The 144,179-nt window shown below is 48.9% G+C and overlaps 20 non-coding genes across 20 annotated transcripts; all 20 read right to left on the reverse strand.

Annotated features, from left to right (window-relative positions):
- Positions 1 to 41,728: 41,728 nt before the first annotated feature.
- On the reverse strand, positions 41,729 to 41,810 carry trnas-aga. Its single transcript has one exon. It is a non-coding gene; the product is annotated as a tRNA-Ser (tRNA).
- Positions 41,811 to 46,546: 4,736 nt separating this feature from the next.
- Positions 46,547 to 46,620, reverse strand: trnan-guu. The gene has a single exon. It is a non-coding gene; the product is annotated as a tRNA-Asn (tRNA).
- Positions 46,621 to 48,329: 1,709 nt separating this feature from the next.
- Positions 48,330 to 48,411, reverse strand: trnas-aga. The gene has a single exon. It is a non-coding gene; the product is annotated as a tRNA-Ser (tRNA).
- Positions 48,412 to 56,279: 7,868 nt separating this feature from the next.
- Positions 56,280 to 56,361, reverse strand: trnas-aga. The gene has a single exon. It is a non-coding gene; the product is annotated as a tRNA-Ser (tRNA).
- Positions 56,362 to 59,355: 2,994 nt separating this feature from the next.
- trnan-guu lies at positions 59,356 to 59,429 on the reverse strand. The gene has a single exon. It is a non-coding gene; the product is annotated as a tRNA-Asn (tRNA).
- Positions 59,430 to 60,448: 1,019 nt separating this feature from the next.
- Positions 60,449 to 60,530, reverse strand: trnas-aga. The gene has a single exon. It is a non-coding gene; the product is annotated as a tRNA-Ser (tRNA).
- Positions 60,531 to 68,882: 8,352 nt separating this feature from the next.
- Positions 68,883 to 68,956, reverse strand: trnan-guu. The gene has a single exon. It is a non-coding gene; the product is annotated as a tRNA-Asn (tRNA).
- Positions 68,957 to 70,707: 1,751 nt separating this feature from the next.
- trnas-aga lies at positions 70,708 to 70,789 on the reverse strand. The gene has a single exon. It is a non-coding gene; the product is annotated as a tRNA-Ser (tRNA).
- A 5,295-nt stretch (positions 70,790 to 76,084) lies between these two features.
- Positions 76,085 to 76,158, reverse strand: trnan-guu. The gene has a single exon. It is a non-coding gene; the product is annotated as a tRNA-Asn (tRNA).
- Positions 76,159 to 77,050: 892 nt separating this feature from the next.
- Positions 77,051 to 77,132, reverse strand: trnas-aga. Its single transcript has one exon. It is a non-coding gene; the product is annotated as a tRNA-Ser (tRNA).
- Positions 77,133 to 81,678: 4,546 nt separating this feature from the next.
- trnan-guu lies at positions 81,679 to 81,752 on the reverse strand. Its single transcript has one exon. It is a non-coding gene; the product is annotated as a tRNA-Asn (tRNA).
- A 6,112-nt stretch (positions 81,753 to 87,864) lies between these two features.
- trnas-uga lies at positions 87,865 to 87,946 on the reverse strand. The gene has a single exon. It is a non-coding gene; the product is annotated as a tRNA-Ser (tRNA).
- Positions 87,947 to 91,369: 3,423 nt separating this feature from the next.
- Positions 91,370 to 91,443, reverse strand: trnan-guu. The gene has a single exon. It is a non-coding gene; the product is annotated as a tRNA-Asn (tRNA).
- Positions 91,444 to 92,405: 962 nt separating this feature from the next.
- trnas-aga lies at positions 92,406 to 92,487 on the reverse strand. The gene has a single exon. It is a non-coding gene; the product is annotated as a tRNA-Ser (tRNA).
- A 12,829-nt stretch (positions 92,488 to 105,316) lies between these two features.
- On the reverse strand, positions 105,317 to 105,390 carry trnan-guu. Its single transcript has one exon. It is a non-coding gene; the product is annotated as a tRNA-Asn (tRNA).
- A 968-nt stretch (positions 105,391 to 106,358) lies between these two features.
- trnas-aga lies at positions 106,359 to 106,440 on the reverse strand. Its single transcript has one exon. It is a non-coding gene; the product is annotated as a tRNA-Ser (tRNA).
- Positions 106,441 to 109,379: 2,939 nt separating this feature from the next.
- On the reverse strand, positions 109,380 to 109,453 carry trnan-guu. Its single transcript has one exon. It is a non-coding gene; the product is annotated as a tRNA-Asn (tRNA).
- A 9,216-nt stretch (positions 109,454 to 118,669) lies between these two features.
- Positions 118,670 to 118,751, reverse strand: trnas-aga. Its single transcript has one exon. It is a non-coding gene; the product is annotated as a tRNA-Ser (tRNA).
- Positions 118,752 to 132,877: 14,126 nt separating this feature from the next.
- Positions 132,878 to 132,951, reverse strand: trnan-guu. The gene has a single exon. It is a non-coding gene; the product is annotated as a tRNA-Asn (tRNA).
- A 1,552-nt stretch (positions 132,952 to 134,503) lies between these two features.
- trnan-guu lies at positions 134,504 to 134,577 on the reverse strand. The gene has a single exon. It is a non-coding gene; the product is annotated as a tRNA-Asn (tRNA).
- Positions 134,578 to 144,179: the final 9,602 nt, after the last annotated feature.

Genomic DNA, 144,179 nt, shown 5'->3' on the forward strand with positions numbered 1-144,179 from the left:
CAGGTGACTAGAGGGGTGCCTGAGGGATCTGTGTTGGGTCCTTTGTTGTTTGTCATGTACATCAATGATCTGGATGAAGGTGCGATAAATTGGATTAGTAAATATGCAGATGATACCAAGATAGGGGGTGTTGTGGATAATGAAGAGGATTTCCAAAGTCTACAGAGTGATTTAGGCCATTTGGAAGAATGGGCTGAAAGATGGCAGATTGAGTTTAATGCTTATAAATGTGAGGAGCTACACCTTGGCAGGTCAAATCAAAATAGGACGTACATGGTAAATGGTAGGGAATTGAAGAATGCAGTTGAACAGAGGGATCTGGGAATAACCGTTCATAGTTCCTTGAAGGTGGAATCTCATATAGACAGGGTGGTAGAGAAAGCTTTTGGTATGCTAGCCTTTATAAATCAGAGCATTGAGAATAGAAGCTGGGATGTAATGTTAAAATTGACCAAGGCATTGGTGAGACCAAATATGGAGTATGGTGTACAATTTTGGTCGCCCAATTATAGGAAGGATGTCAACAACATAGCGAGAGTACAGAGGAGATTTACTAGAATGTTGCCTGGGTTTCAACAACTAAGTTACAGAGAAAGGTTGAATAAGTTGGGTCTTTATTCTCTGGAGCGCAGAATGTTAAGGGGGGACTTGATAGAGGTCTTTAAAATGATGAGAGGATACAGAGTTGATGTGGACAAGCGTTTCCCTTTGAGAGTAGGGAAGATTCAAACAAGAGGACATGACTTCAGAATTAAGGGACAGAAGTTTAGGGGTAACATGAGGGGGAACCTCTTTACTCAGAGAGTGGTAGCGGTGTGGAATGAGCTTCCAGTGGAAGTGGTGGAGGCAGGTTCGTTGGTATCATTTAAAAATAAATTGGATAGGCATATGGATGAGAAGGGAATGGAGGGTTATGGTTTGAGTGCAGGCAGGTGGGACTAAGGGGAAATAATTGTTCGGCACGTACTTGTAGGGCCGAGATGGCCTGTTTCCGTGCTGTAATTGTTATATGGTTATATGGTATTCACTGCAGTTTAGAAGGATGAGGGTAGATCTTATGCAAACATATACACTTATAAAAGGACCGGAGAAGCTTGAAGCTGGAAAAATGTTGGACGTCCAGAACCAGTTCTCTGCAAACATGCATATTTCTTGAAGGATTCATGATTAACTTTGTGCATTCAGTGATATGATTATGATTATTTTTTCTCTTGTTAGGCGGCACTGTGATCCACACGCGCTGCACAGAGACGTTAGATATCAAGACTATTCATAGTCTGTTTGGCATTCCAATGTGGTACCAATCTCACTCACCCAGAGCTGTCATTCAGGTATATAATCCTTGTACTGCTGCTCCCTTCTGTCTTGGAAGCAGTGACCTTCAAATCCTCTCCTAGAGGCAGAAAGGTACAGGGACGCTATAGGTCCACAACGTCAAGATTTTCTGTTGGGGGCACCACAAGTAGTGTGTGTCTTCTGTTTTCCCCAGGTTTATGTGAAACATACTCTGTCTGCATAACAGTTCTTTCCAGTCAGAAGAATGCAAGGTATTGATATATATGTCAAAAAAAGTCATGTATTGGCCCATCATGCGTGCTTGTTCAGTACCACAGTTCTGGGATATGGAATAGAAACATGGAAATTATGAACAGGAGTAAGCAATGTGGCCCTTCAAGCCCTCAGTGTGATCATGGTTGATCATTCAAATTGATCCCCAGTTGGGGAACTCCCCATACCTTTCTCCCCATACCTCTTGGTCCCTCTAGCTACACAAACAATATTTAACAAATGAGTATATTGAACGATCTGATTTCAATTGCATTCCACGATAGAGAATTCTTGGTTCTTGGTTTCTTGGTCCTCCTAAATATTCCAAATGGAATTTAAACTGGAGGTAGTTGTTCACTACTCTGGATGAAGAGATTTCCCCCCCTCTGAGTTCTACATGACCTTGCCTTATTCTTGCACTGTGAAACTGGTCCTGAAACTCCCCATCATCAGGAACAATACAATACAATACAATACAATTTATTTGTCATTTAAACCCCATTGGGGTTCAAACGAAATGCTGTTTCTGCAGTCATACACACAAAAAAGAACCAAGACACAACACAATTTACACAAACGTCCATCACAGCGCATCTCCTCCACGCTGTGATGGAAGGCAACGACTTATATCTACCCTGCACTTCCCATTCCCCTCCCGATGTCAGAGTCAAAGTCAAAGCCCCCGGCGGGCGATGGTAATTGTCCCGTGGCCATTAACGCCGCGTCGGGTGATGCAAGGCCACGCACCGGATCTTGGTGTTGGAGCCACCGGCGGGCGCTAGCAAAGTCCCGCAGCCATTCCAAGCCGCGCGGGGTGATGATGTAAGGCCCCGCTCCAGGTACTCTTCAACCCCGCAACTCGGGCGGGTGAAGTCGCCGTTGCGGAAGCCCCGAAAAGCGGTCTCCCAGGAGGGACCAGCGGGCTCCCGGTGTTCCTGTCTGCCAGACCTGCGGTAAGCCTTCGAATCCCCGGGGTCGGGTCGCAGCAGCGCGCCACCACCGCTCCTCCCGCTACGAACTCGGCCAGCTCCGCGATGGTGAGTAGGTCCGCAGGCTCCGCGACTGGAGTCCCAGGTCGTTCCTGCTGGAGGCCGCTCCACGGTGCTAGGCCCCAACGACAACAGAGACCCGACAGTGAAAAGGTCGGGTTCTCCGTGCAGGGGATAGATTTTTTAAAGTTTCCCCAACCCCCCGCCCCCCACACACATACCCACACACATACACAAAACAAATAATAAGAACTACATTCAAACGAGACAAAAAATAATAAAAATACAGACGGACTGCAGAGGCCGCTGCGACGTGAGTCGCGCCGCCCACCGACATCTTACCTCTAATCTTTCCAGTCCTGTTAGAACTTCTAAATTGTGTATGTTTCTATAAAATTATAATTCCTTCCAAGCCCCAGTGAATATTGACCAGATTGCTCTTCAGACGTCACCCCTGCCATCCCTACAGTTAATCTGCTGCACTTTTGATGTGATCCCTCCGTAGCAAAAATATCCTTCCTGAAGGAAAAGTGGGCTCCTTCCATCTGCTTTAACCAAACTACGACGCTTTATGCTCCCCATTCCTCTAACCTGAATGTAGATTGTAAGTCTGTTTGTCAAATCTTCAATTGAGTTTAGATTTTTAAATTCCACTTATGGAGTCATATAGCAAAGAAACAGGCCCTTTGTGCCCAACACGTCTACGTCAGCCATCAAGTACCCGTACAACTAATCCTATTTGCCAGCTTTTGCCAGTAGCTTACAGAGGTGCCTCAATCAAGAGGGTATAAGTTTTTAAGCAAAGAAAGATTTAGAGGAAATCGGAGAAAGCATATTTAGGGTTGCATTTGATCACACTGCCCGAGACGGAGGTCCTGCTGATTCAGGTACTTGTCCTGATACTTTGTAAATGTTGTGAGAGCATCTGTCTTGGGGACAAGGTATTAGAAATGTCTCAGTAACTCCTGTTCTCTGCATTAACTTAATAATTGTCACGTCATGAACCAAAAGCAGCAATGGGTTCTGCTGGAAAATTGTGGCGTGATTTCTCATTGCGCAGGGTTGAGGTAAATTGGCAGAAATCATAGATGGATAGAGACTGCAGATTTCTGCCATAGCAACCTCCACCCAACAACCCATCCTTGTTCCCAAAATGACCCTTGACACCTGTTCTAATGAAGAATTTGTCTATCTCTGCCTTAAAAGTACTGGGCTGCCAACATTGGGTGAGAGTTGGGAGTAAGTAATTGCGTGGGACCAAGCCCAAGGGATGCACCGAGCCACAGCCTGAACGGCCTGTCCCACTTAGGCAATCTTTTGGACGACTACAAGCGAGAGGTGCAACAATTTTCGCTGTTGTATGTTGTCGTAGGTTGCCGCAAGGTTTTGTAGGTGAATGCTGGTAAAACTAGTCCCTGACAGTCGCCTAAAGAGTCGCCTCAATGGGACAATCCAATAAGTGCGTGGGAATAGCGTAGATCAGGGAATCCCCGACCAGCTGTGTCACTTGTTTTCCAGCCCACTCTTCACTGATAGACACAACTAGCCGGAGAAACATCCAATTTCCTCTCTGTGTCTGTGGACCGACTCCAAGCACCAGAGGCCCATTGATCTGCGGTGCTGCTCTATACGTGATTGGCTTTGCGGAGATCAGAGCCAGATGTCACCGTGTCCCGGCATTCGGCACTACACAGCCCTGCTAGCCGGACAGGTTTCAGTTTAGAGATACAGCACGGAAACAGGTCCTTCGGCCCACCGAGTCCGCACTGACCAGCAAGCCCAACACATTAACACTATCCTACACACACTAGGGACATTACACTTATACCAAGCCAATTAACCAGACATTCAGTCTGAAGAAGGGTCTCGACCCGAAATATCACCCATTTCTTCCCTCTAGAGATGCTGCCTGACCCGCTGAGTTACTCCAGCACTTTGTGTCTATCGGTTTAAACCAGCACCTGCAGTTCCTTTCTGCACGTATATCTATCCAAATGCCATTTAAATGTCATTGTGGTAATTTCAAGTGTAGAATGAAGACAAGAGTGTTTAGTTGTTACGTGCAGCGACATCAGAACAATGATATTCTCAGTTGCTGCACCTTAACAGACCGGTTAAAACAACAACACACATGTAAATAGATTGGTTACTTTACTATTGCCACCTGTAGCGAGGTACAGGGAATAGGTTGTGTTGCGTGCTATCCGGTAAAAGCAAGCAATCCGCTCACAATGTACAGATAATGGAGAACGGGCGTAACATATATAATCAATAATACAATCGATTAATAATCAATAATATTGGGTAATCATCCCGGCATATCAGCGGAGGCCCAAGTATTCGCAATGTAATTAATGCCCCACAGCGCCGGAGACCTGGGTTCGATCCTGGTCTCGGGTGTTGTCTGTGTGGAGTTTGCACGTTCTCCCTGTGATCGCGTTGGTTTCCACTGGGTGCTCCGGTTTCCTCCCACATCCCAAAGACGTGCGGGTTTGTAGGTTAATTGGCCCTCTGCAATTTGCCCCCTAGCGTGTAGGGTGTGGATGAGAAAGTGGGATAACATAGAACCAGTGTGAACGGGTGATCGATGGTCGGCACGGACTCGAGGGGCCGAAGGGCCTGTTTCCACGCTGTATCTTTGAACTAATTATAATATTGAACAAATTAAAACTTACCTATCAGATTTGAACATGAACAATATTATTCAAAGGTTGCAGAGTATTTGATTGACATTTACTGCATGATGCCTGAGGTTATTCTTTGTAAAGTGAAGGACAAAGTTCATCTCTACAAGTTTCATTTTCTGAAGTTAATTTGTAATTTATATTAACCACCTTGCCTTTGTTTATTTGTTCCCATTATACATGAATCCAAGACTTACTTTTAAAGATGAACAGAATATCAATTTAAATTTAAAATATCAATTTAAAATATCAATTAATTTCCCCGACAGAGCGTGAGAAATTTGTGATCAGCGCGGGAGCGTGAGAATTTGTCGAAATGCGTGCGTTTGACGCTCAATGCTTGAGAGTTGGCAGCCCTGAAAGTATCCACTGACTTTGAACCCACAATGTAGTTTCTCCACACCTCCTTTCTAAAGGCGCACCCTTTAATTAACCATATAACCATATAACAATTTCAGCACGGAAACAGGCCATCTCGGCCCTACAAGTCCGCGCCGAACAATTTTTTTCCCTTAGTCCCACCTGCCTGCACTCATACCATAACCCTCCATTCCCTTCTCATCCATATGCCTATCCAATTTATTCTTAAATGATACCAACGAACCTGCCGCCACCACTTCCACTGGAAGCTCATTCCACACCGCTACCACTCTCTGAGTAAAGAAGTTCCCCCTCATGTTACCCCTAAACTTCTGTCCCTTAATTCTGAAGTAATGTCCTCTTGTTTGAATGTTCCCTATTCTCAAAGGGAAAAGCTTGATCACATCAACTCTGTCTATCCCTCTCATCATTTTAAAGACCTCTATCAAGTCCCCCCTTAACATTCTGCGCTCCGGAGAATAAAGACCTAACTTATTGAACCTATCTCTGCAACTTAGTTGTTGAAACCCAGGCAACATTCTAGTAAATCTCCTCTGTACTCTCTCTATTTTGTTGACATCCTTCCTATAATTGGGCGACCAAAATTGTACACCATACTCCAGATTTGGTCTTACCAATGCCTTGTACAATTTTAACATTACATCCCAGCTTCTATACTCAATGCTCTGATGTATAAATGCTAGCATACCAAAAGCTTTATTTACCACCCTATCTATATGAGATTCCACCTTCAAGGAACTATGCACGGTTATTCCCAGATCCCTTTGTTCAACTGTATTTCTTCAATTCCCTACCATTTATCATGTACGTCCTATTTTGATTTGTCCTGCCAAGGTGTAACACCTCACATTTATCAGCATTAAACTCCATCTGCCATCTTTCAGTCCATTTTTCCAAATGGCCTAAATCACTCTGTAGACTTTGGAAATCCTCTTCATTATCCACAACACCCCCTATCTTGGTATCATCTGCATACTTACTAATCCAATTTATCACCCCTTCATCCAGATCATTGATGTACATGACAAACAACAAAGGACCCAACACAGATCCCTGAGGCACCCCACTAGTCACCTGCCTCCAACCTGACAAACAGCCATCCACAATTACCCTCTGGCTTCTCCCATTCAGCCACTGCTGAATCCATCTTGCTATTCCTGCATTTATACCCAACAGTTTAACCTTCTTAACCAACCTTCCATGAGGAACCTTGTCAAAGGCCTTACTAAAGTCCATATAGACAACATCCACTGCTTTACCCTCGTCAATTTCCCTAGTAACCTCTTCAAAAAAAATTCAAGAAGATTAGTCAAACATGACCTTCCAGGCACAAATCCATGTTGACTGTTCCTAATCAGATCCTGTTTATCCAGATGCTTATATATATTATCTCTAAGTATCTTTTCCATTAATTTGCCCACCACTTTAATTCTGAGGCTGTAGTGCGTGGGTCTCAGAATGAAGCACGAAGTGTTTTGAGAGGCACTTTTTATTATGTTCCTCCCAGTTGTAGAGAAGACCAAACGAGAGGAAGATGGCACCCTAACCCCTGCCTTTAAAGCCTCCGGCTAAGGGCCGCCTCCGGACTGAACCACTCCTGTGCCGAGGGGTTCGACACTATGATGGCACGACCCCCTTGGGAGCCGCCACAGGACCCCCCCCCCCCCCCACCCCCAGAACCAGAGGCACGAAACGCACCGGCGGGCGCACGACCCGGCCGGCCCGCGTGCGGAAGTTAGCCGCTCGTGGGGCTTGCGGAGGCATAGGTGGAGGGACAGGACGAGGGACCGGCGGGAGGACAGATGGAGTGACAGGCGGAGGGAGCCGTGAAGGGGGGCGCCCTCGAGGCCGAGGTTGGGCAACCAGCACCGGCTGATCAATGTCCAGGTGCGCCGGCTTCAAACGGTCAATCGACACGGCCTCCGGCCGGCCCCCTATGTCCAGGACAAAAGTCGACTGCCCGTGTTCCAGCACCCGGAACGGGCCCTCGTATGGCCTCTGGAGTGGCGTACGGTGGGCATCACGGCGTAGGAAAGCATACGGGCAGTCCGTGAGGGCCAATGGCACGTGTGGGCGATATGTCCCATGGCGGGACGTCGGGATGGGTGCGAGCTTGCCAACTCGCTCGCGAAGGCGTTGAAGGGTGGAGGAGGGCGTTCCCTGCTGCTCCGGCGCCAACGGCACGAACTCCCCGGGCACTTTGAGTGGCGACCCGTAGACGAGCTCCGCCGATGATGAGGCCAATCCTCTTTGGGAGCGGTCCGGATGCCCATCATGACCCATGGCAACTCGTCCATCCAGTCCGGGACGGAGAGTCGTGCCTTCAATGCAGCCTTTAGCTGCCGGTGGAACCTCGCCACCAGACCGTTAGCTTGCGGGTGGTAAGCCATGGTGTGGTGCAGCCGCACACCCAGCAAGCGAGCCATGGCTGACCACAGCTCGGAGGTGAACTGTGGCCCCCGGTCTGAGCAGATGTGCGCCGGCACCCCGGAGCGAGCAATCCAGTGCGCGGCCAACGCACGGGCATACGTAGCCGTTGAAGTGTCAGCCAACGGAATGGCCTCCGGCCACCGCGTGAAGCGGTCCACCATTGTCAGAAGGTGGGTGCTGCCCCGGGACGGCGGGAGAGGCCCTACAATGCCTATGTGGAGATGGTCGAACCGCCGGTGAGGTAGACCAAACTCTTGGAGAGGCGCACGGACATGGCGCTGGATTTTAGCCGTCTGGCACGGAATGCAGGTGCGAGCCCAATGGCCAACCTGCTTGCGCAGACAGTGCCACATGAAACGCGCTGCCACCAGTGCCGTTGTCGCCCGGATTGATGGGTGAGCCAGTCCGTGGATCACCTCGATCACCCTCCGGCGCCAGGTGGCAGGGACGATGGGGCGCGGCTGACCGGACGACACATCGCACAGGATTGTCACTCCCCCAGAACCGAGAGGGACATCGTCAAGGCGGAGGCCGGAGATGGCAGTCCGGTAGGCGGGCACCTCATCGTCCGTGAGATGTGCCGCCGCCAGAGCAGAATAGTCCATTCCGGGCGCCACCTCGAACACGGCGTTTATAGCGGGGCGGGACACCCGGTTCTCTTTCCCCTCGATGAAGCGGATAGCTGTGGTGTATTCCGAGATGTAAGCCAATTGCTGCTGCTGACGTGCGGACCAGGGAACGGAAACCTTCTGCAGGGCGAAAGTGAGTGGCTTATGGTCGGTGTAGGCGGTGAACGGGCGGCCCTCCAGGAAGTAGCGAAAATGGCGCACAGCCAGGTACAGAGCCAGGAGCTCACGATCGAACGCGCTGTATTTGGTCTGCGCACGGTTGAGGTGCCGACTGAAGAAGGCCAGGGGCCGCCAACCTCCGCCCGTCAGCTGCTCCAGCACAGCACCAACAGCCGACCCCGAGGCGTCCACCGTGAGAGCAGTCGGGGCATCTCTCCGCGGGAGTACCAGCAGTACGGCCCGAGCAATGACCTCCTTCACGCCGTCAAAAGCTGCCTCCGTCTCGTGGGTCCACTCAACGCTCTTGTGCTGTCCACCCGCCAGAAGTTGATCCAGGGGCCGCATGATGTGGGCCGCGAATGGCACGAAACGATGGTAGAATGCCACCATGCCGACAAATTCCTGCAGGCCACGCACCGTGCGAGAGCGGGGAAACCGACGGATGGCGTCGACCCTGTCAGGCAGAGGAACCGCGCCTTGCGCAGTCACGCGGTGGCCGAGGAAGTCAATCTCGTTTACCCCAAAACGGCACTTGTCCAGGTTGATGGCCAAACCATGCTCGCTGAGCCGCTGACGGAGCTGCCGAAGGTGAGCGCAGTGTTCCTGTTGCGAGCGGCTGGCCACCAGGATGTCGTCCAGGTACACGAACACGAAATCGAGGCCGCGACAAACCCCGTCCATGAGGCGCTGAAAGGCCCGTGCAGCGTTTTTGAGGCCGAACGGCATCCGAGTAAATTCGTAAAGCCCGAATGGCGTGATGATCGCCGTCTTCGGCACGTCATCCGGGTGAACCGGGATCTGATTATAACCTCGTAACAGATCCACTTTTGAAAAAATTGTGGCCCCAGCCAAATGGGCCGTGAAGGCCTGGATGTGGGGTACGGGGTATCGATCCGCTGTTGTTGCAGCGTTCAGCCGTCGGTAATCCACACAAGTGCGCCAGGCCCCGCTTGACTTGGGGACCATGTGGAGTGGGGACGCCCAAGGGCTGCTCGAAGGGCGGACGATCCCCAAGGCCTCCATCGTGCGGAATTCCCGCCGTGCCAGACGCAGTTTATCTGGTGGCAGTCGCCGTGCTCGTGCATGGAATGGTGGGCCGGTAGTCGGGAAATAATGCAACACCCCGTGGCTGGGGTTTGATGATTGGAACTGCGGAGTGAGAATGTCCGGGAACGCAGCCAAGATCCGTGCGAATCGGGAGTCCACGGACGCCAGTGGCCGTTCCACCGGTTGATCCAAACGCAACGTGATCGGCTCCATCGTAGTGGCGTTGACCAAACGCTGACGCCCGACGTCCACCATGAGGGAATGCGCCCGGAGGAAATCGGCCCCGCGCAATGGTTGGGAGACGTCGGCAATGGTGAAGCTCCATGAGAAATGGCAGGAGCCGAGCACGATGGGAACCATGCGCAGTCCGTGTGTGCGGATGGGGCTGCCGTTCGCCGCGGTGAGGACGGGCCCCCGCTTATCGGAACGAATGTCGGCCAGCGAAGGGGGCAGGACGCTGAGCTCCGCTCTAGTATCCACGAGGAAGCGGATCCCGGAGCGTCGATCCCAGGCGAAAAGGCGGTGAATTTGGCCGGCCGCCGCGGGGACTATTGGCAGCCGGCCCAGGCGTTTCCCGGGAATGTGCATGATTGGCGGCATTGTCGTGCTGCAGCACCCCAGCGTTGATGGTAGTAGCACCAGCGTCTCTTGTTGGAGTCACTTGGAGCTTGCCTGCTCCTGCTGGTGGTGTCTGAAGCTTGCCGGCGCTGGACTGCAGGTGCAGTACCCCTCACTGCCGCTGGGGGTGATCGTGCGGGCCGTCGGGCTGGAGCTGTCATTCCTTCCACAGCTCCCCCGCCCCACCGGAGGAAATCGGGAGCTGGTGGGGTGACGTCATCGGCGTGCCTGCTGACGGCCAGCGCGTTGACGTCATCAGGGCGCGTCATCTACAGGGCGCCGGCGCGCCTCCCGAGGGCCCGAAGGTCGGCAAACGAGACGTCGGTGAGCTGCAGCCGAATGTAGGCCGGCAGCAGATGCAGGTACGCGTACTCGAACAACAGGCACGGCGTGTGCCCGTCTAGTAGCACACCATCTCCTTTAGGAGGGTAGATGGCCACCGGTCGCCCAGGCCCCCCATATGCAGGATCCTACCTGCTTGCACCATCCTACATAGTCCGCAAATCTGGAGCAGGAGCTCTTTCAGGACGCGGTATTTATTATTTATCGGAGGGTCTGCGAGGAAGTCCGTGACCTCTTCAACCGCATCCTGGTCGAGGGCTCCCACCAGGTAATAGAAGCGGGTGGCATCGACCGTGATGCCCCGCAGGTTGAACTGGGCCTCCGCCTGCTGGAACCAGATGAGCGGCCGGGTGGTCCAGAAGTTGGGCAGTTTTACGGAGACCGCGCCCAGAGCCAGGGCCGGGCCAGCCTGTGAGGAGGTAGGGCTTTCTCTTCTCTCCATCATGACGCCAATGGAGCGTCGGGGTCATCAATGTAGTGCGTGGGTCTCAGAATGAAGCACGAAGTGTTTTGAGAGGCACTTTTTATTATGTTCCTCCCAGTTGTAGGGAAGACCAAACGAGAGGAAGATGGCACCCAAACCCCTGCCTTTAAAGCCTCCGGCTAAGGGCCGCCTCCGGACTGAACCACTCCTGTGCCGAGGGGTTCGACACTTTGATGGCACGATCCTTGGGAGCCGCCACAAGGCTATGACCTCTGGTCCTAGGCTCTCCCACCAGTGGAAAAGTCCTTTCCACATCCACTCTATGCGTTTCATTATTCTGTAAGTAACGATAATAATAATATATCTTTCATTGTCATTGCACGTCAGTGCAACGCGATTTAGTGTGCAGCTCCACTGATGTACAAGCAAGGTAAATAAATACAATACATAAATAAGCAAGCTGAATTGTTTGACGTGACCATCTGAGGGAGACTGTCCAAATGGAGTGGGTGGGGGGCACTCATTAGGGCCGGTTCAGAGCCGCTATAGCTCTTCGGGCGTAGAAGGCCTTGTAACGTCTGCCGGAGGGAAGTAGTTGAAACAGACCGTGGCAGGGGTGTGATGAGTCCTTATGGATGCTGAGGGCCTTCCTGAGGCACCGCGTGTGGTAGTTGCCCTCCAAGGCTGGTAGCTCTGTCCCGATGATCCGCTGCTCTCTGTTGACGACGCGCTGAAGAGCTCTCCTCTCCGCCTCCGTGCAGCTGAGATACCACACAGAGATGCCATACGTTAGTATGCTCTCTGTGGTGCAGCGGTAGAACGTTGTCAGCAGCTGTTGGGGCAGACCAGTCTTTTTTAATGTCCTCAGGAAGAACAGTCGTTGCTGAGCCTTCTTGACGGTGTTTGTGGACCATGTGAGGTCTTCTGAAATGTGAGTGCCCAGAAACTTAAAGCTGGACAATCTCTCCACACTTTCCCCGTAAATAGAGATTGGGGCGTATTCTCCAGAATGGGACCTCCTGAAGTCAATAATCAGTCCCTTGGTCTTGGAGGTGTTTAGTGCCAAGTTGTTATTGGCGCACCAGTCCGCCAGGTTCTGCACCTCCGCTCTGTAGTTTGTTTCATCACCGTTGGTGATCAGCCCAATCACTGTTGTGTCGTCTGCAAACTTCACGATGGTGTTGGTGTCGAATGCAGGGACACAGTCGTGAGTGAAGAGGGAGAAGAGCATGGGGTTTAGTACACAACCCTGTGGTGTGCCGGTGCTCAGGGTGATGGTCGATGACAGGTGCGGGCCCAGTCTCACTGCCTGCGGTCGCTCCGTGAGAAAGTTCAGGATCCAAGCGCATATCGGTGAGCTGAGGCCTAGCTGGTGGAGTTTGGTGGTGAGCTTGGTGGTGATGACCGTATTGAATGCAGAGCTATAGTCAATGAAGAGCATCCTCACATACGTGCCGTGTCTGTCCAGGTGAGTCAGGACAGTGTGAAGGGCCAGAGAGATGGCATCCTCTGTCGATCTATTTGCCCTGTATGCAAATTGATGGGAGTCCAGTGAGGCAGGGATGCTGGATTTAATATGGGAGAGGACCAGCCTTTCGAAACACTTCATGGGGATTGGAGTCAGGGCAACCGGACGGTAGTCGTTGAGGTTGGTGTTATTGGACTTTTTCGGCACCGGCACTATGGTGGCTGTTTTCAGGCACTTGGGGACCGTTGCCAGAGATAGAGATAGATTGAAGATTCTCGTGAATACCTCCGCCAGCTGTCCAGCACAGTCCTTTAACACTCTTCCCTGTACTCCATCCGGGCCTGCAGCCTTGCATGTGGATCGTGTCCAAAAATTTAAATCTTTGCTGTCCCTTGAGGAAGAATCAGTGTTCTGAAAGAAAGGGGGATAATTGTGGGTAGCGAATTGTGGGCGGCACAGTGGTAGAATTGTTGCCTTACAGCGCTTGCAGAGACAGATAACCCGGTTCGATCCCAACTATGGGTGCTGTCTGTACGGAGTTTGTACGTTCTCCCCGTGACCTGTGTGGATTTGCTCCTAGATCTTCGGTTTCGTCCCATTCTCCAAAGACGTACAGGTTTGTAGGATAATTGGCTTGGTAGATGTTTAAAAAATTATCCCGAGTGTGTAGAGGATAGTGTTAATATTTCCTGTTTCTGCGCTGTATCTCTTAACTAAACTGAGAATATTTCCTAATTTTTTTGTTAATGTTCTCTCTTGCAGCCGGAGGTTCATCCTGGGAACTGTTGGCCATTTAAAGGCTCCCAAGGCTTTATTGTCATCAAGCTTGCTGCCTGGATCAGGCCTACAACCTTTACCCTGGAGCACATTCCAAAATCCATTTCTCCGCATGGATCAATTAGTAGTGCCCCTCAAGACTTCTCAGTTTATGTGAGTGAAACGTATAGAATATGAGTGAATGTTTGTGAACCATGGTGTTTGTCTGGAGCACGCTGCTGAACATGGCGAGGCTTTCTTCGACATTGGATTCCATGTTCAGGGTCGCGAGTGGTCTAAATCCACATCAATAGAATTAACAAGTTCCGTTAAAATGAGCAGATTCCATTTCACAGTCCAGAACAATAATCCCTCAAATAGAAAGCCCTCTAATATAATCTTCAATCTTCAATTTGTGTAGCATTTGCTACACGAATTGCTCATAATGGCGTTTGAACTGTGATTCTGGGTTTTCACTGTCATCACTGAGTTTTGTCACTTGATTGCACAATCCTCAACACTGCTAACCACAAAAGCATCATTTAGTGATGAAGCAACTTTACAACCAATAGATGAGATTAAAGTTAACACAACCCTACACATACTAGGGACAGTTTTTATGGCGATGCTTTCCTGAGTGGGGGTGAACAATTCTTCACTGGAATTCTCTCAGGATTGAGGATGACCTGCTTCCACTCTAGTTCTGTGGGTATAGAGGTGCCTGATGAGGCCCCTGTGGAGGGACACACTGATTCTACCACAGATGAGAGTTGATGCTACGTATGCAGGACATCGTTTCATTCTGTTTGATGGTGTACAGATTCACTTCATGTGCTAAATGAGGCGATGACATTTTTCCAATTGACTTTTAGGGAACTACTAGTTCTGTTTGAAATGAAATGACTTGATATATTCAACCAAGCTATCTTCCAGGCAAGGGTGAAAGTCCTGCTTTCATCAGGCTGGTATAATTGTTGGGGTGACTGGAGAGTAATTATCTGTGTACAAAGCTTACTAATTTCTATTTGTTCACAGGGCTTGGATGAAGAAAATCAAGCCGAAGGGGTCCTGTTGGGATAGTATACGTATAATGAGGAAGGGGATTCAATCCAGACGTTTGAGGTGCAGGTATAGAAGCGCATAAGGGATCATTGATTCTTTGCTGGAACAATCCTATAACCTTGGCCTTTTCCTGCAAGCTTTTATTTTCCTTTGCCTCAAATATTTATCTATTACAAAAATAGGCTTTGCGATGTAGTGATTAACTTGTGATTACCTAGTGATTAAATGTAACCCAGTTACCTAGTGATACCTAGTCATTAAATGTGGGCCGTTTTACCTGCCTCGGGAGTTTACTGTGGCTATCATCATGTCCATATACATCCCACCACAGGCTAATGCTAACCTAGCGCTAGCACAGCTGCACTCGGCCATCAGTGAGCAGCAGGATGCTCACCCCGACGGTGCCTTCATTGTTGCAGGGGACTTTAATCAGGCTGATCTCAGAGCTGCACTCCGCAAATTCCACCAGCATGTGCAGTGCCCTACCAGGAGCTCAAACACACTGGATGAAGTGTACACACACATCAAGGACGCATACAGAGCTCTGCCCTGCCCAATCCCTGGGACAATCCGATCACCTCTCACTGTTTGTACTGCCTGCATACAAACCCCTCATCCGCAAGACCAAACCTGCAATAAGGACGGTCAAAATATGGCCAGAGGACGCCACCCTACAACTTCAGGATTGCTTTGATCGCACCGACTGGGGCATGTTTGCACAACAGGCTACCAGTAGTACAGAGGTAGACATGGAGTAGTACACATCCACTGTGCTCTCCTACATCAACTGCTGTGTGGAGACTGTCACAGTGGACAAGCAAATAAAGATGTTCCCAAACCGGAAACCCTGGATGAACAATGAGGTTCAGAATCTGCTAAAGGCACGCAACAATGCCTTTAAATCCAGGGACACTTCTGCCTACAGTGCTGCCAGGTCGATCCTGAACAAAGGTATAAAAATGGCTAAAGACATCCACAGGCAAAGGGCGGAAGACCACTTCAATACCGCAGACACCAGAAGTATGTGGCGAGGTGTCAGGGACATCACTGACTACAAGAGCAGCACCGCATGCCCCCACAATGATATCACACTGGCCAACAAACTAAACACCTTCTTTGCCCGCTTCGAAACTGGCAATACCACCAGGAGTGGAATAACCCCTGCCATGGCGGAGGGACAGGCCTTATCACTGAGCACTCAGGAGGTACAGTGTCCGCCCTGCGTAGGGTCAATCCACGCAAGGCTGCAGGCCCGGATGGAGTCCAGGGAAGGGTACTAAAGGACTGTGCTGTACAGCTGGCGGAGGTATTCACGAGAATCTTTAATCTGTCTCTATCTCTGGCAACAGTCCCCAAGTGCCTGAAAACAGCTACCATAGTGCCGGTGCCGAAAAAGTCTAAAGTCACCAACCTGAATGACTACCGGCGGTTGCCCTAACTCCAGTACCAATGAAGTGCTTCGAAAGGCTGGTCCTCTCCCACATCAAATCCAGCATCCCTGCCTCACTGTACTCTCATCAATTTGCATACAGGGCAAATAGATAAACAGAGGATGCCATCTCTCTGGCTCTTCACACTGTCCTGACTCACCTGGATAGACAGGGCACGTACGTGTGGATGCTCTTCATAGACTATAGCTCTGCATTCAATACGGTCATCCCCACCAAGCTCAACACCAAACTCCACCAACTAGGCCTTAGCTCGCCGATATGCGATTGGATCCTAAATTTTCTGACGGAGCGACCGCAGGCAGTGAGACTGGACACGCACCTGTCCTCCACTATCACCCTGAACACCAGCACACCACAGGGCTGTGTACTGAACCCCATGCTCTACTCCCTCTTCACACACGACTGTGTTCCTGCATTCGACACCAACACCATCATGAAGTTTGCAGACGACACAACAGTGAATGGGCTGATCACCAACGGTGATGAAACAAAATACAGAGCGGAAGTACAGAACCTGGCGGACTGGTGTGTAGGTAACAACTTGTCACTAAACACATCCAAGACCAAGGAGCTGATTATTGACTACAGGATGTCACATAATGGAGAATAGGCCCCAATCTCCACCTACGGGGACAGTGTGGAGAGAGTGTCCAGCTTTAAGTTTCTGGGCACTCACATTCCAGAGGACCTCACATGGTCCACCAACACCGCTGCGCTGGTCAAGAAGGCACAGCAACGACTGTTCTTCCTGAGGACATTAAAAGAGACTGGTCTGCCCCAACAGCTGCTGACAACCTTCTACCGCTGCACCACAGAGAGCATATTAACCTATGGCATCTCTGTGTGGTATCTCAGCTGCACGGAGGCGGAGAGGAGAGCTCTTCAGCGCGTCGTCCACAGAGCGCAGAAGTTTATTGGGACACAGCTACCAGACTTGGAGGGCATCTACCACACACGGTGCCTCAGGAAAACCATCAGCATCCATAAAGACTCCTCACACCCTTGTAATGGACTGTTCGAGTTACTTCCCTCCTGCAGACGTTACAAGGCCTTCTACGCCCGAACCTCCAGACTCAGGAACAGCTTCATTCCCAGAGTTATAGCTGCTCCGAACCGGCCCTGCTGAGTGCCCCCCTGGACTGTCTCCCTTGGATGGTCATTTCGCACAGACACATCTGCACTTTAGTCTGTTTGAACTGTTTTGACTATTTTAATGTTCTTTTTACAATCCATGTTCTCAATGGGTATCTAAATCTAAATGTTATTAGTTATTTATGTTATGACATCGGATGGAAGCTGCATACCAAATCTCGTTGCGCTTATGTGCAATGACAATAAAATATATTATTATTATTAATAACTGTTAAGCAAAATCTGGCATGTGCCAATATTTGACAGTTAGCTCACTGGTGTTTGAACTGTGATTCTGAGTTTTGGTGCTGACTTCACCCATGTTTGAGTTTAGCTTAAAGATACAGTGCTGAAACAGGCCCTTAGTCCGCACCGACCAGCGATCCCCGCACACTAACAGTATCAATAGACAATTGGTGCAGAAGTAGGCCATTTGGCCCTTCAAGCCAGCACCGCCATTCAATGTGATCATGGCTTATCATCCACAACCAGTACCCCGTTCCTGCCTTCTCCCCATACCCCTGATTCCGCTATCTTCAAGAGCCCTGTCTAGCTCTCTCTTGAAAGTTTCCAGAGAACCCTCCTCTGAGGCAGAGAATTCCACAGACTCACAAGATACACACGAGGGACGTTACTTCTTTACCAAGCCGATTAACCTACATTATTTATACATTTAATAACTCACCTGGATTAGAAAAACGGCAGAAATCGATGCGGTAACGGACATGCTGCTAGTGCACTTGCTTTACACCGAGTATGAACACAACATGCAGGAGTAACTCAGTGGGTCAGGCAGCTGGAGAGAAGGAATGGGCGGCGTTTCAGGTCCAGGCCCTTGTTCAGACTCGTATTATCGCAAATGTCATATTGAGTGGAACAAATGACGTTAAAAATACAAAATTGCAAATCTGCAGGTGATGGCGGACTGAAACTCAATGCTAGAAATACTTGTGTCAGGCAGCAGGTGTGCAGAGATACTTTTTTTTAATTGACCATTCATGCAATCTGGTCAAGGATAAACATGTTTTCAGATGCAAGTTCAAGTTCAAGTGAGTTTATTGTCATGTGTTGCTGTGTAGGACAATGACATTCTTGCTTTGCTTAAGCACACAGAAAAATAGTAGGCATTTACTACAAAACAGATACATGTGTCCATATACTATGATATAAATATATACACACATGAATAAATAAACTGGTAAAGTGCAAATAAGAGAAAGTGGTTATTAATAATCAGAGTTTTGTCCGAGCCAGGTTTAATAGCCTGATGGTTGTGGGGAAGTAGCTATTCCTGAACCTGGTTGTTGCAGTCTTCAGGCTCCTGCACCTTCTACCTGAAGGTAGCAGGGAGATGAGTGTGTGGCCAGGATGGTGTGGGTCTTTGATGATACTGCCAGCCTTTTTGAGGCAGCGACTGCGATAAATCCCCTCGATGGAAGGAAGGTCAGAGCCGATGATGGATTGGGCAGTCTTTACTACTTTTGTAGTATTTTCCTCTCCAGGGTGCTCAAATTGCCGAACCAAGCCACGATGCAACCGGTCAGCATGCTCTCGACTGTGCACCTGTAGATGTTAGAGAGAGTCTTCCTTGACAATCCGACTCTCCGTAATCTTCTCAGGAAGTAGAGGCGCTGATGAGCTTTTTTGATAATTGCGTTAGTGTTCTCGGACCAGGAAAGATTTTCAGAGATGTGCACGCCCAGGAATTTGAAGTTCTTGACCCTTTCAACCATCGACCCATTGATATAAATGGGGCTGGGGGTCCCCCTCCTACTCCTTCCAAAGTCCACAATCAGTTCCTTGGTTTTGCTGGTGTTGAGGGCCAGGTTATTGCGCTGGCACCATATGGACAGTTGCTCGATCTCTCTTCTGTATTCTGACTCATCCCCATCAGTGATACGCCCCACAATAGTGGTGTCGTCAGCGAACATGATGATGGAGTTAGCACTGTGGTTCGCTACGCAGTCATGGGTATAGACTGAGTACAGCAGGGGGCTGAGCACGCAGCCTTGAGGTGCTCCCGTGCTGATTGTTATTGAGGCTGACACATTTCCACCAATACGAACAGACTGTGGTCTGTAGATGAGGAAGTCGATGATCCAGTTGCAGAGGGATGCGCAGAGACCCAGTTCTGCGAGTTTGGTAACCAGTTTTAAAGGGGATGATTGTGTTAAATGCCGAGCTGTAATCGATGAATAACAGCCTGACATATGAGTTTTTGTTGTCCAAGTGGTCCAGTACGGAGTGGAGAGCCAGCGAGATCGCATCCACTGTTGATCTGTTGTGGCGGTACGCGAACTGCAGTGGGTCCAGGTTTTTGTCGAGGTAGGAGTTGATTTGCTCCATGATCAACCTCTCAAAGCACTTCATCACCACCGGCGTTAGTGCCACTGGTCGATAGTCATTGAGGCACGTCACCTTACTCTTCTTGGGCACCGGTATAATTGATGCCCTTTTAAAGCAGGTGGGGCCCTCAGACCTCAGAAGTGAGAGGTTGAAAATGTCCGTAAAAACTCCCGCCAGTTGGTCCGCACAGGTTTTTAGAACACGACCCGGTATACCATCAGGACCAGGTGCAGAGATAGGGAAACCGAGGAGAGCTGGAGCAGTGGCTGGTCTACTTGAAACATCTACACGTTTCAAACTTGCTGAACCAATCCAGATTACGGATTGTAGAATCAAGAACCAGCTGGTTTACCAAGGAAAGACGCAAAATGTTGGAGTAACTCAGCAGGACAGGTAGGTCCAGGAATGCTACCTGACCCACTGAGTTACTCCAGCCATTTATCTTTCCACAGTAGAAGTTTATTTTTCATGGCCACTTTATTCATAATTTGTCAGTTGCCACAAAGAAAGCCTTTGTAAATAAGCATGTTCTCTCCCCATCCACGATGCTACATGGAGTGAAGCTGTTGCTCCCAGTATTTCCTGCTTTAAATTGAGATCCATGTTCTTCTTATACTTCATCTACCTTTTCCATGATAAAATGCTTGTTATCAATGCTGTATGTAATTGAATAGATTGTCCTGAAATCCATTATCAGCAGGATGTTTTAAGTCTGGTTTGTAGCTAATCCATCTTCTCTCCTGCCTACAGTACGTTCATACTGAAGCACAGGTTCCCTGATCTGTCGTCATGTTTTTTTTGCTTTGTAGAATAAAGATGCTGCAGCATTTAAACTAATTGAACTGAGGGTGAATAACAACTGGGGTCATCCAGAATACACCTGCCTCTACCGGTTCCGCGTCCATGGAGATCCAGTGATGTGATGCTGGAAGTTGGCTACCCCGCGCTCGACAACCCTCCAACCTCTACTCCGCCCGCGCTCCACGTTGATTTCCCGCAATAATGTCAATTTCTGACATAACTGTTAATGGTTTTTAATATTATTTATAATTATTTTACATTAAATATAGTTAGAATTAAAAATCCTTAGTTTGAAAGTTTTTTCATTTACGTCGGGGGGTTGTGGGGGGAGGGGGGATGTGTGGGTGGAGGGGCGGGTGGTGTGTTGGTGGGGGTGTGAGGTTGGGGGGCGGGGGGATGGGGGTGTGGGCGGGTGTAGGGGGGCAGGTGGGCAAGGGAGGTGTTCTGTGGGCGGGGGGTTGTGGGTAAAGAGGTGCGGGTTGCGGGGGGTTGTGGGTGGAGGAGAGCGGTGGTGTGAGCAGGGGAGAGGGGGTGTGGTGGGGGGAGTGGTTGTGTGGCGCAGTGGGTGTGGGCAGGGGTGTGGTCGGGGAGGGGGTGCGTGGGGGTAAGGGGGTGTATGGGCGGGTGCGGTCAGCGGGTTGTGGGGAGAGGGTGTGTGGTGGAGACGGTGTGGGCAGGGGTGTTGTCAGGGAGGGGATGTATGGGTGGGTGGGTGAGGGGGAGGGGAGGTTATGAAGGGAGGGGGTTGGGGCAGGGTGAGAGCTCGGAGAAAATACGGGGTTGTGAGGGAGAGGGGTATCATGGGGGACAGGAGCCAACAAGGGCGACCAGAGCGGAAGGGGATGGAGCTGACAGTGCCATGGGAACTCACAGCGGGCGCTGGTTACTGGACGTTCTCCTCCGCGGGGATCAGATTCTCCGTTTTCCATTTGGTGCATGCGCCGGGCTGGGCTTCCGTTCCATCCAAAAATTGTGGCCGATTGGAAGCCTCCGCCAGCCATCCTCAGGTCCAGCAAAGATGGGATGGCGCAGGAACTGGCGGACCGTCCCGCTGAGTGACAGGAGAAAAGACTACTCCATGTGGCGCTGACTGGCAGGAGAGCAGATCGATCTGCGCAATGCAGTTTTTAAGATTTTTAAACCTCGTTACCTTTTACATTGGACCACCGATCGGAACAATGCCTGCCTGCCCGTCTGCCTGCCCGCCCACCCTCTCATCTTGTCCTCTTGCAGTTTGCCCTGTTTTTAAATTTGCGTAAACACAATCCACCATAGCGCTACGATTTTTCGCCACCTTACTCGCCACAGAGCTTACGTGGATTTTGAAGAAACAGTAACAAGGAGAAGCAGGAAGAAGCACTGATTGGCTCAAGCCCGTGGGGGAGTTGAGTAAGTCACAGGGGACAAACAGTTTAAAACAGGAATTAGGTTTGTAAATTGGTAAATTAAGCAATTTAGGCAATTTATCAGTCAATGTTTGCAAGGCTGCTCTAGGGGAATGGCCTTGTGAGTCTTTGGCTCAAGAATCTTCGGCGACGAGGATGCGCGGAGGAGACTACGCAATACGCTGGAGAGGCTTTTCCACGTCAACTCTGTCTATCCCTCATGTGGCGCTGACTGGCAGGAGAGCAGATGTAATTGTTATATGGTTATATGTTTATATAAAATACGGAGATGGTAGGCAGGCTAATTCAGTGCGATGCTTGCAGTATATGGGAGGTCAAGGACACTGCTGGTGCCTCTGGCTGCTACAAGTGTGAAAAGTGCATCCAGGTACAGCTCCTGAAGGACCGTGTTGGGGAACTGGAGAAGCAAGTGGATGACCTCGGGTTAGTCCGAGAGGCTGAGTCGTTCCTTGACGAGTCCTACAGCAAGATTGTTACAACTAAGGTACTGGAAGTGAAAAGGTGGGTGACAGTGAGAAAGGGAAGTAAACATGGAATGCACAGGTCCCCGGGTGTTGTACCTCTTGTGAACAGGTTTACCCACTTAGAAGCTGGGTCAGGACAGAAGACGTTGGCGCACTGGCTTGCGAAGCAAAAAGTGCTGTTGAGCCAAAACCAAAGAGGCTGACGTCAGGCAACTCAGTGGTGGTTGGAGACTCAATTGTGAGAGGTACGGACAGATGTTTCTGCGGCAACAGACCGGATTTGAGGATGGCGTGCTGCCTCCCGAGTGCCAGGATCCAGGATGTCGTGAACAGAGTGCAGCAAATCGTCAAGGGCGAAGGTGAACAGCCAGAAGTTGGGGAAAATAGACACAAAGTGCTGGAGTAACTCAGTGGGTCAGGCAGCATCTGCGGAGAATATGAATAGGCGACGTTTCACAGAGTGCTGGAGTAACTCAGCGGGTCAGGCTGCACCTCTGGAGAACTTGGATAGATGATATGTCACAGAGTGCTGGAGTAACTCAGTGAGTCAAGCAGCATCTCTGGAGATTATATTTCGGATCAAGACCGTTCTTCAGTAATATTCATGATGTGGCATGCATTGACATTCCTGAATGTTACCCAAACCATCGTGAACTACTTTGTTACGGTGCTTGCCCTCTCCTATAATGTCTCTGCTGCATTGGGTGATGCGGGACAGGACATGAGCTTTGGGACATGGTGTGAAGCTGATGCAGTCTGTCCCAGCCTGATAAAAACCTGGATGGAGTGGATGTGGAGAGGATGTTTCCATTAGTGGGAGAGTCTAGGACCAGTGGCCACACCCTCGGAATTAAAAGACATTCCTTTAGGAAGGAGATGAGCTGTGAACTGTGGAATTCATTGCCATAGACAGCTGTGGAGGTCAAGTCAATGGACATTTTTCAGGAGGAGATTGATAGATTCTTGATTGATACGGGTGTCAGAGGTAATGGGGAGAAGGCAGGGGAATGTGTTTGAGAGGGAAAGATAGATAGAGACATAGAGTGATACAGTGTGGAAACAGGCCCTTCGGCCCTGCATGTCCCATCTGCACTAGCCCCATCTGCCTACATAGAAACATAGAAACATAGAAAAGAGGTGCAGGAGTAGGCCATTCGGCTCTTCGAGCCTGCACCGCCATGCAATATGATCATGGCTGATCATCCAACTCAGTAGCCTGTATCTGCCTTCTCTCCATACCACCTGTTCCCTTTAGCCACAAGGGCCACATCGAACTCCCTCTTAAATATAGCCAATGAACTGGCCTAAACTACCTTCTGTGGCAGAGTATTCCAGAGATTCACCACTCTCTGTGTGGAAAATGTTTTTCTCATCTCGGTCCTAAAAGATTTCCCGCTTTTAGGGGAAAGATTTAGGGACCTGTCCAACCCCTTATGAATGTTGTAAGTTTCTATAAGATCCCCCCTCATTCTTCTAAATTCTAGCGAGTACAAGCCGTGTCTGTCCAGTCTTTCTTCATATGAAAGTCCTGACACCCCTGGCGGTCTAGGTGCTGGAGGATGAAGTGTAGGCCCAGATTGACTGCATAATCCACAGATCTATTGGCCCAATATGCAAAATGCAGGGGGTCCAGCAGAGGGATTGTGAAATTTTCAGCTTGGTCAGCACAAGCCTTTCAACGGTCGCCATGACTACAGAGGTCAGTGCGACAAGCCTGTAGTCGTTAAGACCAGTAATCCTTACCTTTTTGGGTACAGGGACAATAGTGGAGACTTTGAAGCAGGCAGGGACAGTGCATCTTTGCAGGTACTGGTTAAAAAAGAGTAATTGGATATGAAGTTTTGGTGGGGGTGGAAAAGGGTCCACTATTTTCATTACTGGAGTCTTGCCTTAAGTAGGTGTGAGGTGGTGAATGGGAAGGAGAGTGTGCATGGTCCATTCGTTGCAGACTGGGGTCTGGCTGTGTTTGTTGGGGAGGGGGTACCAGGGTTACGTTTCTGATTTTAAAATCTGCAGTAAAACTCATTCAGGTAGTTCGTCAGCTGACGATTGTCCAAAGAGCCGGAGGATTTCCTCTTATAGCTGGTGATTTCTTGCATGCCCTTCCAAACTGAAGAAGAGTCACTAGCTGAGAACTTGCTCCTCAAGTTCTCAGAGTACTTTTCCTTGGCAGCTCCAATTCCTCTTCTCAGCTCTTTATCGATTAGGCTATATTTTAACTCTTTAACGATTAGGCCATTGGCTTTACGCATATTTGCCCCCCCCCCCCCCCCATCTCGAAATGGAAATGTTACATCTGTATATCCCATTAATGTATATTTATGTCACAAAGTATGGAATTCATATTTTTCAGTATTATTATCAAGGAAAAGAAAGCAGTTCCAATTGTTTGATATTATTTGATATTGTTTAAAATTATTCATATGGAGGAGAAGATATAATAGCTCTAAAACTTACCTTAATTTTGCAATCTCACTAAAGATAATCGCCCTTTCCCTCCCCCCCCACCCCATCTATCTCTCCCCTCCCTTCCCCTCCCTCTCTCTCTCCCTCCCACAACCCCCCCCCCCTCCCCGTCTTTCGGGCAGACACCGCACTACCCCCCCCCCCCCGGGCACGGATAAATGGGCAATCCTTATCCCGCGGGCCAGATTTATTTTCCGATTTTTTTTCCCTCAGGATTTTTTCTTACTCTGGGGGAATAAAGGGGGGTGCGGTGCCTGCCCGCCCGGTCCACCGTCTCCATCCGCGGCGTCGGATCCTCAACAACGGCTTGCCTGGTGCACCAACCCCCCCCCCCCCCCCTTCGGACGGCCATGCTCTGGAATCCTAACCGGCCGCTGCCGAGCAGTGGGATCGAGGAGGCAGCGCTCGACCCGGGGAGTAAGGTGTCAGTTCTTCCCGCGGCGAGTGAGCGGAGAGGCACCAGCTTCCGCGCCCCGCTTACCTGTCTTGCGATGAATCCTCCATCCCGGGATCCAACCCGTGTCTCTATTTAGGAAAACCTGCCAGGAAAACAAAGGAAACTATAACTTAGTGAGCCTCATATCTGTGTATGTAAGTTACAAATAAGCAGGATTTTGAGGGACAATGCATATATGCAGTTGAATGTAACATGGCTGATAATAGACAATAGACGATAGGTGCAGGAGTAGGCCATTCACTCATTCGAACCAGCACTACTATTCAATGTGATCATGGCTGATCATCCACAATCAGTACCCCGTTACTGCATTCTCCCATATCCCCATGACTCCGCTATCTTTAAAAGCCCTATCTAGCTCTCTCTTGAAAGCATCCAGAGAACCTGCCACCACCACTGAGGCAGAAAATTCCACAGACTCACCACTCTATGTGTTTCCTCAACTCCGTTCTAAATGGCTTACCCCTTATTCTTAAACTGTGGTCCCTGGTTCTGGATTCCCCCGGCATCGGGAACATGTTTCCTGCCGCTAGCGTGTCCAAACCCTTAACAATCTTATATGTTTCAAAAATATCTCCTCTCATCCTTCTAAACTCCAGCGTGTACAAGCCCAGCCGCTCCATTCTCTCAGCATATGACAGTCCCGCCAACCCGGGAAGTAACATTGTAAACCTACGCTACACTCCCTCAATAGCAAGAATGTCCTTCCACAAATTAGGAGACCAAAATTGCACACGATACTCCAGGTGTGGTCTCACTCGGGCTCTGTACAACTGTAGAAGGACCTATTTTCTCCTATACTCGACTCCTCTTGTTGTAAGGCCAACATACCATTCGCTTTCTTCACTGCCTGCTGCACCTGCATGCTTACTTTCATAGACTGATGTACAAGGACCCGCAGATCCCGTTGTACTTCCCCTTTTCCAAACTTGACACAATTTACCAGCAGAATACTGCATGGACCCTCATTTGCAATTTACCAGGCCTATGCTGAGCTCCAGCATATGCTTCAAAATAAGTTGTTGCAAAAATATTTATCAACCAGCAGTTTTATTGAGCAAAATTGAGCAAAATCCTTAAAACCTGCAGAAATACATTGTTATTAAGAAACATAATGTTCCCCAAATTGTTCCAATCTATATCTCAAAAACATAATTTCATAATCATAATAGTTAAGTATGTTTTGCACCAAACAAGGAATTTGATTTGCCACAGTCATACCAATAAAGAGCAACACGACACCCACATACATTTTAACATGGACATCTCTCTCTCTCTCTGGGTACGTTCAAGAGAGAGAGAGAGCTAGTTGGGGCTCTTAAAGATAGCGGAGTCAGGTGGTTGGGGGAGAAGGCTGGAACGGGGAAGTGATTGTGGTTGATCAGCCATGATCACATTGAATGACGGTGCCGGCTCGAACGGTTGAATGGCCCTACTCCTGCACCCATTGTCTATCTACCACAGCGACTCACGCACATTCCTCACTGTGTTGAAGGCAAAAAAAAATAAATCAATCCTCCCTTCTTAGTTCTCCCACGGTCGGGGCTCTCAAGCCTTCCGTTGTCGGGGCGATTTTGGCTCCCGCAGCCGGCGGTCGAGCCCTCCGCATCGGGGCGACCAGGCTCCCGCATCAGGGGAACCTCAGCTTCCCCGCGCCCGGCGATCGGACCTCGGGTCGGGGCTTGTCGAACCTCCTGCCACTTTGGAGCTTCCCGACATTCCCGACATTCTACCCGAGACTGGGAGCTACTCGATGCTGAAATCCACAGGCAAGGAATCACAGGCGAGGGATCGCAGGCTCCGATGGTATGTCCACGATCCAGCGGTGTGGGTCAAACTCAGTCTCGAGCAAGGCCGCCAGCTCCATCATGTTAGGCCGCACTGCGACCGGAGATACGATCCGGAAAACATTCGCATCTCCGGCAAGGTAAGAGATGGAAAAAAAGTTTCACTTGACACCCTCCACCACCCCTCACAAAAAAACAACCCAGAGAACATTAATACAAACTTTGTAAAACATTTCTAAAAATAATAGAAATAAGGCGAAAACGCGGACAGAAAGTTGGCGAGGCTGACATCGCTGACTGCGACACCCGGTGGAGTCTAAATAGTCTAAATTTATAGCATTTACAATTTCATAGAAACATAGAAACATAGACAATAGGTGCAGGAGTAGGCCATTCGGCCCTTCAAGCCTGCACCGCCATTCAATATGATCATGCCTGATCATCCAACTCAGTATCCTGTACCTGCCTTCTCTCCATGCCCCCTGATCCCTTTAGCCACATGGACCACATCTAACTCCCTCTTATATATAGCCAATGGACTGGCCTCAACTACATTCTGTGGCAGAGAATTCCAGAGATTCACCACTCTCTGTGTGAAAAATGTTTTCCTCGTCTCGGTCCTAAAAGATTTCCCCCTTATCCTTAAACTTCGACCCCTTGTTCTGGACTTCCCCAACATCGGGAACAATCTTCCAGCATCTAGCCTGTCCAACCCCTTAAGAAATTTGTAAGTTTCTATAAGATCCCCCCCCCCCCCCCCCCCCCCCGCAATCTTCTAAATTCTAGCGAGCACAAGCCGAGTCTATCCAGTCTTTCTTCATATGAAAGTCCTGACATCCCAGGAATCAGTCTGGTGAACCTTCTCCGTACTCCCTTTATGGCAAGAATGTCCTTCCTCAGATTAGGGGACCAAAACTGTACGCAATACTCCATGTGTGGTCTCACCAAGACCCTGTACTACTGCAGTAGAACCTCCCTGCTCCAATACTCAAATCCCTTTGCAATGAATGCTAACATACCATTCGCCTTCTTCACTGCCTGCTGCACATGCATGCCTACTTTTAATGACTGGTGTGCCATGACACCCAGGTCTCGTTGCATCTCCCCCTTTCCTAATCGGCCACCATTCAGATAACAGTCTACATTCCTGTTTTGCCACAAAAGTGGATAACCTCACATTTATCCACATTATACTGCATCTGCCATGCATTTTCCCACTCGCCCAGCCTATCTAAGTGACCTTGCAGCCTCCTAGCATCCTCCACACAGCTAACACTGCCCCCCAGCTTCGTGTCATCCGCAAACTTGGAGATGTTGCATTCAATTCCCTCGTCCAAATCATTAATATATATCGTAAATAGCTGGGGTCCCAGCACTGAGCCTAGCGGTACCCCACTAGTCACTGCCTGCCATTGTGAACATGACCCGTTTACTCCTATTCTTTGCTTCCTGTCTGCCAGCCAGTTCTCTATCCACATCAATACTGAACCCCCAATACCGTGTGATTTAAGTTTGTATACTAATCTCTTATGTGGGACCTTGTCGAAAGCCTTCTGAAAGTCCAGATATAACACATCCACTGGTTCTCCCTTATCCACTCCACTGGTTACATCCTCGAAAAATTTTATAAGATCCGTCAGGCATGAGTTTACATGACTAACTGGTCTGTAATTCCCCGTTTTCTCTCTCCCTCCCTTTTTAAAAAGTGGGGTTACATTAGCTACCCTCCAATCCTCAGGAACTACTCCAGAATCTAAAGAGTTTAAAAAAATTATCACTAATGCATTCACTATTTCTGGGGCTACTTCCTTAAGTACTCTGGGATGCAGACTATCTGGCCCTAGGGATTTATCAGCCTTTAATCCATTCAATTTACCTAACACCACGTCCCGGCTAACCTGGATTTCACTCAGTTCCTCCATCTCATTTGACCCCCGGTCCCCTGCTATTTCCGGCAGATTATTTATGTCTTCCTTAGTGAAGACAGAACCAAAGTAGTTATTCAATTGGTCTGCCATGTCCTTGTCCCCCATGATCAATTCACCTGTCTCTGACTGCAAGGGACCTACATTTGTTTTAACTAATCCTTTTCTCTTCACATATCTATAAAAGCGTTTGCAGTCAGTTTTTATGTTCCCTGCTAGTTTTCTTTCATAATCTATTTTCCCTTTCCTAATTAAGCCCTTTGTCCTCCTCTGCTGAACTCTGAAATTCTCCCAGTCCTCTGGTAGGCTGCTTTTTCCTGCAAATGTGTACGCGTCATCTTTTCTTTTAATACTATCCCTGATTTCCCTTGTTATCCACGGATGCACTACATTACCAGATTTATTTTTTTGCCAAACTGGGACGAACAATTGTTGTAGTGCATCCATGCAGTCTTTAAATGCCTTGCATATCCACCGGCAACGCATTAAGAATCAATTGCCAGTCTATCTTGGCCAATTCACGTCTCATACCCTCAAAGTTACATTTCTTTAAGTTCAGGACCCTTGTTTCTGAATTAACAATGTCACCCTCCATCCCAATGAAGAACTCAACCATATTATGGTCACTCTTGCCCAAGGGGCCACGCACAACAAGACTGCTAGCAAACCTTCCTCGTTACTCAATACCCAATCTAGAATAGCATGCTCTCTCGTTGGTTCCTCTACATGTTGGTTTAGAAAAATATCCCGCATACATTCCAAGAAATCCTCTTCCTCAGCACCCTTGCCAATTTGATTCACCCAATCTATTTGTAGATTGAAATCACCCATTATAACTGTTTTAACTTTGTTACACGCATTTCTAATGTCCTTCTTTGATGCCATCCCCAACTCCGCTACTACTGTTAGGTGGCCTGTACACAACTCCCACTGGCGTTTTCTGCCCCTTAGTGTTTCGCAGCTCTACCCATATCGATTCCACATCCTCCAATCTAATGTCCGTCCTTTCTATTGCGTGAATCTGCTCTCTAACTAGCAACGCTACCCACCTCCTTTCCCTTTCTGGCTATCCCTCCTGAATATTGAATATCCCTGGATGTTCAGCTCCCAGCTCTCAGCTATGTTTCTATGTTTCTATGTTTCTATGTTTTGCAAACAAACCTTAAATGTTTCATTTCGATTGGATCGCTGCAAGGGCATTGCAAATAGTATCAATAATGTTGCGAGATGGTCATCCTGTTATTTAGTCGAACTGTTGAGCTTTGGAGAACCTGTTGGAATCCCAGTGCACATGTATCAATGTTTATTCTTGTCAGCTTCCTTCTAGAAGTTTCTTTCAAATACAATGTATTCAAGATTGTATTATTGGGTTAGGGAACTGCCAATTATATACTGTCATTATTAATATGTTTAATTGGTTTATAAATAGACCATCCCCATGTGATTCGTCCCCTCAAGGTTCAGGGACCTATACAAAGTAGCTCCCACGAGGTCCGATGTCGGTCTTCTGGATGAACGCTTGGGACTGCGTGACCTTTTGAAGTGTATCTGCTTGCACGAGGAAAGAAGGGCCTGGCCAAGCAGATACAAGGATCGAACCCGCGGTGGTTAGGGTATTGTATAGGGTAATTTGAGTTGTGTATTCCAAAATAAAGTTTAGTTGTTCAAGTGATTGATTCAGCATTTTATTGACTGACACTAGACTGGGGGGAGCTTAGAACGTGCTATTTATACTTGCACATCACAAAACAAATAATACGAATTTAAGAAAAAATCTTGTATAAAATCATGAGAGCAATCGATCGGGTAAATGCACTGAGTCTAACGCCCAAGGTAGGTGAGTCGAGGAGTAGAGGACACACATGGGTTTAAGGTAAAGGGAAAAAGGTGTATAGGAAACTGAGGGGTATATTTTTACATGAAAGGGTGGTGTGTGTAAGAAACCAGCTACCAAGGGAGTTCATTGAGGCGGGGATTATTCCAACATCTATGAAAGAGTCAGACAGGTACATGGATTGGACAGGTTTGGAGGGATATGGGTCATACGGGGGCAAGTGGGACTAGTGCAGGTCGGACAAGTTGGCCAGTGAAGGCAAGTTGAGCCGAAGGGCCAGTTTCCACATTGTATCACTCTATCACTCTATGACTAATTTACATATTGAAAGCTTCTAACAAATATATAAACAATGAAAGATGAATGGGTTGGAGAGGTCCACTCGCACAACTTCTTCGAATTAAAAGACACACGCAATACCGGCCATACTCCCTGCTCGCTGCTACCACCTGGAAAAAGAAACAGGTGCCTGAGAATCGACATCCACACGACTGAAACAGATTTTGTACCGCCAACCACTCTGGGTAACCCCAACCCCAACCCAACCTCAGCATCAAACAATAATGTCCTTTGTATATGCTTGCACTGCGTAGTGCAGCGCGCCATTATGTTCAAGAGTCAAGAGTCAAGAGTCAAGACTCAAGACTGTTTTATTGTCATATGTCCCGGACGGGACAATGACATTCTTACTTGCTGCAGCACAACAAAATATGTGAATATGTAAACATTGTACATAACGGGAAACAAAAAAGAAAAGGTTCCATAAGTAACAAATATAGTGCAAATAACAAATAATAATATAGTCTTTTGCAGTTCAGAGCTTAGAGATTATTCGATATTGTGTTTACTAACCTGATGGCTGTGGGGAGAAGCTGTTCCTCAACCTGGACGTTACAGATTCCAGGCTCTTGTACCTTCTTCCTGATGGCAATTATGTTCTGGTTACCTAGTATAACTAATAATGTTAAGATTCATTAATATATATATATATTTGTTGCGTTTAATGTGCTTGTAAATTGCAATATTTGAGAATTTTATTTTCCAGTCTAGATGCATATGCCAATTATACACAATTAAACAGACTTGATCTTCAATAAGTACAAACAATGTCGACAATTTCCCTACTCCAGACAGGGAGGCTCCATTGATAGCATCACAGGGAATAAAGGACAGGACCCAGTTTACTACTTCACAGATTGAGGTGGGAGACTGCTAGGAAGATGAGAAGAGATGGAATTCGGATGCTTGAACCGCCTCCAAATACCCGATCTTTTAATAATTGCAGCAATTGTGGGAAACGGGAATTTAATCTTATTGTGCAGCTGTTGTCTGAACTTGGTCTGTGACATGGCATAGGTGATCGTGTTTGAGCAGCAACTCAGAAGCTGCATAATGTATCCCATTTCCTCCATCATAAAAAATGTACCAGAATTTCCAAACCACATAATGGGGCTTAAAATTAAAACAAGCGCAAACAGCGACCATAGCACTAAGAAATTCCCTGAGATAACGAACAGTAAAATGAAAGATTTTCTGCGGGTCTCCAATCCTGGATCTTTGCTATTTTCTAAACGGGCGCGATGAAGGAGTCGCTCGCGGGCTCTGCTGCCGATTAAAATGTTTCTGACTGTTAAGGCATTTAGCAGCAAAATTAGCACAAATGAGACACAGGGGGTGAGAACATAATGGAAGAGCTCAATTGATGCCCACGCCTGTGAAACACTGACACTCGTCTCCACGCCACAAAATGTGGGGTTATTACCAAGGCGATGAAGTGCCAGGACGTGTCCTTTAAACAAATGAGTCCCGTCACGGTTCCCAGGACCACAGCCGCCGTTTTCACGGTGCAATATTTAACTTTCAGTTTTGGGCAACTGATGGCCACAAATCGGTCAAATGTGAAAATGACTGTGAACCAAACCGAGGAATCTATCGCAGCGTACAGCAGGATCGAATGGACATTACACACGGGCAGTGACAACAAAAAACGGAACTAGTGCGGCTGGACGATCGGAATGTGCCTAAGAACGACGTCGAAGAGGATGACGAGAAGATCCGCCGTTGTCATGTAGCGAGTGACACACATGGAGAGACCGCACGTTCCTTTATTCATAATCACAATCATAAATAAGTTGGCTGGGGAAGAAAAAGAAGCAAAAACTGCACTTCAATCTGGAAGAAACAATCAGAGCATGCCGGCATACAGATGTGGACGTTTGCCCACATACGTGATGCAATCTTGAAAAAGTAGAAGGTTCAATTTGTCAATAATCGGAACCACTCAATCTAATACGGAAAGAATAATCATCCGATGAATAATAGGTCACACATTTCTCAATATTCATCCAATGACTATTTCCGGACCCTCTATGTGACTGCTTCAGGTGGGTATGGAATTGCTGACGTGCAAGTCAACTCCACATACAGGGGTAGCGGGTGGGATTCTACTTACTCCCCGAAGGTTATTAGAATATGTGTTTCTTTTTAACAATTAACAATATACAAGTCGACGGAGTTCAAATCTAACTTCACGGACAACAATTTTAAACAAGCGTACTTAAAATCATGAACTGGAAAGGAAGAGGTATCAGAAAATAATTATTGAAATGGATTAACAAGGTATTACTTTCGTTTTGCTGTATTAGAAAAGCAAATCCAAGGTCACGTTAGGATAGATTTTGGCAGAAGCTTTAACCCACCATCTACAAAATGGTTTACATTTAATTATGAATGTTTATGCATTCATTTATATAATAATTATGTCAATGACCACGTAATAACGCGCAGAATGCATTACTCCGCCTAGCAGAGCTGGACCTTACTTTTAACAACTTCTGCTTCGACTCCTCCCACTTCCTCCAAAAGGGTCAAGAACTTCAAATTCCTGGGCGTGCACATCTCTAAAGATCTTTCCTGGTCCGAGATCACTAACGCAATTATCAAAAAAGCTCATCAGCGCCTCTACTTCCTGAGAAGATTACGGAGAGTCGGTTTGTCAAGGAAGACTCTCTCTAACTTCTACAGGTGCACAGTCGAGAGCATGCTGACCGGTTGCATCGTGGCTTGGTTCGGCAATTTGAACGCCCTGGAGAGGAAAAGACTACAAAATGTAGTAAACACTGCCCAGTCCATCATCGGCTCTGACCTTCCTTCCATCGAGGGGATTTATCGCAGTCGCTGCCTCAAAAAGGCTGGCAGTATCATCAAAGACCCACACCATCCTGGCCACACACTCATCTCCCTGCTACCTTCAGGTAGAAGGTACAGGAGCCTGAAGACTGCAACAACCAGGTTCAGGAATAGCTACTTCCCCACAGCCATCGGGCTATTAAACCTGGCTCGGACAAAACTCTGATTATTAATAACCACTTTCTGTTATTTGCACTTTAGCAGTTTATTTATTCATGTGTGTATACATTTATATCATGGTATATGGACACATTTATCTGTTTTGTAGTAAATGCCTACTATTTTCTGTGTGCTTAAGCAAAGCATGAATTCAATTGTCCTATACAGGGACACATGACGATAAACTCACTTGATCCAAGCTATGCCTGCTTCTTTGTAAGGTACTTCGAACAATCCCTGTTTCAGGATTTCGCTGGCCCTATCCCTGAACTCTATCTCAGCTACATTGACGACGGCATCGCGGCTACTACCTGCACCCATGCAGAACATACTGACTTCATTAACTTCACAACTAATTTCCACCCTGCACTCAATTTCACTTGGACCATCTCCGACTTTTCCCTATTGTTTCTTGATCTCTCCGTCTCCTTCGCAGGAAATAGACTATGGACTGACATCTAATATTACCTTACTGACTCCTACAGGTATCTAGACGACACTTACTGCCTCCTGCAAAGGCACTGTCCCCTCCTCCTAATTGCGCCGTCTACGTCGCTCGGTAAGGCCTCATCGATATCCTGCAGCTCCACATTTGCTCCCCCTTACCCCAGTCGCAACAGGGACAGAGCTGTCCTAAATCCACAACTTTCACCCCATCAGCCGTCGCATGCACCACATAGTCCTCCAACATTTTAGCCACCTCCAACGGGATCCCGCCACTAGCAACATCTTACCATCTCCACTCCTTTGCACTTTCCGCAGAGACCTCCGTTTCCTCCGCAAATCCCTGGTGAACTCGACCCTTACCTCCCAGCCGACCCGTTCCCCAGGTACTTTGCCCTGAAACGGTAGTGGATGCAACACCTGTCCCAATTCCTCCTCCCTCGACTCCGTCCAAGGACCCCGACAATCTTTTTAGGTGAGGCAGAGGTTCACCAGCACCTCCTCCAACCTCATCTACTGTATGCGCTGTTCCAGGTGTGGACTCCTATATATCAGCAAGACCAAGCACAGGCTCGGCGATCGTTTCGCTGAACACTCCGCTCATGCCGCCTAAACTTACCTGACCTAAACACATTAACTCCCCCTCCCATTCCTATACTGACATTTTTCTCCTTTGCCACCTGCATTGTCAGAGTGAGGCCCAGCGCAAGTTGGAGGATCAGCACATTGGGCAGCTTGCACCCCAGCGGTATGAATATTGTATTCGCTAACTTCAAGTAATCCTCGCTCTCCCGCTCTCTCCATCCCTCTTCTTCCCAATTCTCCGACAAGTCTGACTGCCCCCCTGATGACATTGTATCTCTGTTTGTTTTATTGTCACTTTCTCCGAACTAACAATGATCTATTCTACATTTTCCTTAATCATCTTCTATTTCATCTCTTACACTTCCTCATCTCTGTAATCTCCTTTCCACTGACGGTCAGCCTGAAGAAGGGTTTCGAATCTATATGACACCTATTCCTTCATCCAGAGTATGCGCTGTTCCAGGTGTGGACTTCAATAGATCGGTGAGACAAAGCGCAGATCCGTCCCGCTATTACTTCCGCATTTCGTGTCTTTCATTGGAAATCCAGTGACATTTCCATCAGCCATTGTTGAGAAAAATGCTTTCCATGCTGGATCTGACAAAGAACTGCATCTGCTGGAAAAATAAGACAGCTGCAATGGAACTCAGCGGGTCAGAGAATCACTGAGGGTCTAAAGAAGCTCAATATGAAATATCACCATCCCATTCATCGAGTATGCATTTCCGCTTCAGATGCTCTCTGAGGCGCTGAGTTCCCAGCTCTCCATTGTTGCAATATATTCGTTAAATTTCTCTCTGAAACCTCGGTTGCAACAGGAGAAATTATCCACATATGCACTCATGTCCGCCCCCTCATTTATACTCATATGAGACTATTAATCCTGAGGAGTGAACACATTCTAGGCAACAGAAGCAAGCATCCCTCGTGGAATATAAATACTGAAAATAGAAAAATAAAGGATGAAATGTGAAATTAAAAGATTAATTTCTGGAAACACTCAGGCAAGAGTTGTTTTGAAAAATATATGTTTCGTGTCAGAGACCCTTCGTACAATTTATTGACTGTTTATTATTGGAATCTGATTTATTATGATCAATTTCAATCCTTTCATGAGGTTCGTGTATTTTTGGATCATTATACACATGTAATTCTATAAAGGCAGGCAGCGTGTTGAGAAGCGCCAAAGCAAAAGTATTCCAAAAATCAGGTAGTGCACATAGATCTCATATGTCCAGGCATGACTGCGAGGAAAGGAACAAAGGTTATGTTTTACTTCCAATGGTCGTAGAGTTCCCCAAAACCCAAGGAACAGTTTTAAAAAGCCAACGCGAAGTGCAATCAGTAGACAGATGTTATAAAATTAAATGAACCAGTTCCGTAATTCGAAAGAGTAAATTGTATTATATGCATCCTGCAACTGAACTTTACCGATTACTTCAATAAAACAAATTACTCGTGGGCTCTTTAATAATTGACTCCAGAATCCTTCCCACCACCGAAGTCAGGCTAACTGGTCTGTAATTCCCCGTTTTCTCCCTCGCTCCTTTCTTGAAAAGTGGGATAACATTAGCTATCCTCCAATCCACAGGAACTGATCCCGATTCTATTGAACATTGGGAAATGATCACCAATGCGTCCACTATTTCTGGAGCCTCCTCCCTGAGGACCCTGTGATGCAAAGCATCAGGCCCAGGGGAATTATCATCCTTCAGTCCCATTAGCCTACCCAATACTATTTCTCGCCTAATGAAAATGTATTTCAATTCCACTACCCCCTTTGATCCCATGTCCTCTAGTACTTCTGGGAGATTGTTTGTGTCTTCCTTAGTGAAGAGAGATCCGAAATACCTGTTCAACCTTTCTGCCATTCCCTTGTTCCCCATAATAATTTCACACGTGTCTGCCTTCAAGGGACCCATATTTGACTTTGCTATTCTTTTTCCCTTGACATATCTAAAGGAGCTTTTACTGTCCTTCTTTACATCCCTGGCCAGCTTTCCCTCGTACTTCATCGTTTCAGTCCGTATTGCCCGTTTTGTTTCCTTCTGTTATCATATGAAAATTTCCCAATCCTCTGGCTTTCGGTTGCTCTTTGCTGTATTATACACATTTTATTTTAGTTGTATTATATCCCTAACTTCTCTTGTCAGCCACGTTTGCCTACAACTCCCCTTAGAATCTGTATTCCTTTTTGGAATGAAATGATCCTGCGTCTTCCGGATTATGCCCAGAAGTTCTTGCCATTGCTGTTTCACCGTAATTCCTGCTAGGATCCCTTTCCAGTCTACCTTGAGCAGCTCCTCTCTCATGCCTTCATAGTCTCCTTTGTTCAACTGCATCACTGACACTTCCGATTTAACCTCCTCTCCTTCTCAAATTGCAGATTCAAAATAATCATATTATGATCACCACCACCAAGCGGTTCCTTTACCTCGAGTTCTCTTTATCAAATCTGGTTCATTGGATAACACTAAATCCAGAATTGCCTTTTCTCTGTTCAGCTCCATTTCAAGCTGCTCTAAGAATCCATCTTGGAGGCACTCTCCAAACTCTCTTTCTTGGGGTCCTGAACCAACTTGATTTTCCCAGTCTACCTGCATATTGAAATCCCCAATCACCACAGTGGCATTACCTTTGTTACATGCCAGTTTTAACTCCTGCTGCAACTTACACCCTATATCCGGGCTACTATTTGGGGGTCTGTAGATAACACCAATTAGTGTCTTCTTGCCTTTGCAATTCCTCAACTCAATTCACGGTGTTATCTATCTATCTATCTATCTATCTATCTATCTATCTATCTATCTATCTATCTATCTATCTATCTATCTATCTATCTATCTATCTATCTATCTATCTATCTATCTATCTATCTATCTATCTATCTATCTATCTATCTATCTATCTGTCTGTCTGTCTGTCTGTCTGTCTGTCTGTCTGTCTGTCTGTCTATCTATCTATCTATCTATCTATCTATCTATCTATCTATCTATATATCTGTCTGTCTGTCTGTCTGTCTGTCTGTCTGTCTGTCTGTCTGTCTGTCTGTCTGTCTGTCTATCTATCTATCTATCTATCTATCTATCTATCTATCTATCTATCTATCTTTCTATCTATCTATCTATCTGTCTGTCTGTCTGTCTGTCTGTCTGTCTGTCTGTCTATCTGTCTGTCTATCTATCTATCTATCTATCTATCTATCTATCTATCTATCTATCTATCTATCTATCTATCTATCTATCTATCTATCATTTCTTTCGAATTCCAAACTACCTCATGAAGTCCTGTGAACTTTCTAAAATCGAACTATATCGAACATAATGTTAAATGCTGTACCCTTTACCTTGTGTCTGTGCTGTACTTACAGTTTGATTGTAATCGCGATACGCTGTTCTGTGTCTGGACATCACGCCAACTAAGGTTTTTGCACTGTACCTTGGTGCATGTTGTGCAGTCATGCATTTTGATAGTAGGATTAAAGGCGTAGACTATTTTATAAATTGAGAGAGGATTCAAAAAAGTGTGGTGCAGAGGAACCTAGTGTAAGGTTCCCAAAAGGTTAATGTGCAAATTGACTCGGTTGTAAGGAAGGGAAATGCAATGTTAGTATTTATTTCGAGAAGACTAGAATATAATAACATGAATGTAATTCTGAGGCTTTTTAAGGTTGTGATTAGAACGAATGTGGTGTATTGTACACAGTTCTAAGCCTTATATCTGCGATGGGATATATTGGCATTGGAGAGGAGTCCACAATACGTTTAAGAGAATACTCCTGGGCGTGACTCGATTAACATATGATGAGTGTCTAACGGCACTGGTCCTTGAAGGAGTAGTTTAAAAGGAAAAGGAGGGGGGGGGGTGGTCCACTGAAACTTACCGAACAGTGAAAGGCCTGGCAATAGTGGAAGTGGAGAGGTTGTTTCCACCAATGAGACACTCTATTTCGCCAGAAGGTGGTGAATCTCTGGAATTCATTGCTGCAGGCGGCTGTGGTGGACAAGACATTGGGTATTTTTAAGGTGGAGATTGACAGATACTTGATTAGGATTGACGCCAAAGCTTATAGGGAGAAACCACGAGAATGGGTTTGAGAGGGAAATATATGCCCACCATGATTGAATGGCAATGTAGACCACGGGCTGAATGGCCCAATTCCGCGATTCGGTCATGGTTGAATATAGTGTAATATAGTAATATTATGGTATATACATTAATGTAATCTAGTAATATTCTCGCGGTTTCACCCTTCATGTTTTGGCTGGATGTGTATCTCCCTCCGCGCCCCCACAATTCCCCGTTCACACAAGCGCCCGCCCCCACAAGCACCCCCCGCCCCCACAATCCCACCCCCGCCCCCACAAGCACCCCCCGCCCCCACAACCTCCCCGCTCCCACAACCCTCCCCCGCCCCCACAAACTACCCCTCCCCCAGCCCCACAACACCTCCAGCCCCACAGCCCCCTCCCCCAGAGCACCAACCCCCCCGAACACACGCCCCCCCCCAACCCCCACCCCCCACACACACACCCCGTCTACTCCCCCACCCACACACACATTCCCGCCCATGCACACGTCCCTACCACACACACACCCTCCCGTACACACCCCCTGCCCTCTCACATTTCTCTTCCCCCCCCAACACCCCTCCCGCCCACATACACACCTGCCCCCCACCCCACATCACCCCGCCACACGCACCCCTCCCCCACAACCTCACTCCCCCCACACCACACTCACCCCCTCCTACACCACCCCGTCCACACACACTCCTCATCCCCTCCCACCCCACCCCCGGCCACGCACCCCACTTACCTCCCACACTCCCCTCCACCCCTCCCACACATGAAGAAGAGGGGGAAGGAATGCTCGGGTAAGAAAGCAAATGAGGCACGCCTGTGCAGTTAGGGGCTATGTGTGAGTGGTGGACTATTGTGTTGGGGGAACGGATGAGTGGTGGAATATTGTGGTGGGGAATGGGTTACGTTGGGGGACCGGGCCTCCCGTGTTACCCAACGCGTCCCACTTAATCTAGCATTTCTTAAACATTGCGATAGTACCTGGATCCAACAGCCTCCCACAGGCGGCAGGATTAAGATACCATACACCACATTCGTGTAAACAGTACTACTTTTGATATTTTCTAGCTCCCGGGCGGCTAGACTGTGGGGGTTAGGGGAGCTAATTTTCTACTCTCGAACACCCTCATTATTGTGTAAATCCAGATCAGGTTCGCCTCAGCTTCCTTTGTTTCAGAAAAATAAACCTGTCTGTCCAGACTCGCACCTTTCTGGTGGACCCCCCCCCCCCCCCCCCGCCTCTCCTTTACACTCACACCGCTCCAATCACTCCAATTGTATTCCAGATTGTTGCCATCATTTATAGTCTGCTTTGCATATTTATCTATATCGATCCATCTATCTATATCTATCTATACATCACAAAATCTCGTCTTGTTTGTATGCCGGATTTGTATTTGTGGAAAAACTGTGCGCTTTTTGCACCACTCACATTTTCCTGTGATATAAATGAAATGAGTTTTGTTCAGATCGGGGGCATATTTTAAAAGTTATTACCGTTTTCTTTTTAAACTTAAAACAGCGCAGTTGGGGGAGAGTTCCCGTGTGCGTCTTTACTGGCGTCGCAAAGGGCATCCGACGGGAGCTCAGCCGCGCCTGCGCATTTGGGACCTGTCCAGATATTGTGTATGGATCAATGTCATTTAAAGAGTCTCTCAGCCACACCCAGTTGTCTTTCATGGCTCTTTTATCTGGTTGCAGGTTGAAGAAACCTTTCCCCAGTTTTTTTGCAAATTTTAAATTTGTCGTTGTTCACTTTTGGATAGTGGGGGGGATGGAAGGAGAGGAGTGGGGGAGGCAGGGAGTGGGGATTATAGGGAGAGGAGGGCAGTGGAGAAGAGGGCATTTCTGTTGGAAATTGCGTGAAGGGTAAATAGCTGCAGAGGCAACATCCAACATTCTCAACGCTTACACATACAGTAATTTGTTTATATTCGGTGGATAAAGTATCCTTATACCAAGCCCCCTTAACGTTCACTTGGTCAGGAAGTCACGGTCCTCATCAAGCAGAACATTGGAAACATTTAGATTCCTGTGTGCAGATCCGCCCCCAACCCGAGAAAGGGTACGCATGTGGTCGACACAAAATGCTGCAGGAACTGTGCGGGACAGGCAGCATTTCTGGAGAGAAGGAATGGGTGACGTTTTGGGTAGAGACCCTTCTTCAGACTGATAGTCAGGGGAGAGGGAAGCTCGAGATGTTGAACGGTTGAACACGAATGTAAGGTGTGAAAACAACAGATAATCAGAGAGGAGGAGCAGCGGGATAGGTTGTTGTAGTACTCTCAGCGGACAGAGGAGGAGAACTTCACATGTGATCGGGGATGCCGCAACAATTCACCGGGTATATCCAGTGAGCACAGGTGTAGCAGTGTGGGTCGACACTCTCTGGCGTTCAGTGAATGAGTGAATTATCGCTCAGCACATATTCTGGGCCGCAGTATTCAGGACCGGAGCCAACTAGGCAAATATACAGCTGAGTAACGAAGCCATTTGTTCCATGTCGCAGCAGATAATCAATCGACTTACCGGCGTGACCAAAATCTTTGCGCTACGGACATATTTACTAACCTATTTCCGCGGAATATTAATTCTGACAGCAGTTGGTGAACATCCCGTCAAAATTATGCACAGGTCGGTTCAAACGAGCGGACCTGCTACCGCCGTAATCGGCAGGGTTCGAACCTGCGCGGGGAAACCCCAATGGATTTCTAGTCCATCGCCTTAACCACTCGGCCACGACCACTACACTCCAACTGCCTGCGCTCGAAGAAGATAAATCACCAGAAATTATCGGTGAGTCCTGGGACAAACTGAGACAGCGCTGATTGCAGTGTCACGGCAGTAGTACTGATCCTAAACCAAAGCTGGAGAGCGCCGGAAACACACAACAGGCCAGGCAGATTCGTTGAAAATCGCTATCAATATATGTGGGGAGGTGAGACACAATTTGGGGGGAGGGACTCACTTTCTTGGTGCCCGCGCAAGGCTTCAACATCGGGAGCCTCTATCGCCTCGACGCAGCAGTTTGATTTTAAGCTGCATCGGGCGATGAAAGCCCTCGCGAACGGGCCGGTTCAGCCCTTAGACACCGTCTGATACCTGCTTGAATCTTTCAAACGCTACAAGTGATAAATAACACTTAAACAAATTAAATTGAAGCTAAACAAGGCAAACAGAAGAACCAACCTTGGAGGGGGGGAGACAGAGAGAGATGGGGGGAAACATACTAAATAAGCGTGAATGAGGGACTTACCTGCAAGCCAGCCAGGAAACGTTTCGACCTGAGCCCTTAATGAGCTGACCAGTTTAAATCCGATACCCGTTTAAATCTTTCCCATCCACCAATATATCCAATTATTGGATGTTCGGCAGCTGTGGCGGGGCCTGAATGCAATCACCTCCTACAAGGCGAAACCAGGAGGCAGCTCCAATGTCGGCGAAACATCAATCCCTGACGAGCTCAATGCGTTTTACGCACGATTTGATAGGGAGAATACTGATGTGCCTTCTCCAGCCCCCATTCGCTGTGATGGTATTTGAGTCTCAGTCACAGAGGCCGACGTCAGGAAATCCTTAAGCGGGGTGAACACCAGAACAGCACCTGAACCTGATGGTATATCCGGTCGTGTTCTACAAACCTGTGCGGACCAACTGGCTGGAGATGAAGTGCTTCGAGAGGTTGATCATGGCGAAAATCAACTCCTACCTCGACAAAAACCTGGACCCACTGCAGTTTGCTTACCGCCACAACAGATCAACGGTGGATGCGATCTCGCTGGCCCTCCACACCACTCTGGACCACTTGGACAACAAAAACTCATATGTCAGGCTGTTATTCATTGATTACAGCTCGGCATTTAATAATATCATCCCCTGCAAGCTGGTTACCAAACTCGCAGAACTGGGTCTATGCGCATCCCTCTGCAATTGCATCCACGACTTCCTCATCCACAGACCACAGTCTGTTCGTATTGGTGGAAATGTGTCAGACTCGATAACAATCAGCACTGGAGCACCTCAAGGCTGCCTGCTCAGCCCCCTGCTGTACTCACTCTATACTCATGACTGCGTAGCCGGTCATAGTGCGAACTCCATCATAAAGTTCGCTGACGACACCACTGTTGTGGGACGTATCACTGATGGGGATGAGTCCGATAATAGGAGAGAGATTGAGCAACTGTCCATATGGTGCCAGCACAATAACCTGGCCCTCAACACCAGCAAAACCAAGGAACTGATTGTGGACTTTGGAAGGAGTAGAATGGGGACACCACAGTTCCGTTTATATCAACGGGTCAATGGTTGAAAGGGTCAAGAGCTTCAAATTCCTGGGCGTGCACATCTCTGAAGATCTTTCCTGGTCCGAGAACACTGATGCAATTACCAAGACAGCTCATCAGCGCCTCTACTTCCTGAGAAGATTACGGATTGTCGGTTTGTCAAGGAGGACTCTCTCTAACTTCTACAGGTGCACAGTACAGAGCATGCTGACCGGTTGCATCGTGGCTTGATTCGGCAACTTGAGCGCCCAGGAGAGGAAGAGACTACAAAAAGTAGTAAACACTGCCTAGTCCATCATCGGCTCTGACCTTCCTTCCATCGAGGGGATTTTTCGAAGTCGCTGCTTCAAAAAGGCTGGCAGTATCATCAAAGATCCACACCATCCTGCCCACACACTCATCTCCCTGCTACCTTCAGGTAGAAGGTACAGGAGCCTGACGACTACAACGACCAGGTTCAGGAATAGCTACTTCTCCACAGCCATCAGGCTATTAAACCTGGCTCGGACAAAACTCTGAACATTAATAACCCATTATTTGTTATTTGCTCTTTTTAAGTTTATTTATTCTAGTGTTTTGTAGTCAATGCCTATTATGTTCTGTGTGCTGAAGCAAAGCCAACATTTCATTGTCCTATCAGGGACACATGACAAAAAACTTGAACTTGAACTTGAATGAGTTCAAATGATAATTGCACCCGCATCAGACAGCTTTAAGTAATTCTCCGTGAATACCTTCAGTAATACTTTAAGGTCAAACACAATTAATGTTAATTCGATGTTAAGAGAGACATTTAACAAGCGCTGAATAGTGACTCGCAGAAAGTGGAGATTTTAATAGATTTTTTTTCACCGAATTTCATAATCCGGATTACAAAACATGGGATGGATTGTCCCCCATCTCTCAAAACATGGGTAGGGGCATTTCAATATGTAGGTAGAGTGGGAAAATCAGGTTGGTTCTGGACCCCAAGAAAGGGACTTTGTAGGGTGCGTCCGAGATGGAGTCTTAGAGCAAATGTACTGGAGCCTGCCAGAATGAAGGCAATTCTGGATTAGGTGTTGTCTAATGAATCATGATTTAATAAGGGAACTCAAGGTAAATGAACCGCCAGGTGGTAGTGACCTTAATATGATAGGTTTTAATCTGCAATTTGGGAGGGAGAAGGTTAAATCAAAAGTGTCGGGGTTGCAGTTGATCAACCGGACTATGAAGGCATGAGAGAGGAACCGATCAAGGTCGACTGGTAAAGGATCCCTGCAAGAATGACGGTGGAACAGCAATGGCAGGAATTTCTGTGCATCATCCAGAAGTTGCAGGATCATTTTATTCCAAAGAGGAAGAAATATTCTAAGGGCAGTAAGAGGCAACCCTGGCTGACAAGGGAAGATGGGGATGGAATAATACTAAAATAATAGGAGTATAACATAGCAAAGAGCAGCGGGAAGACAGATTGTTGCGTAACTTTCAAAGGACAACATGAGGTAAGACAGAGGGCCGTCAAGGGACAACCAAATTAGTGTGGGCGGGAGTCACATTCAGTCCCCGGCAGGTGAAGGCGGGGGTTCTTCCCTCAAGTCCCGAGTCAGCAGGCTGGAGAGACTGAGCCCGGTTGGCGGGTGTCCCGCCTGTTGTGAAAGGAATGAGTCCGGATACTTTCCTGATCTCCCTCATCACGGGCCGCAGCGTGACCTGCGCAGGAATCTCTCCGCTTTAATGTAATGTCAAGGGGGGGGGAGACAAACAGAGGAGGGAGGGCGGGATGGACAGAGAGGGTCTGGCAGCAAACGCGAGAGCTACTTTTTTGCATCGATGGAAACTCTTTGGTGGTCACGTTGGGGGACCGGGCCTCCCGTGTGACCCAACGGGTCACACTTCGTCCAGCATTTCTTAAACATTGTGATAGTACCTGGATCCACCAGCCTCCTACATGCGGTAGGATCCAGATACCATACACCACATTTGTGTAAACAGTACTACTTTTGATACTTTCTAGCTTCCGGGTGGCTAGACTGTGGGGGTGTTATGGGAAATAATTTTCTACTCTCGAAGACCCTCATTATTGGCTAAATCCCGATCAGGTCCGCCTCCTTTGTTCCAGGAAAATAAACCTGTCTGTCCAGACTCGCCCCTTTCTGGTGGACCCCCCCCCCCCCCCCCCCCCCCCCGCGCCTCTCCTTTACACTCTCACCGCTCCAATCACTCCAATTGTATTCCAGATTGCTGCCATCATTCTATCCTTTATAGTGTGCTTTGCATAATTACCTATATCGAACTATCTACACATCGCAACAACTCTCATCTTGTTTGTTTTGTATTTCTCGGCCTCTTTCTTCATTTTCTTAGCGTGCTCAGCAGTGTTGTTATCCCTGTCTCACTACTTCGCCATGTTCCCAGGTTTCTACACCTGGGTTAATGTCCTTGTGCTCACTGCTGTCGCGTATACGTGCTCCTGGTTCCCAGGTCCCGAAATTGAACGAATTAAAATATAAACGGGCAACTCGACGGGGATTTATACCTCCGAAACGTCACTTTCCCAGTTCTCAGGGATTCGGGGCAAAGTCGAGTCTGCATTATAAAGTCCAAATTTCTTCAGATACCGTTTGCGGGATTTTCCACAACTTTTGGAAAGTCACCAGGTGGACGTGATGGGAATTGAACCTGGGGCCTTAAACACGAAAAACGTGCGCTCTTCTGCAGAGCTACATCCCGGACTCCGTGAGAACAACATCGACATTGAAATAGCTGGAGCAGGCCACGCGGCCACACGAGTTTCCACCACCATTCAACATGTTCTCAGCTGATCATCCCAACACAGTCCACTGTTCCCCTCCCCATACCTCTCGACACCTTTTGTGTCCAAACGTCTCGCTGTACCTTCTTAAAACTGTCCAGCGGCAATTCAGCAGAGAATCCAATCCGCTGGTTCCAGGGATAGACACCACAAGCTTAAATAACTCAACAGGACAGGCAGCATCTCTGGAGAGAAGGAATAGGCGATGTTTCGGGTCGAGACCCTTCTTCAGTTCCTGGGATGTTGTTTATAGAAAAGAGGAACATTTCAATGAAAGGAAGTGAAACGCCGCAGGGAGATACCCAATCAGCGGATTGAGGCGACAGCAGAGAGCGCCAGTCTCTGGAGAGAGCAGATTTGCTCAGCTGCCAAGGACATGCACAGCAAAAAATATCCGATCACCAGCGTCCCTGGGTGGGCTCGAACCACCAACCTTTCGGTTAACAGCCGAACGCGCTGACCGATTGCGCCACAGAGACAACTGTACGGAAAGGGCAATAAACGGACGATTCCCGAGCTGGGAAGCGGTGACCAGGGACACGGTTGGGAAACTGCTTTTCATAAACGGCATCAAAGGTTTGGGCCATAAAGATGTTTTCTAAAATAAATGTTATTCAGACCCCCCACCTACCCCACCCCCATCCCGTATACAGTACAGGATCACATCCAACACTCCCAACGCTTACACATACAGTAATTTGTTTTATATTCTGTGGATATATTCTGTGGAAGAAGTATCCGTATACAAAGCACCCTTATCGTTCACTTGGTCAGGAAGCAACGGTCCTCATCAAGCAGAAAATTCTGGAAACACTTGGCTTCCTGTGTACAGATCCCCCCTTCTTCAGACTGAGTGTCAGGGAAGAGGGAAGCTCGAGATGTTGAAGGGTTGAACAAGAACGTAAGGTGTGAAAATAACAGATAATCGTATTGTATTGAATTGTATTAACATTTATTGTCCTTGTCTCAATTAGAGACAAGGAAATTAATTTCCCTTTACAGTCAGTATCATAACAATAAATACATAATAAATAATAAAACATTAAAAATAAAATAAAATTTTAAAAAAAGCACAAACACAGAAAGTCCACGACACAACATAACACAATGGCACCAAGGTGAGGAAGGCAACATAGCCCAGCCTGCCTCCCCTCCGATCTTCCCAGATGTTGACCCGAGTTCGGGGCCTTCCGAGCACCCGCACCCGAGTACGCCGACGCCGAACCCCGACGGTGAAAATCCTCCTCAGCGGCCCGGACCTCCCGATCAGCCGCCTCCCACCGGAGTCCGCAGCTCCCGAGTCCGCAGGCCTAGCCGGGCCGAGTCGCAGGACCCCACGATGTTTGTCATCGCCGCCCGCGTTGGGAGCTCCGCGAACCACAGTTCCAGGATGTCGGTGCCGCCGGCTCAGCACTCCGGGCTCCAGACGGCGATCCCCGGTAAGGCATCGCCAGCCCCGCGATGTATCAGCGCTGTCCCGCCGCTGCTGGAACTTTGGCCGGTCCAGCCAGGAAAGGCCGCGCCAATCCAGTAGGTAGGCCGCTGGGGGGAGGGGAGGGGCGAGGACGCGACTCGAATAATAGTCGCGTCCTCTCCAGGAAGCGACCGAAGGACGGTATCCCCCTTAACGTACCCTCTTCCCCCACAGTAAAACATTAAAAAAAACATAAAAAAGCACACTTCAACATAACAAAAAAAAAACGAAAAAACTAAAAGATACCGGTCTGAAGATGGATGCAGCTGGCACCAGCGCCACCGAAAGTACAACACTCAGAGAGGAGGAGTAGCGGGAGAAGTTGTTGTAGTACTCTCAGCGGAGAGAGGAGGAGAACTTCACATGTGATCGGGGGGCAACAATTCACCGGGTATGTCCAGTGAGCACAGGTGTGGCAGTGTGGGTCGACACTCTCTGGCGTTCAATGAATGCGAGATGAATTATCGCTCAGCACATACTCTGGGCCGCAGTATTCAGGACCGGAGCCAACTAGGTAAATATACAACTGAGTAACGAAGCCATTTTTTCCATGTCGCAGCAGATAATCAATCGACTTACCGGGGTGACCAAAACCTTTGCGCTACGGATATATTTACTTGCCAATTTCCGCGGAATATTAATTCTGACAGCAGTAAGTGAACATTCCGTCAAAATTATGCACAGGTCGGTTCAAACGAGCGGACCTGCTACCGCCGTAATCGGCAGGATTCGAACCTGCGCGGGAAAACCCGAATGGATTTCTAGTCCATCGCCTTAGCCACTCGGCCACGACCACTACGCTCCAACTGACTGCGCTCGAAGAAGATAAATCACCAGAAATAATCGGTGAGTCCTGGGACAAACTGAGACAGCGCTGATTGCGGTGTCACGGCAGTGGTACTGATCGTAAACCAACGCTGGAGTGCGCCGGAAACACACAACAGGCCAGGAATCGATGAAAAGATGAGGTGAGTAATGGATTACATTTATTATATATGAATGCGCGAAATATAAGAAGTAAATTGGATGAGTTTGAGGCTCAGTTAGGGATTGGTAGATATGACATTGTGGGGATTACAGAGACACGGCTGCAGGTGGGTCAGGACAGGGAACTAAATATTCAGGGTTATACATCCTATAGAAAGGACTGGCAGGTGGGCCGAGCATGTGCGGTAGCTCAGTTGGTGAGGGATGACATTCAGTTCTTTGCGAGGGTTGACCAATGGACTGACGATGTAGAGTAGCTGTGGATAGAAATGAGGAATTGTAAAGGTAAAAAGACACTAATGAGAATTATCTACAAACCCCCAAACAGCAACCTGGATATAGGGTGCAAGATGCAGCATGAGTTAAAATTGGCATTTAACAAAGGTAATGCCACTGTGGGTAGGGACATGTAAACAACCTCCCAGATATACCAAAGGACAGAGGATGTAGGGAGACAGTGGAACTGAAATAAATTTGCATTAGGTGAGAAATAATATTGGATGAAGGAGAGCCAGTGGATGTACTATATCTGGACTTTCAGAAAACTTTTGATAAGGTACCACAGGAGATTACTGAGCAAAAGTAGAGCATATGGGATTGTGAGTAGGGTATTGACATGGATAGAGAATTGTTTGGCGGACAGGAAATTTAGGGATGTAATGTTGAAGATCTTTTAGGCGCTGGTAAGGCCGCAATTTGAATATTTTGAGCAATTGTGGGCACCATAGTTGAGGAAAAATGTGCTGGTCCTGGAGAGGGTCCAGAGGACATTTACAATAATTACCCCAGGAATCAGTAGGTTAATCTATCAGGAGCGTTTGTTGAAACTGTGCCTGTACTCGATGGAGTTTAGAAGAATGAGTGGGATCTCATTGAAGCATGCAGAATAGTGAAAGGATTGGATAGAGTGGGTGTGGAGGGGATGTTTCCACGGGAGGGTTTATGACTAGAGGTTATAGCCGCAGATTTAAAGGACATCGTATTAGGAAGGTGAGGAGAAATTTATTTTGTCAGATGGTCGTGATTCTGTAGCATTCTGGCGGCTGTGGAAGCCAGGTCAATTGATATTTTTAAGGCAGAGATAGATATATTCTTGTTTAGTAAAGGTGTCAGAGGTTATGGGTAGAAGGCAGGGGAATGTGGTTATAGAAACATAGGATCATAGAAAATAGGTGCAGGAGTAGGCCATTCGGCCCTTCGAGCCTGCACCGCCATTCAATATGATAATGGCTGATCATCCAACAGCAGCCTGCCTTCTCTCCATACCCCCTAATCCCTTAAGCCACAAGGGCCACATCTAACTCCCTCTTAAATATAGCCAATGAACTGGCCTCAACTACCTTCTGTGGCAGAGAATTCCAGAGCTTCACCACTCTCTGTGTGAAAAATGTTTTTCTCATCTCGGTCCTGAAAGATTTTCCCCTTATCCTTAAACTGTGCCGCTTGTTCTGGACTTCCCCAACATCGGGAACAATCTTCCTGCATCTAGCCTGTCCAACCCCTTAAGAATTCTGTAAGTTTCTATAAGATCACCCCTCAATCTTCTAAATTCTAACGAGTACAAGCCGAGTCTATCCAGTCTTTCTTCATATGAAAGTCCTGACATCCCAGGAATCAGTCTAGTGAACCTTCTCTGTACTCCCTATATGACAAGAATGTCTTTCCTCAGATTATGAGACCAAAACTGTACGCAATAATCCAGGTGTGGTCTCACCAAGACCCTGTACAACTGCAGTAGAGCATCCCTGCTCCTATACTTTTGCTATGAATGCTAACATACCATTCGCTTTCTTCGCTACCTGTGGCAATGACTGGTGTACCATGACACCCAGGTCTCGTTGCATCTCCCCTTTTCATAATCGGCCACCATTCAGATAATAGTCTAATTTCCTATTTTTGCCACCAAAGCGGATAACCTTACATTTATCCACATTATGCTGCATCTGCCATGCATTTGCCCACTAACCCAGCCTATCCAAGTCACCTTGCAGCCTCCTAGCATCCTCCTCACAGCTAACACTGCCCCCCCCCCCCCCACCCACCCCACCCCCACCCCGTATATAGTACAGGATCACATCCAACATTCCCAACGCTTACACATACAGTAAATTGTTTTATATTCTGTGGATATATTCTGTGATTAAAGTATCCTTATAGGGTGATTTCACGAAAGGTCACTGGATCATAGATCCTCACCCACGTGGACGCAAAATTTAACTGGGGTACAAACGTCACGACCGGTACATGTTATTGATGCTGGAAACGCGTACTTTCACATCCGTTAAAAACCGCGAAAACGGCCCGTTTTTGAGCTGTAAATAACTGTGCATGTCGGGGTGACCGCGAGGCACAGTTATCTTACTTTAGAGTCCAGAAGATAAACAAAAACGAAGGTAAAGACAAGAGGGAGCTGAAGGGGCAACAACAGCGGAAGTGGTTAGCAAACATTGGCCGTGGAGATATAAATAATAATAATGATAATAATAATAACTTTTATTGTCATTGCACGTCAGTGCAACGAGATTTAGTGTGCAGCTCCACTGATGTACAAGAAAGGTAAATAAATACAATAAATAAGCAATCTGAATTGATTGTCGTGACCATCTGAGGGAGACTGTCCAAAGGGGGTGGGTGGGGGGGCACTCATTAGGACCGTTTCAGAGCCGCTATAGCTCTTGGGATAAAACTGTTCCCGAGTCTGGAGGTTCGGGCGTAGAAGGCCTTGTAACGTCTGCCGGAGGGAAGTAGTTGAAAGATAGAAAATATCGGGAATTATCGTGTTTGCTCACTGCATTTCATCAAAAGTAAGGCATTATGTTTTATCTTTATTAATTTGTTATATAAAAAGTTTTAAAAGTGAAAAATTCATCATTAAAATTGCAAAATCTTCCATGGTTCTAAGGTGGGTTTTAACATGCAAAAAGAAAATGCTTCTGAAGCTACATTTACCATTTAAATAATCGTAAACCACAAATGCGCTTTGAAATGAATTTTACTGAGATGCAAGCTAAGGAATGGGATAATTGTCAGCTGTTAATTGTATAATAATAATAATAAAATGTCCTGATAACAGCCGAACGCGCTGACCGATTGCGCCACAGAGCCAACTGGGCGGAAAGGGCAATAAACGGACGATTCCCGAGCTGGGAAGTGGTGACCAGGGACACGGTTGGGAAACTGCTTTTCATAAACGGCATCAAAGATTTGGGCCAGAAAGATTTTTTTCTAAAATAAATGTTATTCAGACCCCCCCCCCCACCCACCCCACTCCCACCCCGTATATAGTACAGGATCACATCCAACATTCCCAACGCTTACACGTACAGTAAATTGTTTTATATTCTGTGGATATATTCTGTGGATAAAGTATCCTTATAGGGTGATTTCACGAAAGGTCACTGGATCATAGATCCTCACCCACGTGGACGACAATTTTAACTGGGGTACAAACGTCACGACCGGTACATGTTATTGATGCTGGAAACGCGTACTTTCACATCCGTTAAAAACCGCGAAAACGGCCCGTTTTTGAGCTGTAAATAACTGTGCATGTCGGGGTGACCGCGAGGCACAGTTATCTTACTTTAGAGTCCAGAAGATAAACAAAAACGAAGGTAAAGACAAGAGGGAGCTGAAGGGGCAACAACAGCGGAAGTGGTTAGCAAACATTGGCCGTGGAGATATAAATAATAATAATAATAATAATAATAATAATAATAATAATATCTTTTATTGTCATTGCACGTCAGTGCAACGAGATTTAGAAACATAGAAACATAGAGATTAGGTGCAGGAGTAGGCCATTCGGCCCTTCGAGCCTGCACCGCCATTCAATATGATCATGGCTGATCATCCAACTCAGTATCCCGTACCTGCCTTCTCTCCATACCCTCTGATCCCCTTAGCCACAAGGGCCACTTCTAACTTCCTCTTAAATATAGCCAATGAACTGGCCTCGACTACCCTCTGTGGCAGGGAGTTCCAGAGATTCACCACTCTCTGTGTGAAAAAAGATCTTCTCATCTCGGTTTTAAAGGATGTCCCCCTTATCCTTAAGCTGTGACCCCTTGTCCTGGACTTCCCCAACATCGGGAGCAATCTTCCTGCATCTAGCCTGTCCAATCCCTTAAGAATGGTGTAAGTTTGTATAAGATCCCCTCTCAATCTCCTAAATTCTAGAGAATATAAACCAAGTCTATCCAGTCTTTCTTCATAAGACAGTCCTGACATCCCAGGAATCAGTCTGGTAAACCTTCTCTGCACTCCCTCTATGGCAATAATGTCCTTCCTCAGATTTGGAGACCAAAACTGTACGCAATACTCCAGGTGTGGTCTCACCAAGACCCTGTACAACTGCAGTAGAACCTCCCTGCTCCTATACTCAAATCATTTTGCTATGAAAGCTAACATACCATTCGTTTTCTTCACTGCCTGCTGCACCTGCATGCCCACTTTCAATTACTTATTTATTTATTTAGCGAATGCAAAGTCCTTTAGCCAAGCAGTTGCCTCTTGATCTGCTGTATGAAGGGTGACAAGCCCTCCTTTGGGTCTTTGTTGAGGGCATGCTTCAATGATGTGTTGCATTGTTTGCTGCTCTCCACAAGCACACCGTGGGGTTGGGCTGCTGCCCCATTTGTGAAGGCTGGCCAAGCAGGGGCCGTGCCCAGTCCTGAATAGCAAAGAAGATCAAAGCCATTGATGGTGTAACGGCCCGCTTCCTCTGTGCCCAACGTGAGTCTCTTGGAGACAGATGACGTCGATGGAGTGTTGGTGGGCGAGGAGTTCGATGAGGCGTCGCTTGGCTGCAGAGAGGCCTTCAACATTCAGTTGTAGTATTCGGAGAGCAGGTCCAACTGCCAGGTGCTCTTGAGGCTGGTCGTTGTTGCTGCTTTCGGCTTTGGGATAATGACTAGGATTATTTGACTTGGCTCTCAGGCGTCGTCTTGTAGAATTTAGTCTGCTGGGAGGATCATTGGCTTCCCCAGGCGAGCCTGGGTAATGACTGGTGTACCATGACACCCAGGTCTCGCTGCATCTCCCCTTTTCCTAGTCGGCCACCATTTAGATTATAGTCTGCTTTCCTGTTTTTGCCACCAAAATGGATAACCTCACATTTATCCACATTATACTGCATCTGCCAAACATTTTCCCACTCACCCAGCCTATCCAAGTCACCTTGCAGTCTCCTAGCATCCTCCTCACAGCTAACACTGCCCCCCAGCTTAGTGTCATCCGCAAACTTGGAGATATTGCCTTCAATTCCCTCATCCAGATCATTAATATATATTGTAAATAGCTGGGGTCCCAGCACTGAGCCTTGCGGTACCCCACTAGTCACTGCCTGCCATTGTGAAAAGGACCCGTTTACTCCTACTCTTTTCTTCCTGTTTGCCAGCCAGTTCTCTATCCACATCAATACTGAACCCCCAATGCCGTGTGCTTTAAGTTTGTAAACTAATCTCTTATGTGGGACCTTGTCGAAAGCCTTCTGGAAGTCCAGATACACCACATCCACTGGTTCTCCCCTATCCACGCTACTAGTTACATCCTCGAAAAATTCTATAAGATTCGTCAGACATGATTTACCTTTTGTAAATCCATGCTGACTTTGTCCAATGATTTCACCACTTTCCAAATGTGCTGCTATCCCATCTTTAATAACTGACTCTAGCAGTTTCCCCACTACCGATGTTAGTCTAACTGGTCTGTAATTCCCCGTTTTCTCTCTCCCTCCCTTCTTAAAAAGTGGGGTCACGTTTGCTACCCGCCAATCCTCAGGAACTACTCCAGAATCTAAAGAGTTTTGAAAGATTATTACTAATGCATCCACTATTTCTGGAGGTACTTCCTTAAGTACTCTGGGATGCAGCCTATCTGGCCCTGGGGATTTATCGGCCTTTAATCCATTCAATTTACCCAACACCACTTCCCGGCTAACCTGGATTTCACTCAATTCCTCCAACTCCTTTGACCCGCGGTCCCCTGCTATTTCCGGCAGATTATTTATGTCTTCCTTAATGAAGACGAAACCAAAGTAGTTATTCAATTGGTCCGCCATATCCTTGTTCCCCATGATCCACTCACCTGTTTCTGACTGCAAGGGACCTACATTTCTTTTAACAAATTTAGTGTGCAGCTCCACTGATGTACAGGAAAGGTAAATAAATACAATAAATAAGCAAGCTGAATTGATTGACGTGAGCATCTGAGGGAGACTGTCCAAAGGGGGTGGGTGGGGGGGCACTCATTAGGGCCGGTTCAGCGCCGCTATAGCTCTTGGGATAAAACTGTTCCTGAGTCTGGATGTTCGGGCGTAGAAGGCCTTGTAACGTCTGCCGGAGGGAAGTAGTTGAAAGATAGAAAATATCGGGAATTATCGCGTTTGCTCACTGCATTTCATCAAAAGTAAGGGATTATGTTTTATCTTTATTAGTTTGTTATATAATAAGTTTAAAAAGTGAAAAATCCATCATTAAAATTGCAAAAGCTTCCATGGTTCTCATGTGGGTTTTAACATGCAAAAAAAATGTTTCTGAAGCTACATTTACCATTTAAATAATCGTAAACCACAAATGCGCTTAGAAATGAATTTTACTGAGATGCAAGCTAAGGAATGGGATAATTATCAGCTGTTAATTGGATAATAATAATAATAAAATGTCCTGATAACAGACGAACGCGCTGACCGATTGCGCCACAGAGACAACTGGACGGAAAGGGCAATAAACGGACGATTCCCGAGCTGGGAAGCGGTGACCAGGGACACGGTTGGGAAACTGCTTTTCATAAACGGCATCAAAGATTTGGGCCAGAAAGATTATTCTAAAATAAATGTTATTCAGATCCCCCCACCCACCTCACCCCACCCCCACCCCGTATATAGTACAGGATCACATCCAACATTCCCAACGCTTACACATACAGTAATTTGTTTTATATTCTGTGAATAAAGTATCCTTATACCAACCCCCCTTATCGTTCACTTGGTCAGGAAGCCACGGTCCTCGTCAAGCAGAAAATTCTGGAAACACTTAGCTTCCTGTGTACAGATCCGCCCCCAACCCGAGAAAGGGTACGCATGTGGTCGACACAAAAGGCTGCAGGAACTGTGCGGGACAGCCAACATTACCGGAGAGAAGGAATGGGTGACGTTTTGGGTAGACACCCTTCTTCAGACTGATAGTCAGGGGAGAGGCAAGCTCTAGATGTTGAAGGGTTGAACAAGAATGTAAGGTGTGAAAACAACAGATAATCAGAGAGGAGGAGTAGCGGGATAGGTTGTTGTAGTACTCTCAGCGGAGAGAGGAGGAGAACTTCAACTGTGGTCAGTGGTGCTGCAACAATTCACCGTGTATGTCCAGTGAGAACAGGTGTAGCAGTGTGGGCCGACACTCTATGGCGTTCAGTGAATGAGAGGTGAATTATCGCTCAGCACATATTCTGGGCCGCAGTATTCAGGGCCGGAGCCAACTAGGCAAATATACAGCTGAGTAACGAAGCCATTTGTTCCATGTCGCAGCATATAATCAATCGACTTACCGGCGTGACCAAAATCTTTGCGCTACGGACATATTTACTAACCTATTTCCGCGGAATATTAATTCTGACCGCAGTTAGAGAACATCCCGTCAAAATTATGCACAGGTCGGTTCAAACGAGCGGACCTGCTACCGCCGTAATCGGCAGGATTCGAACCTGCGCGGGGAAACCCCAATGGATTTCTAGTCTATCGCCTTAACCACTCGGCCACGACCACTGCGCTCCAAATGCCTGCGGTCGAAGAAGATAAATCACCAGAAATTATCGGTGAGTCCTGGGACAAACTGAGACAGCGCTGATTGCAGTGTCACAGCAGTAGTACTGATTCTAAACCAAAGCTGCAGAGCGCCGGAACAGTGAAAGGCCTGGATAGAGCGGAAGTAGAGAGGTTGTTTCCACTAATGGAACACTCTGGAGCAAGAGGGCATAGACTCAGAATAAAATGAAATACCTTTGGAAAGGAGATGAGGAGGAATTTATTTCGTCAGAAGGTGGTGAATCTCTGGAATTCAGTGCCGCAGACAGCTGTGGTGGACAAGACATTGGGTATTTTTAAAGCGGAGATTGATAGATAATTGATTAGGATTGACGCCAAAGCTTACAGGGAGAAACCACGAGAATGGGGTTGAGAGGGAAATATATGCCCACCATGATTGAATGGCAATGTAGACTATGAGCTGAATGGCCCAATTCCGCGATTCGGACGTGGTTGAATATAGTGTAATATAGTAATATCATGGTGTATATATGAATATAGTGTAATATAATAACATTCTCGCGGTTTCTCCTTGCAAACTTTGGCTGGATGTGTATCTCCCTCCCCGCCCCCCAATCCCCCCCCCCCCCACACACACAAGCCCCCCACAACCTTCCCGCGCCCCCACAACCCTCCCCGCCGCCACAATCCCACCCCACAACCCCCCCCCCACACACACCCCTCCCCCACACAACCCCAGCCCCACACACACACACACACACACACACAAACACACACACACACACACAACCCGCCCCCCCCCCCGCCCCCCCCCACGCCCATACACATATCCCTCCCACACACACACACCCTCCCCAACATACCCCTCCCTCCCGACATCCCTCTTCCCCCCACACCCCACCCTTCCACATACACACCTGACCCCCACCCCACTTCACGCCGCCACACACACCCCACCCCCACAATCCCTCTCCCCCCCACACCACACTCTCCCCCCCCCCTCCGACACCTCCCCGTCCACACACACCCCCCCCCCCCCTCCCTCTCACCCCACCCCCGGCCACGCACCCAACTTCCCTCCCACCTTTCCTTCCTCCCCTCCCACACATGAAGAGGAGGGAAAGGGAGTGCTCGGGTAAGAAGAGAAATGAGCCACGGCTGCGCAGTTAGGGGCTATGGGTGAGTGGTGGAATATTGCGTTGGGGGAACGGGTGAGTGGTGGAATATCAAAGGTTCAAAAGTTCAAAGGGACTTTATTAATGAAAAGCTTATTGCCATTGCAGCACATAAAAAAAGAATACATAAATGACAATAATAAAGAGATTTAAACATAAAAAACATCCACCCACAATGGCTTCCATTATGAGGAAAGCAGAAAGTCCACTCCCCATCCCCATGTCCACCCATAGTCGGGCTTATTTTGGCCTCCGCAGTCGCCGCTACGGGGCCCGATGTTCCAGGCCGTTCTCGCCGGATGATGATGCTCAGGCGTCGGGAGAAAACTCACAGCTTTGGGAAACCAGGAACGGCCGCTTATTTACCGAAGACCGTGACTTCCGAAGCCGACAGGCCGCGCTGGATGGAGCTCGACAGTTCTTTGCAAAATTTTAAATATCTCATTGTTCACTTTTGGAAAGTGGGGGGTGGGGGGGGGGGGTGGAAGGATAGAAAGGGGGTAGGGAGGGGAGAGGAGTTATGGAGGGAGGGAGGGAATTACTGAGGGTAGGGGAAAGGAGAGGGAGGGATAGGTGAGGGATTGGAGGAGGGGAGGAGGAGGAGGAGGGAAAGAAGAGGGAGAAGAGGATGGAGAGTGGGTAGGAATGGGGGTAGAGGCAGAGGATGGGGAGTGGGGGAGGAAGGGAGTGGAGATTATAGGACGAGGAGGGCCGTGGGGAAGATCAGGAGGGATAGTGGGGGGATAGGGGGAGGCGAGGAGTGGGGGTGGGGGGGGGGGTTAGAGGGATATGAGAGGGGAGAAGAGTTTTCGAGGGAGGGAGTTATAGGGTAAGGGAAAGGAGTAGGATAAATAGGTGAGGGAGGGATTGGAGAGGGGAGGAGCAGTAGGGAAAGAAGAGGGAGGATGAAGAGGAGGGGGAGGGAGTGCTCCCTTCCCCTTTTGTCTTTCTCACTGTCTTTCTTCATTTTCTTGGTGTGCTCATCTGTGTTGTTATCCCTGTCTCACTACTTCGCCATGTTCCCAGGATTTTACACCTGGGTTAACATCCTTGTGCTCACTGCTGTTGCGTATACCTGCTCCCGTTTCCCAGGTCCTGACATTGAACGAAATAAAATGTAAACGGGCAAATCGACGAGGATTTATACCCCGAAACCTCACTTTCCCAGTTCTCTAGGACTCCGGGTAAAATCGAGTCTGCATTTTAAAGTCCGAACTTCTTCAGACACCGTTTGCGGGATTTTTCACAACTTTTGTAAAGTCACCAGCTGGAAGTGACGGGAATTGAACCTCGGGCCTTAAACACGCAAAACGTGCGCCCTTCTGCAAAACTACATCCCGGTCTCCGTGAGAACAACATTAACATTGAAAATAGCAGGAGCAGGCCAAGCGCCTACACGAGTTTCCACCACCATTCAACAGGATCTGAGCTGATCATCCCAACACATTCCACTATTCCCCTCCCCATACCACTCGACGCCTTTTGTGTCCAAACGTCTCGCTGTACCTTCTTAAAACTGTCCAGCGGCAGTTCAGCAGAGATCCAATCCGCTGGTTCCAGGGATAGACACAACAAGCTTAAACAACTCAGCAGGCCATGCTGCATCTCTGGAGAAAAGGAATAGGCGACGTTTCGGGTCGAGACCCTTCTTGGGATGTTTTTTAATGAAAACAGGAACATTTGAATGAAACGAAACGAGACGCCGCAAGAAGACACCCAATCAGCGGATTGAGGCGACAGCAGAGAGCGCCAGCTTCTGGAGAGAGCAGATTTGCTCAGCTGCCAAGGACAAGCACAGGAAAAAATATCAGATCGCCATCGTCCCTGGGTGGGCTCGAACCACCAACCTTTCGGTTAACAGCCGAACGCGCTAACCGATTACGCCACAGAGACAACTGGACGGAAAGGGGAATAAACGGATCATTCCCGAGCTGGGAAGCGGTGACCTGGGACACGGTTGGGAAATTGCTTTTCATAAACGGCATCAAAGATTTGGTCCAGGAAGATTGTTTTCTAAAATCAATGTTATTCAGACCACCCATATAGTGCAGGATCACATCCTACATTCTCAACGCTTACACATACAGTAATTTGTTATATATTCTGAGGATAAAGTATCCTTATACGAAGCCCCCTTAACGTTCACTTGGGCAGGAAGTCACGGTCCTCATCATGCAGACAATTCTGCAAACACTTAGCTTCCTGTGTACAGATCCGGCCCCAACCCGAGAAAGGGTACGCATGTGGTCGACACAAAATGCTGCAGGAACTGTGCGGGACAGGCAACATTTCTGGAGAGAAGGAATGTGTGACGTTTTGGGTAGAGACCCTTCTTCAGACTGATAGTCAGGGGAGAGGGAAGCAGCGGGTGAGGTTGTTGTCGTACTCTCAGCGGACTTCACACATACTCCACATGATAGTCAGGGGACAGGGAAGCTCGAGATGTTGAAGGGTTGATCAAGAATGTAAGGTGCGAAAACAACAGATAATCAGAGAGGAGGAGCCGCGGGTGAGGTTGTTGTCGTACTCTCAGCGGACTTCACATGTGATGAGGTGTGCCGCAACAATTCACCGGGTATGTCCAGTGAGCACAGGTGTGGCATTGGGGGTCGACACTCTCTGGCGTGCAGTGAATGAGAGGTGAATTATCGCTCAGCACATACTCTGGGCCGCAGTATTTGGGCCGCAGTATTCAGGACCGGAGCCAACTAGGTAAATATACAGCTGAGTAACGAAGCCATTTGTTCCAAGTCGCAGCAGATAATCAATCGACTTACCGGCGTGACCGAAATCTTTGCGCTACGGATATATGTACTAACCTATTTGGCGGAATATTGATTCTGACAGCAGGTCGTGAACATCCCGTCAAAATTATGCACAGGTCGGTTCAAACGAGCGAACCGTGCTACCGCCGTAACCGGCAGGATTCGAAACTGCGCAGGGAAACCCCAATGGATTTCTAGTCCATCGCCTTAACCACTCGGCCACGACCACTGCGCTCCAAATGCCTGCGCTCGAAGAAGATAATTCATCACAAAAATTCGGTGAGTGCTGGGACAAACTGAGAGCGCTGATTGCAGTGTCACGGCAGTAGTACTGATCCTGAACCAAAGCTGGAGTGCGCCGGAAACACACACCAGGCCAGGCAGATTCGTTGAAAATCGCTATCAAAATATGTGAGGAGGTGAGACACAATTTGGGGGGAGGGACTCACTTTCTTGGTGCCCGCGCAGGGCTTCAACATCGGGAGCCTCTATCGCCTCGACGTAGCAGTTTGATTTTAAGCTGCATCGGTCGATGAAAGCACCCTCGAATTGGCCGATTCAGCCCTTAGAAATCGCCTGATACCCGCTTGAATCTTTCAAAAGCTACAAGTGATAAATAACACTTAAGCAAATTCAATTGAAGCTAATGAAGGCAAACAGAAGAACCAACCTTGGAGGGGGAGACAGAGAGAGATGGGGAAAAACATACTAAATAACGCGAATAAGAGTGAATGAGGGACTTACCTGCAAGCCAGCCAGGAAACCCTTTCGACCAGAGCCCTTAATGAGCTGACCAGTTTAAATCCGATACGCGTTTAATCTTTCCCGTCCACCAATATGCCCAATTATTGGATGTTCTGCAGCTGTGACGGGGCCTGAATACAATCACATCCTACTAGGCGAAAGCAGGAGGCAGCTTGAATGTCGGCGAAACATCACTCCCTGACGAGCTCAATGCGTTTTACGCACGCTTTGATTGGGAGAATACTGATGTGCCTTCTCGAGCCCCCATTCGCTGTGATGGTATTTCAGTCTCAGTCACAGAGGCCGACGTCAGGAAATCCTTCAGAGGGGTGAACTGCAGTTTGCTTATCGCCACAACAGACCAACGGTGGATGCGATATCGCTGGCCCTCCACTCCACTCTGGTCCACGTGGACAACAAAAACTCATATGTCAGGCTGTTATTCATTGATTACAGCTCGGCATTTAATACTATCATCCCCTCCAAGCTGGTAACCAAACTCGCAGAACTGGGTCTCTGCGCATCCCTCTGCAATTGGATCATCGACTTCCTCATCCACAGACCACAGTCTGTTTATATTGGTGGAAATGTGTCAGACTCCATAACAATCAGCACGGGAGCACCTCAAGGCTCCGTGGACACTCTATACTCATGACTGCGTAGCCGGTCATAGTGCGAACTCCATCATCAAGTTCGCTGACGACACCACTGTTGTGGGACGTATCACTGATGGGGATGAGTCCGAGTATAGAAGAGAGATTGAGCAACTGTCCATATGGTGCCAGCACAATAACCTGGCCCTCAACACCAGCAAAACCAAGGAACTGATTGTGGACTTTGGAAGGAGTAGGATTGGGACCCACAGTTCCGTTTATATCAACGGGTCAATGGTTGAAAGGGTCAAGAGCTTCAAATTTCTGGACGTGCACATCTCTGAAGATCTTTCCTGGTCCGAGAACACTGATGCAATTATCAAGACAGCTCATCAGCGCCTCTACTTCCTGAGAAGGTTACGGAGAGTCGGTTTGTCAAGGAGGACTCTCTCTAACTTCTACAGGTGCACAATAGAGAGCATGCTGACCGGTTGCACCGTGGCTTGGTTCGGCAACGAGTGCCCAGGAGAGGAAGATACTACAAAAAGTAGTAAACACTGCCCAGTCCATCATCGGCTCTGACCTTCCTTCTATCGAGGGGATTTATGGAAGTCGCTGCCTCAAAAAGGCTGGCAGTATCATCAAAGATCCACACCATCCAGGCCACACACTCATCTCCCTGCTACCTTCAGGTAGAAGGTACAGGAGCCTGAAGACTACAACGACCAGGTTCAGGAATAACTACTTCTCCACAGCCATCGGGCTATTAAACCTGGCTCGGACAAAACTCTGAACATTAATAACCCATTATTTGTTATTTGTTCTTTATCAGATTATTTATTCATGTGTTTTGTAGTCAATGCCTATTATTGTAACGGGTATAGCTTGGACCCAATAGCAGCACAGAATTAGGCAGGTATAGTTGGTAACGAACTTTATTACGATACTGTAACACAGAGTAGTAACACAGGAATAGGTACACCGTACTCACACATAGGCTCAGGATTGAGCGAGGGTTCCGAGAGGAGCAGGCATGAGACGTAGTCGGGGTAGCGGAAGGTCCGGTAACCAAGAGATCCAACACACGATGCAAACAAACCAGCGAGGGACAGACGAAAGGAGAGTCGAAGCCAGGCAGGAAGTCGGGAAATCGCTGGAGAGTCTTGCATGAATGCTGAGAACAATCTGGCACTGTGTGAACGGTGAGGGGAGTCTATATACCGGGTTAATTGGTGATCAGAGGCAACTGAGTGCAACAGGTGAGTAGAGTTGGGCTGATGAGAGGGGGGTGGCAGGCAGGCAGGTGAGGAGAAGGAGGGACAGGTGGAAAAGTATTGGGAGGTGAAGTGGATGAGAATGAGGAGATGGCAGACTGTGACAGAAACCTCCCCTCAAGGGACGGCTCCTGACGACCCAAAACAAACAAAAAAAAGAATAAAGAAAATAAACCCAATCCCACGCAGAGTTGGGTGGGAGGACGGGGACCGGAGGAGGGCTAATATTCGTCCGAGGCATCCATGTCCGCATCCTCCTCCATAGCATCAGTGGAAAGCTATGGGACAGAACAGCTCCCACCCCCACGTCGGAGGCGTCCACCTCCACCACGAACTGTCTCTCTGAGTCCGGAAATTGGAGGATGGGGGCCGATGTAAAACGTGTCTTGAGTGTCTGAAAAGCTTCGTCGGCCGCGGCAGACCACCGAAACGGAACCTTGGAGGGGGTGAGTGCCGTGAGGGGTGCGGCCACAGTATTGTAGCCACGGATGAACCGTCGGTAAAAATTGGCGAAACCCAGGAACCTTTGGAGCTCCTTGCGGGAGTCAGGAACAGGCCAGGTGGTGACAGCAGAGACCTTGGCGGCGTCCATCTTGATGTTCCCTTGGCCAACGATGTATCCTAGGAAGGAGACTGACGGGGAGTGAAACTCGCACTTCCCAGCTTTAACGAAGAGCGAGTTCTCCAGGAGCCGATGTAGAACTGCCTGGACGTGGTGTACGTGTTCCACCTTGGTCCGTGAAAAGATGAGGATGTCATCAATATAGACGAACACGTACTTATTCAACATGTCTCTGAGAACGTCATTGACCAAAGCCTGGAAGACGGATGGGGGCGTTGGTGAGGCCAAAGGGCATCACCAGGTATTCATAATGTCCCCTGCGAGTGTTGAAGGCGGTCTTCTACTCATCTCCCTCTTTGATGCGGACCAATTGGTAGGCGTTGCGTAGATCCAACTTCGAAAAGATGGTGGCCCCCTCCAGGAGCTCGAAAGCACAGGAGATGAGTGGGAGAGGGTAGCGATTCTTCACCGTGATGCCGTTTAGCCCCCGGTAATCTATGCAGGGACGCAGAGATTTGTCCTTCTTCTCCATGAAGAAGAACCCAGCCCCAGCAGGAGACGAGGAGGGACGGATGAGACCAGCAGCCAACGAGTCGTTTATGTATTTCTCCATGGCGCCTCTCTCAGGGGCGGACAGAGAGTAAAGGCGATCCCTAGGAGGAGCGGAACCAGGCAGGAGGTCTATGGCGCAGTCACAGGGCCAATGAGGAGGAAGGGAGGTGGCCCTAGACTTGCTAAAAACATCCCCAAAGTCATGTTACTCGGCTGGGATCCTCGTCAGATCTGGAGCAGAACTGGAGCAGGTGGCCGGTTGAGGAGCTGAGGCTTGCTTCAGGCACATTTGGTGGCAGGAAGGGCTCCAACCCAAGATGACCCCCGTCCTCCAGTCGATGTTGGGGTTGTGTCGCCGAAGCCAGGGGTAACCCAGGATGAGGGGAAGACGGGGAGACTGCAGGATGTGAAACTGGATGGTCTCATGGTGATTACCAGACAGGAGCATGCGCACTGGGACCGTCTGGTGAGAAACAGTCCCCAGGAGATGGCCGTCGAGGGCGTTGGCGGGAACAGGTTCAGGCAGGGGAACACAACTGATGCCAAGCTGGCGGGCTAGTTCCTTGTCCATAAGATTAATGTCACAACCAGAGTCTTTGAAGGTGGCGAGGGTGTGAGAACCATCAGACAACAGCAGACGGGCATGACAAAGAGGGCGTCGGGCAGAGGAAAGTTCAGAGGTTCGACTCACCAGTAATTCCTCCGCTACTGGTGAGTCTGGGCTTTTACTGGACACTTGGAGATGTAATGACCCGCCAGGCCACAGTAGAGACTGAGGTTCCCTCAACGCCGACGTTCCAGTTCCTCGGGGGTGAGACTGTTGCGACCCACCTGCATGGGTTCGGGTTGCCTCGACGGTTGCCCCGACGAGGGTAGTCCAGTCTCCGGAGGAAAACGAGCTTGGGTGGATAGCTGGCGGTCCGCCTGTCCCTCTTGCCTCTCCCGACGTCTCGCCAGGATGCGTCGGTCCAGACGGGTCGTTAGCTCGATAAGCCCATCCAGAGAAGAAGGGAGGTCGTGGGACACCAACTCATCCTTGAAATAGTAATTCAAGCCCTGCAAGAAAGCGTCACACTGGGCCGGGGCGTTCCACTCACTCTGACGGGCCCTGGTGCGAAAGTCGATGGCGAAGTCAGCGACGCTCTGGTTCCCCTGACTCAACCCCAGCAGACCTCCCGCAGCGTCCGGACCCATCGAAACCTCACCGAACACCTTGCGAAGCTCCGCGGCGAAGGCCTGGATAGAGGAGCAAGCTGGCGTGTGTCGCTCCCATTCAGCCGTTCCCCACAGCCGAGCTCTGCCAGTCAGGTGATTAATGGTAAACGCCAATCTCGCCGCTTCATGGGCGAAGGTGTAGGGCTGTAGGGCTAAGAGAATGGAACAGTTCGTGATGAATGGGTTGCAGCCCTCCGGGTCTCCAGCGTACCGCTCCGGGGTTCGCACCCGGGGCTCAGGTGATGGTCCTGGCGGACCGGGAGCTGGTGCTGTCGGAGCCGGAGGCGAAGCATGGGGTGTAGCCTGGGCGAGGGTGGTCGTCAGATGTTGGACCTGGGTGGCTAGTGCAACCAATGCTTACTCCTGGTTTGACGTAGCCTGTCGTACCTCGGAGTTGGAGGCAGTGAACATAGCTTCGTGCTGCAGGAGCGTGTGCTCAATCCTCTCGAAGCGGGTTGACGGAGACGTTGTGTGCGCTGAGTCCATTGTTGGCCAGATTGTACTGTAACGGGTATAGCTTGGACCCAATAGCAGCACAGAATCAGGCAGGTATAGTTGGTAACGAACTTTATTACGATACTGTAACACAGAGTAGTAACACAGGAATGTGTACACCGTACACACACAGAGGCTCAGGATTGAGCGAGGGTTCCGAAGAGGGGCAGGCAGGAGACGTAGTCGGGGTAGCGGAAGGTCCGGTAACCAGGAGATCCAACACACGATGCAAACAAACCAGCGAGGGACAGACGAAAGGAGAGTCGAATCCAGGCAGGAAGTCGGGAAATCGCTGGAGAGTCTTGCATGAATGCTGAGAACAATCTGGCACTGTTTGAACGGTGAGGAGAGTCTATATACTGGGTTAATTGGTGATCAGAGGAAACTGAGTGCAACAGGTGAGGAGAGTTGGGCTGATGAGAGGGGAGTGGCAGACAGGCAGGTGAGGAGAAGGAGGGACCGGTGGAAAAGTACTGGGAGGTGAAGTGGATGAGAATGAGGAGAGGGCAGACTGTGACAATTATGTTCTGTGTGCTGAAGCAAAGCAATAATTTTATTTTCCTATCAGGGACACATGACAATAAACTTGAACTTGAACTAGTTCAAATGGTAATTGTACCGGCATCAGACAGCTTTAAGTAATTTTCCGTGAATACCTTCAGTAATACTTGAAGGTCAAAACACAATTAATGACACATCATGTTAATTCGATGTTAATAGAGACATTTAACAAGCGCTGAACAGTGACACCCCCACTGTCTCGCGGAAAGCGGAGATTTTAATAGATTTTTTTTCACCGAATTTCATAATCCGGATTACAAAACATGGGATGGATTGTCCCCCACCTCTCAAAACATGGGTAGGGACATTTCTATATGTACGTAGAGTGGGAAATCAGTTTGGTTCTGGACCCCAAGAAAGGGACTTTGTAGAGTGCGTCCGAGATGGATTCTTAGAGCAAATGTACTGGAGCCTGCCAGAATGAAGGTAATTCTGGATTAGGTGTTGTCTAATGAATCATGAATTAATAACGGAACTCAAGGTAAATGATCCGCCAGGTGGAGTAACATGATAAGTTTTATGATAGGTTTTAATCTGCAATTTGAGAGGGAGAAGGTTAAATCAAAAGTGTCGTGTTGCAGTTGATCAAACGGACTATGAAGGCATGAGAGAGGAACTGATCAAAGTCGACAGGTAAAGGATCCCTGCAAGAATGACGGTGGAACAGCAATGGCAGGAATTTCTGTGCATCATCCAGAAGATGCAGGATCATTTTATTACAAAGAGGAAGAAATATTCTAAGGGCAGGAAGAGGCAACCCTGGCTGACAAAGGAAGATAGGGATGGAATAATACTAAAATAATAGGAGTATAACATAGCAAAGAGCAGCGGGAAGCCAGAGGGGTGAGTAACTTTCAAAGACAACATGAGGTAAGGCAGAGGGCCGTCAAGGGGCAACCAAATTAGTGTGGGCGGGAGTCACATTCAGTCCCCGGCATGTGAAGGCGGGGGTTCTTTCCTCAAGTTCCGAGTCAGCAGGCTGGAGAGACTGAGCCCGGGTGGCGGGTGTCCCGCCTGTTGTGAAAGGACTGAGTCCGGACACTTTCCTGTTCCTCTCTTCATGGGCCGCAGCGTGATCTGCGCAGGAACCTCTCCGATTTAATGTAATGTCAAGGGGGCGGGGGAGAGACAAACAGAGGAGGGAGGGCGTGGCTGGACGTAGAGGGTCTGGCAGCAAACGCGAGAGCTACATTTTTACATCGATGGAAACTCTTTGGGGGTTACGTTGGGGGACCGGGACTCCCGTGTGACCCAACGGGTCCCACTTAGTCTAGCATTTTTTAAACATTTTGATAGTACCTGGATCCACCAGCTTCCTACATGCGGTAGGATCCAGATACCATACACCACATTCGTGTAAACAGTACTACTTTTGATACTTTCTAGCTTCCATGCGGCTAGACCGTGGGGTGTTATGGGAAATAATGTTCTACTCTCGAAGACCCTCATTATTGGGTAAATCCCGATCAGGTCCGCCTCAGCTTCCTTTGTTCCAGGAAAATAAACCTGTCTGTCCAGACTCGCCCCTTTCTGATGGATCCCCCCCCCCCCCCCCGCGCCTCTCCTTTACACTCACACCGCTCCAATCACTCCAATTGTATTCCAGATTGCTGCAATCATTCTATCTTTTATAGTGTGCGTTGCGTAAGTATCTATATCGAACTATCTACACATCGCAAAAACTCTCATCTTGTTTGTTTTGTATTTCTCGGCGTCTTTCTTCATTTTATTAGCGTGCTCATCAGTGTTGTTATCCCTGTCTCACTACTTCGCCATATTCCCAGGTTTCTACACCTGGGTTAATATCCTTGTGCTCACTGCTGTCGCGTATACTTGCTCCTGGTTCCCAGGTCCCGACATTGAACGAAATAAAATATAAACGGGCAAATCGACGGGGATTTATACCTCCGAAACGTCACTTTCCCAGTTCTCGAGGATTCGGGGCAAAGTCGAGTCTGCATTTTAAAGTCCAGATTTCTTCAGAAACCGTTTGCGGGATTTCCCCCAACTTTTGAAAAGTCACCAGGTGGAAGTGATGGGAATTGAACCTGGGGCCTTTACACGAAAAACGTGCGCCCTTCTGCAGAGCTACATCCCGGACTCCGTGAGAACAACACCGTCATTGAAATAGCTGGAGCAGGCCACGCGGCCATACGAGTTTCCACCACCATTCAACATGTTCTCAGCTGATCATCCCAACACAGTCCACTGTTCCCCTCCCCATACCTCTCGACGCCTTTTGTGTCCAAACGTCTCGCTGTACCTACTTAAAACCGTCCAGCGGCAGTTCAGCAGAGAATCCAATCCGCTGGTTCCAGGGATAGACACAACAAGCTTAAATAACTCAGCAGGACAGGCAGCATCTCTGGAGAGAAGGAATAGGCGACGTTTCGGGGCGAGACCCTTCTTCAGTTCCTGGGATGTTGTTTATAGAAAAGAGGAACTTTTCAATGAAAGTAAGTGAAACGCCGCAGGGAGATACCCAATCAGCGGATTGACGCGACAGCAGAGAGCGCCAGTCTCTGGAGAGAGCAGATTTGCTCAGCTGCCAAGGACATGCACAGCAAAAAATATCCGATCACCAGCGTCCCTGGGTGGGCTCGAACCACCAACCTTTCGGTTAACAGCCGAACGCGCTGACCGATTGCGCCACAGAGACAACTGTACGGAAAGGGCAATAAACGGTCGATTCCCGAGCTGGGAAGCGGTGACCAGGGACACGATTGGGAAACTGCTTTTCATAAACGGCATCAAAGATTAGGGTCATAAAGATTTTTTCTAAAATAAATGTTATTCAGACCCCCCACCCACCCCACCCCCACCCTGTATATAGTACAGGATCACATTCAACACTCCCAACGCTTACACATACAGTAATTTGTTTTATATTCTGTGCATATATTCTGTGGATAAAGTATCCTTATACAAAGCACCCTTATCGTTAACTTGGTCAGGAAGCCACGGTCCTCATCAAGCAGAAAATTCTGGAAACACTTAGCTTCCTGTGTACAGATACGCCCTTCTTCAGACTGAGTGTCAGGGAAGAGGGAAGCTCGAGATGTTGAAGGGTTGAACAAGAACGTAAGGTGTGAAAATAACAGATAATTGTATTGTATTCAAATTTATTGTCATTATCTCAATTAGAGACAACGAAATGAATTTCCCTTTACAGTCAGTATCATAAAAATAAATAAATAATAAATAATAAAACATTAAAAATAAAATAAAATTCAAAAAAAAGCACAAACACAGAAAGTCCACGACACAACATAACACAATGGCACCAAGGTGAGGAAGGCACCATAGTCCAGCCAGCCTCCCCTACGATCTTCCCAGTTGTTGACCCGAGTTCGGGGCCTTCCGAGCACCCGCAGTCGCGACCCCGGGCGGCCCGATGCTCAGGCCCTCTCGCCGAGCTGATGGAACGCCGACGCCGAACCCCGACGGTGAAAATCCTCCTCAGCGGCCCGGACCTCCCGATCAGCCGCCTCCCTCCGGAGTCCGCAGCTCCCTAGTCCGCAGGCCTAGCCGGGCAGAGTCGCAAGACCCAACGATGTTTGTCATCGCCGCCCGCGTTGGGAGCTCCGCGAACCACTGCTCCAGGATGTCGGTGCCGCAGGCCCAGCACTCCGGGCTCCAGACGGCGATCCCCGGTAAGGCATCGCCAGCCCCGCGATGTATCAGCGCTGTCCCGCCGCTGCTGGAACTTTGGTCGGTCCAGGCAGGAAAGGCCGCGCCAATCCAGTAGTAGGCCGCTGGGGGGGGGGGGGGTGGGGGGCGAGGACGCGACTCGAATAATAGTCGCGTCCTTTTCAGGAAGCGACTGATGGACGGTATCCGCCTTACCGTACCCTCTTCTCCCACATTAAAACATTAAACAAAAACATAAAAAAGCACACTTCAACATAACAAAAAAAAAAAGAAAAAACAAAAAGATACCGGTCTGAAGGTGGAGGCAGCTGGCACCAGCGCCACCGAAAGTACAACACTCAGAGAGGAGGAGTAGCGGGATAGGTTGTTGTAGTACTCTCAGCGGAGAGAGGAGGAGAACTTCAACTGTGATCACGGGTGCCGCAACAATTCAGCGGGTATGTCCAGTGAGAACAGGTGTAGCAGTGTGGGCCGACACTCTATGGCGTTCAGTGAATGAGAGGTGAATTATCGCTCAGCACCTATTCTGGGCGGCTGTATTCAGGACCGGAGCCAACTAGGCAAATATACAGCTGAGTAACGAAGCCATTTGTTCCATGTCGCAGCATATAATCAATCGACTTACCGGCGTGACCAAAATATTTGCGCTACGGACATATTTACTAACCTATTCCGCGGAATATTAATTCTGACAGCAGTTAGTGAACATCCCGTCAAAATTCTGCATAGGTCGGTTCAAACGAGCGGACCTGCTACCGCCGTAATCGGCAGGATTCGAACCTGCGCGGGGAAACCCCAATGGATTTCTAGTCCATCGCCTTAACCACTCGGCCACGACCACTACGCTCCAATTGCCTGCGCTCGAAGAAGATAAATCACCAGAAATTATCGGTGAGTCCTGGGACAAACTGAGACAGCGCTGATCAAAGATCTTATAGCGGAGCAAGATAGGCTACTCCTGCGAAATGCAATGGACTGACTTGTAGTACGCTATGGAGGGGATCATGGGCATTTTTCCACGCCCATTTTAGTAAGCTGAGCCTATCTGACCCGACCCGACCCGACTCTCAGTGTAATCAATGTTGTGGGGCAACATTTTGTGTGGGTTAGATTCATAAATCTGTCAGTTCATACTTCTTGTCAACAATAACATTTGATTCTGGTAATTGTCTTTTTTAATGTTTTTTAAATCATTTCTTTTTAAATGGTTCACAAGCAGTGTTTGAGTTGATTTGTAGTAACCGGAACCGACTCGCAGGGTGATTGACATTGCGGAACTTTTTGTGCGTTATATAGGGTTAGATTCATAATTCTGTTAGTTCATAATTCTGTTAATTCTTGTTAAAGAATAAAATGTTTATAAACACACATACATGAAAATTATATAAATATATATAATCATAAAACACACAAAATTATATTTCTTCTGATCCAATAATGAACTTTATTTCAGACTAGACAAGGGACATTAAATAAGAAACATTGTAAATAAGAAACATTGTAAACCTCCCCGCAACTTCACACACACTAGGCCTTATCCCCCCCCCCCCCCCCCCCCCCCGGCACTCCCTCGCTGCCCCCTCACTACAATTTCTCTCCCCTCCCCTCCTATGCCCCTCTCCCTCTCCCGCTGCTCCGGGCCCCACACTCCCTCTCCCCGCTGCCCCGCACTCTCTCTCCCCGCTGCCCCACACTCTCTCTCCCCGCTGCCCCGGGCCGCGCACTCCTTCTCCCCGCTGCCCCGCCCTCTCTCTCCCCGCTGCACCGCACTCTCTCTCCTCGTTGCCCCGGGCCGCGCACTCCTTCTCCCCGCTGCCCCGGGCCCCACACTCACTCTCCCCGCTGCCCCGCACTCTCACTCCCCGCTGCCCCGCACTCTCTCTCCTCGCTGCCCCGGGCCGCGCACTCTCTCTCCCCGCTGCTACGGGCCCCACACTCCCTCTCCCCGCTGCCCCGCACACTCTCTCCTCGCTGCCCCGGACCGCGCACTCCTTCTCCCCGCTGCCCCGGGCCCCGCACTCCTTCTCCCCGCTGCCCCGCACTCTCTCTCCCCGCTGCCCCGCACTCTCTCTCCTCGCTGCCCCGGGCCGCGCACTCCTTCTCCCCGCTGCCCCGGGCCGCGCACTCCTTCTCCCCGCTGCCCCGGACCGCGCACTCCTTCTCCCCGCTGCCCCGCACTCTTCTCTCCTCGCTGCCCCGGGCCCCGCACTCTCTCTCCTCGCTGCCCCGGACCGCGCACTCCTTCTCCCCGCTGCCCCGGACCGCGCACTCCTTCTCCCCGCTGCCCCGGGCCGCGCACTCCTTCTCCCCGCTACCCCGCACTCTCTCTCCCCGCTGCCCCGGGCTCGTACTCCTTGTCCCCGCTGCCTCGGCCCCCGCAATCCTTCTCCCCGCTGCCCCGCACTCTCTCTCCCCGCTGCCCCGGGCCGCGCACTCCTTCTCCCCGCTGCGGATCCTATCTTTGGCCGGAAGCAAGAGGGCGGAGCAAAATGGCAGAACAAGATGGCGGAACAAGATGGCGGGGGCAGGTTGCTAAAATGAGTCATAAAATCGCCCATGAATCCGCCCATGAGCGTACTAAACGTTTGCGTGAGAGTAATCCATCTTGATCCGCTATAGGATCTTTGGCGCTGATTGCAGTGTCACGGCAGTAGTACTGATCATAAAGCAAAGCTGGAGAGCGCCGGAACAGTGAAAGGCCTGGATAGAGCGGAAGTAGGGAGGTTATTTCCACTAATGGAACACTCTGGAGCAAGAGGGCATAGACTCAGAATAAAAGGAAATACCTTTGGAATTGAGATGAGGAGGAATTGATTTCCTCAGAAGGTGGTGAATCTCTGGAATTCAGTGCCGCAGACAGCTGTGGTGGACAAGACATTGGGTATTTTTAAGGCGGAGATTAACAGATAATTGATTAGGATTGACGCCAAATTTTACAGGGAGAAACCACGAGAATGGTTTTGAGAGGGAAATATATGCCCACCATGATTGAATGGCAATGTAGACTGTGGGCTGAATGGCCCAATTCCGCGATTCTGTCGTGGTTGAATATAGTGTAATATAGTAATATCATGGTATATATATGAATATAGTGTAATATAGCAACATTCTCGCGGTTTCTCCTTGCAAACTTTGGCTGGATGTATATCTCCCTCCCCGTCCCCCAATCCCCCCCCCCCACACACAAGCCCCCACAACCTGCCCGCGCCCCCACAACCCTCCCCACCGCCACAATCCCCCCACCCCACCCCCCCCCCCCCACACACACACACACACACACACACACACACACACACACACACACACACACACACACACACACACACACACACACACACACACACACACGCGCGCGCACACATACACACACGCACACTCACACACACCCCGCCCACACACCCACCCCCCCCCCCGCCCATACACACATCCCTCCCACACACACACACACCCTCCCCAACACACCACACCGCGCCCACACCCCCCACACCCTCCCCGCCCATGCAACACATCCCATTTCCCCCTACACCCCTGCCGCCCACATACACACCTGCCCCCCCCCCACCCCACTTCACGCCGCCACACACACCCCACCCCACGATCCCTCTCCCCCCACACCACACTCTCCCCCCCTCCGACACCACCCCGTCCACACACACACCCCCTCCCTCTCACCCCACCTCCGGCCACGCACCCAACTTCCCTCCCACCTTTCCTTCCTCCCCTCCCACACATGAAGAGGAGGGGGAGGGAGTGCTCGGCTAAGAAGGGAAATAAGCCACGCCTGCGCAGTTAGGGTCTATGGATGAGTGGTGGAATAATGCGTTGGGGGAACGGGTGAATGGTGGAATATCAAAGGTTCAAAGTTTCAAACGGAATTTATTAGTGAAAAGCTTATTGCCATTGCAGCACATGAAAAAAGAATACAGAAATGACAATAATAAAGAGATTTAAACATAAAAAACATCCCCCCACAATGGTTTCGATTATGAGGAAGGCATAAAGTCCAGTCCCCATCCCCATGTCCACCCATAGTCGGGCGTATTTTGGCCTCCGCAGTCGCCTCTACGGGGCCCGATGTTCCATGTCGTTCTCGACGGATGATGGTGCTCAGGCGTCGAGAGAAACCTCACAGCTTTGGGAAACCTGGAACGGCCGCTTATTTACCGAAGACCGCGACTTCCGAAGCCGACAGGCCGCGCTGGATGGAGCTCCACAGTTCTTTGCAAAATTTTATTTTCTCATTGTTCACTTTTGGAAAGTGTGGGGGGGGGGGGGGTGGAAGGATAGGAAGGGGATAGGGAGGGGGTATGGAGGGGAGAGTTGTGGAGGGAGGGAGGGAATGACTGAGGGTAGGGGAAAGGAGAGGGAGGGATAGGTGAGGGATTAGAGGAGGGGAGGAGGAGGAGAAGGGAAAGAAGAGGGAGATGAGGATGGAGAGTGGGTAGGAGTGGGGATAGAGGCAGAGGACGGGGAGTGGGGGAGGTAGGGATTGGAGATTATAGGAAGAGGAGGGCCGTGGGGAAGATCAGGAGGGATAGTGGAGGGATAGGGGGAGGCGAGGAGTGTGGGGGGGGTAGAAGGATATGGGAGGGGAGAAGAGTTTTGGAGGGAGGGAGGGAGATATAGGGTAAGGGAAAGGAGTAGCAGAAATAGGGGAGGGAGGGATTGGAGAGGGTAGCAGCAGAAGGGAAAGAAGAGAGAGGATGAAGAGGAGGTGGAGGGAGTGCTCCCTTCCCCTTTTGTCTTTCTCACTGTCTTTCTTCATTTTCTTGGTGTGCTCATCGGTGTTGTTATCCCTGTCTCACTACTTTGCCATGTTCCCAGGTTTTTACACCTGGGTTAACATCCTTGTGTTCACTGCTGTCGCGTATACTTGCTCCCGGTTCCCAGGTCCTGACATTGAACGAAATAAAATATAAACGGGCAAATCGACGAGGATTTATACCTCCGAAACCTCACTTTCCCATTTCTCTAGGATTCCGGGCAAAATCAAGTCTGCATTTTAAAGTCCGAATTTCTTCAGACACCGTTTGCGGGATTTTCCCCAACTTTTGTAAAGTCACCAGGTGGAAGTGACGGGGATTGAACCTTGGGCCTTAAACACGCAAAACGTGCGCCCTTCTGCAAAGCTACATCCCGAACTCCGTGAGAACAACATCGACATTGAAAATAGCTGGAGCAGGCCACGCGGCCACACCAGTTTCCACCAGCATTCAACATCATCTGAGCTGCTCATCCCAACACAGTCCACCTTTGTGTCCACACGTCTCGCTGTACCGTCTGAAAACTGTCCAGCGGAAGTTCAGCAGAGAATCCAATCCGCTGGTTCCAGGGATAGACACAACAAACTTAAATAACTCAGCAGGACAGGCAGCGTCTCTGGAGAGAAGGAATAGGCGACGTTTCGGGTCGAGACCCTTCTTCAGTTCCTGGGATGTTGTTTATTGAAAAGAGGAATATTTGAATGAAAGGAAACGAGATGCCGCAAGAAGTCAAGTCAAGTCAAGTCAAGTTTATTTGTCACATACACATACGAGATGTACAGTGAAAGAAAGTGGCAATGCTCGCGGACTTTTGTGCAAAAAGACAACCAACCAAACAACCAAACAAACTATAGACACAGTCATAACACACACATATTATTTTACATAATAAATAATGGAAGGAAAAACGTTCAGTAGAGTTAGTCCCTGGTGAGATATGCGTTTACAGTCCGTATGACCTCTGGGAAGAAACTTCTTCTCAACCTCTCCGCTCTCACTGCATGGCAACGGAGGCGTTTGCCTGACCGTAGCAGCTGGAACAGTCCGTTGCAGGGGTGGAAGGGGTCTCTCATGAATTGTTGGCTCTGGAGTTGCACCTCCTGATGCATAGTTCTTGCAGGGGGCAAGTGAAGTTCCCCTAGTGCGTTCGGCGGAACGCACTTCTCTCTGCAAAGCCTTCTTGTCCTAGGCAGAGCAATTTCCACACCAGATGGTAATGTTCCCGGACAAGATGCTTTCCACCGCCGCTGCGTAGAAGCACTGGAGACACGCAATCAGCGGATTGAGGCGACAGCAGAGAGAGCCAGCCTCTGGAGAGAGCAGATTTGCTCAGCTGCCAAGGACATGCACAGGAAAACATATCAGATCGCCAGCGTCCCTGGGTGGGCTCGAACCACCAACCTTTCGGTTAACAGCCGAACGCGCTGACCGATTGCGCCACAGAGACAACTGGACAGAAAGGGGCATCAACGGATCATTCTCGAGCTGGGAAGCGGTGACCTGGGACCCGGTTGGGAAACTGCTTTTCATAAACGGCATCAAAGATTTGGTCCAGGAAGATTGTTTTCTAAAATAAATGTTATTCAGACCACCCCCCCCCCCCCCCCCCCCATATAGTAGAGGATCACATCCAACATTCTCAACGCTTACACATACAGTAATTGATTTTATATTCTGTGGATAAAGTATCCTTATACCAAGCCCCCTTAACGTTCACTTGGGCAGGAAGTCACGGTCCTCATAATGCAGACAATTCTGGAAACACTTAGCTTCCTGTGTACAGATCCGCCCCCAACCCGAGAAAGGGTACGCATGTGGTCGACACAAAATGCTGCAGGAACTGTGCGGGACAGGCAACATTTCTGGAGAGAAGGAATGTGTGACGTTTTGGGTAGAGACCCTTCTTCAGACTGATAGTCAGGGGAGAGGGAAGCAGCGGGTGAGGTTGTTGTCGTACTCTCAGCGGACTTCACACATACTCCACATGTGATCGGGGGTGCCGCAACAATTCACCGGGTATGTCCAGTGAGCACAGGTGTGGCAGTGTGGGTCGACACTCTCTGGCGTTCAGTGAATGAGAGGTGAATTATCGCTCAGCACATATTCTGGGCCGCAGTATTCAGGACCGGAGCCAACTAGGCAAATACACAACTGAGTAACGAAGCCATTTGTTCCATGTCGCAGCAGATAATCAATCGACTTACCGGCGTGACCAAAATCTTTGCGCTACGGACATATTTACTAACCTATTTCCGCGGTATATTAATTCTGACAGCAGTAAGTGAACAACCCGTCAAAATTATGCACATGTCGGTTCAAACGAGCGGACCACCTACCGCCGTAATCGGCAGGATTCGAACCTGCGCGGGGAAACCCCAATGGATTTCTAGTCCATCGCCTTAACCACTCGGCCACGACCACTGCGCTCCAAATGCCTGCGCTCGAAGAAGAGAATTCACCAGAAAAATTCGGTGAGTCCTGGGTCAAACTGAGAGCGCTGATTGCAGTGGCACGGCAGTAGTACTGATCCTAAACCAAAGCTGGAGAGCGCCGGAAACACACAACAGGCCAGGCAGATTCGTTGAAAATCGCTATCAAAATTTGGGGGGAGGGACTCACTTTCTCGGTGCCCGCGTAGGGCTTCAACATCGGGAACCTCTATCGCCTCGACGTAGCAGTTTGATTTTAAGCTGCATTGGTCGATGAAAGCACCCTCGAACGGGCCGATTCAGCCCTTAGAAATCGTCTGATACCCGCTTGAATCCTTCAAAAGCTACAAGTGATAAATAACACTTAAGCAAATTCAATTGAAGCTAATAAAGGCAAACAGAAGAACCAACCTTGGAGGGGGGAGACAGAGAGAGATGAGGAAAACATACTAAATAACGTGAATAAGGGTGAATGAGGGACTTACCTGCAAGCCAGCCAGGAAACCCTTTCGACCTGAGCCCTTAATGAGCTGACCAGTTTAAATCCGATACCCGTTTAAATCTTTCCCATTCACCAATATATCCAATTATTGGATGTTCGGCAGCTGTGGCGGGGCCTGAATGCAATCACCTCCTATAAGGCGAAACCAGGAGGCAGCTCGAATGTCGGCGAAACATCACTCCCTGACGAGCTCAATGCGTTTCACGCACGCTTTGATAGGGAGAATACTGATGTGCCTTCTCGAGCCCCCATTCGCTGTGATGGTATTTCAGTCTCAGTCACAGAGGCCGACGTCAGGAAATCCTTCGGAGGGGTGAACTGCAGTTTGCTTACCGCCACTACAGATCAACGGTGGATGCGATCTCGCTGGCCCTCCACTCCACTCTGGACCACTTGGACAACAAAAACTCACATGTCAGGCTGTTATTCATTGATTACAGCCCGGCATTTAATACTATCATCCCCTCCAAGCTGGTTACCAAACTCGCAGAACTGGGTCTCTGCGCATCCCTCTGCAATTGGATCCTCGTCTTCCTCATCCACAGACCACAGTCTGTTCGTGTTGGTGGAAATGTGTCAGCCTCGATAACAATCAGCACGGGAGCACCTCAAGGCTGCGTGCTCAGCCCCCTGCTGTACTCACTCTATACTCATGACTGCGTAGCCGGTCATAGAGCGAACTCCAGCATCACGTTGGCTGACGTCACGACTGTTGTGGGACGTATCACTGATGGGAATGAGTCCGAGTATAGAAGAGAGATCGAGCAACTGTCCATATGGTGCCAGCACAACAACCTGGCCCTCAACACCAGCAAAACCAAGTGCCACGGCAGTAGTGGACTTTGGAAGGAGTAGGATGGGGACCCGCAGTTGCGTTTATATCAACGGGTCAATGGTTGAAAGGGTCAAGAGCTTCAAATTCCTGGGCGTGCACATCTCTGAAGATCTTTCCTGGTCCGATAACCCTGATGCAACTATCAAGACAGCTCATCAGCGCCTCTGCTTCATGAGAAGATCACGGAGAGTCGGTTTGTCAAGGAGGACTCTCTCTAACTTCTACAGGTGCACAGTAGTGAGCATGCTGACCGGTTGCAACGTGGCCTGGTTCGGCAACTTGAGTGCCCAGGAGAGGAAGAGACTACAAAAAGTAGTAAACACTGCCCAGTCCATCATCGGCTCTGACCTTCTTTCCATCGAGGGGATTTATCGAAGTCGCTGTCTCAAAAAGGCTGGCAGTATCATCAAAGACCCACACCACCCTGGCCACACACTCATCTCCCTGCTACCTTCAGGTAGAAGGTACATGCGCCTGAAGACTACAACGACCAGGTTCAGGAATAGCTACTTCTCCACAGACATCAGGCTATTAAACCTGGCTCGGCCAAAACTCTGAACATTAACAACCCATTATTTGTTATTTGCTATTTATCAGTTGATTTATTCAAGTGTTTTGTAGTCAATGCCTATTATGTCTGTGTGCTGAAGCAAAGCAAAATGTCATTCTCCTATCAGGGACACATGACAATAAACTTGAACTTTATCTTGAATTAGTTCAAATTGTAATTGTACCCGCATCAGACAGCTTTAAGTAATTCTCCGTGAACACCTTCAGTAATACTTGAAGGTCAAAACACAATTAATGACACATCATGTTAATTCGATGTTTATAGAGGCATTTAACAAGCGCTGAACAGTGACACCCCCACTGTGTCGCGGAAAGCGGAGATTTTAATAGATTTTTTTTCACCGAATTTCATAATCCGGATTACAAAACATGGGATGGATTGTCCCCCACCTCTCAAAACATGGGTAGGGACATTTCTATATGTAGGTAGAGTGGGAAAATCAGGTTGGTTCTGGACCCCAAGAAAGGGACTTTGTAGAGTTAGTCCGAGATGGATTCTTAGAGCAAATGTACTGGAGCCTGCCAGAACGAAGGCAATTCTGGATTAGGTGTTTTCTAATGAATCATGATTTAATAAGGGAACTCAATGTAAATGAACCGCCAGGTGGAAGTGACCATAATATGATAGGTTTTAATCTGCAATTTGAGAGAGAGAAGGTTAAATCAAAAGTGTCAGTGTTGCAGTTGGTCAAACGGACTATATAGGCATGAGAGAGAAACTGATCAAGGTCGACTCGTAAAGGATCCCTGCAAGAATGACGGTGGAACAGCAATGGCAGGAATGTCTGTGCATCATCCAGAAGATGCAGGATCATTTTATTCCAAAGAGGAAGAAATATTCTAAGGGCAGTAAGAGACAACCCTGGCTGACAAGGGAAGATAGGGATGGAGTAATGCTAAAATAATAGAAGTATAACTTAGCAAAGAGCAGCGGGAAGCCAGAGGGTTGGGTAACTTTCAAAGGATAACATGAGGTAAGACAGAAGGCCGTCACGGGACAACGGGGGTTCTTCCCTCAAGTCCCGAGTCAGCAGGCTGGAGAGACTGAGCCCGGTTGGCGGGTGTCCCGAGTGTTGTGAAAGGACTGAGTCCGGATACTTTCCTGTTCCTCTCATCACGGGCCGCAGCGTGATCTGCGCAGGAACCTCTCCGGGGGGGGGGGGGGTTGGCGTGAGACAAACAGAGGAGGCAGGGCGGGGCTGGACGTAGAGGGTCTGGCAGCAAACGCGAGAGCTACATTTTTACATCGAAGGAAACTCTTTGGTGGTTACGTTGGGGGACCGGGACTCCCGTGTGACCCAACCGGTCCCACTTAGTCCAGCATGTTTTAAACATTTTGATAGTACCTGGATCCACCAGCCTCCTACATGCGGTAGGATCCAGATACCATACACCACATTCGTGTAAACAGTACTACTTTTGATACTTTCTAGCTTCCGGGCGGCTAGACCGTGGGGGTGTTATGGGAAATAATGTTCTACTCTCGAAGACCCTCATTATTGGGTAAATCCCGATCAGGTCCGCCTCAGCTTCCTTTGTTCCAGGAAAATAAACCTGTCCGTCCAGACTCGCCCCTTTCTGGTGGATCCCCCCCACCCCCCGCGCCTCTCCTTTACACTCACACCGCTCCAATCACTCCAATTGTTTTCCAGATTGCTGCCATCATTCTATCCTTTATAGTGTGCTTTGCGTATTTATCTATATCGAACTATCTACACATCGCAAAAACTCTCATCTTGTTTGTTTTGTATTTCTCGGCGTCTTTCTTCATTTTATTAGCGTGCTCATCAGTGTTGTTATCCCTGTCTCACTACTTCGCCATGTTCCCATGTTTCTACACCTGGGTTAATATCCTTGTGCTCACTGGTGTCGCGTATACTTGCTCCTGGTTCCCAGGTCCCGACATTGAACGAAATAAAATATAAACGGGCAAATCGACGGGGATTTATACCTCCGAAACGTCACTTTCCCAGTTCTCGAGGATTCGGGGCAAAGTCGAGTCTGCATTTTAAAGTCCAAATTTCTTAAGATACCGTTTGCGGGATTTCCCCCAACTTTTGAAAAGTCACCAGGTGGAAGTGATGGGAATTGAACCTGGGGCCTTTACACGAAAAACGTGCGCCCTTCTGCAGAGCTACATCCCGGACTCCGTGAGAACAACATCGACATTGAAATAGCTGGAGCAGGCCACGCGGCCATACGAGTTTCCACCACCATTCAACATGTTCTCAGCTGATCATCCCAACACAGTCCACTGTTCCCCTCCCCATACCTCTCGACGCCTTTTGTGTCCAAACGTCTCGCTGTACCTCCTTAAAACTGTCCAGCGGCAGTTTAGCAGAGAATCCAATCCGCTGGTTCCAGGGATAGACACAACAAGCTTAAATAACTCAGCAGGACAGGCAGCATCTCTGGAGAGAAGGAATAGGCGACGTTTCGGGGCGAGACCCTACTTCAGTTCCTGGGATGTTGTTTATAGAAAAGAGGAACATTTCAATGAAAGGAAGTGAAACGCCGCAGGGAGATACCCAATCAGCGGATTGACGCGACAGCAGAGAGCGCCAGTCTCTGGAGAGAGCAGATTTGCTCATCTGCCAAGGACATGCACAGCAACAAATATCCGATCACCAACGTCCCTGGGTGGGCTCGAACCACCAACCTTTCGGTTAACAGCCGAACGCGCTGACCGATTGCGCCACAGAGACAACTGTACGGAAAGGGCAATAAACGGTCGATTCCCGAGCTGGGAAGCGGTGACCAGGGACACGGTTGGGAAACTGCTTTTCATAAACGGCATCAAAGATTAGGGCCATAAAGATTTTTTCTAAAATAAATGTTATTCAGACCCCCCACCCATCCCACCCCACCCCGTATATAGTACAGGATCACATCCAACACTCCCAACGCTTGCACATACAGTAATTTGTTTTATATTCTGTGAATATATTCTGTGGATAAAGTATCCTTATACAAAGCCCCCTTCTCGTTCACTTGGTCAGGAAGCCACGGTCCTCATCAAGCAGAACATTCTGGAAACACTTAGCTCCTGTGTACAGATCCGCCCTTCTTCAGACTGAGTGTCAGGGAAGAGGGAAGCTCGAGATGTTGAAGGGTTGAACAAGAACGTAAGGTGTGAAAATAACAGATAATTATATTGTATTGTATTCAAATTTATTGTCATTGTCTCAATTAGAGACAACGAAATGAATTTCCCTTTACAGTCAGTATCATAAAAATAAATAAATAATAAATAATAAAACATTAAAAATAAAATACAATTTAAAAAAAAGCACACACAGAAAGTCAACGACACAACATAACACAATGGCACCAAGGTGAGGAAGGCACCATAGTCCAGCCAACCTCCCCTCCGATCTTCCTAGATGTTGACCCGAGTTCGGGGCCTTCCGAGCACCCGCAGTCACCACCCCGGGCGGCCCGATGCTCAGGCCCTCTCGCCGGGCTGAGGGAACGCCGACGCCGAAGCCCGACGGTGAAAATCCTCCGCAGCGGCCCGGACCTCCCGATCAGCCGCCTCCCACCGGAGTCCGCAGCTCCCGAGTCCGCAGGCCTAGCCGGGCAGAGTCGCAGGACCCAACGATGTTTGTCATCGCCGCCCGCGTTGGGTGCTCCGCGAACCACAGCTCCAGGATGCTGGTGCCGCTGGCCCAGAACTCCGTGCTCCAGACGGCGATCCCCGGTAAGGCATCGCCAGCCCCACCATGTATCAGCGCTGTCCCGCCGCTGCTGGAACTTTGGTCGGTCCAGGCAGGAAAGGCCGCGCCAATCCAGTAGGTAGGCCGCTGGGGGGAGGGGGGGGGTGGGGGGCGAGGACGCGACTCGAATAATAGTTGCGTCCTCTCCAGGAAGCGACTGAAGGACGGTATCCGCCTTACCGTACCCTCTTCCCCCACATTAAAACATTAAACAAAAACATAAAAAAGCACACTTCAACATAACGTCTGAAGGTGGAGGCAGCTGGCACCAGCGCCACCGAAAGTACGACACTCAGAGAGGAGCAGCAGCGGGAGAGGTTGTTTTGTAGTACTCTCAGCGGAGAGAAGAGGCGAACTTCACATGTGATCGGGGGGAGGGGGGGGGGCAACAATTCACCGCGTATGTCCAGTGAGTACAGGCGTCCTCTCCAGGAAGCGACTGAAGGACGGTATCCGCCTTACCGTACCCTCTTCCCCCACATTAAAACATTAAACAAAAACATAAAAAAACACACTTCAACATAACAAAAAAAACGAAAAAACAAAAAGATACCGATCTGAAGGTGGAGGCAGCTGGCACCAGCGCCACCGAAAGTACAACACTCAGAGAGGAGGAGCAGCGGGAGAGATTGTTGTAGTACTCTCAGCGGAGAGAGGAGGAGAACTTCACATGTGATCGGGGAAAGGGGGGCAACAATTCACCGGGTATGTCCAGTGAGCACAGGTGTGGCTGTGTGGGTCGACACTCTCTGGCGTTCAGTGAATGCGAGGTGAATTATCGCTCAGCACATACTCTGGGCCGCAGTATTCAGGACCGTAGCCAACTAGGTAAATATACAGCTGAGTAACGAAGCCATTTGTCCCATGTCGCAGCAGATAATCAATCGACTTACCGGGGTGACCAAAATCTTTGCGCTACCGATATATTTACTCACCTATTTCCGCGGAATATTAATTCTGGCAGCAGTTAGTGAACATTCCGTAAAAATTATGCACAGGTCGGTTCAAACGAGCGGACCTGCTACCGCCGTAATCGGCATGATTCAAACCTGTGCGGGAAAACCCCAATGGATTTCTAGTCCATCGCCTTAACCACTCGGCCACGACCACTACGCTCCAACTGCCTGCGCTCGAAGAAGATAAATCACCAGAAATAATCGGTGAGTCCTGGGACAAACTGAGACAGCGCTGATTGCGGTGTCACGGCAGTAGTACTGATAGTAAACCAAAGCTGGTGAGCGCCGGAAACACACAACAGTCCAGGAATCTATGTAAAAGATGAGGTGAGTAATGGATTAAATTTATTATATATGAATGCGCGAAGTATAAGAAGTAAATTGGATGAGTTTGAGGCTCAGTTAGGAATTGGTAGATATAACATTGTGGGGATTACAGAGACACGGCTGCAGGTGGGTCAGGACAGATAACTAAATATTCAGGGTTATACATCCTATAGAAAGGACTGGCAGGTGGGCCGAGTATGTGCGGTTGCTCAGTTGGTGAGGGGTGACAATCAGTTCTTTGCGAGGGGTGACCATTGGACTGACGATGTAGAGTAGCTGTGGATAGAAATGAGGAATTGTAAAGGTAAAAAGACAATAATGAGAATTATCTACAAACTCCCAAACAGCAACCTGGATATAGGGTGCAAGTTGCAGCATGTTAAAATTGGCATTTAACAAAGGTAATGCCACTGTGGGTAGGGACATGTAAACAACCTCCCAGATATACCAAAGGACAGAGGATTTAGGGAGACAGAGGAACTGAAATAAATTTGCATTTGGTGAGAAATAGTATTGGATGAAGGAGAGCCAGTGGATGTACTATATCTGGACTTTCAGAAAACTTTTGATAAGGTACCACAGGAGATTACTGAGCAAAAGTAGAGCATATGGGATTGTGAGTAGGGTATTGACATGGATAGAGAATTGTTTGGCGGACAGGAAATATAGGGATGTAATGTTGAAGTTCTTTTAGGCGCTGGTAAGGCCGCAATTTGAATATTTTGAGCAATTGTGGGCACCATAGTTGAGGAAAATGTGCTGGTCCTGGAGAGGGTCCAGGGGACATTTACAAGAATTATCCCAGGAATCAGTAGGTTAATCTATCAGGAGCGTTTGTTGAAACTGGGCCTGTACTCGATGGAGTTTAGAAGAATGAGTGGGATCTCATTGAAGCATGCAGAATAGTGAAAGGATTGGATAGAGTGGGTGTGGAGAGGATGTTTCCCCGGGAGGGTTTAGGACTAGAGGTTATAGCCGCAGATTTAAAGACATCGTATTAGGAAGGTGAGGAGACATTTATTTTGTCAGATGGTCGTGATTATGTAGCATTCTGACGGCTGTGGAAGCCAGGTCAATTGATATTTTTAAGGCAGAGATAGATATATTCTTGTTTAGTAAAGGTGTCAGAGGTTATGGGTAGAAGGCAGGGGAATGTGGTTATAGAAATATAGGTTCATAGAAAATAGGTGCAGGAGTAGGCCATTCGGCCCTTCGAGCCTGCACCGCCATTCAATATGATAATGGCTGATCATCCAACAGCAGCCTGCCTTCTCTCCATACCCCCTGATCCCTTAAGCCACAAGGGCCACATCTAACTCCCTCTTAAAATAGCCAATGAACTGGCCTCAAGTACCTTCTGTGGCAGAGAATTCCAGAGATTCACCACTCTCTGTGTGAAAAATGTTTTTCTCATCTCGGTCCTGAAAGATTTCCCCCTTATCCTTAAACTGTGACCCCTTGTTCTGGACTTCCCCAACATCGGGAACAATCTTCCTGCATCTAGCCTGTCCAAACCCTTACGGATTTTGTAAGTTTCTATAAGATCCCCCCTCAATCTTCTAAATTCTAGCGAGTACAAGCCGAGTCTATCCAGTCTTTCTTCATATGAAAGTCCTGACATCCCAGGAATCAGTCTAGTTAACCTTCTCTGTACTCCCTATAGGGCAAGAATGTCTTTCCTCAGATTAGGAGGCCAAAACTGTACGCAATACTCCAGGTGTGGTCTCACCAAGACCCTGTACAACTGCAGTAGAGCATCCCTGCTCCTATTCTTTTGCTATGAATGCTAACATACCATTCGCTTTCTTCGCTGCCTGCTGCACCTGCATGCCTACTTTCAATGACTGGTGTACCATGACACCCAGGTCTCGTTGCATCTCCCCTTTTCATAATCGGCCACCATTCAGATAATAGTCTAATTTCCTATTTTTGCCACCAAAGTGAATAACTTTACATTTATCCACATTATACTGCATCTGCCATGCATTTTCCCACTCACCCAGCCTATCCAAGTCACCTTGCAGCCTCCTAGCATCCTCCTCACATCTAACACTGCCTCCCCCCCCCCACCCACCCCACCCCACCCCGTATATAGTACAGGATCACATCCAACATTCCCAACGCTTACACATACAGTAAATTGTTTTATATTCTGTGGATATATTCTGTGGATAAAGTATCCTTATAGGGTGATTTCACGAAAGGTCACTGGATCATAGATCCTCACCCACGTGGACGCAAAATTTAACTGGGGTACAAACGTCACGTCCGGCACATGTTATTGATGCTGGAAACGCGTACTTTCACACCCGTGAAAAATCGCGAATACGGCCCGTTTTTGAGCTGTAAATAACTGTGCCAGTCGGGGTGATCGCGAAGCACAGTTATCTTACTTTAGAGTCCAGAAGATAAAGAAAAACGAAGGTAAAGACAAGAGGGAGCTGAAAGAGCAACGACAGCGGAAGTGGTTAGCAAACATTGGCCGTGGAGATATAAAGATAGAAAATATCGGGAATTATCGCGTTTGCTCACTGCATTTCATGAAAAGTAAGGCATTATGTTTTATCTTTATCAATTTGTTATATAAAAAGTTTAAAACGTGAAAAATCCATCATTAAAATTGCAAAATCTTCCATGGGTCTCAGGTGGGTTTTAACATGCAAAAAGAAAATGCTTCTGAAGCTACATTTACCATTTAAATAACCGTAAACCACAAATGCGCTTTGAAATGAATTTTAGTGAGATGCAAGCTACGGAATGGGATAATTGTTAGCTGTTAATTGGATAATAATAATAATCAAATGTCCTGATAACAGCCGAACGCGCTGACCGATTGCGACACAGAGACAACTGGCCGGAGAGTGCAATAAACGGACGATTCCCGAGCTGGGAAGCGGTGACCAGGGACACGGTTGGGAAACTGCTTTTCATAAGCGGCATCAAAGATTTGGGCCAGAAAGGTTTTTCTAAAATAAATGTTATTCAGACGTCCCCACTCACCCCACCCCACCCCCACCCCGTATATAGTACAGGATCACATCCAACATTCCCCACGCTTACACATACAGTCATTTGTTTTATATTCTGTGAATAAAGTATCCTTATACCAACCCCCCCTTACCGTTCACTTGGTCAGGAAGCCACGGTCCTCATCAAGCAGAGAATTCTGGAAGCACTTAGCTTCCTGTGTACAGATCCGCCCCCAACCCGAGAAAGGGTACGCATGTGGTCGACACAAAATGCTGCAGGAACTGTGCGGGACAGGCAACATATCTGGAGAGAAGGAATGGGCGACGTTTTGGGTAGACACCCTTCTTCAGAATGATAGTCAGGGGAGAGGGAAGCTCGAGATGTTGAAGGGTTGAACAAGAATGTAAGGTGTGAAAACAACTGATAATGAGAGAGGAGGAGCAGCGGGAGAGGTTGTTGTAGTACTCTCAGCGGAGAGAGGAGGAGCACTTCACATGTGGTCGGGGGTGCCGCAACAATCCCCGGGTATGTCCAGTGAGAACAGGTGTAGCAGTGTGGGCCGACACTCTATGGCGTTCAGTGAATGAGAGGTGAACTATCGCTCAGCACATATTCTGGGCCGCAGTATTCAGGACCGGAGCCAACTAGGCAAATATACAGCTGAGTAACGAAGCCATTTGTTCCATGTCGCAGCAGATAATCAATCGACTTACCGGGGTGACCAAAATCTTTGCGCTACGGACATATTTACTAACCTATTTCCGCGGAATATTAATTCTGACAGCAGTTAGTGAACATCCCGTCAAAATTATGCACAGGCCTGTCCAAACCAGCGGACCTGCTACCGCCGTAATCGGCAGGATTCGAACCTGCGCGCGGAAACCCCAAAGGATTTCAAGTCCATCGCCTTAACCACTCGGCCACGACCACTACGCTCCAACTGCCTGCGCTCGAAGAAGATAAATCACCAGAAATTATCGGTGAGTCCTGGGACAAACTGAGACAGCGCTGATTGCAGTGTCGCAGCAGTAGTACTGATACTAAACCAAAGCTGGAAAGCGCCGGCACAGTGAAAGACCTGGATAGAGCGGAAGTAGAGAGGTTGTTTCCACTAATGGAACACTCTGGAGCAAGAGGACATAGACTCAGAATAAAAGGAAATAACTTTGGAAAGGAGATGAGGAGGCATTTATTTCGTCAGAAGGTGGCGAATCTCTGGAGTTCAGTGCCGCAGACAGCTGTGGTGGACAAGACATTGGGTATTTTTAAGGCGGAGATTAACAGATAATTGATTAGGATTGACGCCAAAGCTTACAGGGAGAAACCACGAGAATGGGTTTGAGAGGGAAATATATGCCCGCCATGATTGAATGGCAATGTAGACTGTGGGCTGAATGGCCCAATTCCGCTATTCTGTCGTGGTTGAATTTAGTGTAATATAGTAATATCATGGTATATATATGAATATAGTGTAATATAGTAACATTCTCGCGGTTTCTCCTTGCAAACGTTGGCTGGATGTATATCTCCCTCCCCGTCCCCCAATCCCCTCCACACACAAGTCCACCCCCCCACAACCTGCCCGCGCCCCCACAACCCTCCCCACCGCCACAATCCCACCCCCACAACCACCCCCCCACACACACACCTCCCCCACACAATCCCTCCCCCCCCACACACACACACACACACACACACACACACACACACACACACACACACACACACACACACACACCCCACACACCCCCGCCCATACACACATCCCTCCCACACACACACACCCTCCCCAACACACCCCTCCCCTCCCACATACCATTTCCCCCTACACCCCTCCCGCCCACATACACACCTGTCCCCCCCCCCCCACCCCACTTCACGCCGCCGCACACACCCCACCCCCACGATCCCTCTCCCCCACACCACACTCTCCCCCACTCCGACACCACCCAGTCCACACACACCCCCTCCCTCTCACCCCACCCCCGGCCACGCACCCAACTTCCCTCTCACCTTTCGAATATTGCGTTGGGGGAACGGGTGAATGGTGGAATATCAAAGGTTCAAAGTTTCAAACGGAATTTATCAGTGAAAAGCTTATTGCCATTGCAGCACATGAAAAACGAATACGGAAATGACAATAATAAAGAGATTTAAACATAAAAAACATCCACTCACAATGGTTTCGATTATGAGGAAGGCATAAAGTCCAGTCCCCATCCCCATGTCCACCCATAGTCGGTCTTATTTTGGCCTCCGCAGTCGCCGCTACGGGGCCCGATGTCCCAGGTCGTTCTCGCCGGATGATGATGCTCAGGCGTCGAGAGAAACCTTACAGCTTTGGGAAAACTGGAACGGCCGCTTATTTGCCGAAGACCGCGACTTCCGAAGCCGACAGGCCGCGCTGCATGGAGCTCCACAGTTCTTTGCAACATTTTAAATTTCTCATTGTTCACTTTTGGAAAGTGTGTGTGGGGGGGGGGGGGTGGAAGGATAGGAAGGGGGTAGGGAGGGCGTGGGGAGGGGATAGTTATGGAGGGAGGGAGGGAATGACTGAGGGTAGGGGAAAGGAGAGGAAGGGATAGGTGAGGGATTGGAGGAGGGGAGGAGGAGGAGAAGGGAAAGAAGAGGGAGATGAGGATGGAGAGTGGGTAGGAGTGGGGATAGAGGCAGAGGATGGGGAGTAGGGGAGGTAGGGAGTGGAGATTATAGGAAGAGGAGGGCCGTGGGGAAGATCAGGAGGAATAGTGGGGGGATAGGGGGAGGCGAGGAGTGTGGGGGGGGGGGGGGTAGAGGGATATGGGAGGGGAGAAGAGTAATGGAGGGAGGGAGGGAGATATAGGGTAAGGGAAAGGAGTAGCAGAAATAGGTGAGGGAGGGATTGGAGAGGGTAGGAGCAGAAGGGAAAGAAGAGGGAGGATGAAGAGGAGGGGGAGGGAGTGCTCCCTTCCCCTATTGTCTTTCTCACTGTCTTTCTTCATTTTCTTGGTGTGCTCTTCGGTGATGTTATCCCTGTCTCACTACCTCGCCATGTTCCCAGGTTTTTACACCTGGGTTAACATCCTTGTGCTCACTGCTGTCGCGTATACTTGCTCCCGGTTCCCAGGTCCTGACATTGAACGAAATAAAATATAAACGGGCAAATCGACGAGGATTTATACCCCGAAACCTCACTTTCCCATTTCCCTAGGATTCCGGGCAAAATCAAGTCTGCATTTTAATGTCCGAATTTCTTCAGACACCGTTTGCGGGATTTTCCCCAACTTTTGTAAAGTCACCAGGTGGAAGTGACGGGGATTGAACCTGGGGCCTTAAACACGCAAAACGTGCGCCCTTCTGCAAAGCTACATCTCGGACTCCGTGAGAACGACATCGACATTGAAAATAGCTGGAGCAGGCCACGCGGCCACACCAGTTTCCACCAGCATTCAACATGATCTGAGCTGCTCATCCCAACACTGTCCACGTTTGTGTCCACACGTCTAGCTGTACCGTCTTAAAACTGTCCAGCGGCAGTTCAGCATAGAATCCAATCAGCTGGTTCCAGGGATAGACACAACAAGCTTAAATAACTCAGCAGGACAGGCAGCGTCTCTGGAGAGAAGGAATAGGCGACGTTTCGGGTCGAGACCCTTCTTCAGTTCCTGGGATGTTGTTTATTGAAAAGAGGAATATTTGAATGAAAGGAAACGAGATGCCGCAAGAAGTCAAGTCAAGTCAAGTCAAGTTTATTTGTCACATACACATACGAGATGTGCAGTGATAGAAAGTGGCAATGCTCGCGGACTTTTGTGCAAAAAGACAAACAACCAAACAACCAAACAAACTATAGACACAGTCATAACACACACATATTCTTTTACATAATAAATAATGGAAGGAAAAACATTCAGTAGAGTTAGTCCCTGGTGAGATATGCGTTTAGAGTCCGAATGACCTCTGGGAAGAAACTCCTTCTCAACCTCTCCGTTCTCACTGCATGGCAACGGAGGCGTTTGCCTGACCGTAGCAGCTGGAACAGTCCGTTGCAGGGGTGGAAGGGGTCTCTCATGATATTGTTGGCTCTGGAGTTGCACCTCCTGATGCATAGTTCTTGCAGGGGGGCAAGTGAAGTTCCCCTAGTACGTTCGGCGGAACGCACTACTCTCTGCAAAGCCTTCTTGTCCTTGGCAGAGCAATTCCCACTAGAGATGGTAATGTTCCCGGACAAGATGCTTTCCACCGCCGCTGCGTAGAAGCACTGGAGACACGCAATCAGCGGATTGAGGCGACAGCAGAGAGAGCCAGCCTCTGGAGAGAGCGGATTTGCTCAGCTCCAAAGGACATGCACAGGAAAAAAAATCAGATCCCCAGCGTCCCTGGGTGGGCTCGAACCACCAACCTTTCGGTTAACAGCCGAACGCGCTGACCGATTGCGCCACAGAGACAACTGGACGGAAAGGGGCATCAACGGATCATTCTCGAGCTGGGAAGCGGTGACCTGGGACACGGTTGGGAAACTGCTTTTCATAAACGGCATTAAAGATTTGGTCCAGGAAGATTGTTTTCTAAAATAAATGTTATTCAGACCACCCCCCCGCCCCCCCCCCCCCCCATATAGTACAGGATCACATCCAACATTCTCAACGCTTACACATACAGTAATTTGTTTTATATTCTGTGGATAAAGTATCCTTATACCAAGCCCCCTTAACGTTCACTTGGTCAGGAAGTCACGGTCCTCATCATGCAGACAATTCTGCAAACACTTAGCTTCCTGTGTACAGATCCGCCCCCAACCCGAGAAAGGGTACGCATGTGGTCGACGCAAAATGCTGCAGGAACTGTGCGGGACAGGCAACATTTCTGGAGAGAAGGAATGGGTGACGTTTTGGGTAGAGACCCTTCTTCAGACTGATAGTCAGGGGACAGGGAAGCTCGAGATGTTGAAGGGTTGAACAAGAATGTAAGGTGTGAAAACAACAGATAATCAGAGAGGAGGGGCCGCGAGTGAGGTTGTTGTCGTACTCTCAGCGGATTTCACACGTACTTCACATGTGATCGGGGTGCCGCAACAATTCACCGGGTATGTCCAGTGAGCACAGGTGTGGCAGTGTGGGTCGACACTCTCTGGCGTTCAGTGAATGAGAGGTGAATTATCGCTCAGCACATACTCTGGGCCGCAGTATTGAGGACCGGAGCGAACTAGGCAACTATACAGCTGAGTAACGAAGCCATTTGTTCCATGTCGCAGCAGATTATCAATCGACTTACCGGCGTGACCAAAATCTTTGCGCTACGGATATATTTACTAACCTATTTCCGCGGAATATTAATTCTGACAGCAGTTCGTGAACATCCCGTCAATATTATGCACAGGTCGGTTCAAACGAGGGGACCGTGCTACCGCCGTAATCGGCAGGATTCGAACATGCGCGGGGAAACCCCAATGGATTTCTAGTCCATCGCCTTAACCACACGGCCACGACCACTGCGCTCCAAATGCCTGCGCTCGAAGAAGATAATTCACCAGAAAATTTCGGTGAGTGCTGGGACAAACTGAGAGCGCTGATTGCAGTGTCACGGCAGTAGTACTGATCCTAAACCAAAGCTGGAGAGCGCCGGAAACACACACCAGGCCAGGCAGATTCGTTGAAAATCGCTCTCAAAATATGTGAGGAGGTGAGACACAATTTGGGGGGAGGGACTCACTTTCTTGGTGCCCGCGCAGGGCTTCAACATCGGGAGCCTCTATCGCCTCGACGCAGCAGTTTGATTTTAAGCTGCATCGGTCGATGAAAGCCCCCGCGAACGGGCCGATTCAGCCCTTAGAAATCGTCTGATACACGCTTGAATCTTTCAAAAGCTACAAGTGATAAATAACACTTAAACAAATTCAATTGAAGCTAATAAAGGGAAACAGAAGAACCAACCTTGGAGGGGGGAGCCAGAGAGAGATGGGGAAAAAACATACTAAATAACGTGAATAAGAGTGAATGAGGGACTTACCTGCAAGCCAGCCAGGAAACCCTTTCGACCAGAGCCCTTAATGAGCTGACCAGTTTAAATCCGATACCCGTTTAATCTTTCCCATCCACCAATATGTCCAATTATTGGATGTTCGGCAGCTGTGGCGCGCTTGAATGCAATCACATCCTACAAGGCGAAAGCAGGAGTCAGCTTGAATGTCGGCGAAACATCACTCCCTGACGAGCTCAATGCGTTTTACGCACGCTTTGATAGGGAGAATACTGATGTGCCTTCTCGAGCCCCCATTCGCTGTGATGGTATTTCAGTCACAGAGGCCGACGTCAGGAAATCCTTCAGAGGGGTGAACTGCAGTTTGCTTATCCCCCTACTTTACTCACTCTATACTCATGACTGTGTAGCCGGTCATAGTGCGAACTCCATCATCAATTTCGCTGACGCCACCACTGTTGTGGGACGTATCACTGATGGGGATGAGTCCGAGTATAGAAGAGAGATTGAGCAACTGTCCATATGGTGCCAGCACAATAACCTGGCCCTCAACACCAGCAAAACCAAGGAACTGATTGTGGACTTTGGAAGGAGTAGGATAGGGACCCACAGTTCCGTTTATATCAACGGGTCAATGGTTGAAAGGGTCAAGAGCTTCAAATTCCTGGACGTGCACATCTCTGAAGATCTTTCCTGGTCCGAGAACACTGATGCAATTATCAAGACAGCTCATCAGCGCCTCTACTTCATGAGAAGGTTACGGAGAGTCGGTTTGTCAAGGAGGACTCTCTCTAACTTCTACAGGTGCACAATAGAGAGCACGCTGACCGGTTGCATCGTGGCTTGGTTCGGCAACGAGTGCCTAGGAGAGGAAGATACTACAAAAAGTATTAAACACTGCCCAGTCCATCATCGGTTCTGACCTTCCATCTATCGAAGGGATTTATGGAAGGCGCTGCCTCAAATAGGCTGACAGTATCATCAAAGATCCACACCATCCAGGCCACACACTCATCTCCCTGCTACCTTCAGGTAGAAGGTACAGGAGCCTGAAGACTACAACGACCAGGTTCAGGAATAACTACTTCTCCACAGCCATCAGGCTATTAAACCTGGCTCGGACAAAACTCTGAACATTAATAACCCATTATTTGTTATTTGCTCTTTATCCGTTTATTTATTCATGTGTTTTGTAGTCAATGCCTATTATTGTAACGGGTATAGCTTGGACCCAATAGCAGCACAGAATCAGGCAGGTATAGTTGATAACGAACTGTATTACGATACTGTAACACAGAGTAGTAACACAGGAATGGGTACACCGTACTCACACAGAGGCTCATGATTGAGCGAGGGTTCCGAAGAGGGGCAGGCAGGAGACGTTGTCGGGGTAGCGCAAAGTCCGGTAACCAGGAGATCCAACACACGATGCAAACAAACCAGCGAGGGTCAGACGAAAGGAGAGTCGAAGCCAGGCAGAAAGTCGGGCAATCGCTGGAGAGTCTTGCATGAATGCTGAGAGTTAATTGGTGATCAGAGGCAACTGAGTGCAAAAGGAGAGGAGAGTTGGGCTGATGAGAGGGGGTGGCAGGCAGGCAGGTGAGGAGAAGGAGGGACCGGTGAAAAAGTACTGGGAGGTGAAGTTAATGAGAATGAGGAGAGGGCAGACTGTGACAGAACCCACCCTCAAGGGACGGCTCCTGACGACCCAAAACAAACAAAAAAAACAATAAAGAAAATAAACCCAATCCCACGCAGAGTTGGGTGGGAGGAGGGGGGCCGGAGGAGGACTAATATTCGTCCGAGACATCCATGTCCGCATCCTCCTCCATAGCATCAGAGGAAAGCTATGGGACAGAACAGCTCCCAACCCCACGTCGGAGGCGTCCACCTCCACCACGAACTGTCTCTCTGAGTCCGAAAAATGGAGGACGGGGGCCGATGTAAACCGTGTCTTGAGTGTCTGAAAAGCTTCGTCGGCCGCGGCAGACCACCGTAACGGAACCTTGGAGGAGGTGAGTGCCGTGAGGGGTGCGGCCACAGTACTGTAGCCACGGCTGAACCGTCGGTAAAAATTGGCGAACCCCAGGAACCTTTGGAGCTGCTTGCGGGAGTCAGGAACAAACCAGGTGGTGACAGCAGAGACCTTGGCGGGGTCCATCTTGATGTTCCCTTGGCCAACGATGTATCCTAGGAAGGAGAATGACGGGGAGTGAAACTCGCACTTCTCAGCTTTAACGGAGAGCGAGTTCTCCAGGAGCCGATGTAGAACTGCCTGGACTTGGTGTACGTGTTCCTCCTTGGTCCGTGAAAAGATGAGGTTGTCATCAATATAGACGACAGCGTACGTGTTCAACATGTCTCTGAGAACGTCATTGACCAAAGCCTGGAAGACGGCCGGAGCGTTGGTGAGGCCAAAGGGCATCACCAGGTATTCATAATGTCCCGTGGGTGTGTTGAAGGCGGTCTTCCACTCATCTCCCTCTTTGATGCGGACCAAGTGGTAGGCGTTGCGTAGATCCAACTTCGAAAAGATGGTGGCCCCCTCCAGGAGCTCGAAAGCAGAGGAGATGAGTGGGAGAGGGTAGCGATTCTTCACCGTGATGCCGTTTAGCCCCCGGTAATCTATGCAGGGACGCAGAGATTTGTCATTCTTCTCCACGAAGAAGAACCCAGCCCCAGCAGGAGACGAGGAGGGACGGATGAGATCAGCAGCCAAGGAGTCGTTTATGTATTTCTCCATGGCGCCTCTCTCAGGGGCGGACATGGAGTAAAGGCGATCCCTAGGAGGAGCGGAACCAGGCCGGAGGTCTATAGGTCCAACGAGGAGGAAGGGAGGTGGCCCTAGACTTGCTAAAAACCTCCCCAAAGTCATGGTACTCAACTGGGACCCCCGTCAGATCTGGAGCAGAACTGGAGCAGGTGGCCGGTTGAGGAGCTGAGGCTTGCTTCAGGCACACTTGGTGGCTGGAATGGCTCCAACCCAAGATGACCCCCGTCCTCCAGTCGATGTTGGTGTTGTGTCGCCGAAGCCAGGGGTAACCTAGGATGAGGGGAAGACGGGGAGACTGCAGGATGTAGAACTGGATGGTCTCATGGTGATTACCAGACAGCAGCATGCGCACTGGGACCGTCTGGTGAGAAACAGTCCCCAGGAGATGGCCGTCGAGGGCGTTGGCGGGAACAGGTTCAGGCAGGGGAACACAACTGATGCCAAGCTGGCGGGCTAGTCCCTTCTCCATAAGATTAATGTCACAACCAGAGTCTTTGAAGGTGGCGAGGGTGTGATAACCATCAGACAACAGCAGACGGGCATGACAAAGAGGGCGTCGGGCAGAGGAAAGTTCAGAGGTTCGACTCAGCAGTAATTCCTCCGCTACTGGTGAGTCTGGGCTTTTACTGGACACTTGGAGATGTAATGACCCGCCAGGCCACAGTAGAGACAGAGGTTCCCCCGACGCCGACGTTCCCGTTCCTCGGGAGTGAGACTGGTGCGACCCACCTGCATGGGTTCGGGTTGCCTCGACGGTTGCCCCGACGAGGGTAGTCCAGTCTCCGGAGGAAAACGAGCTTGGGTGGATAGCTGGCGGTCCGCCTGTCCCTGTCGCCTCTCCCGACGTCTCGCCAGGATGCGTCGGTCCAGACGGGTCGTTAGCTCGATAAGCCCATCCAGAGCAGAAGGATGGTCGTGGGACACCAACTCATCCTTGATATAGTCATTCAAGCCCAGCAAGAAAGAGTCACCCTGGGCCGGGGCGTTCCAATCACTCTGACGGGCCCTGGTGCGAAAGTAGATGGCGAAGTCAGCGACGCTCTGGCTCCCCTGGCTCAACCCCAGCACACCTCCAGCAGCGTCCGGACCCATCGAAACCTCACCGAACACCTTGCGAAGCTCCGCGGCGAAGGCCTGGAAAGAGGAGCAAGCTGGCGTGCGTCGCCCCCATTCAGCCGTACCCCACAGCCGAGCTCTGCCAGTCAGGTGATTAATGGTAAACGCCACTCTCGCCGCTTCCTGGGCGAAGGTGTAGGGCTGTAGGGCGAAGAGAATGGAACAGTTCGTGATGAATGGGTTGCAGCCCTCCGGGTCTCCAGCGTAGCGCTCCGGGGTTCCCACCCGGGGCTCAGGTGATGGTCCTGGCGGACCGGGAGCTGGTGCTGTCGGAGCCGGAGGCGAAGCATGGGGTGTAGCCTGGGCGAGGGTGGTCGTCAGCTGTTGGACCTGGGTGGCTAGTGCAACCAATGCTTGCTCCTGGTTTGACGTAGCCTGTCGAACCTCGGAGTTGGAGGCAGTGAGCATAGCTTCGTGCTGCAGGAGCGTGTGCTCAATCCTCTCGAAGCGGTTTGACGGAGACGTTGTGTGCGCTGAGTCCATTGTTGGCCAGGTTGTACTGTAACGGGTATAGCTTGGACCCAATAGCAGCACAGAATCAGGCAGGTATAGTTGGTAACTGTAGATGGGTTATGCATGCAACCTTAAATGTAGTTACCTCATCACCACTAACCACGCCCCATCATATTAGTATAACATATCCTCCCTTTGTTCCTCCCACTAGGTCCCAGTACGCCTGAAGGGTGGATGCATTCAGTGCTGGGACGTGTGTGCCATGTGCTATATTAAACTCTCAGTAAAGGTTACAGTGTGTCAGCAAAAGACCTTTACATGGTGTCAGAAGTTTAAACTCGCGTTTCCCGTTTATCGGTTTTTATTTATTTTGTCCCCGTTAGTGCCCAGTGTTGGGTTTCCCTTGACATTGCATCCTCATGCCGAAAGCCATCTGCCCTTGTCTTCGACGCTGACATTGCGGAGCGATGGTCGACTTTTGTGATGGACTACACTCATTATGTCAATATTGCGCACCGGAACGACCCAGCCGCGGTCAAAGCATCATTCCTGCTCAACCTGGCCGGTCCCGACGCAATGAAGAGAGCTCAAGCCTTTGTCTACGAACCAGCAGTCCTGGATGACAACGACCAGCCGGTCGAGCCAGCTGAATCGGCCGACGACCAGGTATGTCTTTTGCGCAAGTTCGCGGAGATATGCGACCTGCCCTCCAACTGTATACTGGAGCGGGCCAGGTTCTTCTCACGCAAGCAACAGCCGGATGAACCTGTTGAGTGCTTCATCGCTGACCTGCGGCACCTTGCCCAGCGGTGCCGATTTGAAACAATGCGCGACCAGCTCACCAGGGACATTCTCGTCACTGGCATGATTGATCAGAAGCTACGTGCCGACCTGCTGCAACGGCCTGACCTAACCCTGACTCAGGGAATGCATGCGTGCCGCATTGCCGAAGTGGTCACCCCTCCGCATGGGCAGAGGGAGTCTGACAGCCGAGCCATAAATCTAACTGGTGTTGCTGGACAACGACGTATGAGGGACAACTTTCGCCCTCCACCGCGGCCCGTTCGTACATCCCGGGTCCCGCGATCTCAAAAGTGTCCAAACTGCAATTACGTGCACTCCACGGAGTCACAGTGCCCAGCCCTCGGGAAGACCTGCAATTTCTGCGGGAGAATGAACCATTTTGCTGCTGCCTGCCGGTCCCGTGGGAAAGTGCCCTCAGCTCCCAGACAACTCTTAAACAACCTTCTGCAAGTTGATAGCGAGATGGATTCTCAGTCCTCTGTTGACACTGCCCCCAGCTCTGAGAACAGCTATTCCACGGGAGATGTAAGTGTTTACACTCTCCTCCACAGCCGATCTCGCCTCCCCGATCCTTCTGTGAACATAACTGTAAACAATAAGTCCTTCTCTGCTAAGCTGGACACGGGGGCGAAAGTGAACGTAATGTCAACAAAGCTGTTCCATAGGATAAGGAATAATGAGCTGCTGACTGCAGATCGCTCTGTTTTGCGTGCCTATGGGGGAGAGGGACTAACACCTGTGGGGAGGGCGACCTTCCACTGCGTGCTGCAGAAATCTTCCCAGGACCTGTCTTTCTTTATTCTGGACTGTGACTGTGTGACGTTGCTGAGCAACCAGGCCTGCCTGGATCTTGGTCTGGTGTCTTTTGACCGTACGGTCCACGAGGTGCAAGCTGTGATGGATCCACTATCCGAGTACCCAGACCGGTTTGACGACAAGTTGGGGAAGCTGCCGTTGGTGTACAAGATCGTGACTGACCCATCTGTGGTGCCTGTGATCCGTCCATCCCATAGAGTGTCGTTCGCCATGAAGGGCAAGGTGGAGAGCATGCTGAAAGACATGGTCAACATGGGAGTGCTGGAGGCTGTCAGCGATCCAAACGAATGGGTCTCCACCATGGTCGCCACGTTGAAGAAAGGAAAACATGAGATACGGTATGCATCAACCCCAAGGACTTGAATATGGCGATTAAACGGCCCCACTACCCCATGAGGACTGTCGAAAATGTTGCCGCCCAGGTGGGACAAGCCACAGTGTTCCCCGTCCTTGATGCCAGAAGTTCGTTTTGGCAGATACCGCTGGACAAACGCTCCACGGACCTGACCACGTTCAGCACGCCCATCGGCAGGTTTAAGTTTTTGCGGATGCCGTTCGGCATCAACTCCGCCAGCGAGGTATTTCAGCGTTCAATGGAAGAATTGTTTGCAGGTCTGCCCTGCGCGATCATTGTGGACGACATTCTGGTCTATGGGAGGGATGTGGCCGAACATGACCGCAACCTCCGACGGATTCTGGACCGTGCTCGGCAGATAAATTTGAAGCTTAATCGGTCAAAATGCAAGTTTCGGGTGCCTGAGGTCACATATGTTGGCCACATTTTTACGGCCCAAGGGTTGAAGCCGGACCCGCAAAAGACCAGCGCCATCTCAGAGCTGCCCGCCCCGACAGACGTTGTCAGTCTACAGCGTTTCCTGGGTATGGTGAACTACCTGGGAAAGTTTATCCCCGACCTCAGCGAGTTGAGCGCACCCCTGAGACAACTCACAAAAAAGGACATTGCCTGGGCATGGTCTCCACACCACCAGCAGGCGTTTGATCTGCTAAAGACGAGGCTGGTCAGCACACCAACTCTGAAGTTCTTTGATCTACTGCGTCCGATCGTGGTCACTTGCGACGCCTTTCGATTTGGACTGGGTGCTGCCTGCCTGCAACCCCACGCTGGTGACTCGCTGCTGCCCATCTCTTATGCCTCCAGGACCATGACGGACACAGAGCAGCGCTATGCACAGATAGAGAAGGAGCTGCTGGCGGTGGTTTTCGCGTGTTCGAAGTTTAAGGACTTCCTATTTGGCACCGGGTTCACCGTTGAGACGGATCACCAGCCTCTGGTAACGATACTGAACAAGCCTATACACTGCGCTCCTGCCAGGCTACAGCGGATGATGCTGCAGCTACAGCGCTTTGACTTTAAAATACTATATAAGAGGGGCACCGAGATGCATGTGGCTGATGCACTGTCCCGGGCCCCCCGGGCCTCCTGCGACCAGCATCCCTTCGAGCAGTCAGACTTACAGGTACTGAACGTTAACTTCGTCCCTTCTCAGCAACTACAGTGCTTGGTTGAACGTACCGCTAACGACCCCGACCTGCAGCAGCTTGCTGCTGTCATCAGGCGCGGGTGGCCCACCAAACGGAATTCGTTGCCTGCCAGCGTCCACCTCTATTTTTTGGTCCGCGATGAGTTGGTCCTCCGGGACGGCATTATTATCAAAGGACACAAAGTGGTCGTCCCTGCCTCTCTGCATGGCTTGTATTTTGACGCCGCCCACATGGGGCATCCCGGGGCAGATGCCACTATCTCGCATGCCCAGGAACAGAACTACTGGCCGGCCATGGCAAAGTACATCCAGGCCAGGGTGGATTCCTGTCCGGATTGTAACTCTCTTGCCCCGCATCAGCAACGACAGCCGCTTTTGCAGCAGCCTGCCCCTGACATGCCCTGGTCTTCTCTGGCTGTCGATATTTTCGACTGGCGTGGGAGGCAATACCTTGTGCTAGTAGACTCTTACTCGAATTGGTTCGAGGTGGACCTCCTCCCTGCCATCACCTCCGAGATGGTGATCAGCAAACTTCGCCGTCACTTTGCCATGTTTGTTTCCCCTGTCCGGCTGCAGACAGACAACGGACGCCAGTTCACCAGCGCCGAATTTCGAGCGTTTGCTGTAAAGTGGAACTTTAATCATTTCACCAGCAGCCCTAAGTACCCGCAGAGCAATGGTCTAGCTGAACGGGCGGTCCGCAGCGCTAAGCACCTGCTTGAACAAACCCGCATCTCGAACGGGGATTTCTATCAGGGTCACCTGAACCTTCGGAACATTTCCAGAGACAGTACCATGGGTTCCCTGCCCAGCGACTCATGTCCCGTGTTGATCGCCCTCCGATGCCTATTGCCCAGCAGTCCCTGATGCCCAAAGTCCTGCAGCCTGCTGATGTCCAGCAACGCATTGCCCAGAAGCACGAGATCCAGCGCCGCTCGCATCACAAATCCTGCCGCCCTCTTTCGCCACTGATGCCTGGACAGGTCGTCCGTTTGCAGACGTCCACTGGCTACTCCCGACTTGCCACCGTCGTCGGGTTTGACAGCATGGTCCTACCTGGTGGATTTTGAAGGGACTGTATACCGACGCAGCCGCCAGCACCTGTTGGCGGCTAACGACCCCAAACCACCTCCTGCGATTCCGTATACACCTCCATCGCGTGTCGAGCCTTCCTCCACTAACTTACCCTCTGCTCCCTGCATGCCACGGTCGATCCTTTTGCCTCGGGTACCCCCCCCCCCCCCCTGCTCCTCCCGGTTTTGCTCCTCGGGCTCTGTTGTACCCTGCAAGGTCTTCTCTTTCTCCCACTTCTGCTCATTCTACCCCTTCTGTTTCAACTGGCTCACCTGTGCCTCTCCGTTCCCCCTCCAAGCTGGGTTCTCCACCCATCTTCTCTCCCCCTCCTGTTTCTGATCCTGACCCTCCTCCTATTCTTTCGGGTGGGGAGGGTGAAGGTGCTGTGCGCACTCGCTCGGGTCGGTAATAAAACCTCCGGCTCGATACGGAGAGTTTGCTTAGCCTTGCAGGTACTGTATAACAAACCTGCCATTGTTGTAACTTGTTTAAATTGTAAGGGGAAGGATGTAGATGGGTTATGCATGCAACCTATAGTGTAGTTACCTCATCACCACTAACCACGCCCCATCATGTTAGTATAACTGTAGTATCCTCCATTTGTTCCTCCCACTAGGTCCCAGTACGCCTGAAGGCTGGATGCAGTCAGTGCTGGGACGTGTGTGCCATGTGCTATATTAAACTCTCAGTAAAGGTTACAGTGTGTCAGCAATCACTCCTTTACAGTAACGAACTTTATTACGATACTGTAACACAGAGTAGTAACACAGGAATGGGTACACCGTACTCACACATAGGCTCAGGATTGAGCAATGCTTCCGAAGAGGGGCAGGCAGGAGACGTAGTTGGGGTAGCGGAAGGTCCGGTAACCAGGAGATCCAACACACGATGCAAACAAACCAGCGAGGGACAGACGAAAGGAGAGTCGAAGCCAGGCAGGAAGTCGGGAAATCGCTGGAGAGTCTTGCATGAATGCTGAGAACAATCTGGCACTAAGTGAACGGTGAGGAGAGTATATATACCGGGTTAATTGGTGATCAGAGGCAACTGAGTGCAACAGGTGAGTAGAGTTGGGCTGATGAGAGGGGGGTGGCAGGCAGGCAGGTGAGGAGAAGGAGGGACCGGTGGAAAAGTACTGGGAGGTGAAGTGGATGAGAATGAGGAGAGGGCAGACTGTGACAATTTTGTTCTGTGTGCTGAAGCAAAGCAAACATTTCATTTTACTATCAGGGACACATGACAATAAACTTGAACTTGAACTTGAATTAGTTCAAATGGTAATTGTACCGGCATCAGACAGCTTTAAGTAATTATCCGTGAATACCTTCAGTAATACTTGAAGGTCAAAACACAATTAATGACACATCATGTTAATTCGATGTCAATAGAGACATTTAACAAGCGCTGAACAGTGACACCCCCACTGTCTCGCGGAAAGCGGAGCTTTTAATAGATTTTATTTCACCGAATTTCATAATCCGGATTACAAAACATGGGATGGATTGTCCCCCACCTCTAAAAACATGGGTAGGGACATTTCTATATGTACGTAGAGTGGGAAAATCAGTTTGGTTCTGGACCCCAAGGAAGGGACTTTGTAGAGTGCGTCCGAGATGGATTCTTAGAGCAAATGTACTGGAGCCTGCCAGAATGAAGGTAATTCTGGATTAGGTGTTGTCTAATGAATCATGAATTAATAACGGAAAACTCAAGGTAAATGAACCGCCAGGTGGCAGTGACCATAATATGATAGGTTTTAATCTGCAATTTGAGAGGGAGAAGGTTAAATCAAAAGTGGCAGTGTTGCAGTTGATCAAACGGACTATGAAGGCATGAGAGAGGACTTATCAAGGTCGACAGGTAAAGGATCCCTGCAAGAATGACGGTGGAACAGCAATGGCAGGAATTTCTGTGCATCATCCAGTAGATGCAGGATCATTTTATCCCAAAGAGGAAGAAATATTCTAAGGGCAGTAAGAGGCAACACTGGCTGACAAAGGAAGATAGGGATGGAATAATACTAAAATAATAGGAGTATAACATAGCAAAGAGCAGCGGGAAGCCAGAGGGTTGGGTAACTTTCAAATGACAACATGAGGTAAGCCAGAGGGCCGTCAAGGGGCAACCAAATTAGTGTGGGCGGGAGTCACATTCAGTCCCCGGCAGGTGAAGCTGGGGGTTCTTTCCTCAAGTTCCGAGTCGGCAGGCTGGAGAGACTACGCCCGGTTGGCGGGTGTCCCGCCTGTTGTGAAAGGACTGAGTCCGGACACTTTCCTATTCCTCTCTTCATGGGCCGCAGCATGATCTGCGCAGGAACCTCTCCGCTTTAATGTAATGTCAAGGGGGGGAGGGGGGAGACAAACAGAGGAGGGAGGGCGGGTTGGACAGAGAGGGTCTGGCAGCAAACGCGAGAGCTACTTTTTTGCATTGCTGGAAACTCTTTGGGGGTTACGCTGGGGGACCGCGCCTCCCGTGTGACCCAACGGGTCCCACTTCGTCCAGCATTTCTTAAACATTGTGATAGTACCTGGATCCACCAGCCTCCTACATGCGGTAGGATCCAGATATCATACAGCACATTCGTGTAAACAGTACTACATTTGATACTTTCTGGCTTCCGGTGGCTAGACTGTGGGGGTGTTATGGGAAATAATGTTCTACTCTCGAAGACCCTCATTATTGGGTAAATCCCGATCAGGTCCGCCTCAGCTTCCTTCGTTCCAGGAAAATAAACCTGTCTGTCCAGATTCGCCCGTTTCTGGTGGACCCCCCCCCCCCCCGCGCCTCTCATTTACACTCACACCGCTCCAATTACTCCAATTGTATTCCAGATTGCTCCCATCATTCTATCCTTTATAGTGTGCTTTGCATATTTATCTATATCGAACTATCTACACATCGCAAAAACTCTCATCTTGTTTGTTTTGTATTTCTCGGCGTCTTTCTTCATTTTCTTTGCGCGCTCATCAGTGTTGTTATCCCTGTCTCACTACTTCGCCATGTTCCCGCGTTTCTGCACCTTTGCTAATAACCTTGTGCTCACTGCTGTCGCGTATTGGTTCCCCGGTCCCGACATTGAAAGAAATAAAATATAAACGGGCAAATCGGCGGGGATTTATGCCTCCGAAACGTCACTTTCCCAGTTCTCGAGGATTCGGGGCAATGTCGAGTCTGCATTTTAAAGTCCAAATTTCTTCAGATACCGTTTGCGGCATTTCCCCCAACTTTTGTAAAGTCAACAGGTGGAAGTGACGCAAATTGAACCTGGGGCCTTAAACACGAAAAACGTGCGCCCTTCTGCAGAGCTACATCCCGGACTCCGTGAGAACAACATCGACATTGAAAATAGCTGGAGCAGGCCACGTGGCCAAACGAGTTTCCACCACCATTCAACATGTTCTCAGCTGATCATCCCATCACAGTCCACTGTTCCCTTCCCTCCCCATACTTCTCGGCGCCTTTTGTGTCCAAACGTCTCGCTGTACCTTCTTAAAACTGTCCAGCGGCAGTTCAGCAGAGTATCCAATCCGCTAGTTCCAGGGATAGACATAAAACGCTTAAATAAATCAGCAGGCCATGCTGCATCTCTGGAGAGTTGGAATAGGCGACGTTTCGGTTCGAGACCCTTCTTCAGTTCCTGGTATGTTGTTTATAGAAAATAAAAACATTTCAATGAAAGGAAGTGAGACGCCGCAGGGATTGAGGCGACAGCAGAGAGCGCCAGCGTCTGGAGAGAGCAGATTTGCTCAGCTGCCAAGGACATGCTGCCAAGGACATGCACAGCAAAACATATCCGATCACCAGCATCCCTGGGTGGGCTCGAACCACCAACCTTTCGGTTAACAGCCGAACGCGCTGACCGATTGCGCCACAGAAACAACTGGACGGAAAGGGCAATACACGTACGATTCCCGAGCTGGGAAGCGGTGACCAGGGACACGGTTGGGAAACTGCTTTTCATAAGCGGCATCAACGATTTGGGCCAGAAAGATTATTCTAAAATAAATGTTATTCAGACTCCCCCACCCACCCCAACCCCACCCCACCTCGTATATATACAGGATCACACCCAACATTCCCAACGCTTACACATACAGTCATTTGTTTTATATTCTGTGAATAAAGTATCTTTATACTAACCCCCCTTACCGTTCACTTGGTCAGGAAGCCACGGTCCTCATCAAGCAGAACATTCTGGAAGCACTTAGCTTCCCGTGTACAGATCCGCCCCCAACCCGAGAAAGGATACGAGTGTGGTCGACACAAAATGCTGCAGGAACTGTGCGGGACAGGCAACATTTCTGGAGAGAAGGAATGGGTGACGTTTTGGGTAGACACCCTTCTTCAGACTGCTAGTTAGGGGAGAGGGAAGCTCGAGATGTTGAAGGGTTGAACAAGAATGTAAGGTGTGAAAACACCAGATAATCAGAGAGGAGGAGCAGCGGGTGAGGTTGTTGTAGTACTCTCAGCGGAGAGAGGAGGAGCACTCACATGTGGTCGGGGGTGCCGCAACAATTCACCGGGTATGTCCAGTGAGAACAGGTGTAGCAGTGTGGGCCGACACTCTATGGCGTTCAGTGAATGAGAGGTGAATTATCGCTCAGCACATATTCTGGGCCGCAGTATTCAGGACCGGAGCCAACTAGGCAAATATACAGCTGAGTAACGAAGCCATTTGTTCCATGTCGCAGCAGATAATCAATCGAATTACCGGCGTGACCAAAATCTTTGCGCTACGGACATATTTACTAACCTATTTCCGCGGAATATTAATTCTGACAGCAGTTAGTGAACATCCCGTCAAAATTATGCACAGGTCGGTTCAAACGAGCGGACCTGCTACCGCCGTAATCGGCAGGATTCGAACCTGCGCGGGGAAACCCCAATGGATTTCTAGTCCATCGCCTTAACCACTCGGCCACGACCACTACGCTCCCACTGCCTGCGCTCGAAGATGATAAATCACCAGAAAATATCGGTGAGTCCTGGGACAAACTGAGGCAGCGCTGATTGCAGTGTCACGGCAGTAGTACTGATCCTAAACCAAAGCTGGAGAGCGCCGGAACAGTGAAAGACCTGGATAGAGCGGAGGTAGAGAGGTTGTTTCCACTAATGGAACACCCTGGTGCAAGAGGGCATAGACTCAGAATAAAAGGCAATACCTTTGGAAAGGAGATGAGGAGGAATTTATTTCGTCAGAAGGTGGTGAATCTCTGGAATTCAGTGCCGCAGACAGCTGTGGTGGACAAGACATTGGGTATTTTTAAGGCGGAGATTGACAGATAATTGATTAGGATTGACGCCATAGCTTACAGGGAGAAACCACAAGAATGGGTTTGAGAGGGAAATGTATGCCCACCATGTTTGAATGACAATGTAGACTATGGGCTGAATGGCCCAATTCCGCGATTCTGTCGTGGTTGAATATAGTGTAATATAGTAATATCATGGTATATATGTGAATATAGTGTAATATAGTAACATTCTCGCGGTTTGTCCATGCAAACTTTGGCTGGATGTGTATCTCCCTCCCCGCCCCCCAATCCCCCCCACCCCCCACAAACAAGCCCCCCACAATCTGCCCGCGCCCCCACAACCCTCCCCACCGTCACAATCCCACCCCCACAAACCCCCCCACACACCTCCCCCACACAACCCCCCACCCACACACACACACGCACACACACACACCCCCCACACCCCCCACACACCCCGCCCATACACACACCCCTCCCACACACACACCCTCCCCAACACACGCCTCCCTTCCCACATCCCATTTCCCCCTACACCCCTCCCGCCCACATACAGACCTACCGCCCACCCACCCCACTTCACGCCGCCACACACACCCCACCCCCACGATCCCTCTCCCCCCCACACCACACTCTCTCCCCCTCCGACACCACCCCGTCCATACACACCCTCCCTCCCTCTCACCCCACCCCCGGCGACGCACCCAACTTCCCTCCCACCTTTCCTTCCTCCCCTCCCACACATGAAGAGGATGGGGAGGGAGTGCTCGGGTAAGAAGGGAAATAAGCCACGCCTGCACAGTTAGGGGCTATGGGTGAGTGGTGGAATATTGCGTTGGGGGAACGGGTGAATGGTGGAATATCAAAGGTTCAAAGGGACTTTATTAGTGAAAAGCTTATTGCCATTGCAGCACATAAAAAAGGAATACAGAAATGACAATAATAAAGAGATTTAAACATAAAAAACATCCCCCCACAATGGTTTCCATTATGAGGAAGGCATAAAGCCCAGTCCCCATCCCCATGTCCACCCTTAGTCGGGCTTATTTTGGCCTCCGCAGTCGCCGCTACGGGGCCCGATTTTATCCAGGTCGTTCTCGCCGGATGATGATGCTCAGACGTAGGGAGAAACCTCACAGCTTTGGGAAACCTGGAACGGCCGCTTATTGACCGAAGACCGCGACTTCCGAAGCCGACAGGCCGCGTCGGATGGAGCTCCACAGTTCTTTGCAAATTTTTAAATTTCTCATTGTTCACGTTTGGAAAGTGTGTGTGGGGGTGGGGGGGGCGGAAGGATAGAAAGGGGGTAGGGAGGGGGTAGGGAGGGGAGAGGAGTTATGGAGGGAGGGAGGGAATGACTGTTGGTAGGGGAAAGGAGAGGGAGGGATAGGTGAGGGATTGGAGGAGGGGAGGAGGATGAGTAGGGATAGAAGAGGGAGATGAGGATGGAGAGTGGGTAGGAGTGGGGATAGAGGCAGAGGATGGGGGTGGGGGAGGTAGGGAGTGGGGATTATAGGAAGAGGAGGGCCGTGGGGAAGATCAGGAGGGATAGTGGGGGGATAGGGGTGGTGAGGAGTGGTGGGGGTAGAGAGATATGGGAGGGGAGAAGAGTTTTGGAGGGAGGGAGGGAGAGATAGGGTAAGGGAAAGGAGTAGGAGAAATAGGTGAGGGAGGGATTGGAGAGGGTAGGAGCAGAAGGCAAAGAAGAGGGAGGATGAAGAGGAGGGGGTTGGAGTGCTCCTTCCCCTTTTGTCTTTCTCGCTGTCTTTCTTCATTTTCTTGGTGTGCTCATCGGTGTTGTTATCCCTGTCTCACTACTTCGCCATGTTCCCAGGTTTTTACACCTGGGTTAACATCCTTGTGCTCACTGCTGTCGCGTATACATTGAACGAAATAAAATATAAACGGGCAAATCGACGAGGATTTATACCTCCGAAACCTCACTTTCCCAGTTCTCTAGGATTCCGGGTAAAATCGAGTCTGCATTTTAAAGTCCGAATTTCTTCAGACACCGTTTGCGGGATTTTCCCCAACTTTTGTAAAGTCACCAGGTGGAAGTGACGGGAATTGAACCTCGGGCCTTAAACAGGCAGAACGTGCGCACTTCTGCAAAGCTACATCCCGGGCTCCGTGAGAACAACATCAACATTGAAAATAGCAGGAGCAGACCACGCGGCCACACGAGTTTCCACCACCATTCAACATGATCTGAGCTGATCATCCCAACACAGTCCACTATACCCCTCCCCATACCTCTCGGCGCCTTTTGTGTCCAAACGTCTCGCTGTACCTTCTTAAAACTGTCCAGCGGCAGTTCAGCAGATAATCAAATCCGCTGGTTCCAGGGATAGACACAACAATCTTAAATAACTCAGCAGGCCATGCAGCATCTCTGGAGAGAAGGAATAGGCGACGTTTCGGATCGAGACCCTTATTCAGTTCCTGGGATGTTGTTTATTGAAAAGAGGAACATTTGAATGAAACGAAACGAGACGCCGCAAGAAGACACCCAATCAGCGGATTGAGGCGACAGCAGAGGGCGCCAGTCTCTGGAGAGAGCAGATTTGCTCAGCTGCCAAGGACAAGCACAGGAAAAAATATCAGATCGCCAGCGTCCCTGGGTGGGCTCGAACCACCAACCTTTCGGCTAACAGCCGAACGCGCTAACCGATTGCGCCACAGAGACAACTGGTCGGAAAGGGGTATAAACTGATAATTCCCGAGCTGGGAAGCGGTGACCTGGGACACGGTTGGGAAATTGCTTTTCATAAACGGCATCAAAGATTTGGTCCAGGAAGATTGTTTTCTAAAATAAATGTTATTCGGACCACCCATATTGTCAAGTCAAACTGAAATGAAAGAACAGGTGCAGAGAAATGCTACAAGTGAAATCACGAGACAGTGATTTAAGTGGGCGGAACCCCAGCCTGCCGAGTTCTGCCTGGGGGTCAAAAGGGCACAGAGCACCAGAAGCCAGTGAAGCAGAGACAAGAGATTTGCTAGCAGAGAACTTGAACAGTAAATCAAAAGGACTGTCCGAAAAGACTGCCGCGAGAGCCAGAAAAGGCAAGCAGGACTGATTTTCTACAGACCCGATTGGCAGCCGGTTTTTCACCTGATAAAGACCAAAATTGATAAAGACTAAAACTGCTAAAAAACTGCTAAAGAACCAATCTGCCAAAATAAAAGAAGGAGAAAATAAAAGGTGGAAAAGAAGTGTTTGGTCTGAGTGAATCCAGTTCATCATTTCGGGGTAGATAAATCAAATCCCTTTCAAGCGGGGAAATTGCAAAAACATTAGAAGACTTGACAGTGAAAAACCGCTGTGACCAGGAGACTCCAGTGAAAAACCGGGCGGGGCCAGGAGATCTGGAAACCTGGAAAAGAGACAGTTAAGTCAAGATAAAACATGGCTGATGAAGTTGCTGGAAAGTCAGCTGAGCAGCTCAAGATGAAGAGGACAACAGCAAAACGGGCATTCTCTCGTCGTGTTAACAGCATCATTAGGAACCATGAAGAAATGTCTGAAGAGGAGCTCAGGAACAATTTCAACAAACTCATGCAGGAGGCCGAAAAAGTCATGGAAGCCAATGACGATGTGGAGGCTGGACTCATTGCAGAGCTGGAGGCGGAGCTGGACGCAGATGACGAAACTGTGTTAACTGAACAGCAAAATGCCGACCTGGCAAAGACTGCAAAGGAGTGTGATTCGAAACTAAAAGAGGTCAAAGGGCTCATCCAGGACACTCTATGGGCAAAGTTTGGAAATGTTGAATTATCCACCTCACTACAGACAGCAGATGGTGCATGTGAACTTGCTGCTGCCACCGCACCATCAAATAGCAACCAAGAAGCATATGAATTCATGCTTAACCACCGGCAGAAACTGGTAAAGACTGCAAAGGAGACGTATAGTCGGTGGAAACGTTGGGTCCCTCTGGATGAGCAAGAGAGCTTCCAGAAACACCTAAGAACACTCGAGCTTCTCGTCCCCAAACTGGTTTCCAGGAAGGCTGACTTCATACAGGCAAGAATAAAGGAGGACGCTGAAGGATTAGCACAAGCGGCGAATGCTTTCAATTATCCTTCACCAGCCATCAGACTGAGGCCCACGGCCCTTCCTAAGTTTACTGGAAACAAGCGTGACTTTTATAGATGGAGGAAGGATTGGGAAGCACTGCAAAAGCAAGGTGAACACACTGGATCAAATGAGGTGAAGAAGGTTCAATTGCTGGACAGTCTGGAGGACAAAATTACAAGAGACCTCCGCCTCAGAAGTTATAACACTGCAGATGATATCTTTCGTGTCCTAGAGAACCGGTTTGGAAACCAAACAGCTATTGCTATTGAGATAGTGGAGGAGCTTCAGAGAATCCCACCTGTCAGAGGACATCAGCCACGTAAAATAGTGGAATTAATTCAAGCTGTGGAAAAGGCGCTTAATGACTTGAGCGATCTCGGAGACACAGTCGCTATTAAAAATCCACTGATGACAAAATCAATTGAAACCAAGCTTCCAGAAACCGTCAAGAATGAATGGCTGGTTTATGTAGCTGACAAGAGGAATGCTGTGGCACCAGAGAAACGGTTTGACAGTCTCTTGTCATTTCTCAAAGAGCAGGAGAGCATATACGAACAGCTCGAGCAACTGAGGGACGAGGAGCCGAGTAGAAAGGAAACTCGGACTGAACCAAGACATACCAGAACCAAGTCTACCAAGTCAGAAAATGACCACAAAAGTTGTGTAGTCTGTGGTGACATAAAGCATAAAAGGAAGCTGTACTTCTGCAAGCAGTTTCGAGGGGTAAAGCTGACAGAGAAAAGAGCTGCACTAGAGAAGTTGGGAGCATGCAAAAAATGTCTTGAAGTTCATGATGATGGTTCATACTGCAAACCTGCATATCTGTGTAAAAATCAAATCTGCAAGGATGAACAGAATCCTGAGAATCATTTTTATCTGTGCCCCAATTATGAGATGAGGAAAAGCAGTGTGGATCAGAGAAGGAGTAAATTTGGTCCAGAGGAAGATAAGGGCAAGAAGAAATATACAGTGCACCAAGAGGAGTTTTTCAGCAAACTTCCACCAGAGTTGGCAAAACAATGCCGAGATGTGTTCTCCAACACTGCATCAAGAGCTTTCAACACTGCAAAGCATCAGCCAAGCCTCATAAAGGAAGGTGGACTGCAAGAGCATCCAGTGATTTTGATGCTTCTGGAGGTCGTAGCAAATGCTGGACAAAAGGTTGGGACATTAATTGACTTGGCTTCAGATACCAACTACATAACTCACAAGGCTGCGAGTAGACTGAACCTTAGGAGTGAAGACATCACGCTTATCGTCCATGGAGTTGGGGGGATGAAGGTCCACGTCGAGACGAGGCGCTACCTTCTAAAGATCCGAGTGAAGACTCCCAAGGGCAGACTCAAGTCGCACCAGTTAGTTTGTTATGGATTGGACAGCATTGCAGATGTTCACAAACATGTGACACCACAGCAGCTGCAACAGTTCTTTCCAGACGTCCCACTTGAGGAACTTGTGAGACCAAAAACATAGAAACATAGAAACATAGAAATTAGGTGCAGGAGTAGGCCATTCGGCCCTTCGAGCCTGCACCGCCATTCAATATGATCATGGCTGATCATCCAACTCAGTATCCCGTACCTGCCTTCTCTCCACACCCTCTGATCCCCTTAGCCACAAGGGCCACATCTAACTCCCTCTTAAAAATAACCAATGAACTGGCCTCGACTACCCTCTGTGGCGGGGAGTTCCAGAGATTCACCACTCTCTGTGTGAAAAAAGTTCTTCTCATCTCGGTTTTAAAGGATCTCCCCCTTATCCATAAGCTGTGACCCCTTGTCCTGGACTTCCCCAACATCGGGAGCAATCTTCCTGCATCTAGCCTGTCCAACCCCTTAAGAATTTTGTAAGTTTCTATAAGATCCCCTCTCAATCTCCTAAATTCTAGAGAGTATAAACCAAGTCTATCCAGTCCTGACATCCCAGGAATCAGTCTGGTGAACCTTCTCTGCACTCCCTCTATGGCAATAATGTCCTTCCTCAGATTTGGAGACCAAAACTGTACGCAATACTCCAGGTGTGGTCTCACCAAGACCCTGTACAACTGCAGTAGAACCTCCCTGCTCCTATACTCAAATCCTTTTGCTATGAAAGCTAACATACCATTCGCTTTCTTCACTGCCTGCTGCACCTGCATGCCCACTTTCAATGACTGGTGTACCATGACACCCAGGTCTCGCTGCATCTCCCCTTTTCCTTGTCGGCCACCATTAGATAATAGTCTGTTTTCCTGTTTTTGCCACCAAAATGGATAACCTCACATTTATCCACATTATACTGCATCTGCCAAACATTTGCCCACTCACCCAGCCTATCCAAGTCACCTTGCAGTCTCCTAGCATCCTCCTCACAGCTAACACTGCCCCCCAGCTTAGTGTCATCCGCAAACTTGGAGATATTGCCTTCAATTCCCTCATCCAGATCATTAATATATATTGTAAATAGCTGGGGTCCCAGCACTGAGCCTTGCGGTACCCCACTAGTCACTGCCTGCCATTGTGAAAAGGACCCGTTTACTCCTACTCTTTGCTTCCTGTTTGCCAGCCAGTTCTCTATCCACATCAATACTGAACCCCCAATGCCGTGTGCTTTAAGTTTGTAAACTAATCTCTTATGTGGGACCTTGTCGAAAGCCTTCTGGAAGTCCAGATACACCACATCCACTGGTTCTCCCCATCCACGCTACTAGTTACATCCTCGAAAAATTCTATAAGATTCGTCAGACATGATTTACCTTTTGTAAATCCATGCTGACTTTGTCCAATGATTTCACCACTTTCCAAATGTGCTGCTATCCCATCTTTAATAACTGACTCTAGCAGTTTCCCCACTACCGATGTTAGACTAACTGGTCTGTAATTCCCCGTTTTCTCTCTCCCTCCCTTCTTAAAAAGTGGTGTTACGTTTGCTACCCGCCAATCCTCAGGAACTACTCCAGAATCTAAAGAGTTTTGAAAGATTCTTACTAATGCATCCACTATTTCTGGAGCTACTTCCTTAAGTACTCTGGGATGCAGCCTATCTGGCCCTGGAGATTTATCGGCCTTTAATCCATTTAATTTACCCAACACCACTTCCCGGCTAACCTGGATTTCACTCAATTCCTCCAACTCCTTTGACCCGCGGTCCCCTGCTATTTCCGGCAGATTATTTATGTCTTCCTTAGTGAAGACGGAACCAAAGTAGTTATTCAATTGGTCCGCCATATCCTTGTTCCCCATGATCAACTCACCCGTTTCTGACTGCAAGGGACCTACATTTGTTTTAACTAATCTCTTTCTTTTCACATATCTATAAAAACTTTTGCAGTCAGTTTTTATGTTCCCTGCCAGTTTTCTTTCATAATCTATTTTTCCTTTCCTAATTAAGCCCTTTGTCCTCCTCTGCTGGTCTCTGAATTTCTCCCAGTCCTCCGGTATGCTGCTTTTTCTGGCTAATTTGTACGCATCATCCTTCGCTTTGATACTATCCCTGATTTCCCTTGTTATCCACGGATGCACTACCTTCCCTGATTTATTATTTTGCCAAACTGGGATGAACAATTTTTGTAGTTCATCCATGCAGTCTTTAAATGTCTTCCATTGCATATCCACCGTCAACCCTTTTAGAATTAATTGCCAGTCAATCTTGGCCAATTCACGTCTCATACCCTCAAAGTTACCTTTCTTTAAGTTCAGAACCATTGTTTCTGAATTAACAATGTCACTCTCCATCCTAATGAAGAACTCAACCATATTATGGTCACTCTTGCCCAAGGGGGCACGTACAACAAGACTGCTAACTAACCCTTCCTCATTACTCAATACCCAGTCTAAAATAGCCTGCTCTCTCGTTGGTTCCTCTACATGTTGATTTAGATAACTATCCCGCATACATTCTAAAAAATCCTCTTCCTCAGCACCCCTGCCAATTTGATTCACCCAATCTATATGTAATACTCAATACTAAAAAAGAGATACATTTGCTCATAAGCCATAGAGAAGGTCAGCTAGCGCCTCAGAGGATTAGAACTGTTGGATATCTCATTATGTGGGATGGACCACTGGGAAAGACTGTTGGAGGTTGTCATCCTGAGCTGTTTGAGAAGCTTACCATGTCAGCCCACATGTCCAAAACACACTTCGCAAGATCAATGAGAGCAGCTGCTTTAAAGTATGAGGAGCTCACTGCACCAGTCCCTGAGGAACTTTCACCAAACGGACAGGTCGCCGTCAAAGTTCAGAAGTCACGTACATCAACCGCCAATCGGGACTTCTTGGATTGGTGGAAGTGGGATAGCATTGGAGCAGCATGCGAGCCAAAGTGCGGGGGTTGCCGCTGTGGAAACTGCCAGCCAGGCGGAAAAGAAATGACTCTTGCTGAAGAGATAGAGCTCCAAGTGGTAAGGGAAGGCCTCACCTACGTAACAGGAGACCGTGACAGTAAAGACCCACATTTGCATGCTAGCTATCCTTGGTTGGAAGACCCAGCTTCTCTACCAAATAATAAAAGTACAGTGGAAGCCACATTTCTCAGGACGGAGAGGCAGCTATCCAGAGAACCTGAATGGAAAAGTGCCTACACAGCTCAGGTGCACGACATGGTGGACCGAAAGGCTGCAATCAAATTGTCCGAAGACATGATTGCAAACTGGAAGGGACCAGTGTGGTATGTGAGTCACCTTATTGCTCCAAACCCCCACTCTGTCACAACCCCAGTGAGACTAGTGTGGAACAGCAGCCAAAAGTGCAATGGTGTCAGCTTAAATGATTTGCTGATGAAAGGTCCAGACGTCCTCAACCAAATTCGCGCCGTCCTCCTCAGATTCAGAGGCGGAATCTATGCTGCTCTGGGAGACATAAAGAAGATGTATAACTCAGTCTGGTTGGAGGACCGTGAAGTACACTTACACAGATTCCTCTGGCGAGATTCCGAGGACGAGGAGCTGGGAGAGCATGCTATCACAAGAGTGAACATCGGAGACAAACCTGCGGGGTGCATTGCACAGTTGGCAATGCGTGAAACTGCTAATCTTCCTTCTTTTACCCACCTCAAGGATGAGCAGCAAGTACTCCAGAAAGACAGCTATGTTGACGACATCCTCACATCTCACAACAGCCTCGACCATTTGAGAATCATCACAGCAAATGTGGAACAAATCCTAAAAGCTGGTGGGTTTGAGCTCAAGCCTTGGGTTCTGTCTGGCCAAAGTGGGAGGAAGGAGATCAATGATGCTTTAAAGAAAAGCAAAACAAAAAGCATGATCCTACCAAACCAAATGCATGATGATGATAACAGGGCACTTGGTCTGGGCTACATTGTTGAAGAGGACATGCTCCACGTTATGGTGGGAATCAATTTCTCCAAGAGAAAGAAAAAGATGCGACTTGGTCAAAGCCTTCTACAAGAGCAAATCAAAACTCAGACGCCAAATCCCCTAACAAGAAGAGAGCTTCTAAGCCAGGTAGCAGGGCTATATGACCCCATCGGCATAGTGGCTCCTGTTAAGCAAAAGGGAGCGATTCTAGTACGCAGAGCTTTCCAAGAAGCAAAAGAGGGAAGCTGTTCGGTCAGAGACACATGGGACATGGCACTCTCAGATGGACTCAGGGAGGATGCAATTAAGCTCTTTGAAGAGTACGTACAACTTGTAAAAGTCAAGTTCGTCAGGGCACTGACTCCCTCTTGCTCCGCAACTGAAACATTGGGAATCACCTTTTCTGACGGAAGTGAGCACACCTACGGCGCAGTGATGTACCTGAGATGGGATTCAGACCATGGCCCAATTGTCAGACTTGTGGAATCCAAGGCCAAGTTAACTCCCTTGGACCACAGAGGAGACGCTGTTAAAGCAGAGATGAGCGGAGCAGTGTTCGCCTCACGCTTAAATAAGTATTTTGAGCTACACAGTCAAATTCAAGTGGAGAAGTGGTATCATCTTGTGGATAGCCAAACAATCCTTGGTGCAATACAGCGAGAAAGCTACGGATTTCAGACATTCTTCGCCAATCGGATTGGAGAGATTCAAACAAGCACCAACATCCACGACTGGCGGTGGATTCCTGGCCCACAAAACATCGCTGATGTAATCACCAGAGTTGCCAGCCCTCAAGACCTTGATCAGTATTCGGAGTGGCAAAATGGACCGAAGTTCCTGGTATTGCCTGTGAGTGAGTGGCCAATAAAATCAGGTAAAGAACTGGCTGCCACTGCCAGAGAGAACATCAACAAGTTACTGAAGAAAGCTTTTGTTGCAGCACTATCAAGGGCCAAAGTAGAGAACCAAGAACCGGAACCAACAAGCCCAAAGAGACCACCTGCAGGGTCAGCTATTCAGAACCTTGTTGATGTCAAGCGGTTCAGCATTCTAACTCGACTGATCAAGACAGTCGCATGGATTTGGAGAGCAGCAAAGAGGTTTCTTGGCAAGAACAAAGCCCTAAACAATCCAAAGTGGGAGGCCATCTCTTTGACAGGAGTCATTACAATAAGAAAATAAGACAATGCTCTAAAATACATTTTTTGTGCTGCGCAATGGGGCACAACTTTCCCAAGCACCACAACAGATCGACTGGTAGCCTATAAAGACCAAGTTCAAACCTAGACTTCAAAGTTTGACTTTAAAGCGTCGATCTCCCAAGTGGTTCCATTGGAAGATCGAGTGAGAGGTGTCAAGTTAAACTGAAATGAAAGAACAGGTGCAGAGAAATGCTACAAGTGAAATCACGAGACAGTGATTAAAGTGGGCGGAACCCCAGCCTGCCGAGTTCTGCCTGGGGGTCAAAAGGGCACACAGCACCAGAAGCCAGTGAAGAAGAGACAAGAGAATTGCGAGCAGAGAACTTGACCAGTAAATCAAAAGGACTGTCCGAAAAGACTGCCGCGAGAGCCAGAAAAGGCAAGCAGGACTGATTTTCTACAGACCCGATTGGCAGCCGGTTTTTCACCTGATAAAGACCAAAATTGATAAAGACTAAAACTGCTAAAAAAAACTGCTAAAGAACCAATCTGCCAAAATAAAAGAAGGAGAAAATAAAAGGTGGAAAAGAAGTGTTTGGTCTGAGTGAATCCTGTTCATCATTTCGGGGTAGATAAATCAAATCCCTTTCAAGCGGGGAAATTGCAAAAACATTAGAAGACTTGACACATATAGTGCAGGATCACATCCAACATTCTCAACGTCTACACATACAGTAATTTGTTTTATATTGTGAGGATAAAGTATCCTTATACCAAGCCCCCTTAACGTTTACTTGGTCAGGAAGTCACAGTCCTCATCACGCTGACAATTCTGCAAACACTTAGCTTCCTGTGTACAGATCCGCTCCCAACCCGAGAAAGGGTACGCATGTGGTCGACACAAAATGCTGCAGGAATTGTGCGGGACAGGCAACATTGTAAGGTGTGAAAACAACAGATAATCAGAGAGGAGGAGCCGCGGGTGAGGTTGTTGTCGTACTCTCAGCGGACTTCACACGTACTTCACATGTGATCGGGGGTGCCGCAACAATTCACCGGGTATGTCCAGTGAGCACTGGTGTGGCAGTGTGGGTCGACACTCTCTGGCGTTCAGTGAATGAGAGGTGAATTATCGCTCAGCACATACTCTGGGCCGCAGTATTCAGGAACGGAGCCAACTAGGCAAATATACTGCTGAGTAACGAAGCCATTTTTTCCATGTCGCAGCAGATAATCAATCGACTTACCGGCGTGACCAAAATATTTGCGCTACGGACATACTTACTAACCTATTTCCGCGGAATATTAATTCTGACAGCAGTTCGTGAACATCCCGTCAAAATTATGCACAGGTCGGTTCAAACGAGCGGACCGTGCTACCGCCGTAACCGGCAGGATTCGAACCTGCGCGGGGAAACCCCAATGGATTTCTAGTCCATCGCCTTAACCACACGGCCACGACCACTGCGCTCCAAATGCCTGCGCTCGAAGAAGATAATTCACCAGAAAAATTCGGTGAGTGCTGGGACAAACAGAGCGCTGATTGCAGTGTCACGGCAGTAGTACTGATCCTAAACCAAAGGTGGAGAGCGCCGGAAACACACACCAGGCCAGGCAGATTCGTTGAAAATCGCTATCAAAATATGTGAGGAGGTGACACAATTTGGGGGGAGGGACTCACTTACTTGGTGCCCGCGCAGAGCTTCAACATCGGGAGAATCTATCGCATCGACGCAGCAGTTTGATTTTAAGCTGCATCGGTCGATGAAAGCCCTCGCGAACGGGTCGAGTCAGCACTTAGAAATCGTCTGATAACCGCTTGAATCTTTCAAAAGCTACAAGTGATAAATAACACTTAAACAAATTCAATTGAAGCTAATAAAGGCAAACAGAAGAACCAACCTTGGAGGGGGGAGGCAGAGAGATATGGGGGGAAAACATACTAAATAACGGGAATAAGAGTGAATGAGGGACTTACCTGCAAGCCAGCCAGGAAACCCTTTCGACCTGAGCCCTTATGAGCTGACCAGTTTAAATCCGATACCCGTTTAATCTTTCCCATCCACCAATATGTCCAATTATTGAATGTTCGGCAGTTGTGGCGGGGCCTGAATGCAATCACATCCTACAAGGCGAAAGCAGGAGTCAGCTTGAATGTCGGCGAAACATCACTCCCTGACGAGCTCAATGCGTGTTACGCACGCTTTGATAGGGAGAATACTGATGTGCCTTCTCGAGCCCCCATTCGCTGTGATGGTATTTCGGTCTCATTCACAGAGGCCGACGTCAGGAAATCCTTCAGAAGGGTTAACTGCAGTTTGCTTATCGCCACAACAGATCAACGGTGGATGCGATCTCGCTGGCCCTCCACTCCACTCTGGACCACTTGGACAACAAAAACTCATATGTCAGGCTGTTTTTCATTGATTACAGCTCGGCATTTAATGCTATCATCCCCTCCGAGCTGGGTACCAAACTCGCAGAACTGGGTCTCTGCGCATCCCTCTGCAATTGGATCCTCGACTTCCTCATCCACAGACCACAGTCTGTTTGTATTGGTGGAAATGTGTCAGACTCCATAACAATCAGCACGGGAGCACCTCAAGGCTGCGTGTTCAGCCCCCTGCTGTACTCACTCTATACTCACGACTGCGTAACCGGTCATAGTGCGAACTCCATCATCAAGTTCGCTGACGGCACCACTGTTGTGGGACGTATCACTGATGGGGATGAGTCCGAGTATAGAAGAGAGATTGAGCAACTGTCCATATGGTGCCAGCACAATAACCTGGCCCTCAACACCAGCAACACCAAGGAACTGATTGTGGACTTTGGAAGGAGTGGGATGGGGACCCACAGTTCCGTTTATATCAACGGGTCAATGGTTGAAAGGGTAAAGAGCTTCAAATTCCTGGACGTGCACATCTCTGAAGATCTTTCCTGGTCCGAGAACACTGATGCAATTATCAAGACAGCTCATCAGCGCCTCTACTTCCTGAGAAGGTTACGGAGAGTCGGTTTGTCAAGGAGGACTCTCTCTAAATTCTACGGGTGCACAATAGAGAGCATGCTGAACGGTTGCATCGCGGCTTGTTTCGGCAACGAGTGCCCAGGAGAGGAAGAGACTACAAAAAGTAGTAAACACTGCCCAGTCCATCATCGGCTCTGACCTTCCTTCTATCGAGGGGATTTATGGAAGTCGCTGCCTCAAAAATGCTGGCAGTATCATCAAAGATCCACACCATCCTGGCCACACACTCATCTCCCTGCAACCTTCAGGTAGAAGGTACAGGAGCCTGAAGACTACAACGACCAGGTTCAGGAATAGCTATTTCTCCACAGCCATCAGGCTACTAAACCTGGCTCGGACAAAACTCTGAACATTAATAACCCATTATTTGTTATTTCCTCTTTATCAGTTTTATTTATTCATTTATTCATGCCTATTATTGTAACGGGTATAGCTTGGACCCAATAGCAGCACAGAATCAGGCAGGTATAGTTGGTAACGAACTTTATTACGATACTGTAACGCAGAGTAGTAACACAGGGATGGGTACACCGTACTCACACATAGGCTCAGGATTGATCGAGGGTTCCGAAGAGGGGTAGGCAGGAGACGTAGTCGGGGTAGCGGAAGGTCCGGTAACCAGGAGATCCAACACACGATGCAAACGAACCAGCGAGGGACAGACGAAAGGAGAGTCGAAGCCAGGCAGGAAGTCGGGAAATCGCTGGAGAGTCTTGCATGAATGCTGAGAACAATCTGGCATTGTGTGAACGGTGAGGAGAGTCTATATGTCGGGTTAATTGGTGATCAGAGGCAACTGAGTGCAACAGGTGAGGAGAGTTGGGCTGATGAGAGGGGAGTGGCAGGCAGGCAGTTGAGGAGAAGGAGGAACCGGTGGAAAATTACTGGGAGGTGAAGTGGATGAGAATGAGGAGAAGGCAGACTGTGACAGAACCCCCCCCCCCCCTCAGGGGACGGCTCCTGACGTCCCAAAACAAACAAAAAAAACAATAAAGAAAATAAACCCAATCCTACGCAGAATTGGGTGGGAGGAGGGGGACCGGAGGAGGGCTAATATTCGTCCGAGACATCCATGTCCGCATCCTCCTCCATAGCATCAGAGGAAATCTCCGTCTCGTCGTCACTGGGCGCCTCAGACGGAGGAGGGGACAGAATCTCAGGGGCGGCGACCCCTCTAGGAGTGGCGGACTTGGACAGCTGGTCGGGATGACGCCGGTGAAACTCCCTGATGAGGGAGGCGTCCAGGATGTGTCGAGTAGGAACCCAGGACCTCTCCCCGGGACCATAACCCTCCCAATCGACCAGGTATTGGAGACCCCTCCCGCGACGGCGGGAGCGCAGGAGGCGGTGCACCGTAAATGCGGGGCCTCCGTCGATGAGACGAGGAGGTGGAGGAGGAGGAACTGCGGGGACCAGGGAGCTCTCCCGGACTGGCTTTACTCTTGACACGTGGAACGTAGGATGGACCCGCATGGAACGAGGCAACTTGAGCCTCACAGCCGCTGGGTTGATGACCTTCGGGATCTCAAAGGGACCGATGAACTTGGGTACCAACTTTTGGACTCCACCCTCAAGGGACGGTCCCGGGTCGACAGCCACACCTTCTGGCCCGCGAGGTAGGTGGGGGCCTGGGTGCGGTGACGGTTGGTAGCCGTGGCGTAACGGTCCACGGAGCGGAGAAGAGCCGCCCTGGCTTAGGTCCACGCCCTGCGGCAGCGACGAATGAAGGCCTGGACGGACAGCAGGAAACCTCTTTCTCCAGCGCCGGGAACAGTGGAGGCTGGAACCCGTAGGCACACTGGACAGGGGGGAGCCCAGTGGCCGAGCTTGTCAGGGTGTTGTGGGCGGACTCCACCCACAACAACTGCTGTGACCAGGAGGAGGGATGCTTGGACACCATACACCGCAGCGCCGTCTCCATCTCCTGTTTCTTCCTTTCAGTTTGGCCGTTGGAATGGGGATGAAATCCGGACGTCAGACTCACGGTGGCCCCCCACAAGCGTGCAGAACTCCCTCCAGAACAGAGGCAAACTGGAGTCCCCGGTCGGAGACCACATCGACGGGGAGACCATGGAGCCTGAAGACGTGGAGTAACATGAGCTCGGCAGTCTCCTTGGCTGACCGAAGCGTGGGCAGGGGCATGAAGTGAGCCATCTTGCTAAATCTAACGACCACGGTCAGGATGGTGCTGTGACCACTGGATGGGGGCAGGCCGGTAACGAAGTCCAGGGGAGATGTGGGACCATGGTCGATGGGGTACAGGCAGTGTAAGCAGATGACCCGCAGGAGCTTGGTGTGAGACCTTGTGCTGGTTGCAAACTGGACAGGCGTTGACAAACTCCCGAGTGTCCCTCTCCAACGATGCCCACCAGAACCTATGTAGCACCATCTCCTTGTTCCGCTGAATGCCGGGATGACAGGTGGGTCGAGAGCTGTGGGCCCACTGAAGGACGTCGGACCGCAGGGCAGAAACCACAAACAGGCGATCAGGAGGGCATGCGCTGGGTCCCGGCTGGTTCTCCAAGGCCGCCTTGACCCTCTCCTCCAATTCCTAGGTGAGGGAGGCAACCCTGCGTGAGGACGGGAGGATGGTGCTGGGGCCAGAGGCAGGCTCCTCCTTCGCCAAGAACTGTCGAGAGAGGGCATCGGGCTTCACGTTGCGGGACCCAGGTCGGTAGGAGAGGGAGAAATTGAAGCGGGTGAGGAAGAGAGACCAGCGGGCATGACGAGAGATGAGCCTCTTGGCTGACTGGAGGTATTCAAGGTTCTTGTGGTCTGTCCAAACAAAGAAAGACTGCTCGGTTCCCTCCAGCCAGTGACGCCATTCCTCCAACGCCAACTTAACCGCCAACAGTTCTCGGTTGCCAATGTCATAATTCCTCTCAGCAGGGGTCAGGCGTCGGGAGAAGAAGGCACATGGATGGAGCTTCTGTTCCCCGCCAGCCCGCTGGGACAGAACATCTCCCACCCCCACGTCGGATGCGTCCACCTCCACCACGAACTGTCTCTCTGAGTCCGGAACGTGGCAGATGGGGGCCGATGTAAACCGTGTCTTGAGTGTCTGAAAAGCTTCGTCGGCCGCGGCAGACCACCGGAACGGAACCTTGAAGGAGGTGAGTGCCGTGAGGGGTGCGGCCACAGTACTGTAGCCACGGATGAACCGTCGGTAAAAATTGGCGAACCCCAGGAACCTTTGGAGCTGCTTGCGGGAGTCAGGAACAGGCCAGGTCGTGACAGCAGAGTCCTTGGCGGGGTCCATCTTGATGTTCCCTTGGCCAATGATGTATCCTAGGAAGGAGACTGACGGGGAGTGAAACTCGCACTTCTCAGCTTTAACGAAGAGCGAGTTCTCCAGGAGCCGATGTAGAACTGCCTGGACGTGGTGTACGTGTTCCTACTTGGTCCGTGAAAAGATGAGGATGTCATCAATATAGACAGACACGTACTTGTACAACATGTCTCTGAGAACGTCATTGGCCAAAGCCCGGAAGACGGCCGGGGCGTTGGTGAGGCCAAAGGGCATCACCAGGTATTCATAATGTCCCGTGGGAGTGTTGAAGGCGGTCTTCCACTCATCTCCCTCTTTGATGCGGACCAAGTGGTAGGCGTTGCGTAGATCCAACTTCGAAAAGATAGTGGTCCCCTCCAGGAGCTCGAAAGCAGAGGAGATGAGAGGGAGAGGGTAGCGATTCTTCACCGTGTGTCAGAACTGAACGAGGAGGAGGACACAAATGCAGGCTCAGACACAGGGCAGATCAGTCTTCGGCGTTAAATCGGTCCAAGTCAGTACACAGGTAGGCAAAACAGAGGCAACAGTACCATATAGGAGCAGGCAAGAAACAGTGGTCGAAAATACAGGCAAAGGTCGAGATCACAAGGTCACAAGATTTCGAGAGCAGGAACGAGGTGATACCAAGTAGCATACACCACGAACTGGCAATGGGAACTAAAACACAAAAGGCTTAAATACAGACTAGCAGGGGATAACGAGACACAGGTGAAACACATCAGGGTGTGGCCAACAGACTAGCAGGGGATAACGAGACACAGGTGAAACACATCAGGGCGTGGCCAACAATCACATGAGGGTAAACGACCTGACAGGAAATGGGACCTGAAACAAGAGGAGATGTGAGACACCAAAATAAAACAAGAATGCAAACTCTAATACTAAAAACCAATAAGAAACAGAAACTAGATCAAACGCGAGACCTGACAGTACCCCCCCCCCCCCCCCCCCCCCCTCCACGGCCGGCTCCTGACGGCCCAGGATCTTCAGGATGTTGGCGCCGATAGTCCCTGATAAGTTCCGGGTCGCATATGTTGCGAGCTGGCACCCAAGACCGCTCCTCAGGTCCATACCCTCCCAATCCACAAGATACTGACAACCACGACCACGCCGGCGCATCCCCAGCAACCGGCTGACCGTAAACACTGGACCCCCATCAAGGAACCGGGGGGGCGGAGGGGGTGTGGAGGCAGGGACCAGAGGACTCTCCTTAAATGGCTTCAGACGGGAGACATGGTAAGTAGGGTGGACCCTCATGGCACGGGGGAATTTGAGACGAACCGCCACAGGATTGATGACCTTCGATATGGGGAAAGGACCAACAAAACGAGGAGCCAGCTTCCGGGATTCCACCCTCAGCGGTAAGTCTCGAGTGGAGAGCCACACCCTTTGACCAGGCGAGTATACTGGAGCCGGCGTTCTTCCACGGTCAGCCATCCTCTTGTAACGCGCAGAACTGCGCAACAGCATCTGACGAGCCCCATTCCAAACCTTGCGACAGCGACGGACGAGAGCCTGGGCGGAGGGCACACTGGACTCCTTCTCCACAGCAGGGAACAATTGCGGTTGATAACCATAGGCACACTGGAATGGAGAGAGACCAGAGGATGAGCAAGGAAGTGTGTTGTGTGCATACTCCACCCAAATAAGGTGTTTGCTCCAAGTTGAAGGGTTCTGTGCCACCAAGCACCGCAGTCCTGTCTCCAATTCCTGGTTAAGGCGTTCAGTCTGTCCATTGGATTCCGGGTGATAACCAGATGTAAGGCTGACCGTGGCGTCCAACAGAGAACAAAACTCCTTCCAAAACCTGGACACGAACTGAGGCCCCCGGTCAGACACAATGTCTCTGGGAAATCCATGAATGCGAAAAACATGAGACAGCATGACCTCTGCCGTCTTCTTGGCGGAGGGAAGCTTGTGCAACGCAATGAAATGGACCATCTTAGAAAATCTGTCCACTACAGTCATGACTGAGGTGTTACCTTCAGAAGAGGGCAAGCCCGTGACAAAGTCCATGGAGATGTCTGACCAGGGGCGTGAGGGGACAGGCAGCGGATTCAGGAGGCCAAAGGCGGCCCGACGGGAGGTCTTGTTCTGAGCACAAATACTGCAGGCGGCGACGTACTCCTTAATCTCCCTCTCCATGGAAGGCCACCAAAACCGCTGTTTGGCCACAAACAGGGTTCGGCGGACACCGGGATGACAGGAGATCCGAGACGTATGAGCCCAGTGAATCACCTGTGAACGAAGAGACTCGGGAACAAACAGACAATTAGAAGGACATCCTAGCGGAGACTGAACACCAGCAGTTGCCTCTGAAACTCTCTTCTCAATCTCCCAAGTAACCGCCCCAACAAAACAGGAAGCAGGCAGATTGGGAGTTGAAACCTTAGGGGATGGGTCAGGATCAAACTGTCTGGAGAGAGCATCAGGTTTGCCATTCTTGGCACCAGGGCGGTAAGACAGTACAAAATCAAATCGATTAAAGAAGAGAGCCCACCTTGCTTGGCGCGAGTTGAGGCGTTTGGCTGACTTGATGTATTCCAGGTTTTTGTGGTCTGTCCAAACTAGAAACGGCTGCTTGGTACCCTCCAACCAATGTCTCCATTCCTCCAAGGCTGTTTTAACCGCTAACAGTTCACGGTTACCCACATCGTAATTTCTCTCAGCAGGAGAAAGCTTCTTAGAGAGGATAGCGCAGGGATGTAATCGACCATCTGTGGGGGATTTCTGTGAGAGTACGGCCCCGATGCCCACACCCGAGGCGCCCACCTCAACCACGAACTGGAGTGACGGGTCAGGGTGAACCAGGATGGGGGCTGAGGAGAAGCTCCTCTTGAGTCTCAGAAATGCAGTTTCTGCTTGAGAGGACCAAGAGAAAGGCACGTGGGGTGAGGTAAGAGCATGGAGTGGTGCAGCAGTGACACTAAAGTTCCGGATAAACTTCCTATAAAAATTAGCAAACCCAAGGAACCCCTGAAGTCGCTTACGACTGGAGGGTGTAGGCCAGGTGGCCACAGCACTGACCTTGCTCGGGTCCATCTGTATACCAGCAGGTGATACAACATAACCAAGGAATTGAACAGTGTTAACATGAAATTCACATTTCTCAGCTTTCACAAACAGATCATTCAGGAGCAAACGTTCTAGCACCTGGTGTACATGCTGCACATGGGAAGTCTCGTCTGGAGAAAAAATCAAAATGTCATCAAGGTACACAAACACAAATCGGTTCAGCATGTCCCGTAATACCTCATTAACCATGCCTTGAAAAACTGCTGGAGCATTAGTAAGACCAAACGGCATGACCAGATATTCATAATGACCACTGGGTGTGTTAAACGCAGTTTTCCATTCATCCCCATCCCTTATCCTCACCAGATGATACGCATTTCTAAGATCTAACTTAGTAAATACTGCAGCGTCTTTTAACAGTTCAAATGCAGAGGAGATAAGAGGAAGAGGGTATCTGTTCTTAACAGTAATGTCATTGAGTCCTCTGTAGTCAATGCAGGGCCGAAGTGTTCCATCCTTCTTATCCACAAAGAAGAATCAAGCTCCTGCAGGTGAAGAAGAAGGTCTGATGATCCCAGCAGCAAGGGCATCGTCAATGTACTTTTCCAGGGCGAGCCGCTCAGGTGAAGACAAGGAGTAGAGATGGCCCTTAGGAGGCGCTGTACCTGGCAGAAGGTCGATGCAGCAGTCGTACGGTCTATGCGGCGGAAGAGATGTGGCCTTGGCCTTGTTGAACACCTCCTTTAGGTCTAGATAATATGAGGGAACCTTGGTGAGATCTGGAAAATCCTCCTCCCTTGAACGGGGAGGCTGCCGGAGGGTGGTCCTGGAAGATCCCAGCAAACTGCTCCTTGACGGATCCTTCATAGACTCAGGAGAAGAATCATGCAGATAGATGAGTTTACAGTTATTCCCCCAAGAAATTACTTCCCCAGTACCCCAGTTCATGTGAGGATTATGGTAAGACAGTCAAGGGAGCCCCAAAACCAGAGGATGAAGAGGACAGTCGAGGAGATGAAAACTGATGGTCTCAAGGTGATTACCTGCCACGATGAGTTGAACAGGTTGAGTTCGGTGAATTACCCTGTACAGTAGGCGCCCATCCAGTGCACTAGCCTCCATAGGATCTTGAAGCTGTTCACGTTCCAGCTTCAATTCATCAGCCAAGCGAATGTCCATGAAGTTCTCATCTGCCCCAGAATCAACCAAAGCCTGCAGGGAGTGCCACTGGGAATGCACCAACAATTGTACCGTCGACAATGGACGAGAGGAACGGCTCATAGGAGCGGTACAACTCACCAATGTCCTCTCTTTCATTGGTGAGCTTTGTCTTTTACTGAACAGCTGTTCAACAAATGTCCCAGTTCACCACAGTAAAAACACCTCATTTCCCTTAGGCGGTGCTGCCGTTCCTCCGGACTGAGTTTGGCTCGTCCCACCTGCATGGGCTCCTCCGAAGATGCAGGTGGCGCTGTAGGCTGACTGGACCGGCCGAGAGGGAAGAAGTCCCGACTGGAAGGTGAAGGGCGACGCTGCCTCCACTGCTGGGAGGAGGACCGAACTGCAGCCGATCTCCTCTCTCGATCTCTTTCTCTGAGCCTAGCGTCAATTTGGATAGCCAGGGAAATCATAGACTCGACGTCGGAAGGCAGGGTTAGAGGAGCCAATTGATCTTTGATAGCTTCAGACAATCCATTGCGAAAAGCATCCAACAAAGCAGCCTCATTCCATCCACCCTTAGCAGCAACAGTTCGAAAGTCAATAGCAAAATCCATAACAGAGCGATTACCTTGTTTCATGGAGACCAGGTTCTGTGAAGCCTCTCGGCCAGGATTGGAGTGATCAAACGTGCGGGACAGAGCTTCCATGAACAGGACCGATGTCTGGCAAACAGGAGAATTCCGAGACCACTCCGCCGTGGCCCAAGCCTCCGCCCTACCCGACAGGTGCGTGATGATAAAGGCTACCCTTGAGCGTTCTGATGAAAAGGAAGCCGCTTGAAGTTCGAAATGCAGTCCAAACTGAATCAAAAAAGGTCTACATTTCTCCGATTCCCCCGAAAAGTGTTCCGGTCTTGCCAGGTGGACGAATGGAGATGCTGCAGCAGCCGCGGCCATCGGAGCTCCTGGAGACACAGACAAGGAAACAGACTCGGCAGGCACGGGAGCAGCAGCAGGAAACAAAGAATTCAGCCGAGTAACCATGTCTTCAAACCGAGAACTTAAAGTGTTCACCTGTGAACCGATGTCTGACTGGAACCCCTGCTGACGCTCGCCGAGATCCCGGAACCCGGCGACGATCGAGGAGAGTTGACCCTCGTAATGCGAGATGCGCTCCTCTTGCTTCTGGAGCGCTGCACGAAAAGGATCAGAGCCCGCTGAGTCCATTGTTGGCCAGTTCGTTATGTCAGAACTGAACGAGGAGGAGGACACAAATGCAGGCTCAGACACAGGGCAGATCAGTCTTCGGCGTTTAATCGGACCAAGTCAGTACACAGGTAGGCAAAACAGAGGCAACAGTACCATATAGGAGCAGGCAAGAAACAGTGGTCGAAAATACAGCCAAAGGTCGAGATCACAAGGTCACAAGATTTCGAGAGCAGGAACGAGGTGATACCAAGTAGCATACACCACGAACTGGCAATGGGAACTAAAACACAAAAGGCTTAAATACAGACTAGCAGGGGATAACGAGACACAGGTGAAACACATCAGGGCGTGGCCAACAGACTAGCAGGGGATAACGAGACACAGGTGAAACACATCAGGGCGTGGCCAACAATCACATGAGGGTAAACGACCTGACAGGAAATGGGACCTGAAACAAGAGGAGATGTGAGACACCAAAATAAAACAAGAATGCAAACTCTAATACTAAAAACCAATAAGAAACAGAAACTAGATCAAACGCGAGACCTGACACCGTGATGCCGTTGAGTCCCCGGTAATCTATGCAGGGACGCAGAGATTTGTCATTCTTCTCCACGAATAAGAACCCAGCCCTAGCAGGAGAAGAGGAGGGACGGATGAGACCAGCAGCCAAGGAGTCGTTTATGTATTTCTCCATGGCGCCTCTCTCAGGGGGCGGACAGGTAGTAAAGGCGACCCCTAGGAGGAGCGGAACCAGGCAGGAGGTCTATGGCGCAGTCATAGGGCCGATGAGGAGGAAGGGAGATGGCCCTAGACTTGCTAAACCACCCCCCCCCCCCAAAGTCATGGTACTCGGCTGGGACCCCCGTCAGATCTAGAGCAGCACTGGAGCAGGTGGTCGGTTGAGGAGCTGAGGCTTGCTTCAGGCACAGTTGGTGGCAGGAAGGGCTCCAACCCAAGATGACCCCCATCCTCCAGTCGATGTTGGGGTTGTGTCGTCGAAGCCCGGGGTAACCCAGGATGAGGGGAAGACTGGGAGACTGCAGGATGTGGAACTGGATGGTCTCATGGTGATTACCAGACAGGAGCAGGCGCACTGAGACCTTCTGGTGAGAAACAGTCCCCAGGAGATGGCCGTCGTGGGCGTTGGCGGGAACAGGTTCAGGCAGGGGAACACAACTGATGCCAAGCTGGCGGGCTAGTTCCTTGTCCATAAGATTAATGTCACAACCAGAGTCTATGAAGGTTACGAGGGTGTGCGAACCATCAGACAACAGCGGACGGGCATGACAAAGAGGGCGTCGGGCAGAGGAAAGTTCAAAGGTTCGACTCACCAGTAATTCCTCCGCTACTTGTGAGTCTGGGCTTTTACTGGACACTTGGAGATGTAATGACCCGCCAGGCCACAGTAGAGACAGAGGTTCCCCCGACGCCGACGTTCCCGTTCCTCAGGGGTGAGACTGGTGCGACCCACCTGCATGGGTTCGGGTTGCCTCGACGGTTGCCCCGACGAGGGTAGTCCAGTCTCCGGAAGAAAACGAGCTTGGGTGGATAGCTGGCGGTCCGCCTGTCCCTGTCGCCTCTCCCGACGTCTCGCCAGGATGCGTCGGTCCAGACGGGTCGTTAGCTCGATAAGCCCATCCAGAGAAGAAGGAAGGTCGTGGGACACCAACGCATCCTTGATATAGTCATTCAAGCCCAGCAAGAAAGCGTCACACTGGGCCGGGGCGTTCCAATCACTCTGACGGGCCCTGGTGCGAAAGTCGATGGCGAAGTCAGCGACGCTCTGGTTCCCCTGGCTCAACCCCAGCAGACCTTCCGCAGCGTCCGGACCCATCGAAACCTCACCGAACACCTTGCGAAGCTCCGCGGCGAAGGCCTGGAAAGAGGAGCAAGCTGGCGTGCGTCGCTCCCATTCAGCCGTTCCCCACAGCTGAGCTCTGCCAGTCAGGTGATTAATGATCAAGGTCGACAGGTAAAGGATCCCTGCATGAATGACGGAGGAACAGCAATGGTAGGAATTTCTGTGCACCATCCAGAAGATGCAGGATCATTTTATTCCAAAGAGGAAGAAATATTCTAAGGGCAGTAAGAGGCAACCCTGGCTGACAAGGGAAGATAGGGATGGAATAATACTAAAATAATAGGAGTATAACATAGCAAGGAGCAGCGGGAAGCCAGAGGGTTGGTAACTTTCAAATGACAACATGAGGTAAGACAGATGGCCGTCAAGGGGCAAACACATTAGCGTGGGCGGGAGTCACATTCAGTCCCCGGCAGGTGAAGGCGGGGGTTCTTCCCTCAAGTCCCGAGTCAGCAGGCTGGAGAGACTGAGCCCGGTTGGCGGGTGTCCCGTCTGTTGTGAAAGGACTGAGTCCGGACACTTTCCCGTTCCTCTCATCATGGGCCGCAGCGTGATCTGCGCAGGAACCTCTCCGCTTTAATGTAATATCAAGGAGGGGGGGGGGGGGGGGGGTTCTGGCAGCAAACACGAGAGCTACTTTTTTACATTGATGTAAACTCTTTGGGGGTTACGCTGGGGGACCGCGCCTCCCGTGTGACCCAACGGGTCCCACTTAGTCCAGCATTTCTTAAACATTGTGATAGTACCTGGATCCACCAGCCTCCTACATGCGGTAGGATCCAGATATCATACACCACATTCGTGTAAACAGTACTACATTTGATACTTTCTGGCTTCCGGGTGGCTAGACTGTGGGGGTGTTATGGGAAATAATTTTATACTCTCGAAGACCCTCATTATTGGGTAAATCCCGATCAGGTCCGCCTCAGCTTCCTTTGTTCCAGGAAAATAAACCTGTCTGTCCAGACTCGCCCCTTTCTGGTGGATCACACCCCAGCGCCTCTCATTTACACTCACACCGCTCCAATCACTCCAATTGTATTCCAGATTGCTGCCATCATTCTATCCTTTATAGTGTGCTTTGCATATTTATCTATATCGAACTATCTACACATCGCAAAAACTCTCATCTTGTTTGTTTTGTATTTCTCGGCGTCTTTCTTCATTTTCTTAGCGTGCTCATCAGTGTTGTTATCCCTGTCTCACTACTTCGCCGTGTTCCCAGGTTTCTACACCTTTGCTAATATCCTTGTGCTCACTGCTGTCGCGTATTGATTCCCAGGTCCCGACATTGAACGAAATAAAATATAAACGGGAAAATCGACGGGGATTTATACCTCCGAAACGTCACTTTCCCAGTTATCGAGGATTCGGGGCAAAGTCGAGTGTGCATTTTAAAGTCCAAATTTCTTCAGATACCGTTTGTGCGATTTTCCCCAACTTTTGTAAAGTCAACAGGTGGAAGTGACGGGAATTGAACCTGGGGCCATAAACACGAAAAACGTGCGCCCTTCTGCAGAGCTACATCCCGGACTCCGTGTGAACAACATCGACATTGAAATTAGCTGGCGCAGGGCACGTGGCCACACGAGTTTCCACCACCATTCAACATGTTATCTGCTGATCATCCCGTCACAGTCCATTGTTCCCTTCCCTCCCCATACCTCTCGGCGCCTTTTGTGTCCAAACGTCTCGCTGTACCTTCTTAAAACTGTCCAGCGGCAGTTCAGCAAAGAATCCAATCCGCTATTTCCAGGGATAGACATAAAACGCTTAAATAAATCAACAGGACAGGCAGCATCTCTGGAGAGATGGAATAGGCGACGTTTCGGGTCGAGACTCTTCTTCAGTTCCTGGTATGTTGTTTATAGAAAAGAAGAACATTTCAATGAAAGGAAGTGAGACGTCGCAGGGAGACACCCAATCAGCGGATTGAGGCGACAGCAGAGAGCGCCAGCGTCTGGAGAGAGCAGATTTGCTCAGCTGCCAAGGACATGCACAGCAAAAAATATCCGATCACCAGCGTCCCTGGGTGGGCTCGAACCACCAACCTTTCGGTTAACAGCCGAACGCGCTGACCGATTGCGCCACAGAGACAACTGGACGGAAAGGGCAATAAACGGACGATTCCCGAGCTGGGAAGCGGTGACCAGGGACACGGTTGGGAAACTGCTTTTCATATGCGACATCAAAGATTTGGGCCAGAAAGATTTTTCTAAAATAAATGTTATTCAGACTCCCCACCCACCCCACCCCCACCCCGTATATAGTACAGGATCACATCCAACATTCCCAACGCTTACACATACAGTAATTTGTTTTATATTCTGTGAATAAAGTATCCTTATACCAACCCCCCTTACCGTTCACTTGGTCAGGAAGCCACGGTCCTCATCAAACAAAAAATTCTGGAAGCACTTAGCATCCTGTGTACATATCCGCCCCCAACCAGAGAAAGGGTACGCATGTGGTCGACACAAAATGCTGCACGAACTGTGCGGGACAGGCAACATTTCTGGAGAGAAGGAATGGGTGACGTTTTGGGTAGACACCCTTCTTCAGACTGATAGTCAGGGGAGAGGGAAGTTCCAGATGTTGAAGGGTTGAACAAGAATGTAAGGTGAGAAAACAACAGATAATCCGAGAGTATGAGCAGCGGGAGAGGTTGTTGTATTACTCTCAGCGGAGAGAGGTTGTTGTATTACTCTCAGCGGAGAGAGGAGGAGCACTTCACATGTGGTCGGGGGTGCCGCAACAATTCACCGGGTATGTCCCGTGAGAACAGGTGTAGCAGTGTGGGCCGACACTCTATGGCGTTCAGTGAATGAGAGGTGAATTATCGCTCAGCACATAATCCGGGCCGCAGTATTCAGGACCGGAGCCAACTAGGCAAATATACAGCTGAGTAACGAAGCCATTTGTTCCATGTCGCAGCAGATGATCAATCGACTTACCGGGGTGACCAAATTCTTTGCGCTACGGACAAATTTACTAACCTATTTCCGCGGAATATTAATTCTGACAGCAGTAAGTGTACATCCCGTCAAAATTATGCACAGGTCGGTTCAAACGAGCGGGATTTGCGGGATTTTCCCCAACTTTTGTAAAGTCACCAGGTGGAAGTGACGGGGATTGATCCTGGGTCCTTAAACACGCAAAACGTGCGCCCTTCTGCAACGCTACATCCCGGACTCCGTGAGAACAACATCGACATTGAAAATAGCTGGAGCAGGCCACGCGGCCACACCAGTTTCCACCAGCATTCAACATGATCTGAGCTGATCATCCCAACACAGTCCACTTTTGTGTCCAAACGTCTCGCTGTACCTTCTTAAAACTGTCCAGCGGCAGTTCAGCAGAGAATCCAATCAGCTGGTTCCAGGGATAGACACAACAAGCTTAAACAACTCAGCAGGACAGGCAGCATCTCCGGAGAGAAGGAATAGGCGACGTTTCAGGTCGAGACCCTTCTTCAGTTCCTGGGATGTTGTTTATTGAAAAGAGGAACATTTGAATGAAAGAAAACGAGACGCCGCAAGAAGAGACCCAATCAGCGGATTGAGGCGACAGCAGAGAGCGCCAGCCTCTGGAGAGAGCAGATTTGCTCAGCTGCCAAGGACTTGCACAGGAACAAATATCAGATCGCCAGCGTCCCTGGGTGGGCTCGAACCACCAACCTTTCGGTTAACAGCCGAACGCGCTGACCGATTGCACCACCGAGACAACTGGACGGAAAGGGGCATACACGGATCATTCTCGAGCTGGGAAGCGGTGACCTGGGACACGGTGGGGAAACTGCTTTTCATAAACGGCATCAAAGATTTGGTCCAGGAAGATTGTTTTCTAAAATAAATGTTATTCAGACACCCCCCCCCCCCCATATAGTACAGGATCACATCCAACATTCTCAACGCTTACACATACAGTAATTGGTTTTATATTCTGTGGAAAAAGTATCCTTATACCAAGCCCCCTCAACGTTCACTTGGGCAGGAAGTCACGGTCCTCATAATGCAGACAATTCTGCAAACACTTAGCTTCCTGTGTACAGATCCGCCCCCAACCCGAGAAAGTGTACGCAAGTGGTCGACACAAAATGCTGCAGGAACTGTGCGGGACAGGCAACATTTCTGGAGAGAAGGAATGGGTGACGTTTTGGGTAGAGACCCTTCTTCAGACTGATAGTCAGGGGAGAGTGAAGCTCGAGATGTTGAAGGGTTGAACAAGAATGTAAGGTGTGAAAACAACAGGTAATCAGAGAGGAGGAGCAGCGGGTGAGGTTGTTGTCGTACACTCAGCGGACTTCACACGTACTTCACATGTGATCGGGGGTGCCGCAACAATTCACCGGGTATGTCCAGTGAGCACAGGTGTGGCAGTGTGGGTCGACACTCTCTGGCGTTCAGTGAATGAGAGGTGAAATACCGCTCAGCACATACTCTGCTCCGCAGTTTTCAGGACCGGAGCCAACTAGGCAAATATACAGCTGAGTAATGAAGCCTAGCCGGGCAGAGTCGCAGGACCCCACGATGTTGGTCATCGCCGCCCGCGTTGGGAGCTCCGCGAACCACAGCTCCAGGATGTCGGTGCCGCAGGCCCAGCACTCCGTGCTCCAGACGGCGATCCCCGGTAAGGCATCGCCAGCCCCACGATGTATCAGCTGTCCCGCAGCTCCTGGAACTTTGGTCGGTCCAGGCAGGAAAGGCCGCGCCAATCCAGTAGGTAGGCGGCTGGGGGGAGGAGGGGGGGGGGGGCGAGGACGCGACTCGAATAATAGTCGCGTCCTCTCCAGGAAGCGACTGAAGGACGGTATCCCCCTTACCGTACCCTCTTCTCCCACACTAAAACATTAAAAAAAACATAAAAAAGCACACTTCAACATAACAAAAAAAAACGAAAAAACAAAAAGATACCGGTCTGAAGGTGGAGGCAGCTGGCACCAGCGCCACCGAAAGTACAACACTCAGCGAGGAGGAGCAGCGGGAGAGGTTGTTGTAGTACTTTCAGCGGAGAGAGGAGGAGAACTTCACATGTGATCGGGGGGAGGGGGGGGGCAACAATTCACCGGGTATGACCAGTGAGCACAGGTGTGGCAGTGTGGGTCGACACTCTCTGGCGTTCAGTGAATGCGAGGTGAATTATCGCTCAGCACATACTCTGGGCCGCAGTATTCAGGACCGGAGCCAACTAGGTAAATATACAACTGAGTAACGAAGCCATTTGTTCCATGTCGCAGCAGATAATCAATCGACTTACCGGGGTGACCAAAATCTTTGCGCTACGGATATATTTACTTACCTATTTCCGCGGAATATTAATTCTGACAGCAGTTAGTGAACATCCCTTCAAAATTATGCACAGGTCGGTTCAAACGAGCGGAACTGCTACCGCCGTAATCGGCGGGTTTCGAACCTGTGCGGGAAAGCCCCAATGGATTTCTAGTCCATCGCCTTAACCACTCGGCCACGACCACTACGCTCCAACTGCCTGCGCTCGAAGATTAAATCACGAGAAATAATCGGTGAGTCCTGGGACAAACTGAGACAGCGCTGATTGCGGTGTCACGGCAGTAGTACTGATCGTAAACCAAAGCTGGAGAGCGCCGGAAACACACAACGGGCCAGGAATCGATGTAAAAGATGAGGTCAGTAATGGATTACATTTATTATATATGAATGCGCGAAGTATAAGAAGTAAATTGGATGAGTTTGAGGCTCAGTTAGGGATTGGTAGATATGACATTGTGGGGATTACAGAGACACGGCTGCAGGTGGGTCAGGACAGGGAACTGAATATTCAGGGTTATACATCCTATAGAAAGGACTGGCAGGTGGGCCGAGTATGTGCGGTAGCTCAGTTGGTGAGGGATGAAATTCAATTCTTTGCGAGGGGTGACCATTGGACTGACGATGTAGAGTAGCTGTGGATAGAAATGAGGAATTGTAAAGGTAAAAAGACTAATGAGAATTATCTACAAACCCCCAAACAGCAACCTGGATATAGGGTGCAAGTTGCAGCATGAGTTAACATTGGCATTTAACATAGGTAATGCCACTGTTGGTAGGGACATGTAAACAACCTCCAAGACATACCAAAGGACAGAGGATTTAGGGAGACAGAGGAACTGAAATAAATTTGCATTAGGTGAGAAATAGTATTGGATGAAGGAGAGCCAGTGGATGTACTATATCTGGACTTTCTGAAAACTTTTGATAAGGTACCACAGGAGATTACTGAGCAAAAGTAGAGCAAATGGGATTGTGAGTAGGGTATTGACATGGATAGAGAATTGTTTGGCGGACAGGAAATATAGGGATGTAATGTTGAAGATCTGGGGAATGTGGTTGTAGAAACATACGATCATAGAAAGTAGGTGCAGGAGTAGGCCATTCGGCCCTTCGAGCCTGCACCGCCATTCAATATGATAATGGCTGATCATCCAACAGCAGCCTGCCCTCTCCATACCCCTGATCCCTTAAGCCACAAGGGCCACATCTAACTCCCTCTTAAATATAGCCAATGAACTGGCCTCAACTACCTTCTGTGGCAGAAAATTCCAGAGATTCACCACTCTCTGTGTGAATTTTTGTTTTCTCATCTCGGTCCTGAAAGATTTCCCCCTTATCCTTAAACTGTGACCCCTTGTTCTGGACTTCCCCAACATCGGGAACAATCTTCCTGCATCTAGGCTGTCCAACCCCTTAAGAATTGTGTACGTTTCAAAAGATCCCCCCTCAAACTTCTAAATTCTAGCGAGTACAATCCGAGTCTATCCAGTCTTGCTTCATATGAAAGTCCTGACATCCCAGGAATCAGTCTAGTGAACCATCTCTATACTCCCTATATGGCAAAAATGTCTTTCCTCAGATTAGGAGACCAAAACAGTACACAATACTCCAGGTGTGGCCTCACCAAGACCCTGTACAACTGCAGTAGAGCATCCCTGCTCCTATACTTTTGCATTGAATGCTAACACTCCATTCGCTTTCTTCGCTGCCTGCTGCACCTGCATACTTACTTTCAATGATTGGTGTACCATGACACCCAGGTCTCGTTGCATCTCCCCTTTTCATAATCGGCCACCATTCAGATAAAAGTCTAATTTCCTGTTTTTGCCACTAAAGTGGATAACCTTACATGTATCCACATTATACTGCATCTGCCATGCATTTGCCCACTCACCCAGCCTATCCAAGTCACCTTGCAGCCTCCTAGCATCCTCCTCACAGCTAACACTGCCCCCCAGCTTCGTGTCATCCGCAAACTTGGAGATGTTGCGTTCAATTCCCTCGTCCAAATCATTAATATATATTGTAAATTGCTGAGGTCCCAGCACTGAGCCTTGCGGTACCCCACTAGTCACTGCCTGCCATTGTGAAAATGACCCGTTTACTCCCACTCTTTGCTTCCTGTCTGCCAGCCAGTTCTCTATCCACATCAATACTGAACCCCCAATACCGTGTGCTTTATGTTTGTATACTAATCTCTTATGTGGGACCTTGTCGACAACCTTCTGAAAGTGCAGATATAACACATCCACTGGTTCTCCCTTATCCACTCTACTAGTTACATCCTCGAAAAATGCTATAAGTTTCGTCAGACATGATTTACCTTTCATAAATCCATGCTGACTTTGTCCGATGATTTCAGCACTTTCCAAATGTGCTGCTATCTCATCTTTAATAACGGACTCTAGCTGTTTCCCCACTACCATGTTAGACTAACTGGTCTGTAATTCCCCGTTTGCTCTCTCCCTCCCTTTTTAAAAAGTGGGGTTACATTAGCTACCCTCCAATCCTCAGGAACTACTCCAGAATCTAAAGAGTTTTGAAAAATTATCACTAATGCACCCACTATTTCTGCGGCTACTTCCTTAAGTACTCTGGGATGCAACCTATCTGGCCCTGGGGATTTATCGGCCATTAATCCATTCAATTTACCTAACACCACTTCCCGGCTAACCTAGATTTCACTCAGTTCCTCCATCTCATTTGACCCCCGGTCCCCTGCTATTTCCGGTAGATTATTTATATCTTCTTTAGTGACGACAGAACCAAAGTAGTTATTCAATTGGTCTGCCATGTCTTTGTTCCCCATGAACAATTCACCTGTTTCTGACTGCAAGGGACCAACATTTGTTTTACCTTTCTCATAGATCATCCATGATTGTACGGCGGAGTAGATTTCAGGCGACGAATGGACTAATTCGACCCCTATTCCTTATGACCTTATTGCAGGAGGTAAAAAAATATGTAGAAGGGAATGAGATAAGAAGTGAAATGTAAAACGGGTGGAGGGATATAGATGGGTGACAGGGGGAGGTGACGGGGAATGGGAGGGGGGGGGATGATAAACTGGGGGACTCGGGGCTGGGAAATGTGCACAGCAGGAGGGAAAAGGAGTGGTAATTCTGCGGGAGATAGTGGAAAAAATGGGAGCGCACCCCGCTGGAGTGCTGGGTCTGGATTGACGTAGGGGAATGGAGGTGTGTTCCTTATCATTGAATACAATTCTCGAAACGCAGGGGTATAACTCCCCTTCCCATTCCCGTACATTTCTGTCATAGGCTCCTGAGGCCAATCTGGGATAATTCTCTGAAAGTGTTTCTTTAGTCCACACACAATGCCGTAGTCACTCTGGGGGAGACGGCATATTGCTGGAACTCTGACGGCCACAGTCCCGGTTTAATGCACTCGGAGTAACGGACTCGGTCACTGAATTTAACCGCTAACGGCGCGGGGACACAGCCTTGCTGAGCGGATATTCGGGAAGATTCCGAACACAACGTGCCTTTTCTCTGGTGGCTCTCGCGTTTCGAGCTCACTGCAGTCGGCACTGCGCCATAATATTCAATATATATAAATTATTTGAACATAAGGATAGATGTGTTGGTGAATACATTTGCAGAGACAGTAGGATTGGTTTAGTTGCCGCCAGTAAGGGTGGTTGCCAAATCATTCAACGGGAAATATATTATCTACAGTTTTGGGCGGAGAAATGGCAGATGGACGTTAATCCGAGCAAGTGTGAAGTGATGCACTTTGAAACGTCCAATGTAAGCGGAAACTGTTCAAGAGATTAGTCCCTCTAGCCGCTAAATGGACAGCATGGTTATGGGGAAAGTCTCCGTACGCATGCGAGCTCACCATCAGAGACCTTGAGAGCTTCTTTCACAGATAAGTCTTCCAAAACACAGTCTTTTGATTTATAAATTATTTATTGTTGATGAAAACTATAAGGTACATCCAAACTTCTTCCGAGTCGTTACTATAATCTTCATCGAACTCATCCTTAGAAAGCTCCTCGTTATACTTCGTATGGTCGAAGGGTAAACATTCTCCATGCTCGTTCCAACATAATAATAATAATAATAATAATAATAATAATAATAATAATAATAATAATAATAATAATAATAATAATAATAATAATAATAATAATAATAATAATAATAATAATAATAATAATAAATATTTTAAGGAAATTCAGATGTCCAGAAGCCAACAACCAACAAACCCAACAAACTAAACTCAAAACTAAGCTTCTGCGCAGGATACATAGCTCCAAGCATGCCCCAAAATACGTCATAAATCCCACCCACAATATAACGGGCAGTCTAAAATTTAAGACACTTGCCATCATCAATGACATGCAAAACAAGCCAAATGGCCGCCAGATATCGGCCCCTAATTGTTCCGAGGCAATTACTGATAAACATAAAAAAAGTAGCCATGAAGGCCTAACATATATCAAACGTAAAACATCAAGAAATTGAACCCTGTGGCTCTTCGTCGGGAAATCGAATCCCGCGTGACAGGCGGGGATATTATTCAATTCAATTCCATTCAATGAACTTTATTTACCCGTTAGGAACTTTATTTTTGCAGAACATCAGTTCGTGTAGAGTTCACATGCCCAGCAACACGACACAATATAACACACACATCACATACCAGCCGTCCAACAGTGGTCAGTAGGTAAAACTTGCAAAGCACAATGCATGAAGAATAGGCAATAAAAACATTAAAAGAATGTTAAACATGTATATATAAATAAATGAATAAATAAATCAACTATTCATGAGGCTAATGGATGTAGGAACGAAACTCGATATAGCTCTCTTGGTCCTGAATGTGAATGACCTGTATCTCTGGCGTGAGGGTAGAAGACTGTGTTGACTGTGTGGTGAGTGGTGTCTGAGGCTATTTGTGCTCCTTTTAGTTTAGTCCATCTATTGTAAATACTGATCAGTGGTTTCTATTCCAGTCCGATTATTTTACTGCTTATTAATATGATTTTGTTTAATGGTTTGCGTTGAATGTTGGAGAGTGCCCCAAACCAGGATGACATATTGAAGGTAATTACTGATTCAATGGACCATTTGTAAAAAAAGCTGTCAGGACTGACTGGTGAACCTGAAGTCTGCGGAGTTTCCTCAGGAAAAAGAGGCGCTGCTGACACTTAGAAAATATAGTTTAGTTGGAAGGTGAGTTTGTGATCAATTATTGTCCCAAGGTGTCTGTATGACTCGACCCTTTCTATTGACTGGTTGTTGACTAACTAATCACTACACTAACGAGGAAAAATAGCATGCACTATGTATCCACAGTCAGTATTCTTCATCGACTCTTCCATCTTCACTTTCGCCTTCTAGAAGCAAGCATAACTTGATTATTAATCTTATTAAAACACTGGTTTTGGTTCAAAGTCGTACCTTGTGCACAAAACCCTGAAAATCAGTAATGATAACCAGTATACAGTCCAAATCTTTGATAGCATTAAACGTCTTCCTCCGTGTTCGATCAACTCATGGATGTGGTGTAACCGCAATGTTGACGTGTGAAAATCCTTCAGAAGAATAACAGGATTTTTAGCAATAACGTTCACCGTTAGTTTTGATTTAATTTCCGGATCATTAACAGAGATTTCAAATCCCAGCTCAAGCTTTGGCCTTTCTCTGTCTGACTTACAGAGAGACTAGTTCATTGATCCAGCTCTTTTCGCTTAAGGAACTGTTCACTGTCAGTTCTCTGGAAACTTCATCCGCAGGATTTTCTTCTGTGTTCACGTATTTCAGTTGTGCAACATTAGTAACTCCCAATGCTCTTTCCATTGGCAGATCGTCTTTGTCCAAATCCAACTCTCTGGTTTCTTTGGCTCTGTCATCTAGTGGAATGACTTCACAATTGTCGCTGATCCACTTAGAACGTGTGAATCCTCTCATATTACAAAGATAAATCAGATGTTCTACCGGTAGAATTGCTCCCGTCAAACTTGCGTTTCAAAGTCTGGGCACGTTGCTCTGCCATACGACGATTATTCGGCAAACTAACACTTTCTTGTTTGAAAGGTAAATCCACACAATAGTGTCCGTCAGTTTGTACTGAGTAGTTCATAATATCCATGAACTTCATCGCTTCATTCGACATCTCTTCAGATTCCTTGCTGGTACGTTCATTAAAGTCATGATTGTATGGCTTCATCCTCTAATTTATTAGTAGATATTTGATTAACAGCAATGGTTGGATAGTCCCTATGATTCCTGGTTTCATGATTCCTTTTCAAGGAGCCATAGATAAACCATCCAAGTCGGGTCTTCGTAGCATACAGTGCATCACCTTGGCTCCTAACAATCTGTACAGGTTCCAATGCTTTCAAAACTTTGGTTCCGATAAGTAGACCAGCCCTAGAATTCATTTCAGATATCTTGACATCTGAAGTATGGAATGTCATAGTGGAAAAATACAAATTAAAAAGAGGTGTTCACGCATTGAAGTGGTTAGCATATGACCCAAAGTTTAAGCCAGGGGTGTATGATTCAAAATTCAAAGAATAACGGCAATGTATACAGTTTCAGAAATGGCGAGTTTATGAGCATCCAATATTTAAAGTCAAAGTATGGTCTCGAAAACACAGATTTTTTTGATACTTGCAATTAAGATACTAGTTCCAAAAGAGATAAGGCCATAACTAGATGAAACTTCAAATAATGTGATCAAGGTGATTGTGGATGCATACAAACAGAAGCGGTCTCGGGTCATCTCTGCTTTCTACCAAGCTCTCGTGTGAAGCGGGGGAGAATCAACGCTCTACATAAAAACAAAATGGGAAGCAGAATTAAAGGTTCAAATAACAGAAGAAAAATGGTATCAAATGTGTGAAACACAATGTACATCCACAAGCTCACTAGTATGGAGAGAATTTTGCTGGAAGAATCCATCTTGCTTTTTTTATAACACCCAAAATAGAAATCAGACAACTTGCTGTCCAACAACACTGTTGGAGGCTGTGTGGGAATACGAAGGCAGACCACTCGCATATTTTCTGGAACAGTGTAAAGATAAGGCCATACTGGGAAAATGTTAATGCAGTTGTAAAAAATATCTTGGGTTATAAAATCCCTAATACCTGCCTTGTGATGTATCTGGGGCGTATTAAAGATATTGTAAAAATAGAAGATACATATTTGATTAATGTTTTGCTTGCAGCAAGTAAGAAGGCCATTACCAGGCAGTGGCTTAATGAAAAAAAGTCCAAAACAGGAACAGTGGTTAGAAATTGTGCGAGACATCTTTAATATGGAGAAATAGACATATTCCTTGAGAGTCAATGAGAATTCATTTGAGAAGATCTGGGGAAAATGGATCGTTTATTTGAGCCATGACACCAATTAGATAAATGCCGAGCTAGATATGGAAATATTGTGTTATATAGAATTAGATGGCATGTTTGTATGAATATTGAATTATCTCCAGATAACTAATCAATTTAATATTTTTTCTTTTTTAATTCGCTAAGTGAACCACACGGTCTTATTCCATTTATTTACTTATTTTTCCCCCTATCTACTTAATTTTTTTATTTTGATTGCTGTTTTTCATTTTTTGTTTTATTTATGGAGATGGTGTTGCACTGTTTTGTATATATCTCTGAAAAATTAATACAAAGTTAAGTGAAAAAAAGATATCTTGACATCCTTCAGGTAAGGCCATTGTTTCAAGTCTTTATGTCTTGGTGTATTTTGACGACCAACATGCATGGTTCCATGTGTAAACACTTCAGATATTGGTATGAAATTATCTTGATGTCTCCATACTCGTAATGTAATGACTCCTGCTCTCTTTTTCTTTAGTCATGATACGTAATCGAATCCCAGTCTCTTTTCCTGTGATGTTCAGTTTTCTCGTCAGGTTTTCTGGACAAGAGGTAGTCGAACTTCCGTGATCCAGAAAAGCATATATTTGCAACACTGTAATCGTCTTGCTGTTCCTTATCTGTACTGGTGAGATAGAAACGTTACAAGCTTCACTCCCGGTCCCAATATG

The sequence above is a fragment of the Amblyraja radiata genome, chromosome 45 (assembly GCF_010909765.2).
Source record: "Amblyraja radiata isolate CabotCenter1 chromosome 45, sAmbRad1.1.pri, whole genome shotgun sequence".
NCBI classification, from domain to species: Eukaryota; Metazoa; Chordata; class Chondrichthyes; order Rajiformes; family Rajidae; genus Amblyraja; species Amblyraja radiata.